The sequence below is a fragment of the Vicugna pacos genome, chromosome 1 (genome assembly GCF_048564905.1).
Source record: "Vicugna pacos chromosome 1, VicPac4, whole genome shotgun sequence".
Classification (NCBI taxonomy): Eukaryota; Metazoa; Chordata; class Mammalia; order Artiodactyla; family Camelidae; genus Vicugna; species Vicugna pacos.
The window spans coordinates 66,131,560-66,248,200 of NC_132987.1; the positions used below are offsets into that span (position 1 = coordinate 66,131,560).

The window sequence follows — 116,641 nt, forward strand, 5'->3', positions numbered from 1 at the left end:
CCCTGCCCCGCTGGCGCCCCTCACCTTCTTCCCCCAGGAACCAGGAAGAAAGCCTGGAAGAGCGGGCTCCTCGGCTCCTGGTGGAAGTCTGGGTCTCCACCTCCCGTCTCTTCGGGCTCTGGAAGTGCAACTTGGAGGTCAGTTCGCGGGCCGGGGCCCTAGCCCCCCAGGACGCTTAGCCCAGCTGACCTCCTCAGCCCTGTTCATCTACCGTCACTGCTGGGCTGGTGCCACGCAGCAGAAATACCTTGATCTTCTTCTGCTTTCTTTTCTATGAAAATCGCTTATAGCCGCTTTAGAATTATGTTACTCTTTTGGAACAGTATTTGCTGTCACCCAAATGCTGGGGGCAAAATCCTGGGCTCTACAGTTAATTAGTTGTGCAGCCCCAGTAAACTGCATCTGTACAGTGAACGTAGCCATAACTACTTCAAGATGCTATCGTGAGGTTTAATTGAGGTTACGTTCCTAGAGTGTCTGGCATATTTTATTTTTAAAATATCAATATTAGTTCCCCTTTGTGCTGGGCATCCCATTCCTCCTCCACCCTGCTTTCCCTACACACTCATGTTCAGAAAAATACTCTGGATCCTTTTCATCCCCCTAAGACAGGGCTGGAATTAGGTGTCTCTCTAGCCTGACAAGACGTTGTTTAATGTCATTCAGTCAACTTGTGACAAAGGACCTTGATATGCCTGGCACTGTGTTAAGATTATAAAGATGAGTTAGACACAGATCTCTTCTCTCTAGGGTGAGGGTAGAAGTAAGGGGAGAGAGAAATGAAAAACGATGAATACACTTTTACCTGGTATTATCATGAAAGGCCCTGGCAGAACATAGAGGGTATTCTCAAAATGGGTACCTACATAGGTATGGGCAAAGGGTTAAGGGAAACCAGTGAGAAATGGTGAAGCACCCCCACCCCCTCTTACCAACTAGGCTGAAGGGACAAGGGAGGGGGTATGCACTGAACTTGGTAAGAGCCATGCCTATAGGAGAGTGCCATTTTCCAGGAGCCATGGCTGCTTTGGGGAGAGAGCAAGGGAATAATTATCCCAATCACTCTCTCCCTCCCTCCTACGATCTCTTGATGATACCTCCTGTGACTACATCCAACCAGCAATCAGAGAACATGAGAATGGAGTTGATGCAGTACTTAGAGGTCAGCACCCAGCACCACCCCAAGGCTGAAAGCAGGGTAAGTGGATTTTGGTATCACATCTGCATTAATAGAGATATGCATGAAGTATTAGGAACACAGAAAAATAAGTGATTCATGACTTGGAGACAAATTTGGAAGAAAGTTCCTATAATGGTAGCATTTGAGTGAGAACCTGAATGATGAGTAGGAGATTTCTAAGAGGAGAATGAGGTACAAGGGCATGAAAGAGAGAGAGAGAAGAGGCCAGAAGGATAAAAGTACAGACTGTGATAGACTGTGGTTAGGAAAAGCTGGTAGTCTGGTATGACTAGACCATTAGGGGCTTGGTGGGGTGGAAGGGGTAAGCAAGCATAATGAAAAATACTTGATGGCCATGCTGTGTAGTTTGAACTTTATTTCCTAGGTCAGCATCCTCAAAATGTAGTCCCCAGACCAGCAGCATTAGCATCAGCTAGGAACTTGTTAGGAACACAGTTAGAACTTTCTGTTAGAAATCGAGGGTTGGGACTTAGCAATCTGTGTTTTACTGAGTCCTCCAGGTGATCTGACACAAGTTCAAGTTTCAGAAGCACTCATCTAGGCATTAGGGAGTCACAGAAGGCCTTTCATCAGGAGTGGTGCAATCAGAGCTGTTTTTTCAAAAGACGGTTGGAGGCGGAAAGAAGAAGAGGGATAGGGAAAGAGTCCGTAGTGGGTATTCCACTCATTCTGCTGAGGGAGTTAGGAAGTTGCCAGCTGGGCAGTGAGAGCTGAAGTGAAGAGGGAAAGGAAGGACTGGTGACAATGGATTTGTGGGATGCGAGTGTGGACAAAGACAGTCGGTTGCCATTTTAGTAAACAGGATGTTGAGACCATAAAACCTTCAGCCACTACAGCCACCTTCCCCCCTTAGCTGCACCCCTACAGTGCACCCCAAGGGGAATTCAGAATGGAGAAAAACAGGATATTGGCCCTAGATAAGATGCATATCAAAGGAATAATTTAAATAAGCCCAGACTCTAGCATCTTTTCACATGTAGAAAAGCGCTAAAATCACTAACTTCAGATGTCTGTTTTTTTGGTGATTAGCAGTACTCTTTTGATATTTAACTACATTTTTTTATAGCAAAAATTTCTGTATGTCCTGGCTCCTCCCTTACCTCTTTGGAAGAGCCCTCAGAGGTATCTGAGAAGCTATTTCTGGGCTATAGTCTTAGTAATGCCCTGAATAAAAAACAGTTCTCAACTTTTAGGTTTTGTACTTTTTTCCAGTTGACACAGCAGAAGCCTACACTGCCTTTTTTTACCCCATTGAGAACCCTGGTAAACATTTACATCTCAAGGCACAAGGAGAGAAAAGCAAGTTCTCCTAGAAGGACTTGTTCCCTCGAGGTCAGAATTCTGAAAAGAAGTATTTTTGCAAGACAGCTTTTTCTGACTGCATATGCAAAAAGAACCAGTTTTGGAATTTTAAAAGAGTTTCATCTTAACCAATTTTCTCCATAATCTAAAGAATATTGTGGCCACACAGTGTTTAAAAAACATCACTTCCTTTTTCATCATAGGATTATAGTTATAATTCTGTCAACCTGCTAAAATCGTTCCTTTGGGCTTTGAGAAGGAGTGGATATATTTCCCCTCATCCTAGCTGGGCACTTTTCCTTTTCATTTCAAATGACTAGTCAACAGACAGACCGACAGACAGATTTTTCTTTCTGAGATGAGGGACTGGTACGGAGTCTCTACTGAGCCACTCCCTGCCTCAACTGGTACTAACAGTGACCCTTCAGGTCCAAATGACACAAGTGCAAAAAGAAGGGCTCCCAGTGTGCTCACCAGGGAATTTACCCAGTCTGGAGTACATCTCCTCTTCAGCAGCACATTTCCTTTTCCCAACAAAAGTGAAAGTAGGCTGTTGGGGCTGAGCAGGGGAGAAGCAGGGAGAGTCTTGGGGAACAAACAGTTTAGCAACTGCCAGGACATCCCTGAAAGTCCCCCTCTCAGGCCTGGCAAGCTGTGAGATGCTGGGTTCACATCAGTCCCAGCCAAACACTGTCAGCCTTTTGGATGGTGGCGGTGGGGGTGGCTAAGAACCACAGGGACGAGAGTCTTCTGGCTGGCTCACCAAAAATTTGTTACCAAACTCAGGTTCACCTGCTTGTCACTCAAGAATCTAATACCAAGTCCCTCAGAGCTACCCGAGAGGTTGCCTCCCAGGCTTGAAGTCCTCAGAAAGTCTGCCGAATAAAACATAATTCTCAACTCAAAAAGAAATAAAAGAACCAAATATTGAGAGACAAGCGTTGGGTAAAAGGAAAGATAGCTTTATTGAGGAAGTCTAGTCACCAGTGACCAATGATTCAATCAGTCGTGCCTCTGTAATGAAGCCTCCACAGAAACTCAAAAGGGTGGGGTTCAAAGAGCTTCCAGGCTGGTGAACAGTTGGAGATTTGGGGAGAGTGGCACACATGGAGAGGGCATGGATACCTTCTCCCCATATGCATCTCTTCCATCTGGCTGTTCCTGAGATATTCTTTTATGGTAAACCAGTAATCTAGTGAATAATCTGGTTTTCTGAGTTTTGTGAGCCACTCTGGCAAATTAATTGAACCACAGGAGGGGGTTGTGGAAACCTTTGATTTTATATCCATTCGGTCAGAAGCACTGGTAACAATCTGGACTTGCAATTGGCATCTGAAGTGGAGCGCAGTCTTGTGGGACTTTACCTGTGGAATCTGATGCTATCCCCAGGTTGATAGTGTCAGAATTAAGTTGGATTGTAGGACACCCAGCTGGTGTTGGATTGCTTGGATGTGTAGGGGAAAATTCAACACACAGAAATTGGTTGCAGAAACGTTATTATCTTTAGAGAGATATCAAATATCTCAATATTATTTGTAATTCTCTTTTTTCCTTTGGAGAGAAAGGCACCCTAATTTGCTGCTGCCTAGTGAGCATCTGGGTAATCCAGCACTGACGCTGGAGAGGTGAAACAAAAACACTTGAAGCAAGGAGGGGCAGGGTGTAGTTTGATAGGGTATTACGCATGCTTTCTTCAGAAAGGAGAGAAGAGATGAAACCTACAGCCCACTTTTACCTTTGTGGCAATCCATGTGTTAAGGAAGAAAAATATTAGTAAATGTGATTGTTATAGTTGAAAGTGGCAGCAGTTAAGTCAATAGTAGTAAAATTCTACTGTGATACTATTTAGCAAAAGCTACACACAAAACCAAGCAAAGACATCTGCCCACATGGTGTGTGGTACACTGTATGTGTTGTGGGAAACACCCAGAATCTCTTCCTCAGGAAAAAGAAAAAAGAAGTGGGAAAGAACACAGACAGTCTGTTCCTAACAAGGATATAACTTTATTTATAGCCGATAGAGATGATAATACTTTCCACAGAGCAAAAGCAATAATGCAAAGGCTTTCCAACCACTCACACAATATGAAACTTGCCTATACACACACCTTGCTGTCAAGGATCCAGAAATTAGCAGGAACCAAACTTGCTTTTTTGAAGCAAATTTAGCTAAAATATCAATAGATTCAAAACAATAATAACTGTAAGGCTTTAGTGAATCACTGAATAATTCATCAGACTAAGCTAAATATCTAATCTGATTTAAAAAAAATACTATTTACCTTAAGCTTCTTCAACTCTCTGGACAAAGAAAATGATTTTGGGTTTTTAAGTTCTTCAATCAAGACCTCCTTGGAGGAAATCTGCTTTGAGTACTGTGCAGGAATCCATTCTGAGAGAAGCTCAGAATACTGGGAACTCCATAGCCTGCTCCATGCGGGAGAAGACCCCTGTAGAAGGCAGTACGGCTCTGGGGCACAGAAGCCTTGGAGCCAGACTAAGTCCTTCAAATCCTAGCACTTGTACTTATTAATTATGTGACCTTTGTGAAAGTACCTATCCTCTCTATGCATCAGTTTTCTCAATTACAAAATGGGGATACTAATAAATATAAAGCTCTTATAAAGGGGAAAAATAAGGACACAATATTAACTATTATTATCTGAAAAAAAATTCTTGTGTGTTTGTGTATCTGTAGGAAAAGAAAAAGACATCCTGTTCATCACTTTTGGAGAGAGGCTGGGACATGGATAGCCAGGTAGTTTCTTACTGTAACTTTCTTCTGACTTGGAGGACCATGTAAAAGTAAATTTTGACCAGTCATATATTGCTTATAGTAGGCTCACCTCTAGCCTTTTCTCTGTCCAGAGATTATCAGGGAGAAAGGTTTTAAGGGAGAAGGCGTGGCTTCATGGGACTTGGCAAAAGGATGAGAAAAGTGCTACTGTGGGGACTACAGTTACTAAGAAAATGATAGTCTATGGAAATTTTGGGGATTTGTCTGTTAAAACTAGAAGTGGGGTATACTCAAAAGTATAATAGTATCTAGAGGAAAAAAATGTTCAGAGGCATGTACCATTATTATGGAGGGGCAAGTGCGTGCCACGTGGCAGATTACAGGGATCGGGGGAGCAAGGACAAAGTTAGAGGCCAGTCAGAGTTCAGAGGCCAAGTGTTCTGGAGTAAGAGACTCGGTTTTCCAAATCAGTGGTGAGGTCTCCAGAAATGGCTTCCTTACTCCTGCCTCTGCCCAAGATTCAGGGAGCATATATCCTCTGCTGGGTTGTTAGCAACCCGAGTCAGGCAGCAACAATTGATTAAACACCAGCCGTACACCAGGTGTCCTGAAAAATAATAGCCTTGTTCCATTTATTACCAAAGGTTGCTCAGTCTCTGCCCTGGCCACTTTTCTGGCCGTGGGGCAGGGAGGGGAACGTGGGTCTCCAGTTTTCCATAACCAAAGCCTTCTTCTCCCCTATTCACACTAGGATTTTTACTTTTAGGGTAGAGATTAAAGGGCAAACAAACAAAACTGAAGGACTGCCCCACAGATGGCAATAAGAAGAGGATCAGCTAGCAGCTAGTACTTCAGCTGCACAACGCAGAAGATGATTCCACATCCACAATGCTCCACCTCCACAGCCCTGCAAGAATGCCATGAGAATGAGGCACAGTACCTCTGCAGCAAAATATCACACAGATCTTTGGGGCTTTTATCTTCCGTACAATGTAACACTCCAGAAAAACTTCTTATTCTTACACAAACCATTTCTTGAGATGAAAAATTTAAAAGGTGTTCTTACATAAAGATTTAGATTAGTATTTACTCTGCATCTTCGACTGTGCCTTTTGCAAGCTGGGCTCAAGACTTCCCGTAGTCTTCTTACTCAATTCCTTTGTCTTTCAGCTCCTGTTTGACACGTTTCAGATAGTCAGGATCAGGGTAGCCATAACTGCAGAAGGAAAAAGGCCCTTAGCTTCATCACAGATGGTTTTAAAGAACCTGTACAGTAGGTCCCTGGCATTAACATTCAGTGTTGCAAACACTCACAAGCAATTCTGAAGGCATATAACTGATAATTATTTGGAAGTATGCAGATGTGAGTCATTTAGCTAATGAGTAGGCCTAGCTGTCTGCCCAGGATCTGCCTTCCAACAAGACTTTTTAATTTTGAGCTCATGGTAAGCAGTGACTCATAAAGTTACAATATACTATATTTTTATGGAAGGTAATAATTTTGCTACAGGAAGATTTTCACATTTGGGAAATTAAGTCTCAGAATACTAAGGGTTTGAGGTATTCTATCTGAATTTCATAAAGAACAATTGGATTGCCCATAATACAACTTCCATCATCATTAAGATTTTTCTAGACAAATATTAGCCAAGCATATTTAGGATGTCTATGGACTGATGGAAGGGTTGAAGAAAGGGCGGTCTTAAAAGAAGTCAAAGTAATTAAGATTCCTAGGTTCTGCCCATCAAATAGACATGAAACCCCAATTAAATCAACTTAGATACCATTCATCTTGGATTCTGAAGAGCTACCGCCCTTTGATACAAAATTTATTCACTGTATGTTACTTTGTGGTTGGCAGGGTAGAAGGTGTTGGGAACCAATCCTTTTGCCTTTGAGGTTATCACTCCAGATTAGCATCTGTCAAGATACTTAACTGTATCCTATCCCACTGGTATAAACTGTCTCCTTACAGCTACATCTTTAGCAGCCAAATTCTGTTTAGCAGCCATTGTGTTTCAAAAGATTCTTACCATTGTGGTCCCCCACTGCAGGATGTCTTGTGGTGGATATCGTTCCATGTAATAACATCTGAGAATCCTGATGCTCGAGACACTCCCACTGTGAAAATCAGTTTTTGGTCAAAGGCCCTACGAAGCAGGCGCAGAACCTCCCTTCCTTCCTGGTTATCAGGCAAGTATGCACTTCGCTGTATTCCATAAAATCTCTTTCCTGGGTTTGGGTGCTCTTTCTATATAAGACAAGAAAATATCAAGTGAAAACATTCCTGTGTCTAAATTTTACTTTATCTATAGATGTGTTTGCAGATAGAGCAAACAAAAAAACAAAAAAAGTATTGAAGGTTTGCTCAGATTCCACATATAATTCATATTTCTCCTCTTTCCCCAAATTCCTGCTGGGAACACTTATCCACCTTCCTGACTTCCTCCACCCCAACACACAATCACCACCCACCCTTTCTCTGCCTTACTAGACACAAAAGATACCTAAGTTATAAGTAAATGTACCTTCATCAGCATTTAAAACCCTTGCATATGATCATGGAGATAATTACCTGGGAAACATACTGGAAAGAAACCCAAAGACTTCAGAAACACTTACTGTTTGTATGCCTCCTTTAATAGTATAAGTAATCTTAATGGAGCCACAGGATTCATAACCTGGAAGTGAGTCCTTTAAGTAAATGAAACTCATATTTCCATCTGGCTGATTTCCTTTCTGGATGCCGTAGGAAGTCTGGCACACAGGACAGACTGGCTTATATGAAAAGGCTCTCTCAATACAGAGGTTGCAGAATTCATGCTTGCACTTGGAGAGCACGCGTTTGTTATTAATGGTGTCCATACAGATGATACATGTGTCCTTTTCCTTGTCCACTCCTGATACCCCAGAACTGGCAGAGTGCTGGAATGTTGTTGAAGCTGTTTTTGAATCACTGCTGTCAGTGGGTGCATCATGGTCATCATTCCATTTTTCTCCAGCTAACGGAGAGATTCCCGCTCTGTTTAAGACATACTGTTTTGCCTTTGCAAGGTTATCTGGCAGCCCAGTCAAAGTCATTGACTCTTGACTTAGCACAAGGTGTATATCTGGATGTCTTTTTCTAAAGTCATCAGCAAACTTGGTCCCATACAAGTGCTTTTTCTCCTTGCCCAAAGCTTTCAGTGAAAGAACTTCTCTCATAATCTGACAAGAGACATGTTGGTAGGCATCGATGAAACTTGAATAAGCATGCACAGACAGATCTAACTCCTTGATTTTAGGTTTAAACAGAATGCAGGTTTTCTGACCTAATCCCAAAACCTGCTTTCGAGTGTTGTATTTTTTTTCTATTTTTGATATCTCCTGGAATAATTCCGCTTCTAAAAGCTTATAGTGAGCAGTGTCAACCTGAATTCCATTCATCATGTGCTTGGCAGTCAATATTTTCACGGGTGCCTTGATAAGACTTTCAGAGGTTTTTGAAGCAAGAAGATGTTCAGCAGCTGAAATGTCATCTGTGGTCCCAAGAAGGGTTAATTCTCGCCCTTTCTCCTTTATGAGGAGCTTTGTAAACTGCTGGCTTAATTCTTGTTTGATTTCATTTGCCTGCTTACTGTCTGCAAAAGCAATACATTTCTGCCCCAGAGTCCCTACGTTCTGAAATTCACTGGCGAAAGAGTCGCGAGCTGCTTCGAGGTTACCTGAGATGAAGTCTAAATAGACTATATTTGAAGAACTCTCTCGAGCTTTTATTTTTGTACCAAATCTTTTCTCTATTGAGCCTATTTTATCAGGGTAGGTGTATGTGAAGTATTCAAAGAAAGCCAAGGGAACTTCGAAATGGTTGCTTTTATCCTCTGACCTGGCTTTTGGTTCAGAGGGAGAAACATAGCTGTGTGCATCCTGCTGATGGAGTGGCTCCATCTCTGTTGTCAAAAGGGAAGAATCAGGTTTCTGTTCTCTTTCCAACAGTTGCTCACTCAAGAAGCCATGTATTCTTTCAATATCTCTGAAGTCACCACACACCTTCTCAGTTCCATCACGGCCCTCCACACATTTGACATTGGGGCAGAGAATGGTGATCTGCTCCCTCTGCTCTTTGGAGAGCAGGTGACAGTTTAGCTCAGCTGTGACAGTAAGAAAGATCTGAAATTTTAAAAGGGAACAAATAAAATCTCTTAGACATCCATGCCTATGTTCACCTCTCAGGAGAACGTCTAGAGACTAGAGAAACAACCACTATGACTTCTTTCAAATCCTTTTTGTAGAGGATGCAACGTACTACAGCCCTGGGGAGTTGGGGGTGGGGTGGGAGGTGAGGGGAAGAGGCTCAGGCACACCTCCAGAGATTCTGATGTAAATGTAGGACCTGAACACTAACACTTTTAAAAGTTCTGTGGACAGGGAATCTGGTTTCTAGAGCTGCCACTATCTGTTTGACCTTGGGGGTTGGAGTGACGGAAAGGCACTCCGGCTTTCTGGGTAAATTGCTGTGATTCTCACTAAAGAATGTGAGCCTGGAAGGGAGTCATAAATCTGAGGAGGATGTTTTTTCCTATAATTGTATTTTCTCTTCTACTCTCCTCCTTTTTAAAAAAACAAAACAAAACTAACCACCTAACTACATGCAGTGTTGCTGGGTCCTCTAAACCCTGGCCTTTAGAAGCTCAAATATAAGACAAACACATGAGATTAGGCAAAAAAGGACAGAGACAAATTGAATGTACTATAAAAGCAAGATTTCTAAAGTTTTGCTCCTCTTCAAGGTCTTCACACATGCCATGCACATGCCATTTCCTCTGCCTGTAACATCCTTCCTCTAGATCTTCCTCCAGAATGTTTCCTGAATCCAGCCACTGCTCACGCCTCCATCAGGACCACCCAGAGTCCAGGCCATTATCATCCTGCACCTGGCTCACTGTAGCCCCTCCTAACTGGGCTCTCTCACTTTCCACTTTAGCCTCTTCCTACATTCAGTTCTCCACGCAGCAGCCAGAGTAACCCTTTAGAAATATGAATCAGATCACTGTATCCCCCTGGCTCAAAACCATCTAAGGAATCTCCTAACATTTAAGTTAAAATCCAAAGTCCTGATCTTCATCCCTCAAAGACCTGACTTCTGGGTACCTCTCCAAGTTCCTCTCTTACTCTCTCTCTTGCTGTCTGCTCTCCAGCCAGCAGGCCTCCCTCCTTGAAGGGGCTCAGGATGTAGGCTCCTGTCTGACTCGGTGGTGGGGGGGGTGTCAGCCTTGCACTTGTTTCTTCCTTCTGCCTAGAATTTTCTTCTCCTAGAAATCCACTTAGTTAGCTCTCTTACTTCATTCATGTCTCTACTCAGATGTCATTTCATTTGAGAGGTTTTTCCTGATATCCTACTTAAAACAGTGGTCCTGTTACTGTCATTTATCCTGCTTTCTTCTTCTTCCTAGCACTTATCACTGCAGACATTTTGTTTCATATCTATTTGTTTCCTATTGTCTGGTTCCCTCACTAGAATGTAAGCTCCTTGAGGGCAGGGTCTGATGTGTTCCTGTCTGTATCCCCAGCTCCTGGCACACAGAAGTCATTGTCAAATGACTGCATGACTGGCTCCTTCTCAAATGTCACCTCCTCAGACACTGTGACTTCTGGTCAGAAATAACACAAACTCCTTCTTCTTCCTTGCCTTGGCCCTGTCACTCTGTAAATGACAAAACCTCATTACATTTTTTTCTCAACACATATCACTCTCTGAAATGGTTTTCCTCATTTTGTTTACTTGCTTATTGTCTTTCTGTGTACCTCTCCACCCCCAGCAGGGACCTGGCTGTTGTGTTCACCTCTGTGTCCCTGTTGCCTAAACAGTGCCAGGCTCATACTAAGTTCTTAGTAAATGGTCCTTGGACTGGAAAGGATTTTGCAGGAACATACCCAACTCCCCTCAATACTCACCTTTCTGACACAGGAATCCACAGCATTAGGGATGTGCTTTTCATTTGGATGCTTCTCACCAGACCTCGCCCCTTTTTGTGACTGTGTCAGAGAAGACATTCTGGCCCTTGTATTCTTCTCTACTGCATTTTCATTGGGTTCCAGGAAAATAGTCACAGTTTTGTCGTCAACCACAATTTGGTGCTTTCCTTTTTTCAACACTCCCTCCTTACCTTCAGTGGAGACATTACATATATGCATAAACAGAAATGGGAGATTTTAAATAATCCTCTTACTCATGCATCTGTATCCTGCCCCAGTACCCTCCCAGTAAGGGCTGCTCCATGCATCCTGAAATGGTGAGTTGGTGACAGGGGACCTGAGGGAGATATTCAGAACTCTTAATTAGGCAGCTTACATTTTACTGTAGAAAGGAAGGCTTAATGATAATGTAATATCCACTCATTAAAAGTCATGTTCCTGAAACTGTCTGTTTCCCATTTCAATGACATGGAGTAATGCTCATTATAAGTGAAAAAAAAATCAGGAGTAAAAAATGTAGACTGTTTTGTAACTATATATGTATGTATATGTGTTTACTGACATTCAGAGGAAAAAGTCTGGGAGTAAATATACCAAAATGTTCAGATTGTTTTTCACCAGGTGGTTTTCTTCTTTATTCTTTACCCTGTCTTCTATAGTGAGCATATATAACTTCTGTAGCTCTTAAAAACAAATCAGTGGAATAATTGTTTAAAACATAAAAGCAGAATGGCAAGGGCTGACCGATGTCGGCGGGTGGGAAGGGTGTTTATTCTTCTGAGAGCTGAGAATTATGAATCGGGACGAGGAACTGGAAAGTGTCAACCTGAAGGCGCAGTCTTCCCAGATCACGGACTGGGCACTTCTGGGCTCTGTTGGGCTGCGCCTCCTGGCTGCAGAAGCCCCTAGTTCCTGTCCCCCACCAGACGATACCAGACTCGCCTTCTCTCCTGAGGCAGCTTGAACTGGGTCTGCACGTAATCCCCCGGAGCTGGACCCCTCAGGGACGGCGGTTGCCCCCCTCCCCCGCCCCTGCCCTGGCCCACAGCTCACCCGCCCGTTGCTGGAAATCCACCCGATAGGTGCCCTGGTCGCTGGGATCCAGGGCACGGACGGTGCACTCTCCGCCTCCCGACTCCCGGCTCTGAAAGTACTTTTCCAGCTTCCTTTGAAGACGGATTCCGGGCTGGGACACCCGCACGAACAGCGGGGACGGCGGGCAGAGGTTCGAAGCCATGGCTCTCTGTGTAGGGCTCTGGCGCGGCAGCTTGCGACGCAGCGGGGCCGGGGCCGGGGCCGGGGCATGGGTGTGTCCCGCCGCGCTGCCCCCAAGCGCAAAGTTTCAGTTTCGCTTTCTCCGTGATCCCTTCTGTTTTCCGTCAGAGCCACTCCTCCTCCTCTCCTCGCCGCGGACTGCCGGGTGAGTAGGTCCCGTCTCCCGTCCCCGGGGCGGTGGGCGCTCGAGCCTCCCGGGTCTCCTCTCCTGCAGACTCGGGCAGGGAGCGGGTGGGCGAGGGGCGGGCTCCCAGGGCCAGGCTGGTGAGGATGGAGACTGGGAGAGATGCTCAAGGCAGAGTTTCTCCTGAGTTTGTGGTTCTTTTGACTCTTATTGTTGTTACTTTCGTTTGCAGCTGAAATATAATTCACATTCTGAATTCAGGTTAAATTTACCAACACTTTTAAAAAATTTGAATTTGTTCATCTGCATTATGGCGTACAACCCGTTATCTCCCTCTAACTATCGTTTAGACTGGCTCTTCCGGTTTTTCTGCGCTTCTTTCAACATTTGGCTCAGTGCTGAACTACGTGCTGCCCTGCGTAAAGGTGAGAGTGGAGGCACCTGACCGCACCAGCTGGGAGGCAGACGTGTGATTAAAGAAGCAAAATCTCTGGAAGGCTTCAAGCGGAAGTTTGAAGTAGAATCCTAAAAGAGAGGAGGAGGGATGGGGAGGATCTGAGGCACAGGGACCACTGTATCTGAAGCACAGAGGGCACACTGAGGCCTTGGACGAGATGAGATAGGTGAGAGAGCCGACAGAGGAAGGGGCTAGATCAGTGCTGTCCAACAGAAGTGTAATGGGGGCTACAGATTAATTTAACAATTTTTAGTAGCCATATTTTTAAAGTATAAGCAGGCAAAATTAATTTTATGTTCTTTAACTCACTATATCGTAAATTAACCGTTTCAGCATGCAGTCAATGTTAAAAAACATATTCATGAGATATTTTACATTCTTTTTTGTCATCTTAAGTCATTGCAATCCAGTGTTTATCTCACATTTACACCACCTTTCAGTTGGAATTAGCCACATTTCAAGTGCTCAAGACCTACTTGTGGCTAATGGCCCACACTGGACAGCACAGTTCTAGATGGTGAAAGGTCTTGAAAATCAATGGGGAGATATGGAAAGCTTGAAAGCAGGGCAAGCAGGAGAGTGTCATATCAGATGTGCATTTTAGAAAGCTGATGTTGACAGTGATGTGGAGGGCACATTTCCATCTGTGATGAATGGAGGTGGAGAGGCCAGAGATAAGATTTTTGCACCTGGCTGGTAAGACTAGAAATGAGTCCGTCTTTATGAAGAGCGATTTGACAGTACTGCCAGAATAATGACTGCATATACATCCTTGTTCTGCAGTTCCACTTCTAGGACTTTGTTCTGTTGACTGATTAGTACCTGTGTCAAGTGACCTATGTACTAAGTTATTCTTTTTTTATAATAGCAAAAGATAAGGAACTCCATAAATGTCCATAAAAAGGGGGACTAACTTACAGTGCATCTATACAACGGAATGCAATGAACAGTAGAAAGAATGAAGATGCTATGTGCTAATATGGAAAGATCTCTAGGATTCATTAATGGATAAGGCAAGATGCAGGGCAGTGTGTAAAAGATGCTACCTTTTGAGGATGGGCACAGGCTCTGAAGAGCAGTCTGACCAAAGCTGGTGTCCCAGAGAATCCTCCCCATGAGGGCAAAGGCTCAGAGGTGAAGGAGAGTTTGGAGAACATCAAGTAGTGCCATTTCACAGCACTGCAGTTCCCCTGGAGTGTGGGGTATGTATAAAGGAGTCTGGAAAACAGAAATGACAGAGACCCTTGAATGTCAGGCTGAAGAGTTTGGTCTTTACCGTAGGTGATGGAGTCTGCTGAAGATTTTGAGCAGAGAATGCTTCTCAAATAAAACCCATCTTTGTAAGGTGGGTTTTTTTTTTTTTTTAAAGATGTTACCTTTTATGTAAAAATGCCTCTGGAAGAATGCAGAAGAAGCTAGTAACTTATTGCCTCTAGGAAAGAAATTTAGTGAGGGGGGTAGGAGGGAGCCTTTTACATTTTATAAAATTGAGCCTATTAATATAATACCTATTCAAACAATAAATGTACAATTAAATACATTTAAATCTTTAAAAAGAATTTGTTGCCATAGTTCAGGCAAGAAGCCCTGAGGTCCTTAAGTGAAGTGGTATTAGTGGGCAAGGAGGTAGGGCCATATTTGAAAGTGATTTAGTTGGACAGGACCCAGTGATGAGTTGAATATAGGACAGAAGAGAAAATTCTAGATTTCTGACTTGAGTGGATGAATGGTGTATCATTTACTAAACTGTAGAATCCAGGAGATAAAGCTTGGATTTTGGAGGGGATTGGCTGAGGGTAGGTAGTGGTGTAGGGGACTGGGGATGAGGAGATTATGGGTCCAGTTTTGCAGCGTGTTTGAAGGGACTATGGGACATCAGGTCGACTTGAAAAATGAGGCTTAGGAGAGCAATTGCCTAGAGATACGAATATGGGAGTCTCATATGCAGATGGTGAGTTGAAGCCATGAGAGTAGATGAGATCACCCCTAGAGGGTGGGTAGAATGAGCTGAGATGTGCTTCTCAGACAGAATCCTGGGGCAAATGATTAATGGGTGAACCATGGATGTGAATCCAGGGAAAAGGCCTCTAAAGGTAAAGTGAAAAGTAACAAAAGAACCCAGGTAAGATGGCATAGGAGAAGCCAAAAAGCAGAGGTTCTGAAATCAAAGAGTGAAATGAAGGATGAAACTATAGAGAGGGGTCAAATAAAGATTATTAGGACAGAAGAGAGTCCCCTGGGGTTAGCCGCCTGGAGGACACTGACAGGCCATTTCAGAGGATGCTGGGGGTGAGCTAGACTACAGTGGGTTGAGCAGGCAGACGGGCAGAGTCAGCCCCTTCATGCTGCCTGTGAAGAGGTAGGAACCAGTGATGGAAAGTTGGGAAGGCTTTTGTTGCTATTGTTTTTAAAATGGACGAGCCTGAATGTTTTGGACAATATGCTCTTTGTTTCTAATTTCTTTGGGGTTAAATGAATGCCACCCCCACTGCCAGGTCTGTCCCAGGACCTTTAAAGCCTGGGCTGAAGAAGAAAATTAAGTGCATCATCTAAAGCAAAAACCCACTGGGAACCCCACAGCGGAAGCAGACGCAGAAGGCGTCCTTTTGTGTAAACAGCAGTGCCCTCTGGAGGCAAAAATGCATCTTCTTGTATTTTAGGATTGTATTTGGACTTAACTGCTTTTCCTGACACAAGAATAATAGTGCTCTGATACTGTAGATAATTGCACAAAGGTTTCCTATTTCTAAGGTATTAGAAATCATTTCATAGGCCTAAAGGCAACCATGTGGCAACAAGTGTGGGTAACTGTGTCTGTAGTCATTTTCGTCATTATTCTCCTCAAAATCCAGTCTTTAATTCCTACCTGTTAGATGGGAAAAAAAATCATTAAAATTATGTTTTCCCAAGGTCTCTGATCTTTATCTAGGTAGTCCCCATTCTAATAGATCAGGGATATTTATCACAAACTCAATACTATACGCCATGAATGGCACAGGTGCAGCTCCTTCTTTCTTCAGACACTCTCCAGGGGTCTTCACTCACTCATAGACTGGTTTTTCCTCATTGTTCTTTGAATGCTTTGCTCAGTTTTACCACTTGTTATCATCCTCCTCTTCTAAATATGTAAAAGCCTGCTCCATCATTCAAGGCCTGGCTCTAGCTTCACCTTCCCCATAAAGCTTCCCCTGCTATGTGCCATACAGCTCTTTCCCTTTGAAATGCCGTTACGGTTTCAACTGGAACCTCTCTTTAAAGGATGGAAGGTAAACAGAACAGTAGCAGCAAAAACAATGTGTGCCTCTTCACCAATGAAATTAAAAACAACTCAAGATCAGAAATCGTGTTTAATCTTCCTGTTGTGTATTCTCACTAAATTCCTAAAGATGCTACTCAATGCTTGTTACATCCTTCTCTTCATTCCTAGAAGGGGGCTGCCATATTTGGGAAACGCAAAACGGAGTCAACATACAAAAACCCCAGAGACCTGGAAGATGGACTTTTTCAAGGTAAAAAGCATAAATGTATATAAATAATAAACCTTGATCAGCATGTGAATGGTTCTTCCTGTAACAGCAAGAAATCTGGGGTCTTCAGTTACACCTGGCATTCTTACTTGGTTTTAATATCCCTATAAATTTTCCTCCTTGCCCCATGTGAGAGATGGGAAATCAAGAATATGCTAATCTAATCAACAGAGTCAACATAAGGATGGGTGATTTCTTTTTTAGATGTCACTTCAGTATCATTTTGATTCTCTACTCATTCAGCAGTTCTGCTTTTGCAGGATTGGGAAAGGGAGGGTGATGGAGGAGGAATAAAAATAAGGCCTAGGGAAAAGGCACCTCATTTGTTTACCCTGACAATTCCACCTTCAGGCTTGTGTCATGAAATAAGCAGTGGAAAGTGGATCCTTACTGGTAGATGGGGAGCTGTAGCCGATGAGGCCCATGTGCCCTTGTCTTTTCTTCTCCCCGGGAAACCCCACCAGCTTTTGGAGATTGGAGTCCTTTCTGAGAGTTTTGGGACATTTTGGCATGTGACCTTTGAGCCTTTCAAGTGTTAATGTCTAACCCTTCATCTCATCCTGAATTAAAGTGCATTGGCCTCTAGGGAAGTGGGATAGGGTCAGTGTTTGCTGGAACATTTAGTGTTTCAAGTATTTTAGGCACACTGATCAAACGAACAGATAAACAAATGTGTTCCTCTTTCCCCTCAAACCCAGTGGTTATAGGAAGGTTTCTGTTGCTTTATGTTTATTAGGCTGTTTGTCAGCAGTAATCTGTAGTCATTCGGTCTCATTTTTTTTTTTTTTAAACCACTCTCACTTTTCACAGGGTGTTGGAGCAGCAGCTTACAATGAGAAATCAGGTAGGATCACCTCATTCTCTTGTCTCAGAAAGTCTTTGCTCAGATCTTTCCTCAGTGGAGAAAGGGGAATACAGAAGGAGACTGTCTCCCCTAGAAGTGCTCAGGTGTGTGACTGCAGGACTTGTGGCGACCCGGCACATGCCTCGGAAGGGGGACAGCTTCACAGGCAATGTGGCACCAGATGTGCTCTCTTTGAGTTCCCGTTGATTCTATCCTTTGCCCGCAAGATGTGAGACTCTTCTGACCACAGCCCTTCTGAAACTGACCAGAAGAGGTGACCCACTGATTATCTCCTTGCTCAACAAACAAGGCTTATAAGAGCCAAATGGAACCTGCCTAATCCTAGGGTGGCCCACTTGAGATTTTCAACCAAAGCACAGGCCTGTTGGCTTTGATTACTCATATGATGCTTCTTTTAGGTAGCTGAGGCCACCAGAGGTCTTTCTAGGTGGTTCAGATTAGAAATGAAAGTTGAAGTGAAAAAATAATAAATTACTATATTATATCTATTTCAGGGCACACATTTTTTTCACATCTCTGAAATAAGGCCACTCCCTAGCCACTGATAGTACGCCATGACTTAGTTGGCATCAGGAGCATCTAAATAACAATGCCTTAGACTCCATGAATTAGGGTTGTCACAGGTTGAGTTCTCCGGGAAGCAAAACTAACATGGAGTTAGGAATGCAAAAGATTTATTGTGAAAGGAAGAAAGAAACTGTATTGGGCAGACAGAGCCCTCAGGCTGTTGTAAAAACCTGGCAAAGCTCTGGCAGCCTGAGATTGCCCGCTGGTGGGGTCCCACGTTGGAATCAGTGGCCTTTTTCAGCCATTGATGGGGGCCACCCTGAAAATAGCATGACGCTGCCTGGAGAGCTGAGATGGGCCCCAATGGGCTAACAACTGGAGGCTGTCAGATAACCATATCCCCCTCTTCATTGAGGGGCGATCTGAGCAGCACATCTTTTTGCCTGCCACATACACAGAATCATTTTTAGTCAGTCAGTTTTAATTCCACCAAAATCGTGCCACAAAAACAGGAGTATGATGAAGAATTATTTACTGTGGCATTGTCAGTGCTCCACCCATCTGCTGGACCATGACCCCAGGAGCATCCTCGACTGGTGACTGGTAGAAGCTGGATAAATATCTTAGCTCCTTTACCCCTCTTGTGGTATAACTCTGAGATGTGTGGTCTACACTGGCCCACCCACACCCCTTTGGAGTTAAGTTTCATTTGCTTCGTAACATCTCCTTCATTTGCTTCCTTCCTTCCCCTGTCTCACTTTTCCTCTCTGCTCTCCCTGTCCCACGCCCCTGGTGTTTTCTGGGATCACCTCCTAAATAAACTTACACTCAAATCCTTGTCTCAGAGTCAGCTTCTAGGAGAACCCAAACTAAGACAAAAGCAAACAAGTTATGAATAGAGCCTCCAAGAGGGGAGGGTATAGCTCAGTGATAGACTTCATGCCTAGTGTGCACGAGGTCCTGAGTTCAATTCCCAGTACCTCTGTTTAAAAATAAATAAATAAATAAATCTAATTAACTCCCCCATTAAAGAAAATAGAAAAAAAAATTTAAGTCTATGAATAGAGCCTCCACATATTTTTGACTCACAAGTCCTTTCCAATAATTGTGCCTTAAGCATGGGTCTTCCCAAACTCACCATTTTTATGTGGATTTTTAAAATCTATGAGCCTTGATGCATGCAGTTTTCTTACCACCATCATTGTGTCATAATAGCTACTATTTATTGGTATATGCCAGGCATAAGAGTACGCACTTTTGGTAACTTACCATTGAAAACTCTTGGTCTAATTACAGGTCGAGGTGAGAGCGAGGATCAGGAAGGGGCGTAGAGGAAGTTCATGTCTCTTTTGCATATGGGAAGTTCAGTCTCCTGGTGTGAAGTAGAATTACATCCTTTTCAAAGGAACCTTTGCTCGTTTCTTTATTTTTTATCTCCTCTCCTTTTTCAGAGACTGACATGCTCAGAGAAAACTATAGTCAACAGATTTCCATTAATCACAGTGACTTCAAAATTTTAAAAAATAATAAGAGTCAGCTATGGGAAGTCCTCCAGAATAAATTTGGGTGTATCTCTACCCTGGTCTCTCCAACTCAGGAAGGTAACAATGAGTCTCTACAAGTCTTCAGAAAAATGCTGACTCCCAGGCTAGAGTTATCTGTCTGGAAGGATGACCTCACCAGACATGCTGTTGATGCTGTGGTGAATGCAGCCAATGAAGACCTTATACATGGGGGAGGCCTGGCCCTGGCCCTTGTGAAAGCTGGTGGCCTTGAAATCCAAGAGGAGAGCAGAAGATTCATTTCTTCATTTGGCAAAATACCGACTAGTGGGATAGCTGTCACAGGAGCAGGGAAGCTTCCCTGCAAATTCATTATCCACGCTGTTGGGCCTCGGTGGGGGTCAATGGATGCATCAGAATGTATCAATAAGCTGTATTGGGCCATTGTCAATGTTTTGAATCATGTCAGTGATGAAAATTTGCACATCAAGACAATAGCAATTCCAGCCTTGAGCTCTGGAATTTTCAAATTCCCTCTGGATTTGTGTACACAGATCATTGTGCAAACTATTAAGAGTTATTCCCAAAATGAGCAACTAGCCAGTAATTTGAAAGAAATTCATCTGGTAAGCAATGAGGACCCTACTGTTGCTGCCTTTAAAACTGCTTCAGAAGTCATCCTAGGGAGAAACGAGCTAGAATCCTGGGTGAGTCAAGAAGTCATCTCCCCTTTTGATACAATGGTGGTGAACAACCTGACTCTCCAGATTGTCTCGGGCCTCATTGAACTGCAAGAGGTAGGTCTTTGCTTCCGTTCTCTTGCACTGCCAAAGGGGATCTCTGAACTGTTTATTAGCTACCAATTATGTTTTGAGTATAGACTGTTTCAAACACTGCTTAGAAAGTATCTTGTTAAGGATAAGAGTGTGGACTTCAGAGCCAGGCCATCTGGATTTGAATACTAGCTTTGCCCTGTACTAACTGGGTGACCTGATTCAAATTACTTTACCATTTGGGCTTCAGTTTTCTCATCTGTAAAATGAGGATAATAATAGCATTTATATCTTAGAGTTGAAATCAATACATATAAACTTATTAGAGTAGAACTTGGCATGTGATAACTATTTATGATTATTATTACTATTATTCTTAGGCACCATGAGGAAATAGAGCAATCTTTGATTCCAGGGTAGTTAAAATCTATTATATTCTCTTTGAGTAAAAAGATTCTCTATTTGAAAAATCTCACTGGGGAGACAAATCATCTGAACATTTCTAAAGCAACCTATCAATAATAAACAAGGAAGTCTTAATAGAAAGGGTATTCATAATATATATGAGTATGTACACTTGTGACAGGTGTGGAGTGTAGTAGACCATGAAGGATTACTCTAGAAGATGTGAGTTTTGAATCTGATATCAAGTTAAGTTGGTTATGAACTGGCAGGAGAAGAGGCCTGGGTGGTTACAATGACTAATCAGAGAGATACAGAGGAATTGACAGGTTAAAAATAATAGGCTGGACCAGTCATCAAACCCATATGGAGCTGTAGATTATCTTCTGAGTATATGCCTCTGTGCCAGGGGCTGTGGAGGATACAAAGTGTAACTTAGCTTTTAGCCAGGGATCATTGGGCATAAAGGTGAGGGCCCTGCAGGGAGAGGAGGGAGTCAGGGTGACAGTGAACCTAGGTATTTCTGGATTAGTGCTGCTTCCCTGCTAGGCAAAGAGCACCTTGAGGGTGGGGATCAAGGTTTGTAGTCCCAGAGCTGGTCTCTGGGCATGCATCTAGGTGTTCACCAAATTATTGATGAATAACTTCAGGGGGCAGCAGGGAGCAAGAGCTTCCGTGGAGGAAGACAAAGACTATATAAAGCCATATATATATATATATATTTTTTTTTTTCCTGGATCAGGGACTTTTTTATGGCCACAATCAAATGACCTAATCACAAGTAGAAAAATGCCACTTATTGCCTTCAAGACAATTAGAAAGAAGATTGAGGGGACTCATGACATGAAATATTTATTTGATAAGTCATTAATATGTCGATTAGAAGTTAAAGGGGAAACATCCTGGTTAAATAACTTATTCCTTTAACTAAAATTTTATTGTATCTATTTATCGCCAACATTAGAGATTTTAAAATTTGTAGAGTGTCCCTGTGCCCCCAACTTGCAAATTCTGATTGCATTTTCAGAGTGACACATTTGTTAACATCCATGAGAAGTACCTAAGTTACTCCCAAAGGGAGCCAAAACCATCAGGATGAATTAGGGGGATTTGAGCATGGGAGGAAAGAAGGATACAACCCCTTTTAGCACAACTCTAAGAGGTGACATTATTTAAAATACAGCCCATGTGTATGTACAGTCTGTGTCTGAAAGGACAGATGAAGAACTGGTGAAATGGTTGCCTGTAGGATAGGTGGGTGAGGGGGATCTGGGGACACCTGCTTGCCACCAAAGACTTTTTTGTCTCATTTGTGCTTTCTTTAATCATGTACTACTTACCTTAAAAATACAAATTAGGAGGTAGAAATTTTTTGAGAAATTTTATTTCCACTCTGTTTAAAATAAAGCAAAATGAAAAATCACCTAGAAACAGCAAAAAAGTGATGACACTAGGGCAGGAAATGAAACCACTGATTGATAACATACAACAAATCACAGAGACTGCTCAGAATCTGGGAATATTGGAGGTAGAAGCCAGCAAGGGGCTGACAGATGTTTGCAATAAAGATTATATCATCCACACAACTTTACCTAATTTCTCAGTAGGAGAATAGGACAAACAGACACATGGCAATCAAATGATCACTCTTTGGAAATGAGTTTATATCCATTATTAAATGGTATTTTTATGGATTTAGGATCTTCAAAAGTGCTTTTCAAAGCTTTTCAGGGAAATAAAGATTTCAGTTAGTCATTTAAGAAAAAGTGATTTAATCCTTTTCATTTTTTCCCTTTGCAGACGGATGTAATTGTTAATTCTGTAGATTCATATTATGATTTTGGATTTGGGTCTGTGTCGAAATCAATTCTGCGAGCAGCAGGAGATGAACTAGAACAGGAATTTAGCCAAAAGATGAGTAAGACACCGCTAGATTCCCAGTCTGTACTGGTCACAAAAGGATTTAAACTGTCCTGCAAATATGTATACCATGTGTTGTGGCAATTTTCTGAACAAAATCTGGTAAGGTCAAAATAAATTTACCTTTTTTTAAATATGTATCTTTATTGAAGTACAGTCAGTTTACACTGTTGTGTCAGTTTCTGTTGCACAGCACAATGCTTCAGTCACGTGAACATACATGTATTTGTTTTCATGTTCTTCCTCACCATAAGTTAAAATAAATTTATCTTTCTGTAGCTCCAGAGCCTATGTAGTCTTTGTTGAACTTCCATCATGTCATTACATTCATGAAATATTATTGTCAAGTGGAATAGTCCCCATTCTCTACGACTCCTGTGAATACCTGAAATACGAAACAGGTGTTGTGGTCACAAGTTACCTTAAGTTTATTTTAAAATATCACCTAACCCATGTCTAAGTTTTAAGTGGTTATACGTCAGATAGACACAGACACTCTGCACACTTGTTCATCTTGCCACACCCAGTGACCCTGGAGGCCTTTTCCTACAGGGCCTGGGATTCAGGCTCTCCATATTTCCTGCCATCGGTTAGATTCCAGGACCACCTGGGATTTCCCTTCCAGTATCATTCTGGTCAAATCTGTTACCTGTGTTGTCTTCCCACCTGTGCTTGTGGTAGAGCTTAGCTCTCTGGCTGACTCTACAACTGAGGCACATAAGACATGCATCAGAGAACAGGGGAAACCTACTGAGATGACGAGAGAGGGAAACTTGATCCCCTTCTCTACCTTTGTCTTTATTTACTTTGTCACCGTTTCTGGTCTTTTGTCTGGAGAGCCCTCAGATCCCAAATATGTCCTCCAGTCATTCTCTACCCCTCAGTTTTCCAAGGTCCTTCCATAGGTAACCTTTCTAAATTAGTATTCAGTCTGAATGTTAAAATGTTGATGGAAGTTTAAATCTGCCAAAAATAAATTATATGACAGTACTTAATGACACTGAATAAATGTTGCTTATTTGCTTTAATCTCTCTCTCCTTTACTAAAAGCTCTTTATGTTGACCTAGAAGTGTCCAGTGAAAGGGGATAAACTGAAGTTTGGCTCTCTGACCTGGGGAGAAGTACATAAACTGGTAGAAATCACAATACCCAGATGTCCTGAATGGCACAAAATGGACCATTCAGTTACTTCAGTTTCTCAGCCCTTTCATTTCTCATCTAACCTTATTACTATAATGGGTTCCCTGTCTCATGGGACCTTTTCTGTCCCCTGAGGAGACGTAGACATGGCCCTGAAGGATAGTGGATGTTGGCATTGTAAAATATGGGCAGGGTTAATGTGTAAGTGAAGTCTTATTTTTGATTCAAGGCTGATCTTAAATTTGTCTTTTTCCTACAGGTATTGAAAAATGCAATGAAGGAATGCTTGGAAAAATGTCTTGAGCTAAATATAGCTTCTATTTCCTTTCCTGCCCTTGGGACTGGAGTCATAGGTATTCTGAAGGGTACAGCAGCAGAGATAATGTTTAATGAAGTTTTGCTATTTGCCAAACACCATTTGCAAAAACAATTAACTGTAAAGTTTGTGATCTTTCCAAAAGAACTGGAGACATATAAGGTGAGTTAATATCTTAAAAATGTCCTACAGTTCATTCATTCATTCACTCAACAACATCTGTTTGATATCTCTAAAGTAAGACATGGGGTCAAGTGCTGTACAGCATGGTGATGTTCTAACTTGGTGAAATTTAATTTTTATAAATTGCTCACTTCTGACCTAGTGAAGAAAGTTATTGTCGAAGGCATATTTACCACACTACCTAGCTTCTCTCTTTTCCTTTGTTGGCATTGATTCTTCCCTCTGCTCCTTAAAAATAAATGACTTCCTAGTTTTTAGTGTGGGGTCCTCTGCTCCTCCCGCTTCTCCTCCCTACCTCCCAACCTATCTCCACGTGTGTGGTTGCCATTTTCTCTCTCCCTACAAGGAAACAAACTTAGACTTATTCTAGCTTGCTCTTTCCTGGAACCGGTGTAAAGGTTCTTAGTCCTTTTGCTGCCTCACTGGACACAGGGAGGTCTGTAGTGTGCTGATTTCCATTACTGACATCATACTATCGATGCTGCATGGCTGAAGGAGGAATTGGAAGAGATGTTCACAGTGGGGTCTCGTGAGCTGATGTAAGCCAGCTCCAGTACACCACTGTCTTATCCACAGCTGACCTGCAGGATGGGGGAAAATTACCTGATGAAGTAGCTTACCTTCTTGACAAAATGAATCATACTGTCATTCAAATGAAGTTCAGCAGTTTTCCTCCCAAGCAGAGGACTATTACGGGGCCTAGATAGGTGCCCTGAGTATATCCCTGAACTATCCATAAAGCCCCATATCCCTATAAGGGGAATTAACCACATCTAGAAAAGAAGGCGCTCATTTTCTTTAACATACAAACAAAAATGTACACGGTCACTCAACAATACACAAAGATCAACCACAGTTGGAGGGCCCTCCTAGGGGCTAATAATAAAAGTAGTTGCCTTGTATGCATCGGCCAGGTACTGTGCCAGGAGGAAGCTGTATCTTTTCACTCCCCTCAATCCTGTGATGAAGCCACTGTTGTCTTCTTCATTTTACACATGGAACCAGAAGTTAATATGCACACAACTAGTCCAGTGGCTGAGCCAAAATTCCAACCTGGGTCTTTTGGTGTTGGTCTGACCCCAAAGCCTGTGTTCTGAGCCACTAAACAAAAAAATATAAAAAAAAATGACTTGAGAGATGATACAGCTTTCAGTTTGGCAACTCAAAGAAGAGGATTATCTTACACAGTAATTTATGTAATACCTTGGACATTGACCATTCGTTCAGGCATTTTTCAGTGTTAGCACTACATTATATCCATGTGGGAGTATGACGTGTGTGTACAGATACGTATATATCTCTGGTCTTCCGCTAAGCACGTCTTTTCTTTGTAAACAGGTCTTTCAATGAGGGATGTGTGTTCAGAAAGATTAGAGGACAACTGACACAGTTCACAGGGGGCATTACCTTGGCAAGGTCCCTGCATTCCAGAAAATAGATTTGTCAGACATCTAGAGTTGACCTGACTCAGAAAGACCAACCTATACTAAACTCACAATAAAGTATACTTATATTCACACGCGTGAACTTTCCAATTCATGAATGACAACGAGTAAATAACTCCTTAGCTGACCAAAATACTGTGTTTACCCAGTATTTCATGATGATAAGGGTCCTGGCTGAAGCTGAGTATCTATAAAGGTGGTGGATAGTCATTCATTTGGTTATTTAACAAATATTTATTGCACATCTACCTTGTGCCAGACATTATGTCTTAGAATAAGGAATACCTTACTAGGAACACTCCTGACATCCCTCACATTGGGTATTGGACGTTTGTGGACATAGCTGGAAAAACTGCCAAGTTCTTGCCATTTGGATCTACTTTTCCAAACTCCTTGCAGACCATCTGCTTGTTATCCACACCTTCTATGTTATTGATGCCGATTAAGTTACTGTTGTCTTTCAAAGTGGATTTTTATCCATTTTGCATATGGCAGCTATTATTAGTCTATTTATAATCAGGTAATGCTATCTCATTTGTTTTGAAGGGCAGGGAATTTCCCTGTCATGACCTCTTCAGGTACTGCATAACTATGGTAAGATCAAGAGCTTTTTGCCCTGGAAATTGCAGTGCAAATATGATTTATGAAGAAAATGTCCTACAGATTAAGAAACTTCATTGTCAAAGTTCAGATGCAATGAAAAATCTAGTCTTTACCTCATTATTTACCATCTTTTTCAGTGAAGTAATTACTATCGAGTGCATCAACTTTAAACAGGGAAGACACTGGACATGGTGGTTCCAAACCGTGGGAGAGATGAATTTTTTCAAATAGACACTGTTAAAGGATCTGCTTGGCAATATACATAAATCTTTGTGTGTAGACTGTCATATAATAATGATGATGACAGTGACTAAAAGCCTCACTTAGGACTCTCTGCTCTGTTTTGCTTCTTGTAGGTTTTCAGCGCTGAAATGGAAAAGAATAAGGTCAAGCTGCACGGTCTTAACAGTTACCCTAGTGGTGAGTAAGAAATTCACGGGCCTAGAAGTAGAGTCTACCACCATAGGCTCATGCTATTCTTGATCATCTGAACTAGTGGAGGGGAGAAGAAGAAGAAATAAGCCAAAAATATTTAATTGTAATTGAATGCCAGCCTGCTCTATACCTGACCATGATTCTGTTTTTGCTCAGTCTATTTTCATGATATGAACAGAGAGAGGCTAAGTTGCAGTGGGTAATCCACAGTGTGGATAGTTCATTTACAAATAGCTGTCTATTATTTTTTTCAAAAGCTTACTAAGCCAGTTACTCTTTCTGCTTTGAATGGAGTGACATCTAAATGGGGTTACTTATTAGTAGTCATAGAAAACACAGCTCAGTAATAACCAGATAACAAATGAATTAACCCAATGCTACACAAACCTGAGTAATCATTGGGATCATGACAGAAACTTTAAAAAACAAACAAATAAAAATATGTATGACCCTAACTGTGCAGATTCTGATTCAGGAACTCTTGAGTCTGGGCTAAGCATGTATATTTTTTAATGCTGCCCAGTCAGTTTTGCTGCTGAACCAGCTTTGGGGTTCACTGGACTAAACCAATCCTGGTTGTCATCGTATAAGGATTAACTTTATCTTATAACTCCATTTCAATCCACAATGTCCCATAGACGTTAAGAACACCAGACATTCAACCAGCAATAGAAACCGTTAAGATATTTTCCATTAGGGTCAAAATGATTTGTTTATGCCCTTTAAATAGAAGAGTTCACTTACAGACATTCAGTGTCCAGCAGGGTTGGAAATGTGAAGGAGGAACTTTAAAATCTCTGGCCTGTGACTGCACCTCGTATGAGCCTATTTATCTATTTGTAAAATGATGATAATAACAGACTGTTGTGAAAATAACTGGAGGTTATGTATGTAAAAAAATTCGGTAAATTGCAAAGCATTAAACAGATGCCAGGGAATAAATAATGAATGAGAGGATGGACAAACTCCCCAGGTGGCTCAGAAGAGGGAGAGATGCCTTCTTCCTGGAAGGGAGCAAGAATGGCTTCATAGGCAAGATGATTCTAACTAAGCTGAGCTTTGAGGATGGCAAGATTCTCAATGGCCAGAGTTGGTGGGGTGGGGCACCCAAAGTGAAGAAAACTCACAGAAGCAAACAAATGGAGTGCATATTTGGGGAACCACAGTGACTCTAGGGGAGCTGGATAGGAGGAGTTTTAGGTGATGATAATATGGAAAAGGAACATACAAGTGTCTCTATATCATTAATCTGAATAATGGCGCCAGGCAGCACCATTTATTTCAGTAATTCTTGACATTTGTAAATTATAGCCTAGGACAGTAATTGATAATAATAATGATTAATGACGATCATCTCAGATTATCAAGGAAAGTTTAACTATTTAGGAAGGCAGGGAAGTGTGCTTCCATTAGAAATATGTAACTAATAAATAGTTAAAATTAAATATGTTTAAATATACAAACAAACAAACAAACAAGTTTTGGTGCTAGGAGAGACTCCTTTAGCGATCTGAACAATTTAGTTACCTAGAAGAATAATTCTCCTTTCTTGATAATCATGGACAAATGAGGTGTCACCATGTATTGTTTTTGTTTTCTCCTAAAAATTAAATAATCTCCCAGGCAGAAGAAGGGTTAAAAAATATGTCATCAGTTTAAGGCTCTCTGTCACTTCTTACTGTTGTCTAAAACACTGGCTTTTAATTTTTCTCAGAGGAAGGCCATTCTTCTCCTCCTACCTACCTAGAAAGGTGTGTCCTGGTACTTTGTCATAGCTCCTGGTACCATGCAACTACTATAACAGGGGAAAAGATGCTCATGACCACTGTTGTCTTGGGATCACTTGCTAGGAAGCAGAATTGTATGAGTACTGGAGTCAGACTGTTCACACCTACTAGCTCCATGGCCACCACTTACAAGTCCTATAACCATGGGCATCTTAGTTAATAACTTTATGAATCAGTTTCCTCATTTGTATGATGGGTACTACTAATAGTACCTATCTTGTAGGATTGTGAGAATCAAATAAAATAATACATGTAAAGCACTTAGAATAATGCCTAGAACATAGTAAGTGCTCAGTTTACTTTTTCTTATCAAAATGTGTTTATGAAATCTATCCATGTAGCTAAAGTTTATTCCTTTTCATTACTCTAATAGTTATTTTTAAAAGACATGCAGGTAATTTCTGTTACAAACAAGAATGTGAACTTTCTTGTATACATCTCCTGATACAGAAGTCCCAAAGTTCTTTAATTACAGGAGTGGTTGTTCCAGTTTTACATGTGATTTGAATTTATAGAAATTCCACTTGCTCTGTGTTCTTGCTAACACTTGATGTTGTCAGACTTCTGAGTTTTTGTCAATCTGGTTATTTTTCATTTCCCCGACTGCCAATGAAGATGAGCATCTTTTCTCACATGTATGGGCCATTTTTATTTCCTTTTCTGTGAAATCTTTTGCCTGACTGGCTACTGGGTTATTTCTTTTTCTTCATGATTTGAGGGAATTCTTTATGTATTCTAGATACTGCTTCACCTAGGAATTCCCTCTTAGCTAGTCCATTGCCCATCCCACTTTTATGTCACATTGGGTTCAGAGTCATTCTAATCCATCAGAGATTCTTGTTCTTTATATATATCTTTATTCCTTGGGGGAGGGGGTTGTGGAGAAGGGTACAGGTGGACGGGTTGGAAACAAGTCCTGTTTCCTTTTCTGCTGGAATGTATTATTATGTTCAGCAGCAGTAGCAGTAGCAGCAGCTGCTAAGCTCCAAATGCTAGTTGTGGAGGTACAAAATGTCCTGCCATATACAGATAAGATATAAAAAGCAATCCCAGATAGTGAAATTATGGGTATTTCTTCCTTTTGTAGTACTTCAATAATTTCCCATTTTTCAATAATAAACAGGTATTGTTTTTTAGAATCAGAAACACATGTTGTTGTTGTTTTAAAAAAGAATTTTTGCTCTTTAAGCTCTGTGGCTTTCATATATGTTTGATTTTAAACCCAGTGGTAACAAGACTTTAAGAAAAATCCCATTCAGCAGGACTTGGTAGTTGGTTAACATCCAGGGTGAGATCACAAGGTGAGCTCATCTGTGAATTGACTAATGCAACACAGCAGGGTCAAGACATGATAAAGCACGCCCCTTACAGGCTAAACCCTGTGTTCCCCAAAAGGCCATAAACCATGCATTTAGATTTCCTTTGTACTCAGCACAGTGCTAAGTGCTCAGATGTAGGTACTTAATTGAAGCTGCTACTGCTGAGGATGGTGACAATATCCTCGGGGCGAACACTGGCCATGGTGGTTTTTTTCATGCATTGATTTTAAACTGGCTGCCTTCTGTTGTTACTTATGATAGTCTTTTTAGTCTGCCAGGAGACCAGAGAGAAGAGAGAAAATGGACTCAAAGGTCCTGTCATCAAGCTGATGGGATCCAACCAGGAAAAGATAGATGAGGCTCAAGCATGGATCCAGAGGATCCTGACCCTCCAGGACTGCCACGTCATTGAGGATAACCATATCCTCTACCTCGGGGAAGAGGAACATGACATTTTATCCCGGATTCAGAAAATGTTACAGGTCTCTATCTCAGAGATTATCAGTCTAGGAAAGGCAAAGTTAGAGATTAAAGGAGCCCAGGCCGACCTCATTGAGGCGGTTATGAAGATTGAACATATGCTGTGCGAAGTTCAAGAGGAAATGGTAAGAAAAAAGGAGCAAGTCCTTTGGAGCTTATCAGGTGAGTAACTTTTTGTTAAGTTGGAAAGTCAGCTCTCCCACCTATTCCTTCTTTGCAGTGTGAACATGCATGTGTGTCAGTGGATAAGATAGAATGGAAGAGGCGAGGAAACCAAGCTCCGTCTGTGCTGGGCCATAAACTTCTATAGCCATTTTTTGGCTTGCTTTCTACCAGCAGGATTAGTTACTAGTAAATGAAAACACACTCACATACACATACACACACTGATGATGATGATGATGATGGATTGCCTAAGGGGCAATTACATGGAAATCTCAGGGTAACCCAAGCCCAGGCTCTTAGGAAAAAATGTCCATCCCTAATTCTGCAGATGAAGCATTTAAATATAGACACATCCCACTTAATTCATTTCTTTAATAGGGTTTTATTGCGATTATTTATTGCTGGCAGCGTTAGGGTCTCTAAAGTTACTTACTTTGAACCCTCTCACCAAAGTAAATTATTTACTGGTACCATGTGGTCCACTCAGGTATCAATCAGTGAGGCAAAATCCATCACGATGACTAGGAATTTGGGTCTGGAGAGATCCTTTTAACTTAGCCCTAGAGCTAACTAGGAAATTATACCGTTGAAAATACTGCCTGGGGAGATTGAGGCTTATTTGATTCATTTATTCAGCTAATGTTTATTGCACCCATGATATGTGCCAAGCATTGTGCTAGTTGCTGGGGATACAGTGATAAGATGGACATTGTTCCCACTCAAAATCGAATTGGGGAAACTGAGAAGTAAGCAGGTTAGTTATGGAAGAGGAAGGTGAAAGTTCTCTGGCAGCAACCAGGAGAGCCACCTAACCCAGACGTGGGAGGTAAGGGGAAAGCTTCTCTGAGAAGGTGTTGTAAATGGAGAAGTGAAGAATAGGTAGGAGTTAGTAAGGCAAAAAAAGGAACTTTCAAGAAATCAGACCGTAGCTGGGCCTAGATTATGCAAGACTTTTATAAATCACTGAAAGTAAGTATTCAGAGTTTTTCTAGAAACACATGCGGAGCCTTGAAGGATTTTAAGCGAAGATAAGTTCAGACTTGTATTTTAGAAAGATCACTGGTTATAATTTGGAGAATGAATTTAGTACAAAAATTCAACTGTAAAATTTCAAAGGACACCTTATTTTCACCATTTGTTTGTAAAAATAATTCAGGCAGATATGGTCAAAGTGAGTGGGAGTTTGCAATAAACGTTTCCATATTCCACCAAAAAACGTGGACAAAAATAATACTTAAGAATGAGACCCAAGATGATGATTGCTGCTTAGCTTTTGAAATGTAATGAATGTGGGCTTTTAAACTGACCCTGATAGTTCTCAAGAGAACAAGAGACAAAATAACATTGATCTCCTATAAAGCTTGTGGCATTACTTTAAATTAACTGCATTCATAAGGTTGGCCCATTCTCCCAGCTATTGGCAGTTTAGTCATGTAAGTCCCTTGCTTTGCTGCGAGGTAGCATTTTTGGCAGTTGAAGACTAAGCATGTTACTCCACAGCAGCGTTTCAGAAGTTCATGTAGATGTACCCTCTCTTAGTCAGATTAAGATCTTCATTAGCAAAATGAATAATTTTGAAATAAGTTATTACCACAGGGAGCATCGACCATTCATCAGAGCAATATGTTTTAAATAATAGAAATTAGGCATCTCCTCTTTTACGGTGCTCTTTTAATCCTTCCTGTTGAGTACTTCTGATAGCAGGAGTTTGTGGACCTTTGAGTTTCTGGTACCCAGCCCAGTGCCTGGCATGTAATAGGAATTCAGTAAATGTTTGCTGAACTCAAGGGAACTGAACTCTAATACTATACTTTATAAATGTGAGCTATTGCTCTCTAGATTTAATTTACAGTCTCTTTTTTTGGAAATTTCCTGGCTTTGGAGATCCTCTGCTATGGAGTTATGTCCCTCCTGCTCTCATGCTTTCCAGATTTACAACTTGACCCTCTAGAGAGTCTCTCTGGATTTATTATTTGCTTTTCTTGGTCAAAATGAGTCCACTTAATTAGATAACGTGCTGGAGATTAGGTCATTTTAGTATACTAGATCTTAAGTCAAACTAAAAGTAAACTGAAAGAAAAGAAGACTTTTGAGGGGTTTCCATTTGTCCACCTGTATATTTAGTCCAATAAGGAGCTCCTTTGGGCAATAAAAGATTTCCCCTTGAATTTAAAATAGGAAAGAAGGAAAGACGTTAAGGAAATAAAGAAGGAAGAAAAAGAGGGAAAAGAAAGGAAAGGAGGAAAGACAAAACACCATAGACTCTTGATCTCCAAATTTTGCTCTTCTTAGTTGGGTCACATATGAGTAACATGTGTACCAAATATTCTGCCTTGTCGCTTACAGAAAGCACTGGTGAAAGCCAGGTTTATAATCTTAGATCTATACTTTTAGCTGTGTGATATTGAGCAAGTCACTTAACTTCTCTGAATTTCAATTTCCCTATTTGTAAAATTGTGATAATTATTTCAGTGATGGTGGTATAGTAATGCTCAAATGAGATAGAGATATGAAACTGTTTTGAAAACTTTGAAGTGTTATATAAGTGCCGTACTGTTTTCCATCATTCCTTAATGTTTTCTTATGGTTGTCTCTTTTTGTTGGTGGGCATCTTGACTAGAAATATAAATATTTCCTTTTAGCAACACAGTTATATATCATCATTACAGCGTTGGTGGGGGGAGTATGTATTAATTCTCTTTTCTCTCTTATCCCCTCAGCTTCGTAATCCAAACCATATGGGGACAAATTTATTAATCCTCTGTTTTATACTATGACTTCTCAGAGTATTATAGCTATCCTTGCATGTCTTAAATATATAAGGCATACAATTTAAATTGGCTAATCTAGTCCTCCAAATTTTTGTAACCTGTTTCATTGAATTTCTTAACAAACTTTCCCTCTCACAGAGAATTGAGACATAGTTTTATGTTACTCACTTTTAGGGCAACAGACTGATCAGCAACCAGAAAACCAGAATGAAATGAAGGAAAATACTTTTCTGAAATGCTTAAAGCTTTCAACTCGAGAAATTCAGGATCAGAAGAAACAGTTTGAAGACTGTGGTTTGCAGGTTATAAAGGTATACTTAAGGAAGGGAAGGATTTGACCCATCTTGCTATCACTTGGTTCTGCAGCCAGAAGCAAAACTTACCTGCTGATGACTCTAAGCTAGCTGCTCACTGACCTGGGATCCTAGGAATTAGTCTTCAAGGAGGGTAGAGATGGGCAGGTACAAGGAGTATAGTTGGAATCAGGTGGTAGAAATGATGTCAGGATATTTAGAAGCATAGATCAAGACTCAGGGAAAGCTATCTGCCTATCTTAAAGAAATGGAATACCATTTATCACACTGTTTCATAATTGTTTACCTATTTTTATCTCTTACTAAACTATGAGCTTTAAGAGGGCAGAGGCTGTGTCTGCAGTTGTTGACCATTTCATCACCAGTGCCTGGCACATAGTGATCGCTCAGTGAATTTTTATCAAAGAAGGGACAGGGAATTTTGAAGAGATAAAAGTCAAAATACAAGAGGGTTGGGGCCAGGGGAGACTCTTAGGCAACTTCATATGAAAAGCAAATTACATGCAAAGTCATATGCACAGAAGTGCTTTGATTTTTGAAGCAGAATATCAGGCAATTTAAGTAGCGGGTCTTCAGTCTCTTTTTCAGTTTTTCACTTCTTTGGGCTACAGGTGGAGAAGATAGACAATGCGCTTCTCGTGGCTGCCTTCCAAAGAAGGAAGAAAATGATGGAAGAGAGGACCCATGTGAACCCTGTGAGCCACAAGTTGTTCCAGCAAGTCCCCTACCAGTTCTGCAAAATGGTATGCAGAGTTGGCTTTCAAAGAATGTACTCAGTGCCCTGCGGTAGGTATCAGCCCCTCATAATCCGGGTTACTCTGTGTGGGGATTGGTGAACAGACATCAGCAGACGATTCACCATTAATAGCATTTGTTGCTTCAGTGAGGGGATCATTTATGTCTGGAATTTAGTGGTAAAATCATTTGGAAAGGGTCATAGTTAAAATTTTTTCTTCATATATTTTGTTGCTGATGGGTTTTATGTTGTTGAAAGTGTTAACAACAAGAGCTGCAGGTCCCTGTTCTTCTCTGTGTTTGTGTCCTCTCTGCAGAGAGCCCTCTGGAGCTTTTTTACTCCCCTTGTCTCAACAAAATAATTATCAACACTACCAAACCATCTTCATCCCTTAATTAAAAGGGCATTTTCCTGAATTTAATAAAGTTGATCTTTTCCATTCTCTTCATTTCCTGTAGCTGCTAGTGAATGAATTAGATACCACCTGGCAGGTGAAGCGAATAATATTTTCAGATCCTTCTCAACTATGGGAGTTCCGTGTATAGCTTGCATGTCTCTTCTCAGTTGTACAAAAATATTGCATACTCAATTGTTATATTTTCCCCTTTAAATCTCTCCAACAGAGGCTAAGAAGTCTAGTATTAATCATGGAGGATACCTAGGAAAGCAGCTTGATTTTGCCTGGTCCTTTAAATATGTGGCTCTGGATCTTTACCTTTCCAAATATGTAGCATGATCCTCGCTGTGGAGCCTCCTACTCCTAGTCTTGATTTCTAGATAACAAAGGGTCTGGAAATCATCTTCTCTTTGGCCCAGAGAGAACAGAAGCAATACCTAGGGTAAAAATTGAACATAAACAATTTTTTGTAATTTTTTTACCTGGAGGTAAAAATTGACAAATGAATCCCCACGTAGTCTTTGAGTGTAACCAGGAAAGTGATGGTCCGTATGGTCCTTTCATTGGCAAAGTATTAAAAATTCATAACTTCTATTTGCTCCTACACCCATTGTAACTGGCTTCTCTGCACTACCCTCTCCCCCATCGCCCCTTCTACTTCTGCTTAAATTACTCTCACTAAAATCATCACGATCCTCCTATTTTCCAAACTCAGTGAGTCCCCTGTTTTCAGTCCTGTGGCAGATGCTGCTGATTGCCTACCTACCATCTTTCATATTTCCTCCCCAAACAGCTAGGACACACATCATCCTCCCAAAGGAGACAGTCCCAAAGTCTCATCCAGTCTCATCATCGGCCTCAAGTCCAGGCAGTCCTCTCGTAAAGCTTAAAGGCAATTGCCCTTATACACTCATTATATAACGATGTAAGTAGAGCAGGAAAACCACAATAAAAACTCCCATTTCAAAAGGGGAAAAGGAAAGACACACGTCACTGATCTATACCACTCGTCACATATGCTGGACTTGTAATTTGTTCAGCCATACAGTCACTTTAAGAACTCAGCAGGCAAGAGACCCGTTTGCATCTGGTCAAGTTCTTGTCTTTATAACTCACCCTGAAGCTTGTCTGCATCTAGTCTTTAAGCCTCAAGATTCTGGTCTTTTACCTACCGGCTCTGTGCTCTGCCCATCTCCCTATCCCTTAGCTTAACAGCCACTACCTTGAGGCAATTCAGACAATAGGCTCAGTAAGGAGATACTACCTAGGATGTGACTTGTGCCAATGTGTCTGCTGAGAGCGCTTAACTGACGATGCCCGAGAAACCCAGGAAACATCAGTTTTGTCACTACTGAAGCTGTTTGCAACTCATTTTTTTTAAAACCTAATTTTCAGTTGGAGTACAAAGGTTCTTGGCTTATTCACCCCTGCAAGGTTCCAAATTATGGGACTGTCAGTGAATTTAGAGGACATGTGCTGGTAGAGGGGGCTTCTATTAACAAAGCTTTATTTATTTTTTCCTGTCTTTCTTGCATTCTAGCTAGTTCTATTCAGAATTCATCTCTTACTTGTAAGATTTCACTGAATGCTGCAAGAATGAGCCTACATGGTTGCAGTTTCTTTATTGGGTTCATTCATTCATTCCAGAAGTATTTATTGAGAACATTCTAAGAGTCAGGCCCTGTGCTAGGTGGGAGGGATACAACAATGAAACAAAATACATAGAATTTCTGCCCTTATAATTTATAATCTAGTGAGTCTATCTGTTGTCCATTCTTTAAATGTTAGTGTTTTCTGGAGTTCTGAAGGAAGCCTCTTTTTTCTTCTAAAATGTCCCCCTGGGTGCTTACACCTTTCCCATCGCTTCAGCTCCTACCTCTGTGATGATGACTTACACATTTGTATCCCCTGCTTTTCTCCTGACCCACAGGTCCATATTTCTGGCTGTCTTTTGGACTTCTCTAACTAGATGTCCTGTAGCCACTTCAAACTGAACTCTTTCCTTGGCCATACTTTTCCTTAAGAAAGAGGATCCCCACCCCTACCCCGATACTCCCTAACCTGGTTAACACCACCATCTATCTACCACGTCTTCTAAGCTGGAAACTTTACCATCCTCCGCTCCTTCCTTTCTCTCACTTTCATATCCAGGCACTCACGCAGTCTTAGTGATTTTCTCTTGGTAAAATTCTCAGTCTAGCCTTACCTCTCTGTTCCTACTGCCTTAGTTCATCTTCCCCTAGGCCCAGACAATTACTTGGCCCTTTCCTTGCCTCAAAATTACCCCTATCTATGTGTATTCTATGTATATTCTACTGACTTTGTGCTAAGCTTAATCCTTTTCGCCCCTGAGGTAGTAAGTAGCAGGAAGTTAATGGGTGGAAGAACAAAGAGCAAGAAGAAACTCCCAGGAAAGAAATCTTTGATTTTTAATCTCAAAATATTACCTCACCACATAAAATTGTACTATATTTTATCTGTTTAAGTGTGGGAGTTCTCTTTGTGAACTTTTGAGAATGAAGATCATTTCTTAGTCACTTTTGAAGCTCAAGTTCATCATAGCTGTGTCTATTTAGCACTTAAAATGTGGTTAATCTAAATTGAGATGTGCAGTTAAGTATCAAATGCACATTGGATTTTAAAGACCACTACCAAAGAAGAAAATGTAAAATATCTCCTTAATAATTTTTGTATTGATTACATGTTGCAATGATAACATTTTGGATAATAGGTTAAATAAAAATATTAATTTTACTTGTTTCTTTTTACCTTTTTTAATGTGGCTACTAGAAAATTTTAAATTACATATGTGGCCCATTGCATTTCTGTTGTTCAGTGCTGCTCTAGAATATGAAAGTGTTTGGTTAAGTCCCAAGTAAATGTAAAGAATGAGGGAGGGAAAAATGGAAGGGAAGGAGGGGGAGAGAATATGGCTTTAAAGGAATTTTCTATTTTTTTTCCTGCTAAGTAGGGGTAGAAAAGGCATTAAGCAGGGATTACCTTGAGGTACAGAGTTTGGCCCTCTGCCTTCTGAGTGTTCTTACTATTACAGAGAAGATAAAATAGATCACAAGCATTTATATCATAGTGGAGAATATTCATTTCCGGTGGTTGGGATAGAGCACATTCTGTTGGTATCGTAGTATTAAGGATGCCTGATGGATGGAAAACTGCCTGGTGAGGACACACCTAGATCAAAAACATGTGGAAATTCTCTATGGGGTATTTTGCCAGGCTATGGTGAGAACTGGTGACCTACCCCTGCCCCGCAGTAGAGAATACTCCTTCTAGGAACCAGAATGTTTATGGCCCCTAAATCCTGAGTGTCTATTCCTAAACAATGCAGCATATACACTAACATTACTTCATAAGCTCAGCATTCCCCTTATTTTGTCATATTTTTCTTGTAATGCTGTCCACAAATTTGGGAGACACTTTGCCTTCTTGGATGCTTTTTTTTTTACTAGCTATATTCTCAAGAGTTCTAGAGATATCCTTATTTGTAGCTTGTAGAAGTCAGGCCATGTTCTAAGAAGAAATAGAACCTTCTCTCCATTATGCTCTTTCTTAGCTGCTTAGTTTGTAATGTTGACTTAAGTCATACTGTCTCTGAACCTCAGATTTTTCATCTGTTATATGGAGATATTACCCAAGTCACAGATTAATTGAAGATAATCAATGTAAAAACGCTTTGTAAATCATAGACTCCTCTGTAAACTCCCATGGTATATTTAAATGTAAGGTATTATGTTCGTGATATTAGTGATAATTTGCCACAAGTGAACAGCTTTGGCTGTCTTTGCTACAGATAGAGAGACTTGGGACTAGGAGATGGTGATTATTTGGAGGACTAGAGAGAAAATACATATGAGTACTGAAATAGGCAATATGATTTGCCAGATCATAATAATCCTTAAATATTTTTTCTCTTATCAGATCCAAAATATGGAGCTGGAATATATTTCACCAAGAACCTCAAAAACATAGCATACCACGTCAAGAAAACACCTGCCACAGATAAGCTTATCTATGTGTTTGAGGCTGAAGTACTCACAGGCTCCTTCTGCCAGGGTCAACAGTTGAATATTGTTCCTCCGCCGTTGCTTCCTGGAGCCATAGATAGCCATGACAGTGTGGTTGACAATGTTTCCAGCCCTGAAATCTTTGTCATTTTTAGTGACACGCAGGCTGTGCCCCAATATTTGTGGACTTGCACGCAGGATCATGTACAGTCACATGATTACTCATCAGGACAAATGAGCAAGCAACAGCCCTGAAAGAAATTCTGAAGTGGCAGCCCTGTTGATTAAGATCCATATCATTTTAATAATAGGCATGACCTTGCTTTGGAGGAACTAATCAAAGAATGACCATAAATGATTCAAAGAGTTGTTTGAATATGTCACATGGGTTGTCTCTGTGGACTGACTGAGTGATTGCAGAGATCAGCCACAAACTAGCATCTTAGTGCCTTCATCTTTACCTTCCTCTCTTGGGGTGGGAGTGGATCGATGACAACTAAAACACTCTCAGGACCATTCCCTCTCCTTTAAGTTGCCCTTTCATCTTCTTTACCACAGGTAACGACAAAAATGTTTTACCTGTAATGAAGAGATTTTTCCAGTATATAATCCAAGCCTTTTATTTTGTAAACTGGTAATTGTGTAACATATCAGGACAGCAGGATGATTTTAGATTTTCCAGTAAATCTTATAAAGCACTTTAGATATCAAAATAAATCACCTTTATCTATGTAAGTGGCTCTGAAAAATTGTGTAAAATGAAATTATTTGAAGTGGAAGAACATCAGAAGGCTGATAATCTACTAATAGCCTGTTTGAATTTGAAACACCATGAGATCAAATTGTTAATTCACCAAATATGCCTTGATCACTGTATGTGTTTCAGTCACTTCCTGGGTGCTGAGGATATGATGCTGGATGAGAAAAATGTCTTCATAAGGCTTTCGGCCTGAATAATCAGAAAGGCATCTATGGACAAATTAACGATCTAACCTTCGATTGTATATAACAGAAGAGGAATTACAGAGTCTTTGGAAAAATTTAAGGAGGAGAGGAATAAACCTGCACATCTCACTCTAAACCACCCACTAGGTACCTGGAAACCCCCAACTTCCTGCCTAAGCAGCTCCAGGTCTACTTCCAGGGCCTGATTGGGCCTCTCCTACCAAGGGTGGACTGTATCACAGTCTGCATCAGGAATGGCCATGGGGTGACTGTTTTCAGGGATGTAGCTTGGACATGAGGGCTGAGGTGTTCACACATCTGTGCATGAGACTGGTACAGAGCTGAGGGTGAAAGGACAGATGTAAAAGGATTTCAAAAGATAATGAAGGAAAAGCTAAGTTTACAAGGATAAGAAAAAAAAATCCATATCGTGAAACATAGTGAAACTGTAGGCCACCAAAGAGGTGATTTTAAAAACAGCCATAGGGAACAGTCAAGTCATTTACAAAGGAATGACAATTAGACTGACAACATACTTCTTATTGTAAGCAGAATAATGTCCTCCCCCTGCACATTGCAAAGATGTCCACATCTTAACCTCCTGAATCTGTGAATGTATTACCTTGCATGTCAAAAGATATTTTGCCGATGTGATTGAAGTTACCCCTCAGATGGGAAGATTAGCCAGGATTATCCAGGTGTGCCCAATCTAATCACACAAGAGATGGCAGCATGAGAAGTTTTATTTGATGGCTCATTCTTGTTCTGAGATGTAGAGAGCTATGGGCAAGGACCAGGGACAAGTTTCTCTCTTGTAATTGATTTCTACTCTCATACCATTGTAGTTGGACGAGGTGCTTGATATGATTTCAATCTTCTTAAACTTATTGATTTGTTTTGTGCCATGTATGTATATATTCCTCTTCATATTCTTTTTCATTATAGGCCATTGAAGTATTGATTATAGTTTCCTGTGCTATACAGTAGGACATTGTTTTGTATCTGTTTTATATATAGTATTGTGTATGTGTTAATCCTAGACTCCTAATTTATCCCTCCCCTTTCCCCTTTAGTAACCATAAGTTTGTTTTCTATGTCTGTGAGTCTGTCTCTGTTTTTTAAATAAGCTCATTTTTGTCCTTTTTTTTTTTCAGTTCCACATACAAGTGATATCATATGGTATTTTTGTTTCTCTTTCTGGCTTACTTCACTTAGTATGATAATCTCCAGGTCCACCCATGTTGCACAAATGACATTATTTCATTCTTTTTTATGGCTGACTAGTATTCCAGCAGTGTGTGTGTGTGTGTGTGTGTGTGTGTGTCTGTGTGTGTGTGTCTGTGTCTACATACCACATCTTCTTTATCCAGTCATCTGTCAATGGACATTAGGTTGCTTCTATGTGTTGGCTATTGTAAATAGTGCTACCATGAACATCAAGGTGCAAGTATCTTTTTGAATTAGTTTCCTCTGGATATATGCCCAGGAGTGAGATAGCTGGATCACGTGGTAAGTCTGTTTTTAGTTTTTTAATGAATTTCCATATTGTTTTCCATAATGGTTGCAGCAAACCACATTCCCACCAACAGTGTAAGAGAGTTTCCTTTTCTCCACACCCTTACCAGCACTTATTGTTTGTGGACTTTTAAATGATGGCCATTCTGACTGGTGTGAGGTGATACCTCATTGTAGTTTTGACTTGCCTTTCTCTGATAATTTGCGATCATGGAATGAAATGCCTATTGGCCATTTCTACCAATTATTTAAAGGAGAGTTAACACTTATCCTTCTCAAACTATTCCAAAAAATTTAAGAGGAAGGAATGTTTCAGAACTTATTCTACAAGGTCAGCATCACACTGATACCAAAATGAGACAGACATGAACAAAAAAACATGAAATTATATGTGGAATCTAAAAAAACCAACCAACCAAGCAAACAAAACAAAAATAGACTCAGATTCAGAGAACAATCGAGTGGTTACCAGAGGTGAGTGGGTGTTGGGCAAAATAGGTGAAGGGAATTAAGAGTTATAAACCTCTACTTATAAAATAAATAAGCCACAGGGATGTAACAGCATAAGGAATATGATCAATAATATTGTAATAACTTTGTATCGGGACACATGGTTACTAGACTTATGGTGATCATTTCATAATGTATGTAAATGTCAAATCACTATGTAGTACTCCTGAAACTAACATAATATTCTACATCAACTATTATTTCAATTAAAACAAAGAATTGGGAAAAAATCCAACTACATATTGTTTACAGAAGATATAACAAAATCATTAAAATGCAAAGAGATTGAAAATTAAAAGATGGAAAAAATGTAATTAATGAACACTCACCCAAAAAAGCTGGTGTAGCTGTATTAATAATGACAAAAATAGACCTTAAGTTAAAGGATGTTATTAGGGATAAATGACTACTCAATAATAACAAAAGATTCAATTAACCAGGAATAGATATAATAATAAGCCTATATGTATTTAATAACATCTAAAACTATGTAAGACAAAACCTGACAGAATTAAAGGTAAAACTGACAAAATCTACTCTCTTAAGAGTTTTAACACAGCTCTCTCAGTAAATAATAGACCCTCAGTTAGAAAAAAAAGACACAAACTAGTAAGACTGCAGAAAATTTGAATAACAGTTTTTAGCTAATGTACATGTATAGAACCCTCCACCCAGCAATTAGAGAATACATGATCTTCTCAAGTATACATAGAACAGTTATATTTATTGACCATATTCTAAGTTCAACAATTTTAAAGATACTCTCTATTGCACTGTGTTTTCTGACCGTCATCCATCATATAATTAACTTAGAAATCAATTTTAAAAAAAGCTTAAAAATAAATACATACGGAAATGAGATATACACTTCAAAATAATACCTCATAGATCATGAAAGTATAACAGAAATTAGAAAATATTTAGAACTGTATAATGAAAATATTACTAATACATTTTGACCAAAAGCTAAAATAGTTCTTTAATAATAAAGCCTTAAAGCTTATATTAAGAAAAAAATAAAGGCAAAAATTAATCAGCTAAGCATCTAACTTAAGGTAAAAGAAAATTAGAATTTAAGAATGAAAACAGAAAATAATTAAATAGAAGTAAACATACATCAGAGAGAAGTAATCAATAGCTGCTTGTCTGCAAAAATTTTAAAAATAGAAAAATCTTTGATATGACTGCTGAAGAAAAAAGGTACAAATAAAGAATCTTAGGAATCAAAGGAGGATGTTTAAGATCCTTTTAGATTAGAGATCTAAAGATAAGATAATAGTAGAAATAATTTTATGCTAATAAATTGAAAATTTAGACAAAAATGTTGATTTGCCTAGGAAAAATAACTTACCAAAATTGACTGAAGAACTAGGAAATCTTGAATTTTCTAATATCTATTCAATAAGGTGAATTAGTAATTAAAAATTTGCCTACCAAGTAAACAAATAAATACAACAAGCTAAGATGATTTTACTAGTGAGTTCTACCAAATCTTCAAAGAACAGATAATTTCAGTCTTCTGGAATTATAAGCATAAAATCTTCTGGAAAACAGAAATAGAGGGAATACTCCTCAACAGATTTTTTCAGAGTTAGTTTGGTAACCTTGATATCAAAAGTATAAAAGAATGTAAATTAGGAAAAATGCATACTGAATTATTTTTGTAAATAGATACTCAAATCCTAATAAAATATTAATAGATATAATTCAGCTCTATATAAATACATCATAGTCGAGTTGGGTTTATCTCAGAAACGTAAAAATAGTTTCACTTCAGAATACCTATTAATATAACTCACCATGTAAATACATTAAAGTGTAGCTCATTTCAATATATAGAGAAAATCACATGATAAACAATTCATAAAAGAATACCTACCAGAACCCTAGGGCAAGCATCATATTTCTTGGTAAGACATTAGAGCGATTCCCTACAAAATCAGGGATGAGACAATGGATGCTTCCTATTACCACTTCAGTAGTGAATTCAAACACAGTGAAGAGCAAACGAACTAAAAATGGAGAAACAAAAATGTTTTAAATTACAGGAAATAGGATTGTCTGTAAAAATCCAAGAAAATCTGGAGACAGATTATTAGAATAAAAGCATTTTGCAAGGTTTTGGATAGACTGGGATTTCAAAATTGTAGAATAGATAAACAAGATTACACTGTATAGCACAGGGAAATATACACAAAATGTTATGATAAATCACAGAGAAAAAAATGTGACAATGAGTGTGTATATGTCCATGAATGACTGAAAAATTGTGCTGAACACTGGAATTTGACACAACATTGTAAAATGATTATAAATCAATAAAAAATGTTAAAAAATTTATATATAAATCAAGTTTCATTTCTATGCATGAGAAACTGAACATAAAGGCTTTTTTTACCTTTACAATAGCAACAGCAAAAAAATAAGACAACTAAAATTAAATTTAACAAAAGATGTATAAAAACTTCATTAAAAATTACAAAACATCACTGAAAGGCATTTAAGAAGACCTAAATAAATGGAGAGATATACTATATCCTTATTGAGAAGACTCTATATAATAAAGATGTCTTTTCTCCAAAAATTAATCTTATCAATTCAATACAATTTCAATCAAAATCATAAGAAATTTTCTTCATAGAAACAGATGTAGTTGTTGCAAAATTTATATTAAGCAAAAAGATCCAAGAAGAGCCAAGGCAATTTTAGAGATGTAAAATGAAGTGGAGGTGACTTGACCTACAATATATTATGAGTTATTATAGAACTACAGTAATTAAGATGTGTTACTTGTGTAGGGATAGACTAACAAACCAACTGAGTAGAATAGAATAGAAAGCTCCAAAACAGACCTGGGCCAATATGGAAACTTGAGAATATATGTATCTCAAATATATATATATTGAATACATATAAAAATACACTTGTATATGTATAGTTGAGACATATATCTCTCATTTATATATTATATATATAAATGGTATAAATATACTAAAAAATTCTGCATCTTTTCACATTGCAGGTTTTAACAATGTCAATATTTTTATGGTACATTAAGATATTTTCAGCAAATATTTACAGTTAGAAACTAAGTACCGTTTAAAAATCAAATTTTATGTAATAAAGAATACAATTGATTTCTTATCAAGTTTCCATGTTCAAGTCAAAACTGCTATTTGATGCTTGTCGATTTCTCCTTTTATGTTTGTTAACAATTCCCTTATATATTGAAGTGCTTCTTGGGTTCATAAATATTTACAATTGTTGTATCTTCTTGGATTGATCTCTTGAGCATTACATAGTGATCTTGTCTCTTGTAACAGTCTTTATTTTAAATCTATTTTGTCTGTTGTCAGTATTGCTACTTCAGCTTTCTTTAGATTTCCATTTGCATAGAATATTTTTTTCCATCCCCTTACTTTCAGCCTGTATGTGTCTCTAGCTCTAAAATGGGTTTCTTGTAGACAGCACATATATGGGTCTTATTTTTGTATCCATTCAGCCAGTCTATTACTTTTGGTTGGAGTGTTTAATCCATTTACATTTAAGGTAATTATTGATACATATGTTCTTATTGCCATTTTGTTAATTGTTTTGGGTTTGTTTTGTGGGTCTTTTTTTTTTTTTCTCTTTCTTCTTTTTGTTTTCTTTTCTTATGATTTGATGACTGTAGAGTTACATTGGTTCATGATTATCATGAGGTTTTGGTATGGAAGTCTATATGTATATATGATTGTTTTAAGTTGCTGATCTTTTAATTTCAAATGCACTTTAGATACCCTCTATTTGTACCCTCCTCCCTCATGATTACGTGTCTTATTTCTAGTTGTGGCCTTTCTTTTTTTTACCTAGAGAAGTTCCTTTTATTTTAATATATATTTTTACTAAAGTATAGTCAGTTTACAATGTTGTGTCAATTTCTGGTGTACAGCACAACACTTCAGTCATATAGGAACATACATATATTTATTTTCATATTCCTTTTCACCATATGTTACCTCAAGATACTGAGTATAGTTCACTGTGCTATACAGTATGAACCTGTTGTTTGAGAAGTTTCCTTAACATTTTTTGTAAAGCTTTTCTGGTGGTGCTAAATTCTTTTAGCTTTTGTTTATCTGTGAAGCTTTTGATTTCTCCATCAAATCTGAACAAGAGCCTTGCTGGATAGAATATTCTTGGTTATAAGTTTTTCCCTTTTCATCACTTAAAATATATCGTGCCATTCCCTTCTGGCCTGTAGAGTTTCTTCTGAAAATAAGCTTATATAATCTTATGGAAGTTCCCTTGTATCTTACTTGCTGTTTTTCTCTTGCTGGTTTTAATATTTTCTCCTTATCCTTAATTTTTGTCAATCTGATTACTATGTGCCTTGGTATGTTCCTCTTTGGGTTAACCCTCTTTGGGTTGTGTGGAACTCTCTGTGCTTCCTGGACTTGGGTGACTGTTTCCTTTCCCAAATTGGGGAAATTTTTGGCTATTATCTATTTGAATATTTTCTCAGGTCCTTTCTCTCTCTCTTTCTAGGACCCCTATAATGTGAATATTAATACACTTCATGTTGTCCCAGAGTTCTCTTAAACTATCCTAATTTCTTTTCATTCTTTTTTCTGTTCTGCAGTAGTGATATCCACTAATCTGCTCACTGATCTGTTGTTCTGCCTCAGTTAGTCTATTCTTGGTTCCTTCTAGTCTGTTACTCATTTCAGTAATTTTATTCTTCAACTCTGGATATTCTTTATATTTTCTAACTCTTTTGCTAAAAACTTCCCTCCATGTGTCTATACTCCTCCTGAGTTCTCTGGATATCTTCACCATCATTATTCTAAACTCTTTCTTGGATAGATTGCCCATCTCCTCATCACTTATTTCTTCTTCTGGGATTTTATCTTGTGCCTTGGCCTGGAAGATATTTCTCTGCTGCCTCATATTGTCTAACTTTGTGTTTTTAGGTTTGGAGAAGTGGCCTTCTGTGGGAGATGTCCTATGTGTCCCAGCAGTACACTCCTCTCTTGTCACCCAAGGGCCAGGGTCCAGCTGGTCCCAGTGTAGAGTCTGGCCTGCATTTGTGGATTCCTTCCACAAGCTTTGGGATTGTTTTCTTATTTCTGGTATCTGCCCCTTGGTGAATGAGGCTGGACTAGAGGCTTATGCAGGTTTCCTGGCAGGAGTCAGTGCCTGTCCACTGCTGGGTGGAACTTGGTCCTGGCCCTCTGGTGAGTAAAGCCAGGTCTAGGGGTGTGTCTAGAGGTGGCTGAGGGCTCAGGAAGTCTGATGATGGGTGGGGCTGTGTTCCCACCCAGTATGTTGTTTGGCCTGAGGCTTTCCAGCACTTAAGCCTACAGGCTATTAGGTGGGGCTAGGTCTTGGTTCTAAAGACCTAAGCAAGATATTGGCCTTCAGGAAAGTAGATGAACACTCCCTGAATGTCCACCATAACCTTTCATGTCCCCAGGGTGAGCCACAGCCACCCCTACCTCCCCAGGAGACCTTCCAAAACCAGCAGGCAGGTCTGGCCCAGGTTCCTATGAAGTCACTACCTCTGCCCTTGGACCCTGCATGTGCGAAATTATGTGTGCTTCCCCAGAGAGTGAAGTCTCGGTTATTCCCAGTCCCATGGGGCTCCTGGAGTTAAGCCCCACTGGCCTTCAAAATTATATGTTCTGGAGTCTTCACCTCCCAGTGCTGGAGCCCTGGGCTGGGGAGCCTCACATCGGGCTCAGAACTCTCACTCCTGTAGGAGGGCCTCTGCAACTTATTCTTCAGCTTGTGGGTCAATCCCCCCACCCCAGAGGGTATATCACAAGCACGCCCCTCCTACTGTCTCGCTGTGGTTCCCTCTTTATGTTTCCAGTTGAGGAGGATCTTTCTTGCTAGGTTCCAGTCTTTTTAACCGATGGCTATTTAGCAGTTAGTTGTGGTTCTGCTGTAGTCACAAGAGGCCAGCTTGTGGTCCTACGACTCCGCCATCTTAACAGGAAATCTAAAAAGACTAGTTGCCACTTTCAGTGAGTCTTGTTATTTTAAGTAATAGCACTTATGCAACAGAAAAAATACAACAATATATAATTGCAAGTAAAAACTTATTTTTCATGTTTTTATGTTAATACATGTATATAATTATTATATATTTTCACCTCCATCTGTTTGGCAAAAATAAAAAAAGCCAGACATTTCCAAATGTTAGCGAGGATGTTTGGAAGAGCAAATCTTATACACTGCTTGTGGAATATAAATTGGCATAACCACCCTGGGAAATCATCCAGCAATATGTGGTATATTAGTTTTCTATAGCTGTGTAACAAGTTACCAGAAACCTAGTGGCTTAAAACACATTTATTATCCCACAGTGTCTATGGGCCAGGAGTACAGGCACAGTTTAGCTGGTTCTTCTGCTCAGGGTCTCACAAAGCTGCAATCAACGTGTAAGTCAGGTTGTCTTCTTATCTGGAGGCTTGACTGGGGAAGAATCCACTTCTAAGCTTTCTCAGGCTGTTAGTGGAATTCATTTTCCTGTGGTTGTAGAGCTGACAGCCCTGGCTTCTTACTGGCTGTCAGATGGAGGCTGTACTGTGGCCCTAGAAACCAACCACAGTTTCCTGTCATGTGGCGCTCTCCATAGGCAGTTCACAACGTGAAAACTCACTTCTTAAAATCCAGCAGGAGAGTGTCTAGCTCCAGTCTTTAAGATAGAGACTTAGATAGAGATATATAATAAAATGTAATCATCTTTGCTGTATTCTGTTGGCCAGAAATAAGTCAAAGGTCCTACTCACACTTTAAGGGTAGTGATTATACAGGGCACCATGAGAGGGAAAATATCATGAGGACCCTCTCAGAATTCTGCCACACCGACTAAAGTTAAAGATGCACTGTCCTAGGATCTAACAGTTTCCTTGCACACACAGAGATATGTACAAGCATTGTTTGTAATAGCAAAACTATTGTTCTATAAATTAAACTTTAAAAATTTTAAATACAAAAAGATATAGTCAGAGAGACATTAACTAATGAAATATCATGTATGACATAACATTTTTGTGAAAGTAACGTATATATGAGAATTCTGCTTCAGAAATGGCCTACTGTTATTGTCTTGAACAAGTCCTCCCACCACTGAGAACAACTGGACAAAACATAAAAACACATTAAGGCATTGAAGAGTATCACGGCAGTGAGAATTCGTGGGTCCAAGATCTGGAAGAAGAGAAAGAGAAGATTGAGAAGTGAGCCTGGTGTTTGCCGTTACTTTTTCACCTAAGGTGAGTGCAAATTATGAAAGCAGTGGCTGAAAAACTGAGTAGAGCTTTTGGCTGTCTCATGGGGCTGAGGAGGCTGGGTCAAAGAAAGAGAGGCCCTAGTAAATGCCCCAGACTTTTGGTCAAGACACTCAAGGAATACCCTAACTAAAAGGGTGAACTGTAAGGAAACTAGTTTTCACAAACACTGAAGTCCAGCTGTTAATATCAGATCCTGATTGGAATAAAGTGATTTTCCCTCAGCTTAGCTGTGGGCAGTAATACTTGCCTCTAACTCTCTTCCTTAGAACACATTCTCTTTCCTCAGCCCGCTTGCACAAATTCAACTCATCCTAGAAAACACGCCTTCAGTGTGGAACACTGATACAGCAGAAAAAGATCTAGGATGAATGAACTTTGTATAGCCTAGGATTCAGTGTGGTCCTCTCTTCTACTCTTGTGTTATAGAGCTACCCCATCTCTTTCACCTTGCTTCTCCATGGGTGTTTTAGTTTGATTTGATAAACTATGTCATATGTGAGACTTATTCTGTGACCTCTGCTTGGCTGACTTCAGTCTTTTGAAGCCACTGCTCACAAAGAATCCCCCCCCATTGCATCAAATTTAACAGTAACAATTATTTATCCCAAATTTTCGTTTAAGACCATTTATTGAGCGAAAAGCAACTATTTGTGTTTCATTTAATTTCTTAAAGGTTTTTGATACTGACCATACATTATCAGGTAAACAGGATGGGAGAGAAAAAAAGAAATACCTCAGAAGCTTCCTCAAACGTGCTGCATGTGAATGCCTTAGACATGAGGCGCTGACTTCTAACACTTTTGTAATAATCCCTTAGCCTTCATTCCTTACATTATTCATTCTGTTAACGTGTATTAGGTAACAACACTGTGAGAGGCAAGAAATACACAGAGGTGAGCGAGGATCCATCGGCCCTGGAAGAGCTTCGAAGACAAGTTTGTAGGCATAACTTTGCATCTCAACCTAATAAGTACCGTTTCCCTGTCACTCCAGCGTGACTCTCTAACCTCTGCCTCTGTGAACCTCCTCAATCAGACCTTCTCCCTGACCCCGGACTCTCTCCACTGGTTCCGGGCTACCCGTTAGCGTTTCCAGAGAAAGACAGTTGGAAGACTACATCTCCCAGCAGCCTCTGCAGCAGGGCGGTGGAGGAGTGCGCGCAGGCGCGCGGTCCAGCCCCCGCGCGCAGGCGCATTGCGAACGCCGGCTGAGCTAGGTCTCGCTGTGCTGGGTGCGCGGCGGTCGAGAGCGAGGCCTGGTGAGCACCGCCGAGGCGCGAGTCCGCTCTTCGAGGTTGTGTGCGGCAGAGGCACGGCGGGCGAGCGAGCGAGTCAGCGGCTCACCCCAGCAGTGGCACCGGGATCGGTTGCCTTAAGCCTGGTAAGTGCGGGGCCCCGGCGGACCCCAGCCCCTCCCCCTCCCGCTGGCGGATCCGGCAGTCCTCAGCGGGACCCGGGAGAGGCCCGCGGCGAGGGCGGGCGCCGTCTGTGCTCGAGCTCTGGTTCCTGGGCCTGGGCGCTCGCGGCGCCTCCGTGCGTCACCGGCCCGGCTGTCCTAACGGCCGCGCGGCCAGCCTAAGGGAGGGTGGGGGCGGGGGCGCTGGTGTGCTCGCCATCGGGAACGGCGGCCGGGGCGGGGCGGGGCGGGGCGGCGGCGGGGCTGGAAGCGGCGCCGGGGACTGCGGGGCGCCGAGGCAGCGGGGCGGAGAGCTGGGAGTGCGGAGCCAGCGCCGCGGCCAGGCGCGAGCGCGCGGGGGGCGGGGGTGGGCCGCGCAGAGTGCTGTGACTGAGGCTGGAGAGAGCAGGGGGCGACGTGTAAAGATCCTAACCCGGGCAAGAAGGGACCGTCTCAGGAATTCACAAGTTGCTGCTCCAGCCGGAGCCGGTGGTTTGGGGGGAGGTGGCGGGGGCGGGGGTGGAGACGGACGACTGCAGTTTACAGATGTCATAACAACATGGGCCTGAAGAGGCTGACAGGGGTGTGGTAATTATAGGAATGACAGAACTTCGTCTGCACATAGCGTGTGTCAGTGGTGATGCGAGGGAAGCGGCGAAGTATTAGATTAAGCTCTAAAGGGGAGGGGAAAACAAGGATGGCTGGAGTCACGGAAGTCGTCATGAAGGAATGTTTTAGGTTTGAATGGAAGTATTTAATGTTCCACTTTTGAGTGAACGACTTCAAAAGAATTGATTTTTAAACTTTAAGATTAGAATAAACAGTTTGGAAGTATTTTTTTCTAAAACATACTATTAAATAATATTTCTAACTTTTTCAGTCCTTTTTTCCTTTAATAAACACTTCCTTCAGAACCCCTGTTTGTTTACAGGAGGCTTGTAGGTGATTCCTCCCCCTCTTGTTGCTTCAAAACTCATTCCTGACTTTTTTTTTCTTCTTGTTATTGCATTTGAAATATTTTGAAAGTAATTCACAATCGCTTCTCTTTCCATTGTAAAGATTGAAGAGATGAAATTTTAACTTTTCAAAGGAAAGTGAGAATAAATTCTATTGTACTTTTGCTGAAATAATCTATTCTTGGAAGGCACTTTAATGTGTAATACCTGATTTAAGGTGGAGGACATGAGAGAACCTAAAAGAAGTAACATTTATTGAGCTCCTTTCCAGGTATTTTGCTAAATGCTTTCAGTGTATTAAAGCATTTAATATTTAACTCTGAAGATGTTATTTTTTCCTTTCTACAGATTAAAGCTTTGAAGGTTAGAGAAGTTAAGTAACTTACTTAAGGTCATCCAGCTCTTGTTGGAACCAGCCTTGGAACCAAAATCACTGCCATTTTAGAAATTATTTCTTCTTTCCTTTCATATTTCTTTGTTGTGTTTTCTTGATTTGGTCCATTAATTCAGCGAATTCTTGGATTGTTCATGGAGTATGTGAGACTGGGGATGTAAATGTGATCAAGACACTCTTCCTGTCCTCATGGAATTTATAGTGTAGAGGGGAAGACTGACAAATAATGACTATAAATATTGACTGCATGACATTTTATCAGTCATTACAAGTGAGCAAAAACTATAGTAAATAGCAAAGGAAGTTCAGATGGACTCAGACAACAGAAACCTCCAGGAGTGTACAGTCTAGTAGGGAAACAAAACATATATTTATAAAAACCTAGAATAAACTAAGTGATAGAAATTAATGCCTCATCTGAAGTCAGAATATTTACATTATGTTACTTTAGGTCCTTGTAGAAGTTTCTTCACAGGACTATGAATTAATATTTTGCACTTTGACTTTTATCTAGTATTGGAACATTATTTATTTATTGATCCTTATAAAATAGAAACCTTAGAGAAAAATTGTTTTTAAGACCCCTGTGATACATTTTTGTCTTTTCTTTCTTTGGGTTTTAAACAAATGACTGCTTTTATTAGATCGTTTGTATTTTATAAGCCATCCTATTTCTCTTTATGCTTTGGCTGTGAGGAGGTTCAGAGCTGTGTTCAGTGTTGGTAATTTTCATAATTTTTATTAGCCTCAACTATGTTATACGTTATGTCAAAATGTCTGGAATTGCTCTCAGTTGTTTCCTGGACTATTTGTTGTTGTTGTTCTTTTCTTCTCTTGATTCTTTTACCATTTCCCTCATTTCAGAATAGGGATTGTATATTATTTTTATTTCCAGTATTTTAGGATAGTATTTGTTGAATTAAATGATAAAGCCTTGATGATTTATGATTTTGTATTTTTAAGTCTGTCAGATTGTTTCTAGATGTATGTATGAATACTTTGTATAAAATCAATTAAGACTTTTGGCCATGTAAGTAAAGATGACTGACAGTGATAAAGGTAATTCCCCATTACTCTCTTTAAGATTTATGTACTTTGCAAGGTATTCTGAATTTAGCCATAATAATGGAAGAAAACATTGGAAATGGTTAACAATTAAATTAGCCGATTAAGGCTGATTTCACTCTATTCTTGCTGTAGTAAGCAGGAGGTGGCCCCAGGCCAGCAAGGGGCCAGATAGGACCCTGGTAAAAAAATTTTGAGGCCTTGCAGTGAAAGGGCAAGAATGAAGACTGATGGAACATACAGTTTTTTTGTTTATTTTTAAAGATGATTTAACCCTACAAGACAGATGTAAGTGATAAAATGGTTCTGATCTAGTGTAGTAGACTAATTGGGACAGTTCCTGAAAGCAGGCAATAATCCAGAATGTGGATAATAGGGATAATCTACTTCACATAGCAAGAATAATGCTGCCCTTCATATACAAAGATAAGTCTGCTTACTCATCATGATTGATTTTCCAGCATGAGGAGGGATATGTGCTGAGTTGTCCATGAGTCTCTGTACTCTCTGACCAACAAGGCTGCTTGGGAACAGAATGGGAGTTTGTAGCTAGGAAAAAGAAGACAAGCAGAAGGTACTAACATTTATTGATGGATCAAGCACTACATCAGGTACTTTCACTTAATTATTGTAAAAGCACTTTGAGAAGGTGAGGTACATGTAGAGGGTAGTTAGGTAACTTGTCCTACTTCACAGAGTAAGTGGTAGAGTTAGGATTCAAACACAAGGCTATTTGTACTATGTTAACATCAAACATTAGAGCTTGATTTTGTCTTGGTTTGCAGTTCAGTCTCTCCAGCAGAACAAACTAAAAATGTAGTTTGTTTAACATCATGAAATGATATTGTGAAGACCTAATTTACTGAAAGCTGAAAGGCTGTATGAGTTCCTTGCTTTATTGCCATTAAAAAAATACAAATTTTAAATTAGAATAATATGTAAAAAACAACTGTCTTCTGTCCCAGCCTCTGCACTTTGGAGGCTACCATTTTCTTTTAGCTATTTCCTCTTTCATATTTATGAATCATTTGCTTCTGTTGCTATTTCTTGATATACCAGTTTTGGACATTATCTATTGACTTTTGTCCACACATATGTACGTTACCTCTCCCATCCTTTCAATATAATTATCACAGGTGTTTCTTTTTTTCTTTCTTTTATTTTTTACATAAAAAGTTCAGTAAAAATTGGATAAAGTAAAGTGCTTTTAAGCAGTAAATCAGTCTTAACAGCATGGCTGGCTGAAACCACAAGGCAGCCTGCCTTGGAATATTTACATGATAACACGTTAAACCTTGCAGGAGAACTTAAAACATCCTTACAAAGTCTTCCTTTATCACAGGTGTTTATTAAGTTATTGTTCAGTTATAACAAATATTTATAGCTGAACCATGCAATGTATTGTATCATTTCTTCTCTTAACCAGTTTGGTTTTTCCAGGAGTAATACCTTTTTTCCCCCTTCTGTATCCATGAGACAGCTATCCTGGAACCTCTGTCCTTTTAATGCAATCTGGACTGGTTACTTTTTAGGCCTACTTCACAGCTGTTATCCTGGAACTTCTTTTTATGTCACCCTTAAAACTCTCAATGCCCTTCTCCCTACTGGATTTCCTATTTTCCATATTTTCTTAACTTCCAGAGGAAGGGTACCTGGGAAGGAAAAACCTTCTGAGATCTTGCATGATTGAAAAAATCTATTCTACCTTAACATTTCATCAATAATTTGAGTATAAATTTCTAGGCTTAAAAAGTTTGGAAGTCATAGCTCTGTTGTTTTCTGCATTCTAACGTTGCTGTTGATGTCCAAAGCTATTCTCATTCTTGATTTGTGTGTGACCTTCCCCATCTTTCCTCCAATCTTTAGAAGCTTTTAGGATATTATTTTTAACCCCTAATGTGCCTAGATGTGGTTCTTTTTTCATTTAAAGGCACTCCATGGACCCTTACAAGCTGGGAATTCATGTCCTTTAGTTTTGGGAAATTTATTTTATCATTAATATTATTTTGGGGGATATTTTAGGTAAAAGAGTTGTAGAGTTAATTAGCTTTCCAGTTCTTGACACTATCATCAGACTATACAAGTTCCTTTAAATTTTTCATTTCTGAGCCCTACTTCCAGTACCCTTTCTAGCAGGCAGTCATTGCATTGTGGTTGATAACATTCCTTGATTATATGTGAATCATTGTGAAATATGTAGTGGGTGGGGTGTGTGTATTTAGTTTATATATTGTTATAGACTTTGTTCTGTTTCTTACTCTTTTTCACTCAGCATTATTTTGGAGACCTTTCTGTTTTGTTGTGTGTACATATAATTGTGTATAATGTGGAATACCAGTATACATCTACTACATTTTACTTTTCATTCCCTAATCACTGACACCTGAGTTGACTTTCTGGCATTACAAATAAACTGTGGTAAATATACTCTTCCTTGTGCATCCTTATGGACCTCTGTAAGAAGTTGTCTGAGATATATCCAGGAGTGGGATTCTTGAGTCAATGAATTCAAGAACTAGTTTATGCTCTTACTAGCAATGGAGGAGGGTTCTTGTTTGCCCACATCTTTGCCAGTATTTGGTTTTATCTAACTTTCTAATTTTTATTAGTCTAATAAGTATAAAGTAGTATTGTTTTAATGTACATTCTCTGATAACTAATGAGTTTGAGCATCTCTTGTATCCCTTCAGGTTTTCCCTTTTGATAATTGTCTGTTTTGTCCTTTTATCTATCTTTCCTTTGGGTTTCCTGTCTTTTTGGTTTGCAGGAGTTCCTTGTGAAGGTCTGTTTTAGGATGAAAATATCTTCTCTAAGCCTGTCATCTTTGTGCTAGTTTTGTCCATGGTGTCTTTCACTGAATGAATATTCTAAATTTGGTGCACTGTTTCTTTAATAATCTTCCTCATCAACTTTTTCTCTCTTGGAATTTGGATTACTAGGTATTAGAGTTCTTAGTTTGTTCTTTTAATTTTGTTTTCCTTCCTATTTTCCATCACTTAGTCTCTTTGTTCTGTTTTCTGAGAGATTTCTTCAGTGTTAATCTTCCAACCCTTCTGTTGAATTTTAAGCTCCTATCCATATTTTTAATTTCCTAGAGCTCATTCTTATGGTATCTTTGCATTGTTTTATAAACACTATAATCCTTTTAAGGATAGTAATACTAGTTGGGTTTTTTTGGTAGGTTTTTTGGTACCTTTCATTGCTCTACTTCTTTTAAGTTCCTTTATTTCATTACAGTCTTTTCTCTATAGAGGCTTTCCTCAGATGTCTGGTAAACTTAAGGTTGTCCATTCATATTTAAGAGTGAAGTGTTAAAAACTGAATTGGAAACTCCATAGGTATGGCTTGTTAAAGGGTGGGCAGTTTTGGGATGTGTTTGAGCCTACTTGACTACCAGTCTAAAGGGTGGGCAGAGTTGCTGGTGGCCTTTTAATAGGGGGAGAGGACTCACAGTTCTCTTATCTTGGCCTGGTTGGTTTCCTTGAGAGAGAGAGCCTCCAATCTCTTACCTAAATGCTATGTTCTGAGAACTTAGAAAAGGAGTTGTCATTCTCACTGTTAATTGTGCTTGTGTAATCCTGTGTATACCTGACTAGTGTCCCATGAGTCTCTAGTTTTTTCACAGTAATCCTCTCAACATCCGTAGGGCTTTGGGGAGGGATGGTTGCCTGGCTGAGCACAAGGGAGGAGGAAGTCTGGGTGTGATGGCTATTTTGTAGACTTAGAACTAGCCTTCCAAAAAAATGTGACAATGAGTATTTATATGTTCATGTATAACTGAAAAATTGTGCTCTACACTGGAATTTGACTATAACTCAATAAAAAAAAGTTAAAAAAAAAAAAGAACTAGCCTTCCAATTTTTAGTCCCATTCCTTACTCTCCCTTCAGAAATGCCTGTAGGGGCCTCCTGCCTTTGAAGCCTCCTGCTTGTGGGGAGTATGAATCAGCTTCTTTGCAGGTGCTTAGGCTTCAGAGTTTTCCACTTTGCTAGTAAAATACCATTTGACAATCTGTTTTCACAGCTTCTAAAAAGTTTTTGACATCTCATCTATAACCTTTGATTCTCTCCTTTCCTGTTCCATATTTGTAATTCATCCCTTTAAAAAAAAAGGTATAATTTTGTGTAGATTAATCTACCAAATCCATCATTTTATTTCTTCACATAAACTCTATATTTTGTGGCATGTCCATTCTTTCCATGCCATTTGAGTGCTATGTGCTCAGTATTTTGCTTAGTATAGAAGGTTAAAATTAAATTTCTGAGTTTTGAGGCGGGGTGGGTATAGCTCAGTGATAGAGCACATGCTTAGCATGCATGAGGTCCTGGGTTCAATCCCCAGTACCTCCATTAAACAAAAAAAATTGCTGAGTACTGAGATGTTAATGTTTTGGGAAGAAAACTCATACATCCTGTCTAATTCTTAATTTAAAATATGAAAACTCATATAAATGTATGTGTAATAATATAGAACTTATTAAATTCAGTAATGGATATGAATCAGATAAAGGCAGATTTGCTCTTTTTTTTTTATCATGAAGGAAACCTTTATGCTATTTTTGGAGAAAGATTTATCTTAAATCCAATTATAAGGAGAGAGGTAGTTTTTCTCTTTGATTAAGAACTTAGACTATTCAATCAGAACTTTGATGAAAGAATAGCATGTTGAGTTGATGAAATTCCAGCCAAGAATAAAGAAATACAGTGTTTCAGTTAGGCTGGGAAGCCTCATGGTAGTAAATACATGCTTTCTGCTTTACTTTTTGGAAGTTTTTCTTATTGTGTAATTAGTATATTGCTTACTGAAGAAAATTTGGGGGATAAAGACAAATCATATTAATACCCATTTAATATTTTTGTATTCTAATTCAAGTTATGAAATATTTTTAAAAGTATAGAAAATAACATAAATTGGAGTTTTGTTCCCACCACCCGGATTTTTCATGCGTTAGTGTTCTGTTTTTCTTATTTCTCGGTATATTATGATTATGTCCCAGAGACAAACCCTTGCTTTATAGTTTTTAGGTTTACGATTTTTCGCTGTAACAGTCATGTTGCTGTGAACATTCTTACATATGCTGCTGATTTTATTTCCTTTGGGTACATTCCAAAAGTGGAATTACTGAATCCTAGGGTGTAAATTCCCCAAATCCTTGGTAAATATTTTCCTTTAAATGTTTGGATATTGAGAGTGTCTTTGGAAAACCTTGCAAGTTGGTAACCCATAGATACTAGAAGGTGAGATCAGAATTCAGGGTCAAAGTTTATAGTAAATTTTTAGCGGAAGAAGGTCTGAAGCTGGGACATGAAAGAAAATTAAGTATTTCTATTAGATTGTTGAGGTTAGAGCTATCAAATTTATCAGAGATGAGTGCCTATGAATCATGTCTGCAGCATTGACTTCTCACAGAAGAGGCTTGTTGCAGGGTTTTTCAAACTGTGCCCCCATTGAACACTAGCATGTTGTCACTAAAATAAAGATAACTAATTATTTTACAGGGAAAAAATGTGTCAGATGTTTTAAGTTTTATTTTTCATCCCTAATTTTTATTAAAATCTTTTAAAGGGATCTGCTACTACTGTCTGACTTAGAAGTTGGTAACAAATGAATGAGCGTGAGCTATAGAGCGCACCTATAGAGTGTGAGCTTGCACCTCCCTATTTTTTGATCAGAAAATAAAGCTTTCAAGAAAATATTCACATATGAACTGAAATTTTTTTATGCTTTATGTTTAAGTTGATAAATCCATAACTTGCTTCTTTTGTAGTCATACTTTCTTGTGGTTTTGGCTTTTTAATATTAAATGTACATCATGTTTTCTAATAAAATTATGCTTAATTTATATGGTGGAATTAAGTATGTTAGCATTTTATGGTGTTCCACAAATACTGTGGATGTTAAACATTCAGAATAGTTGGCATGTGTTTGAGGTTTACTGACTGTTTGGATTGACTTCACACACTCAACATAAACCATTTTGAATATAATAGAAATAGAGAAAGATCTATACTCAGTGTGTTTTGTGCATACATTGGTGGAGAACAGAGTATTGAATGAATCAAGGCCAAGGGAGCTTGTGGAACAAAAAAGTTCAATTTTTTTAATAGACTTTATTCTTTTAGAGCAGTTTCAGGTTCATAACAGAATTAAGCAGAAAATACAGTGTTCACACATAGCCCTGCCCACCCACACATATATACTCCCCTACCCTCAACATCCCTCATCAGTGTGGCATATTTGATACGATCAGTGAACCAACATGAGCACGTTATTATCAACTAAAGTCCATAGTTAACATTGGGGTTCATTCTTGGTGTTGTACATTCTGTGGGTCTTGACATATGTTTAGAGACATGTGTCAACCATTATAGTATCATTCAGAATAGTTTCACTGTCTCCAAAATCCTCTGTGCTCTGCTGTTCATCCCTCCCATTCCTTAGACCCCTGGCAACTGCTGATCTTTTAACTCTCCAGTTTTGCCTCTTTGAGAATGTCATAAAGTTGGAGTCATACCCATGTGTTTTCAAAAAGCTCTCAATGTAACAAATATAATACCCCCCTCAAAAGAGGAGGGGAAGAGGGTATTAAGTAATCAGTCTCATTTATAAATACTGATTTAGAAATATTTTAGGAGGGGAGTTAGGTTTATTTATTTTTATTTATTTATTTAATATAGGGACTGGGGATTGGACCCAGGACCTTGTACATGCTAAGCACACACTACCACTGAGCTATACCACTGATTTAGACATTTTTAAGAAAATACTAACAGATAGAATTAAAAAGAATGATACACTGTGACCAAGTGTGTTTATTCTGAGTCAAAAATCATTCATTATTAAGAAATATATTAATATCTCACTGTATTTAATATGTCAGAGGAGATACACAATGATCATTTTAATAACAGCCAAAAAGACATTTGGTATACTTCAACACACATTTCAGATTTTAGCACTTTAGTAAAATAGGTATAGATGTGTGGACCATAGATGTGATTTTTTTTTTTAAGTATATTAAAAGAATACTGTGACACAACTGGAGCTCTCATACACTGCTTGTAGGAATGCAGGATGTTACAGCCACTTTGGAAAACAGTTTGACAATTTTTTGTAAAGTTAAACATACACTTATCATATGACCCAGCAGTCTTACTCTTAGGTTTTACCCAAGAAAAATGAAAACATTTATCCACGTAAAAACCGTATGTGAATGTTTATAGTGGCTTATTCATAATCACTCAAAACTGCAAACAATCCAGATGACTATCAACTGATGAATAGATGAACAAATTGTGGAATATAATAGAATACAATTCAGCAACAAAAAGAGTCATTTACTGGTAGATGCAACAGTATGGAGGAATCCCAGACTAGTTATTAGTGAGTGAAAAAAGCTGTACTTGAAAGGCTACATGTTGTGTGGCTCCATTTATTTGGCATTCTGGAAAATGCAAAATTGAAGAGCAGATCGCCTGGGGTTGGGAAAAATGGATTTATTAGAAAGGGGCCTGTCAGAATTTTCTGTAGTGAGGAAAAGATTCTCTGTCTTAATTGTGGTGGTATTTACTTAAATGGCATATTTTACTGTATGTAAATTATACCTCAATAAAATTGACCCTTTAAAAAAACTTCATTATCAAGAGTGTCAACTGAAAGTATCAGAAACAGAATTCAGTGGCTGGCTTTAAAAAACTAGTATGTAGTAATAAGTAATTTCCCTGTATTCAGACAGTAGCCAGTTAGAATGTAATGAAAGGAAACTTCACATATGTCATTGTAGCAAAAAAGATAAGTGTAAATACATATTTAATTTCTGAACAAGAAGACCCAGTATTGTAAAAATGTTTCCTTAATCTATAAATTGAATGCTATCTGAATATCAAAGGACTTTCTATTTCTCTTAACGAGACAGAAAAGATTATCTGGACCAAGGGTTCTCAAATTTTTTGGTCACAGAACTTTACACTCTTAACAGAGACCCTGAAGAAAGAAAACTTTTGTTTATGTTATTATTGTGTATCTTTTAACATTTACCATATTAGAGGTAAAAATAAAATTTTGAAACACAGGAATACACAGCAGACATTCCGTGAGGCATCAAAGTGATCATGCCGTCACATCACGTCTGAAAAACTCAAGAGTGAATATGAACAAAGCACATAACTAGTAGTAGTATGAAAATAGCGTTCATCAGAATCATTTTTTTTTTCACGTATCATATTGTCAAATACGGGAAAATTTAAATTGGTCCTGGGTTAGCAGCGGTGGTGATGGGGAACTGGAACATTCGTATTCACTAGTACATGAGGGCAATAATTTAGAGGGAACTTTGACAATATTAAAATTTTAAATTAACATACTTTTGACCTTGAGGTTTCACTGTTTAAAATTCTTTCATAGGTTTATTTGTGAAACATATGCAAACATGGGAAGGATAATTTAGTTACACCCTTGTTTGTGGTAGACAATTGGAGTCAAGCATAATTGTCATTGATGCATAGGATCTGGTTATGGTACAAAAATTTACTACTATATTGTTAAAAATGATAAAACTCTATAGGTGTTGGTATGGAAAGTTGTCCAGAATTGAACAAACTGCAGAACTGTGTGTGTACAATAAAAATCAAAAGGATATGTGTATGTATAACCAATCCTTGAAAGAATATACAGAGAACTTGATGGTGGTTACCTTTAGAAACAAGGGGAGGTACGGTTTCATTTTTTTCCGTTTATACCTACCCATACTGTTTGGATTTTGTGTGTGTGTGAAATGTTTTGAAATTCAAAAGCACAAGTGCAGTGTATGAATGGTGGAAATTTTTGGAGTGTTGGAGTCATTTGTGAGTTTCTGGATATCAAAATGTAACTAAAAAAGTAAGACAGGACAAGAGGCCCTGGCATTTCCTTATGTATACATACTCCTTTTAAAGAACAGTTGCTCTGGTCACACATGGCTTACTGCTGTTCCTTATCAGTTGTTCTTTTTAATATCTGTGCCTCTATTTTGTACTCTGCCCTGTTTTGTGGGTCTTTCTCTTTCGGCCTCAACTGATGAAATCCTGTCTATTCTTCGTAAGCTAGCTGAAACACCATCTTCTCAATGAAGCCTTCTCTGATCATTTTAGTCAGAAGAGATTTTTTTTTTTGAACCTCTGGAGCTATTTAAAGCCATTTCTTCATTACACAAATATCAGGTGTGAGCTATATATGGGTCAGTGGAGGTATGCTTTCATACGTTACTTTTCATTGCCTTATAAGGTATTATCTCCACAGTGCAATAAGGAAACCAAGATTCACAGAAGTTTAGTACCTTCCCTATATAATTATGCTAAGAAGTAAATTTGAAAACAGGGTTTTAAGGCCAAACCTCTTCTCTGGACTTACTTCTTATATCACTTTAATAAAAAGCAAGTGAATAATTAATCTTTTTGTGAACATTTCTTTCCTTTAGATTTTTTGTATTTTTAAGATTTTTGAAATAAATTCAAGCTTACAGAAGTTTCTAAAAGTATATAAAGCCCTCCTGTTTACCTAATGCCCACATTCCACAATTGTTCATTTTACTTTTTACTCCATTTGCTTTATCATTTACTCTCTCTATGTATATGTGTACTGTGTTCCCAACATTGTCTTTCCATAACTGCTTGCCCTTCTAGCTCCTTGTTGAATCTAGGCTTCCAGTTACTTAAGTCTTATTAGTTTTGTTAAAGTCTTGTTAAATTTTATCCAGGTCTTGCTCTGTTACTTTAGGCTTTTTCCTTCTTTTAACCTAAAACTTGAATTTGGATATCATTGCTATTATGCTATATTGTGATCTTTCAGAACCAAAATGCTGCTTGTTTCAGGAATCCCATTCTTCTCTATGTCATTTGTCAGCACCATTAATTATGATTCCTTCAGAATTATTTGCAAATTCTCATCTGCATTGCACCAGTCTTTTAATCTAATAAAAGCCCAGTCTGACAAAATACTGCTGGATATATTATTAGTCTGCTTGTGCTATCGTTAAAAAGCATCACAGATTGGATGGTTAAAACAACAGAAATTCATTTTCTCACAGTTCTGGAGGCTAGAAGTCTAAGGTCAAAGTTCCAATGTTACGGAAATGACAGTCCAGTCAAGAAACAAGCACCACTCGGAGGGTTGGAGTACTCAGATGTATTACGCCGGCGGGCTCAGAGGGGCTTCTGCTCCGAAGCTCTGAGCACCTCCAAGACGTGCACATGAGGTTTTATAGGGTAAAGTACAAGCTTGGGGTATTAGACCAATAGGCATGGAACAGCTTTAGCAGCATTATCATCACAAAAGTGGAGGTGGGGAGGCAGCAAACCAACATTCCAAAGCCAGATATGTATCTTTGAAAACCCAGCTGGTTAGCAAAAAAACATGAACAGCAAAACAACACTGATTAACCTAGATTTACAAGTTAGTCTAGCAGAACTCAGATCAATATTCCAGTACTTAGATTTGTGAGTTATCTTGTTAGCCCAGCCCAGCCTCTCCTTCACATTCCTAGACTTGTGAGTTATCTTGTTAGACCAGCCCGGCTTTTCCCTCACACCAACAGGGTTGGCTTCTGATAAGGTCTCTCTTCCTGACTTGCAGATGACCACTTTCTCTCTGTTTCCTCACATGACTTTTTCTCTGAGTACATGCAGGGGTTGAGGGTGTAGAGATATATATAGAGAGGGAGGGGGAGGGGAGATATCTCTGGTGTCTCTTCCTCTGATAAGGACACCAGTCCTTTTGGATTAGGGGCCCACCCTGTGACCTCATTTAACCTTGATTATCCTTGAGCCTCCCGAATCCTTACCTGTAAAGGGTGAGAATAATAATTTTGCCCTATAGGTTTTTTAAGAGATCCAGCTAAAATAGATGATGTGACACAGCACTTTATAGATCAGTGATTCTCAAACCAGGCTTGCATCAAAATCATCTTTCTAAAAATAACTGTTCCTGTGACTTCCATCCTGATAGCATAAGGAGCTCTGCAGACCCATTCCTTTGTACAACTGGGGAAAACTATTAAAAAACAACTATTTAGACCTTTGGAAATGATCCTAAGGCATACAATAAATGCAGAGCTTCCAGCTGGAGGGAAGGTTTTCTTCTTGGGAGGAGCAGGACATTGGGATTTCTCATCCTGCCCCCAGCTGCCTGCTGCTTAGGCTAAGTTCTAGGTAAATTTGTTGGAAAGGAAGGGGACTGGACTACTGTTTGTCTGGTCTCCACTTGCAGAACAGAAACTGTTGGGAACAGAGCTGCTGAGCATACTAGGGGACAGATCATCTTTTCCCTGTCTTAAAAATGGTGGTTCCACATCAGGAGAGACAAGCTGAGAAGACTTCAGGCTTGTATCTACCCCCTATCAAATACTCAGTTCCTATGGGTGTCACTCAAAAGAGTGGCTGTTGTCCACACCCCCATCTTTAGAGCCCTGGTTCAGAGATTTGCTTGTGGGTAGAGGAGAGAAACAGGTCATAAAGCATATGGCCCCTAATCTCTTCCTCAAGGAAAGACTTCGCTTACATTAGAGCTGGAGAGGTTCAAACCAGGTAAGAACTGGGATAAGAGACAGCTGAAAGGAGCATTCCTAGGGACAGAGTGAATGTCAGACACTAACCTGAAACTACTCCTTCACAGGAGCCTGAATTTGGTTGGATTCCTCTGTAGAGCAATTTATTACTGAGGCCATTGTTTAAAACAGTACAGCAATCTAACTGACAGTGGAAGTGAATAGCTCGGTGTGGTCAGGGAGAGAGACAGAGTCCTGCCAAATTACAGCTACGGCAAGATGACTGTGGGCATATCCAGGCTCTGCCACCACTGAGGACCAACACGAGAGGGGGAGGGTGTGGGGTGGAAAAACAGACTTCTTTAAAACAATCTAGCAAATTACTGTGCAAATAAACAACCAAAAATAGAAAACCTCTAGGGGACCGGGCAATACCCAGAGTTGCCTCAGTATTCTATAAGATGTTGAGTTCCCAATGAAAAGGTGAAATATGTGCAAACAAAAACTAGAAGAGTGTGGCTACTACACTGGAAAAAAAGGAGACAATAGAAACTGCCTGTGAGGGAGACCAGATGTTGGATTTAACAGAAATAAACTTTGAAGTAACCAGTATAAATATGTTCAAAGAATCAAAGGAAACCTTGATTAAAGAAGGGAATATATGATGACAACTCATATCAAATAGATACTGTCAATCAAGAGACAGATTCTAAAGAGGAACCAAATGGAAATTGTGGAGTTGAAAGGTAACATAACTGATGAAAAATTAGAGGGGCTCAAAGGTAGATTTGAAGTGGTCGAGGAAAGAACTAGTGAACTTGTCAATAGATCGGTAGAAATTTAAGGAAGAGAGAGAAAAAAATGAATAAAATTGAGAAGAGCCTCAGAGAAATGTGGGGCACCATAAAGTGCACCATAGTACACATAATGAGAGTACCAGAAGAGGGGAGAAAAAAAGGAGAAAAAAGTATTCAAGAAAATAATGGCTGAAAACTTCTCAAATCTATTGAAAAACACTGACCTACATATCCATCCAAAGAACCCAAAGAACTTCAAGTAGGATTAATGTAAGAAAACCTACAAATGGACATATCAGAGTAAAAATGTTAAAAATCAGAGGCAAGAAGAAATCCTTCAGAGCAGCAAGAGAAAAACAGCTGGTTATTTACTTGTAATGGGACCCTGATTAAAAAATAATAATAATAATGGCTGACTTTTCATCAGAAACAATGGAATCCAGAAGGTTGTGGAGTAATATATTTGAAGTACTCAGAGACAAATACTGTCAACCAAATTTTTGTATATCCAGCCAAGCTATCTTTTAAAAATGAAAGTAAATGAAGAGTTTCCTAGATTATAAAAACTGAGAGACTTTGTTACTAGCAGACTTGCCTTTCAAGATTGCTAAGGGAAATTTTTTAGGCTGAAAGCAAGTGACCCCAGATGGTAATTTGAATCTATATGAACAAAGAGCACCAGTAAAAGTAATTGTGCAATTTTAAGAGAGTATATAACCACATTTTTTTCACAAAACATTTAAAAAGCAGTTGTGTAAAATAATGTATATATTATATTCTTGGGCCTATAGAAATGTAATATATTTGTAATGTGTCTGCCAGTAACAGCTCAAAGGTGGTGAGTGGAAGCAAAACTATGTTAAGCTAAGGAAGTGACTGTAGATGATAAAGAAATAATTATAACTATATTGTTAGATTTATACCATTAATGTAATATGTATAACAAAAGTATTATAGAGGAAAGGGAGTAGAATTATATAGCATAACATTTCTGTATCTCACTGGAATTAACCTAGTATAAATCATGCTGATTCTTGTAAGTTAAAGTGTATATGTTAAGTTCTTGAGCAACTGCTGAGGGGAAAACAAAAAATACAGTGAAAAAGTCACTAAAAAAATTTAAATGCTTCATTAGAAAATAATTCACTTAGTGCAGAAGAAAGCAAAAGTAATAAAGGAACAAAAGACATGAGGCAGAAAATGAAAAATGAAAAAGCAGTCATCCTTCCAGCTATATCAATAATGATACTAATATGAATTGATTAAATAATCTAATTAAAAAGGCAGAAATTGTCAGGCTGGATCTAACCATATGCTCTCTGCAGGAGACACACTTTAAAGATACAAATACATTGAAGGTATAAGGATGTAAAAAGATAAACCATATAAACAACAACCACAAGAAAGCTGGAGTGGCTATACTAACAGAAAAAAATAGACTTTAAAACAAAACATGTTATGAGAGAGGAAGAGGGACACTTTATAGTGATGAAAAGTTCAATCCACTAGATATATAAAAGTTATAACTTATGTATGAACCTAGTAATAGCACCAAAATATATGAAGCAGAAACTGACAGAGATGAAGGGAGAAATAGTTCAGTAATGACTGGGAGACTTCAATACGGCACTTTCAATAATGGACAGAACAACTTGACATAAGGTCAGCAAGGAAACAATATAAACCAACCAGACCCAGCAGATATGTACAGAACACACCACCACCCAGCAGCAGCATAATATATATTCTCAAGTGCATGTGGGACATTTTCCAGGATGGAAAATGCTAGGCCACAGAACAAACCTTAATATATTTAAAAGGTTTGAAATAATACAAATGATGTTCTCTGACCACAATGAAAAAAAATCAGAAATCAACAACAGAAAGAAACTATTTGCTTCTTTGGGGGAACTCACAAATATGTAGAAATTAAGGAGCATACTCCTAAGTAACCAGTGGGTCAAAGGAAGAAAAAAAAAGAGAAATCAGAAAATACTTTGAGATAACATGAAAATGAAGTTACTACCTAATAAAACTTAGGGAATACAGCTAAAGCTGTGCTTAGAGGGAAACTTCTAGAAATAAATGCCTATATTAAGTGTCTCCAGTCAATAACCTAACCTTCCACATTAAGTCAAAAGAAGAGTGAAGTAGAAGGAAGGAAGTAATAAAGATTAGGGTAGAGATTAATGAATTAGAGAGTGAAAAAATGATAGAGAAAATTGAGGAAACCAAAAACTGTCTCTTTGAAAACATCAACAAAATTGGTAAACCTTGGGTTAGATTGACAAAAAAAGAACAGAAGACTCAAATTACTAGAATCAGAAATGAAAGAGGGAACATTATTGGTTACCTTATAAAACTTAAAAGAATTATAAAGGAATACTATGAATAACAGTATACCAGTAAGATACATAGCTTAGATAAAATGGACACATTTTTAGCAAGATAAAACCTACTGAAACTGACATAAGAAACAATCTAAATAGACCTATAACAAGTGAAGAGATTGAATTAATCATTAAAGTACCCACAAAGAAAAGCCCAGGCCTACATGGCTTCACTGCTGAATTCTATCAGACATTTAAAGAGGAATTAGTACTATTTGTTCACAAACTCTTTCAAAAAATTGAAAGAGGGGAAGATACTTTTCAACTTATTTTATGAAGCTAGTTACCCTTATGCTAAAGACATCACAAGAAAAGTACAGACCAATACCTCTTGTGAATATAAACACAAAAATTCTCAAAATGCTAACAAACTAAACTTAGCAGCATATAAAAAGATTTATACACCATGACCAAGTGGCATTTATCCCAGAAATGTAAGGTTGGTATAAATTTCATAAACCAATTATGTACTATGTCAGTAAAATAAAGAAAAAAGTTACATAGTCTTTGCAAAAGATGCAGAAAAATTTGACAAAATACACCTTTCACTGACAAAGACACAAAAAAAACTAGGAATAGAAAGGAACTTCAGCATGTTAAAGGACATCTATGAAAAAAATCCAAAGGTAACATGATACTTGATGATGAAAGACTGGATGCTTTCCTGTAAGATCAGGAATGAAACAAGATTGTCTGCTCTCTTCCACTTCTATTTGACATTGTATGGAGGGTCTAGCCATGGCAGTTATGCAAGAAAAAAAAAGGCACCAAGATCAGAAGAAAAGGGAGGAGGGTATAGCTCAGTGATAGAGTGTGTGCCTGGCATGCATGAGATCTTGGATTCAATCTCAAGTACCTCCACTAAAAAAATGGATTAAATAAACTGAATTACTTCTCCCCCAAAACAAACAAACAAACAAAAGATTGGAAGAAAAGGAGCAAAACTGTCTCTGGCAGATGACATGATCTTGTATGTAGAAAATCCTTAAGAATCCACTAATAAAGTGTTAGCATTAATAAACAAGTTCAGTTCAGCCAAGGTTGCAGGATACAAAATCAATACATAAAAATTGACTTTATATAAACTTGGCATGAACAATCCAAAAGTGAAATTAAAATAATTCCATTTACAATAGCATCAAAAAGATTAAAATACTTACGTGTAAATTTAACAAAAGAAGTGTAAAACACTCTGAAAAATATAAAACGTTGTTGAAAGAAATTAAAGATCTAAGTTAAAAAAATTTTGTCTTCATAGACTGAAAGGTTTAATATTAAGATTGGCAGTACTCCCCAAATTAATCTCCAGATTCAGTGCAGTTCATATCAGAATTTTAGGTGACTTCTGTGTAGACATTGACAGATTGACTCTAAAATTCACATGGAATAGTGGTGTACCCAGGTAAGCCAAAACAGTCTTAAAAAAGAATAAAATAGTACTCATACATTCCTGATTTTAAAACTTACTACAGAAATGGTAATCAAGATTGTGTGGAATTGGCAAAAGGATACACATACACAGATCAATGGAATAGAATTGAAAGTTGAGAAATAAAACCATATATCTGTGACTGATTTTCAAACAATAGTGTTAAAGACTATTCAGTGAAGAAAGAATAGTCTTCTCAACAAATAGTGTTGAAACGACTGGTGGCCATATGCAAACAATCACGTTGGACCCTTACCTCATACCATATACAAAAATTAACTCAAAATGGATGATAAACCTAAATGTAAGAGTTAGTTAAAACTTTAACCTCTTAGGAGGAAACTTAGAGTTAAGATGGCACTAAAATCATTGAGCAGCAAAAGGAAAAATAGATTAATTTGGGTTACATCAAAATTAAGGACTTTTTGTGCTTTAAAGTACACCATCGGGAAAGTGAAAAGACATCTTACTGGAAGTATGGAAGAAAATATTAATAAGTCATATATGATAGGAACTTATATCTAGAATAAATAAGGAACTGTTACAACTTAATGGTAAAAAGACAACCCAATTTAAAAATGGGCAGAGAATCTAAATAGACATTTTGGGGGGAAGATATATAGTTGGCAAAAAAAAGTAAGTTAAAAGACATCTAGCCCACTAGGATGGCCAGAATCAAAAAGTTGTGATACTTTGCTGTACACCTAGAACTAACACAATATTGTAAATAAGCTATACTTCAAAAAAAAAAAAGTGATAGTAGGTGTTGGCCAGGATGTGGAGAAATTGGCAACCCTTGTGCACTGCTCGTGGGAATGTAAAATAATGCAGTCACTTTGGAAAAAGCTTGGCAGTTCCTAAAATGATTAAACAGAGTTACCATTTGACCAGCAGTTCCTCTCCCAGGTTACATACCCAAGAGAAATGAAAACCTGTGTCTACATAAAAACTTGTCCACAAATGTTTATGGAGGCACTATTCATAATAGCAAAAAGTAGGAAGAATCCAGCTGTCCATTATTTGATGAGTGGATAGATATAATGGGGTATAACCATACAGTAGGATATTATTCGGCCAAAAAGGGGTAAAGTACTAATAATATGCTGCAACACGGATGAACTTGTAAAATATGCTAAGTGGAAGAAGCTAGGCACAGAAGATCACACATGATTTCTATTCATATGAAATGTCCAGAATAGGAGTGGTAGCTTTTTGAGGTGATGAAAATGTTAAAAAAAAATTGACTTGTGATGGTTGCATATAGCTGTGAATATACTATAAGACGTTGAATTGTACACTTTAATAAAGCTGTTAAAGTAAACCATTTGACATTCTTATCCATTGGTTCTGGGCATGTATATGTTTAAAAGTCTGAACTATTAAAATAACAGAGCTCTTTATGGTAAGCTAAGGTCCTTCCCTCTCATTTTTGTAGAAATCATGACTACCCCAGGAAAAGAGAACTTTCGCTTGAAAAGTTACAAAAATAAGTCCCTGAATCCTGATGAGATGCGCAGAAGGAGGGAGGAAGAAGGGCTGCAGTTACGTAAGCAGAAAAGAGAAGAGCAGGTAAGTCCTTTACTCTCATTTATTTCTCTTAAAGAACTTAGTGTTCCATTTTAATACTGACATCACCTTCCTTTATTTTAGTTTTAACAGTGTGTGATACATATTGTGTGTATATGCATATATCCCCCTCCCAACTATAAAATCAGCATCTTTTAGGGTAGGGGAGTGGACGTGATGAAAAGTAGAATGCAAGAATGAAGAAATCTCTCAGGTTCCCATGTTATCAGTATAACCACTGTTTAACATTTTGGCTTTTTTTTTTTTAGTCTATTTTACTTTTCTAAAGTTACAACTTCTTTAAGATTTTATGTGTATGTTTGTTAATGAATTCTCAAGTGACCAACAGAACATTGCTATTCATTCTAAATTTTAATTTGAAAATTTGTAAACATGTACAAAAATACAGAGTAGTTAATGAACCTCATAAGCCCATACTTTGGGTTCAGTAATTGTCAGCAATTTTCTATACTTGCTTCATGTCTGTTTGTCTATCTTTACATTCTTTATTGTATATTATTTTATTTTTCTTAACACCTTTATTATGGTATGGTTCCTGTACAGTAAACTACACATATTTCAGATGTACAATTTGAAGAATTTTGTTAGGTGTATATACCCCATGAAACCACCTCCACAATCAAGATAGCTAACACTTCCGTCACTCCCCTAAAGGTGCAAGTTTCAAATTGCCAGTGTATCCCTTCTCACCTCCTTTACGCCCTGGTAAACATAAGTTTGTTTTCTGTGTTTGTGAGTCTGTTTCTGTTTTGTAGGTAAGTTCATTTGTGTCCTTTTTTTAGATTCTACATATAAGAGATGTCATATGGTATTTTTCTTTTTCTGACTTACTTTACTTAGAATGACGATGTCCAGGTCCATCCATGTTGCTGCAAATGACATTCCTTTTTATGGCTGAGTAATACTCCATTGCGTATATGTACCACGTCTGCTTTATCCAGTTATCTGTTGATGGACATTTGGGTTGTTTCCATGTCTTTGCTATTGTAAATAGTGCTGCTGTGAATATTGGGGTGCATATATATATCTTTTCAAATTATATTTTTCTCCAGATATATGCCCAGGAGTGGGATTGCTGGATCATGTGATAAGTTTATTTTTAGTTTTTTGAGGAATCTCCATACTGTCCTCCATAGTGGCTGCACCAGTTTATATTCCCAACAGTGTAGGAGAGTTCCTTTTTCTTCACACTCTCTCCAGCATTTATTGTTTGTGGACTTTTTATTGATGGCCATTCTGATTGTGTGAGGTGACATCTCATTGTAGTTTTGATTTGTTTCTCTAAAAATTGTAGTTTCTCTAACAATTAGTGATATTGAGCATCTTTTCATGTGCTTGTTGGCCATCTGGATGTCTTCCTCAGAGAGATGTCTATTTATGTCTAATGTGCATTTTTTGATTGGGTTGCTTGTTTTTTTGATATTAAGTTGTATGAGCTGTTTGTATATTTTGGAAATTAATCCCTTGTCATTCACAATATTTGCAAATATTTTCTCCCATTCTGTAGGTTATCTTTTCATTTTGTTGATAGTATCCTTAGCTGTGGAAAAGCTCTTAGGTTTAATTAGATCCCATCTGTTTATTTTTGCTTCTATTTCCATTACTGTAGGAGCTGGTTTGAAAAAAAAAATATTGCTGTGATTTATGTCAAAGCATGTTCTACCTATGTTTTCCTCTAGGAGTTTTATAGTATCTGATCTTACATTGAAGTCTTTAATCCATTTTGAGTTTATTTTTGTATATGGTGTTAGAGAATGTTCTAATTTCAGTCTTTTACAGGTAGCTTTCCAGTTTTCCCAGCACCACTTGTTGAAGAGACCATCTTTTCTCCATTGTGTATTCTTGCCTCCTTTGTCATGGATTAATTAATCATAAGTGCATGGGTTTATTTCTGGACTTTCTATTCCTGTTCCATTTATTTATGTGTCTGTTTTTGTGCCAGTACCATACTGCTTTGATTACTGTAGCTTTGTAGTGTAGTCTGAATTTAGAGAGTGTGATTCCCCCAGCTCCATTCTTCCTTTTCAAGACTGTTTTGGCTATTTGGGGCCTTTTGTGTTTCCATACAAATTTTAACATTTTTTGTTCCAGTGCTGTGAAAAATATCATTGGTAATTTGATAGGGATTGCATTGAATCTCTATATTGCCTTGGGTAGTATGACCATTTTAACAATACTGATTCTTCCAATCCAAGAACTCGGTATATCTTGCCATCTGTTTTTGTCGTCTTCAGTCAGGTCTGAATATAACCACTAGCCTACGCATCATACTTGGCATAAAGCCATTTGAAGATATAGTAGTGGCACTCTGCCATTAACAGTGTTTGTTTTACTCTGTTTCTTTGATAACAGGGATTTCGTGTTATTAGACTTCATTGAAAATTTATATAAACAAAATAAGGTCTTCATATTCACCTGCCTGAAGAAAAATGCTTTACAGCCTTAATATATCAAGTGGCAAGTATTGCCCCTCTTATCTGACTAGAAATGTTTGTAGTTGAAATTCTAACACCTTCATTGTATGAGATCTGAAATTGTGCTAGGACTTTAATAAGTTTCTGTGCTAAGTTTCTGGAATATTGCTGTATTTAAAAATCTTAATTTTATCATTTCATGTGTGCCATCTTATGTAGGGAGAACTGGTAAAACCAATCAGACTTCCTTTTTTTTCTTTTTAAATTTAATTAATTTATTTATTTATTTTACTTTTTTTAATTGAGTTATAGTCATCTAACAATGTTGTGTCAAATTCCAGTGTAGAGCACAATTTTTCAGTTATATGTGAACATACATACATTCATTGTCACATTCACTTTCTCTGTGAGCCACCACAAGATCCTGTATATATTTCACTGTACTACACAGTGCAATCTTGTTTATCTATTCTACATTTTGAAATCCCAGTCCCTTCCCATCCCCACCAATCAGACTTTTTAATATCACAGCAGTACTTGTTTCATGCCTAATTTGTAAAATAGTGACCATCAGTAAAATACAGATTCATGTAGGTGCTGTTTATGTTTCCACAGTTGCTTTGTCATCTATCGGGAAAAGTCACAGACTTAATTAGGCCAGCTGTTCAGCTAGATTTGAGGGTAGTACAGGACTTGATGCTGCCAAGAACGCAAAAGATAACTGCACTTTTAGAGCTTTCCCTTTAGCAGCCAGCACTTAATATGTGTTCTTTAGGCAGCACTGTATAAATGACCTTTGTTTATTTGACACCAGCAGACTGAACTAAAATTTACTTATTTAGCAAAAAATTTTACTAGTTGATGTCATTCCAGTTGAGCCAGTCTTGTAATTTTTCATGAATAAAAAGACAGGCACTTTACATTTACTATTAAAATATTTTGAAATAAGCTAACGCAGTATGAGTAGGTAACAGTGCTGCTTCATAAAAACCATAGTGATGAAGAATAGAGGCTTGCTTGATGTTTTTAGTTACAAGAAGTATCTTGTGAAGTAAGCAAGGGGTTATTATTACTATTTTTTGTGACAACATGGATGGACATTGAAGGCATTATGTGGAGTGAAATAAGCCAGACAAATACTCTATGATTTCACTTACATGTCGAATCTAAAAACAAAAAAATTAAAAAAACCGAACTTGTACTCAGACTTGTGGTTGCCAGAGGCAAATGATTAGGGGAGGGAGAATTGGAAGCAGGTAGTAGTAAGAAGGTACAAACTTCCAGTTATAAGATAAATAAGTGTTGGGGATGTAATGTACAACATGACTATAGCTAACACTGGTGTATGATATACAGGAAAGATGTTGAGAGTAAATCCTAAGGGTTCTCACCATAAGGAGAGATTTTTTTCTTTCTTTTTATTGTATCTGTATGAGAAGATGGATGCTAGATGAACCTGTTGTGGTGATCATTTCACAACATATGTAAATGAAATCCTCATTCTGTACACTTTAAACTTACATAGTGATGTGTATCAGTTAGGTTGAGAAACTGGAGCAATCATGTGTATCCCAGTAGTGCATCAGGAAAGACCTCACAAATTCCTTAAAAAACTAAAAATAGAGTTACCATATGATCCAGCAATCCCACTCCATGGCATGTATCTGCACGAAAATATAATTTTAAAAGATACATGCACCCATATTCATAGCAGCACTATTTAGAATAGCCAAGACATGGATGCAACCTAAATGTCCATTGACAAATGATTGGATGAACACACACACATACATACACACACACACTGCTGGAATACTAATCAGCCATAAAAGAGAATGAAATAATGCCATTTGCAGCAACATGGATGGACCTAGAGATTATCATACCAAGAGAAATAAGTCAGACACAGAGAAAGACAAATACATGATAACACTTATATGTGAAATCCAAAAAAATGACACAAATGAACTTATTTGCAAAACAAAGAGACTCACAGAAAAAACAAACTTACCATTACTAAGGGGGAAAGTGAGGGGATGGATAAATTGGGAATGTGTGATTAGCAGAAATAAACTACTATACACAGAATAGATAAACAGCAAAGCCCTACTGTATGGCACAAGAAATTATATTCAGTAGCTTGTTATAATGAAAAAAATATGAAAAAGAATATATGCGTGTGTAACTGAATCACTTTACTGTACACTAACATTGTAAATCAACTGTACTTCAAAAAAAAAGTGGGGTGTCTAGTGTTTGAATATTGAACTCCATTTTGGTAGAATTACTTTAGTAATAGTCTTTTATTTTTCAGTTATTCAAGCGAAGAAATGTTGCTACAGCAGAAGAAGAAACAGAAGAAGAAGTTATGTCAGATGGAGGCTTCCACGAGGCTCAGATTAATAACATGGAGATGGCACCAGTAAGTAGGATAATGAAAGAAATTCTTTTTAACTCTTTTTCTGATGAAGATACGAGGCTTCAGTCTCTTTTGGGGTTTAAAAAAATGATCAGATGGCTATAAAAAGTACTTGGCATTTCATTTTTAAAAGGAAGCCATATACCTAACCTCATGATTCACTAAATGTTTATTATATTTTGAATAACATGTAGTTAAACAGAATTAATTAAATTAGGAAGAATAATTTGGCTATTAAAACTTAAAAAGATAATCATAAAATAAAATTATTCCTTAAGAGTTGAATACTAAGGGATGCTTTAAAGGAAGCCCCAATTTGTTATTCATTTCAGTTACAAAATTGGACATACTCACATGACTTTAAAAATTTGCTCTGTGTTGCCACTATTGGAATTTTCTGTTGCAACCCATTTTGTAACATTGAGGTTACATAAACAGATAAAAATTATGCTTTATTTGTATGGATCACACTTCTCTAGATTTCTAGCTTATTATGATCAGTTGTATAATGTTTTAGTATATATATATGTACATGGTTTTCAAAACAAGAAAAATCTCTTCTACCTCAGTCACCCAGGTTCTTTCCACACTGGCAACCACTGTTATTAGATTCTTACTTTTTTTAAGAAAAATCCCCCCTCCTTTTTAGGCGGCAAATGGTAGCATATCGCACACGGTATTTTATAGATCTTTCTCTTTTTTTATGTCACGTATCTCCAGTTTTTATGGACCAATTTTTTGGAATTAGAACAATTTAAATTGCTTTGGAATCTGTAGATACTGTTGCCAACACTGTCATTTTGTGGTTAATCCCTCTAGGCCCTTCAGGAAGTTCAGCTGTCTATTTTTTAAGTGGATATTAAATGATTATGAAATATTTTGTGGATGGTATTAGTCAGGGTTCTACAGAGGAAACAGAACCATTGAGGGGGAGGAAGAGAGATTGATTGATCCATTGATTGATTTGAAGGAATTGGCTCATGAAGTTGTTAGAGCTGGTAAGTCTGAAATCTGTAGGGCAAGACAGTAGGCTGGAAATGTAAGAACTGATGTGTTTTTTTCTTCCCCCCCCTCCAGATGTGTTGCACTTTTTAAATTTTAGGAGGGAGGTGATTAGGTTTACTTACTTATTTTTAGAGGAGGTACTGGGGATTGAACCTAGGACCTCATGCATGCTAAGCATGCGCTCTACCACCTGAGCTATATCCTCCTCCCTGATGTGGTTTTGAGGCTAAATTCCTTCTTCAAGAAACCTCAGTCTTTGCTCTTGGGACTTTCAGTCAATACCACCTGCATTTTGGATGGTAATGTGCTTTACTCGACTGCACAGATTTAAGTGTTTATCATATCTAAAAAAATACTTTCACAGTACCATCTAGGCTGGTGTTTGTCCAAACAGCTGGGTACCATAACCTAACCAAGTTGACACATAAAATTATCTGTCCTAGTGTACTCCTTGTCATCATGGCATCCATACCCAACTCCTTAAACCATACTGAGTCTCAGATAAAGACAATGACAAGGTCATACCTCCTTATATTGTGATACAGCTATCCTGCATGCAACTGAAGATGCATAACCTTTTTTTTCCAGAAGAGGATGCAAAGTCCTTGGGTGATATTTACTTCTCTCTGTGATATCCTATAACTTAAACACTATGAATGTAAAGTGAATACATCATATGTTATATGATAACAGGATAAGAGAGGGAAGAAAACAAAGATACACATAGATACAGATACATGGAAACATTCATAAAAAATTATATAGGTACTTTTGTTTATTCAGGAACCAGACTTAAACATTTCAAAGTAATTATTTTTCTGATTCTTGAGAGCAGAATGCTTCATTCTCCCCATGGATTATTCCTAAGTATGAGATACTGCTTACAAACCACCCAGCATTTACAACTCAGTACAGCTTTCTTCACAATTTAGCTTGTTGACTTAACAATCCTTCATGAAAAGTTAACAATTTTATTTCATTGTGACAAATGATCCAGAGAACAAAGTTTAGCTATTAATACTGGGGATGGGTTGTAGTAGGAAACAAGAAAGCTCTAATAAAGGAAGAAAATAGTGGGAGACTGAAAACTTCTAATTCAGCAAGAAAATAGAAATTTTAAATAAATTTAAGAATCAGCTGTTGAATTTGGCAGTGTCTAGAATCTGATTTATACAAGACTACTCTATACTCATTCAGTAAGTATTTGCTGAGCATCTACTTTTTGCCAGCCATCAGTGATAGAGTGGTAAGATAAATAGGGTTTTTGGCTTTCATGGAGCTTACAGCATACTGGGGGAACCCAAGCAATAAGCAGATAACTAAGAAGAATATCTGATAGTAAAAAGGATAACTAAGAAGAATATCTGATAGTGAAAAGAGCTAGGCATAGGATTAAAGTAGAGTGATGTGATAGAGATGGAGTGGCTGCTTTAGATTTGGAGGTCTTGAAAAGCCTTCTTTTAGAACTTAATCTGAATGACAAGGAACAGCCTGTCATGTGATGAACTGGAAAGGAAGAAGAGTAAACTCCTTGTCTTAGAGTTTACTACTAAGATTTAATTTCTTGCCGTGGTGAGCTATTTATGATGGACAAAAACTTTTGGCTTCATCACATTATTAATCATCTCATACATTTCTACATGAAAAGATTGTCCTACCTTTGTGTAACTCTTCTATATAAATATAATTAATAACTTGGCCACAGTTTATACTGTCTTTGTTTTCCTTTGAATTAAAGTTAAAAATTCATTGTTTGTGATCCCAGGGTGGTGTCATTACTTCCGACATGATTGAAATGATATTTTCCAATAGCCCAGAGCAACAGCTTTCAGCAACACAGAAATTCAGAAAACTGCTTTCAAAAGGTGAGTTCTGAATATGTTAAGTATATTTTTTCACTTATTTACAGAATACTACTTTTCTATAATCTGTTTTTCACACTACAGATAACTTGCTTTGGAGTGTCTCTCCACAGAATAAAAGGATGCATACAGACAAATGTATAATTATGAACCATGACTAACTTTTGAATTTCCTTATTTATTTGTACGATCTTACCAGGACCAGAAAGCAGCGGCATTTTCATTTCTGAACTATCTTATGAAAGATCTTAGTGATAAGAACAGTAGCAGTATTTTATGTTAATTCAAATTGAGAAACTCCACTCTTTTAAGAAAAATGTAAAATATCACTTGAAAGAGCAATGATTGTTGATTTTAATGTGAGCAGTTTAACAGTGAATTGAAGTATGGATTTATTAGTGAGCAGGGTAACTACCCTTTTTTTGGTATAATTAGGATAGAATGGAATATGATACTTCTTTTTGTCTGGGCAAGTAAGAACTCTGAAACTCTCAGCCATATTAAAATGTCGGTAGTACAGCGAAAAAAATGACAATGAATATATGTATGTTCATGTATAACTGAAAAATTGTGCTCTACACTTGTATTTAACACATCATTGTAAAATGACTATAACTCAATAAAAATGTTTAAAAAATCAATAGTAAATATTCTCAGTAGTAAGTTATGGTTTTTTGGAGTCAGGTGTGATAAACTGAGGTTAACTGGAATGAAAAACCTACCACCATAACAAAAAATAATTGTCTTTTGCCTGACAACTTGTTAAAAATATCCAAGGGTCATTATCATGTATACTTTCCCCACCTCTCTAAAAATGTCTTGTCTGTTTTCAGCATGCTGACCCTAATGGGTTTCTAAGATAATATGGCTTTCTGAGACCTTTCACCACTCTGCTACCTTCCAGCATGTATTCAAGTTTGCCAGCCATCCCTCTTAAAAATGTGATAATTAGAATACAATCCTCCAGATGCATTCTTAATACTCTAAAGTGTGGTAGGAGATTGTCTCCCTTGTGCTGACACCATACATTCTAATATAGTCCTCCAAGCTAGCATCAGTTATGGTAGTCATGGCATAGTAGTAATGTTTCATTGTATTTGCAGCAGTCTAAATAAACTTCTTAGGACTTCTCTTCATAACTGTGAAATTACTGTCATGTGGTTTTTTAACTGCTTTTAAAAAAAATCATTTGCTGAATTTTGCTTTATACCTGTTGTTTTATTGTCAACTTTGGTTTATTGTTATTCTTTCTATATGTTGTTTCTGTAATCTAGCATATTAACTACTGCATTTTTACTGTAATCATCAAATTTATTTGTTGTATTTATATGAATGGTTAATAAAAAAGTTGAACCAGGTGAAGAACATATTATTAGAGCTTGCTCCAAATTAACATTCACCCATTAGTCACCTCTTCCAGTAAGACCACTGACTTGGCTAGGATTCCCTAGGAGTACTGTAATCCAACTGCCATTTTGCTTGCATTGCTACATGAGTGTCATCAAAAACTTTGTCAAATCTCTTGCTGAAATTAGCATGCTGAATGTTTAGGACATTTATCTCTTCACCCAGCAGATTTCTACTGAATGACTTCATTTATAAAATACTCTGCCATAAAATATGAGATTAATTTGGCAAGTCATCCTTAGTGAATTCTTGCTGGCTCCTACTTCTCACTACAGCTATAAAATTAGATCCTGCAAGCATACTCAGAATCTCCTAATCCAGTTTCTTAAGACAATTTATTTTAAAGAGAGACTTAAAACTCATACATAGGAAAAGGATTAGAAGAAAGTATACCAAAATAATAATAGTGGTTGTCTTTTGATGTTTTTTCCTCTGCCTTCTAAGTTTTCTAAAATAGTAGAGGCAGTAATTTTAATTTTTAAGAATTCTGCCCATTATTTCCTCGTTAAGGCTTATCTGATTGTGAAACCTTTTAAACTACCCTAGTCTCAAAGTGATGGAACTCAATTTTACATTTTTTTTTTCTTTTTTAGATTTCCAACATGAAAGAGATGCTAAAATGGAGGGAGGGATATTATGAAGTAAGTTTGAGCTATAAAGTCCTTGCCTTGAAATCAAAGGATTGTTTCTCTTCTTTCCTTTTATTTTATGGGGAGACAGAACCTAATCCTCCTATTGATGAAGTCATCAGCACACCAGGAGTAGTGGCCAGGTTTGTGGAGTTCCTCAAACGAAAAGAGAATTGTACACTGCAGGTGCGGACCTTTTTCATTTCTTGCCTCATATCTTAAATTTGCATTGTAAATTTACATTTTGTATACAGATTTGTTACTTATTTTAATCTAGATGAGGGATTAATTTTTTGATACTGATGTTCCCCACAACTACATTGCAGATTGCTCTGATAGCTTTGTTAACATCCAGGCCCTTGGTTTTACTCTTTAAAATTCTTGTCATTTTTAGTCATGTAAAAGATTATTTTATAATGATTGTGGATCATTCTTACCTAATAGGGGATTGTTTGTAGTAGAGGAGCCATTATAAGGATCTAAGTGTGGGCCATGTAAAATTTGGTTTTGAAGGATTTTTAGATTATACTTGTTGGCCTTCTTAGGTCTGTGTTACGTGGGCTAGATCAGAGACTCACTGATTCCCAAACCTGGTCCTAATTAATCCTCCCTCTTGCTTGACCCCAAAGTTGCTGACAAGGAGATAGCCTTGTTAGGAATCTGTGTGTTTTCTGTTATGTTAATTTAGCCTATCAATACTGTATTATATAGGGGTTCCAAGAGGAAATTCTACAACTTCTGGATTAGGTAATTTTTACAGTAAAAAGAATCAACTGTTAACTGACTCTCATCCAGGGAGTTACTTAGAAATTTTAGAATACTATATTTTTCCTCAATAAAATTGGATTTTGAGTAAATGTAATTTTTTAGTAGCTCAACTTCCTTGAAGTAACCAACTGAATCAGTTTCTGTGTTATTTTTTAACAAATACCTGTGATACCTTAATTCTCACTTGCAGGATCTAATCTGAATGGCTCAGGCCCTTTAGAGAGATTCTGCAACTCTAAAGATTGGCTACATGCCCGGTAGATCACAAAATGGGGTTATTTTTCCAAGTAAATATTTACTAATAACAATCAGAAAGATAAACTTTCACCCCCTTGTTTATTTTGCCTTTGCTGTAAGGCTGTAAGGACTGGGGCATTTTTGTAAGTGACAGTCCTTTTCCCCAGGTTCCTTTCTGTCCAGAGCATTAACGATAATTCATAAGACTTGATGCTTTGTCTTGATATTTTCTCTCCTTTCCTCCCATCCCATCTTTCTCCTTCTTTTACTCTCTTTGTTGCGGTGATGAGTTCCTTCCAGAGGAAAAACAAGAAATCCAGAAAAGGTAGAGTACTTCAGTGTCCCATCAATTTTTCTTCTCCAGTTTGACATTTACTAATCCCCGAGTTCATTTGAATTAAGATTCTGTTTTGCTAGCTGCTTTCTGGATTGTAATTCTGGTCCCCATCTAAGGCCAGGATCACCAGCCACCTGGAAAATAATCAGGTTCATCTAGAGATCAAAGAAAGAGGACTTTTCTCAGAAAAAAGGAAATCCAGACAACCAACACTGCAGAGAACAGAGCCTGAGCCCCTAAGCAACCTGTCAAGAGAACCAGAGGGAATAAATGAAGAGCCTTACTGCAGTTTATCTTTTGAAAAGCTTTGTAGGAAGAAAAAGGGAGGTAGGGAAAATTATCATTTTGTTCGTGTGAAAATGTTTCTATCCTCTACGACAGTAAGAGTGGTTTGGAGACACTAAATTTGCTCCTGGAGCTAGCAGTTTTTAGTAGGTGGTTGCAGAGGTCCAGTTCCTTAATGCATTAAAGGAAGATGGTATAACTAGTCCTGAAATGAAAAATGTCAGAGAAACAGGTCTTTTCCCATCCCTGCTTTCTCCAGTCTCTGTAAAGAGCATGATATATTCTCTCAGACAGTGTCCTCTCCTGGCTAACATATGTGAAGTCTACATCATTTTTGATTCTGTAATTCTGAAGTGTGTATCTTAACACATCTGAAGATGAAAACCTTCAGCAATCTCTAATTTGCTTCTATCTAAATTCTCAGATTCCACCCTTGTACAAACTAATAATTAGACTCAAAGATTGAGAAATGATTCCTCTGGAAGTGATCACCTCAAGATTTTCACTTTAGCTATCAAAAGCCTGAGATAACCAACCTGTTTATTATCTAAAGGTCATCATCCTCAGCTTTTCTTCTGTGTACATGTAAGGACAACATGATGTTCTTTCTCCAGTGTGACTATTGGGTAACCTTCACCACCCCAGTATATTGATGGAGCAAGTATATTGATGGATATCTTAGAGCCAGGAGGCTTCATGCTCAAATAATTAGACATGCTCTGGAAGCTTGGAGGTTACTCCTTCCTATGTCTTCCTGGAGAGCTCTAGGATGTAAGTTGTCCCTGATACTTCTCCCTGCTTATTAGAAATCTGAATAGTACGTCTTCGAAATGGGACATTTTCCATTTCTCTTCTAGAAAGAGAATAATGATATATGGTCATATTAGTTACTCACTGATAAGTCCTTGAACAAACAACCCCTTCATTCCATAGATAAAGAACTGTGAATCCTAATGAAAAGTCTCATCACTCCCTTTTTGGCTTTCCTTATCCCCAAATCAGTGGGGTACTTCAAACTAGAGAGATAAAAATATGCCTGCTTTGGGCAGTGCTACCTAGATACTCACTTGCCCTCAGATGAGATGAATATGGGTGGAATCTAGGATTTTGGAAGCAAACAATGCTGTTTAACTAAGAGCATTCTTAATTTCAGTGACATAGGCCACAGACATCCTTGAGTCCTTGACATGAGATTGATCTGCCTTATGGTATATTCCCTGGGCTCACTTTGATTGGTTTTTGGAGTCCAGGCCCAGCATCTGTGTATAGTCCTTAGCAATGCTGAGATGTTGCATTCCCAAACCTTCCTATAGAAACTTATGAAAAATAGCTAGAAGTAAGTCAGTAACTCCTAGTTCCAATCATTAGACAGATACTCCTCTTAAAGTTGTAAATTTGAATTAAATTGATTTAGTTTTCCCATTTCTACCTTTCTGGTCCCCTCTGAAAGCTAAATGTGACAAACTGCAGTAAGCCTTCATCCTTCTACATCTTTTCCCATCCTCATTGATCCCTCTACCTATCTTGAAAGGTTGCTTAGATGACTCAGGCACTGTTCTCTGCAGAGTTCGATATCTGGGTTTATTTTTCTGATGTGAGCCTCTCTTTTCACTTGCTCTCCAGGTGAGCCTGGCATTTGCTAGGAACCAGAGTGGAACCGGCAAAGTGGCCAGCAACAGAGTCCTGATCCAAATGGAGAAAGGGAACCAGGCGTACCTCAACCTGGAGTGGGAAACTTGATAGGAGGTCAGAAGTACTTCAGCTTTGGATTCTCATTTTCCTTACTTAAGGAACTGAGCACCAGAAGGTAGAGACTGAGAAAAGGAAAGAGAGAACATACCAGATCTTCAGTGTATCCTTCAGATTTCAGTTGTAGCCTTATTTAGCAGGTTCTGGGCAGTGAAATATAATAGTGGAATTATAATTTATAAGCATCACAGCTGCATGATCCCATTCTTGGAATATAGTAGTATGGAATAACAAAGAGGAGGTAAACATTGTAGTTATTTTGGCTATTACTTCAGGTGATAACCATTTTTAGGTATTTTTCATTTCATCATGTTGCTGAGTTTTTCTTGAGTTGCATGCTTACTTACTTAGATTACTTTTTTTTTGGCCATTTCTATTATAACTGTATGCAGTTGTTTTTGGTATCAACCAACTCTATGCATTCCCATTTTCCAACTCTTTCATGATAAATTCTAGTTTGGGACCCAAGGCTGAAACATTCCTCCTGCTCAAAAAATAATGACTGCAATACCCAGTGAAAGAGAAGCTACATAGTTCAAAGTACAACTGGTTTTTAAAAAAACATACTTACATATTAAACACATTTGAAAGTTGCTTATTCCAACACTTTAACAGGAGCCTGTACTCATGGGGAATTTTCTCTTCTCTATCCCTCTTCTTTTTCATACATACATGTATATCACAAATACACACATGGGTAAAGAAAATTGCACAAATATAGCTTAATGAGTTTTTACAAGGTAAACATCAAAATAATCAGCACGCTGTGTGTGTGTTTTAATGCCTCATTAATTCATGAATATAATTTGAGTTTTCAGTGGCCCTCTGGTTTTAGTTACTCATCTAATTCTGTCCCCAATAATGATGAAACTATTTTCTGATTTCTGTTCTTAGCAAGAGAGACATAGAATTTTCTTCACAGAGGTTATAGTCGGTTTGTACTTCTTAGTAATAAACACAACTCTGGTACATTCTTTTTTTTCTGAGATGGCCTAATTTCCATTTTCTTCCATTCATGTTCAGGCTTTTATTTACTTATTCTCCATTTTCTTAATCATTGTCACTCTGTATTGTTTTGCTTCTCCATTTTATTCACTTCAGCATCATCTGGAATTCCCTTTCACTTCCTGGGAGACCTTTGGTGCTGAATCTCTTCAGATAAACAGCAGTTTGAATTCTGGCAGCAATTACTATTTTAATTTCTTTTCATTGAGAGCTCTTTAATATATCCTTTTTTTTAACTCAGCTTATTGTTACCATTTCTTTTGCATCAAAATCTCACTGCAAACTATTTTCTCTTTGATAAGATTGGTATGTCTGTCTGCTCATTCTCTACAGGTTGCTTTTCCTCAAAGTTTGCGTTTTTTGACTGTCGAACTTTGAGCCTGCCTTCTTGTAGGAAAGTTTGCTTTTGTATTCATGTCATATATCTCTTTTACTAGTTAATTTTCCTAGTAAGCAAAAGAAACTACATTTTAGGTGAACAGTGTTTTCCTTTTAGCATTCATTAAATAATCTGGCATATCATTATTTGAAATTTCTTGTCCTTGATACCAAAACTACAAGCAATCAAGATTCTTGTCAGTGTTACAGGTATATTTCAGAGTGGAAACTACGACTGGGCTCATAAACCTACTAGATGAGGAGGCTGTAATCCAGTTCTCTTTGACTGGCTATGTAACATTCATTACTCATATCTTTTTCTGATAGTTTCCTCATTCGTAAACCAGAAAAGCCAGGCTTCTCTGGGTTGTTGTAAGGAACACTGAAAGTGTGTGAGCTGTGCTTTGAAAATACAGAGTAGTGTATAAATGGAAAGTTTCAATTCAGACAGATTGAAAAGGTTTTGAACATTGGTATGAATCATTATAGAGGAGATATGTGATGAGTTTTTATTCTGCGATACTCAGTGTTTTAAAAATCTGCTAAACTTCTAAGTTATCAGACAGAAAATACTCCCTCTTATTGTGCTCCTAGTCTGGGCCTCCCTACTGCTGTAATATCAGGGCCCTAATTGGCTATCAAATCACTGTATCTCAGATCTCATTTCTGTATATCACATTTATAGGTTTCTTTGAATATCCCCTTTAAAGGGTCTTCTGCTATGAATTTGCTATCATTCATGTAGCTTTGGACTGTGCTCTAATTGTCTCCCCATTTCTTCCATCTTCCTCTGCCCCCAGTGATTGATGCTTCATTTTTCCATATGACAGCTGGCTTTCAGTTGACCCAGAAGCTTAAAAAGAGTCCTGGCTCCATCTTTTGATGACTTTTATTGATTTCTTATTCAAGGAGCATATCACTGAACTGAAGACAGAACAGAAGGAGGAAACAAAACTAAAATTTAATTAAGAACTCTGAATAGAAATATAAGAGTTTATTCTTGGGCTTTAAGGGTTCATTCTTGTGTTTCTCCATATTAGGCTAAAGAGTCAAATTACTATAGAAATGTGTAGAATTAGTAATGTGATATATTTTTTGTTGGCCACAATATCCTTCATACCTTCTGCTTTCCAGTTTATCATCCTTTAAGAATGCTCTTTTTAAAAGAGTCTTACCTCTGTGCCTTGGTTTAGAGCCTTCTCATTTATTATAAGCTCTTATCCTCTGAAGCTGCAATTTTTATTAACTGTGTGCTTGTTAACTCTTTTTGACCTACTTATTTAAATTCTTTTGCCTTTTTCACTCTGCGTATATTTTACTCATTTTACACTAACATTCTTTCCTGACTTCACTTTTCCCATCCTGTAGAAATTATTTAATTTTATTTTTATTCGATAAATGCATGGTTTAAAGCCAAAAGGTTCATAAAGACTTTACTATGATAAATGTCTTTCCTTCTCATACTTGCTTCCCATTCACCCTGACCTCTCTATGTAAGTAACAAGTATTTACAGTTTATTGTGACTCCTTCAAGAGAGAGTCTGTGCAATAAGTAAATTAATACATCTATTCCTTCTTAACCCTTTTAGAAAGTGTAGTATGGGATCATATTAATGTACAGTGTTTTCCTTTTTTTCCCCTCCATTCATATATTGGGAGACCATTCCATTCAGTATATGAAGCACTCCCCTATTCTGATCGTCTTATGTTAACTGTATCTTGATCTGATGTTTTAGATACCTTCTCTAGGCTAAGGTATTTCTTCAGGAATTATTATTTTAAAATTAACATAGTATTTACCTGATAGATTATGCAAATAATGATCTCAGATTCTTTTCCTCATGCACAGAAAACCTTATTGTTAATAAGTAAACAAGCTATTAAATTCTATATTAAATTATAAGATATACTTATAAGATATAAGCTATATTAAATACAAGATAATGAAATTATTTTTATCTTTATAGTTTGAATCAGCTTGGGTACTGACAAATATTGCTTCAGGAAATTCTCTTCAGACCCGGATTGTGATTCAGGCAGGAGCTGTGCCTATCTTCATAGAGTTGCTCAGCTCAGAGTTTGAAGATGTGCAGGAGCAGGTAAAAAATGAAACAAGAGAAGCATGTCAAAGGAAATACTTTTTTCCTTCGGTCTTGCATTCAGGGTCTTAGTTTTACCATTTGGATATGATATCCATGGTTCATAATAGGGAGTATTCTAGAAATCTCATCTTACCCAGATGGAAAGTTTCATAGTGAATGTAGGCAGAATTTCTCCTAGAAACAAAACCATTTTCCCTTCCAACCATGAAATTCTTTAAGCCGTATGTATGTATATATTCACACACACATACATACTTTTTAGACTATGTAAGCAATTACTGAGGTTTTTCTTACAGTAATCTCTAGTTTTGAAGTGGCAAGTCTATGCCACTTTCGTGCAGAAAAGGACATAGAAAATGTGAGTTTTTAAATTACTGTAAACTTTATCAGATTTGTAAATATAAATCACTGCTAAATGTGTATGATTTTCTTCTACAGATTTATTGAGGTATAATCAAGCTACAGTGAACTGCATATATTTAATGTGTGCAATTTGATGAGTTTTGACATGTGTATATACCCATGAGACCATCATTATAGTGAAGATAATTAATATATCCATTGACTGCGAAAGTTTAATAAAGTTTTCTGCATTTTGATTGCTCTTAAATTCTTTGTTCAATGTTTTCTTTTGTAAGCAAGTTTAAAATACATTTTTAATTAGCTGAGTAAGCCATTTGAATTTCTGCTCTGTTCTAAGGGCTATATGGATTGCTAGCTACTTGGGGGTGGGATCCCCTAAGATAAAATATTTATGTATAAGAACTGGTAGTTCCCTTTAATAAGCTTACTGCCATGAGTGTTCACTTGTTTACTTTATAATATTTTTGATCGGTCTTCCACCAGTCCCGCAATTGTTTCATTTGACTCCCTGATGAATGAATTCAGGTTGTTAATATGCAATGTCCATGTATAATATGTTGTTTAACTATTATGTAATTTTGTAAAGAGTTATTATATGTTGGCATCTTTTTTGAGAGAATTATGAGAAAATTAAACTCTGTGATCTGTCATTAATGAATAATTCTTTCACAGGCTGTCTGGGCTCTTGGCAACATTGCTGGAGACAGTACCATGTGCAGAGACTATGTCTTAGACTGCAATATTCTGCCTCCTCTTTTGCAGTAAGTTAGTTTCTTCCTTCCTTGCTTCCTTCCTCCCTCCATTCCTCCCTCCCTCCCTCCCTCCCTTCCCCTCTTCCTCTCTTTCTCTTTCTTTCTTGTAATAAAAATATGAGAAGTTCCTCAGAAAGCAGTGCATCTTTCGAAATCACTTTTGATTTCCTAGTGCTACTTTTCATTATGGATATTTTCTTACTTACTTACTTATTTCTTCAGGCATCCTGTCTTATTCCAGTGCCAAAATTCTGAATTCCTTGTGTTAGAATTAAACTTTATTGTTCTGAAGAAGAGCTGTTTGAAGACATCTGTTTATCAATAGCAGTAAATAATATTAAATATTTTATCTTATGCCACCAAAGAACTAATGCCCATTATATAGTTTACCATTGTATCATCATGCTTACAGGTTATTTTCAAAGCAAAACCGCCTGACCATGACCCGGAATGCAGTATGGGCTTTGTCTAATCTCTGTAGAGGAAAAAGTCCACCTCCAGAATTTGCAAAGGTGAGGATTATGCTTGTGGGAAATTTGCAGAAAAAATATAGTTAAAAGAGTATACCAACCAGGGGGAGGGTATAGCTCATGTAGTAGAGCGCATGCTTAGCATTCACAAGGGCCTGAGTTCAATCCCCAGTATCTCCTCTAAAAATAAATAAACCTAATTACCTCCCCCCACCAAAACACCAAACAAAACCCAAACAAACAAAAGAGTATAGCAATCAATATTAATGTGAACAGAATAAAAATTATTTTAATAAAATTTAAAATGTTAGAATTTTATTTGTTTCTAGAGAAATAGGTCTTTTTGTTGTTTTTGTTTTAATTTGGAATAAATTTTAACTGCCTATAAAAACCTCTGAATTAATCTTAAAACGTGGCAATTTTTTGTTCTTAAAAAAGTATCAAAAATGCAGAATTTCCTAGCTTTAGCACTTGTGAAAATTCCTTTACCTCTTTGGTCCACAAAGCAAAGAATGTGTTTTGACAGGGACTCACTCTGAGCGTTGGTATTTATTCAACTTTGCTCTTTGAAATTGTTTTTCCTTGGGCTCTGACTACCTTGTTAAGGTAAACTGCAAGATCACTGACGGCATTCCCAAAGATGGAAATGTCACTTGGCCACTTACTGACTCCATTTCTAGAAGTACTAATAACCTCAAAAGTCACCAGATGTGTGCCTGGTTGCTTTCTGGAGTTTCCCACCTCACTTCTTGCTTTTATGTTATTGAGTTTTATAATCATATCATCTTCCCTTTGCAGGTTTCCCCCTGTCTGAATGTGCTTTCCTGGTTGCTGTTTGTCAGTGACACTGATGTACTGGCTGATGCCTGCTGGGCCCTCTCATATCTATCAGATGGACCCAATGATAAGATTCAAGCAGTCATTGATGCAGGAGTATGTAGGAGACTTGTGGAGCTTCTGATGTAAGATATCTTTAAGAAAGTTTGTTCTTCTGTCCCTCATATTTGTTTTCTAGTTGTTGATACTCAAATATTAATACCTTATTCTGACTCATTGTGCTTTGGGCTACTGTCTTTAGTTACTTGTTTATATTTATGTCACAACTGTCTATTTGTTTTGAGGAGTATAAAGAACCTCTCACTCTTAGGCAGAAACATTTGGAAAACTGATCTATGTAATTATAGCTCATGTTTAATGGCCTGAGACCAACCACTGGATAGCAAAAGGCATATTGCCACTAGAAACAGTCACTCCTTATCTTTTGTCTCATTTAGAACCTAACCCACAACTGGTTTTAGACTTTCAATTTTATTTTGCTTTATATCTTTGTGACGCCTTTGATTTATGAAGTGGAAGATTTACTGATGGCGTAAGTAAGACTATCAATCAAGATTTTAGAAAATACTATAGAAGAAAAAAATTAGAATGATAACATAATGGGGAAATGGTACAGTTATAAGCCATATGAGAGTTAACTGAAGGAAGTACAAAGGAGATGCAAGGGAACATTGCCCCAGAGAGGACATGTGGAATGGATTAGATAGTATAATTTACAGAACATAAAACTCAGGGATTATGACTGGCCATAGACTGGGTGCAAATCAGCAGCATGATGCTGTTGTGAATTAAAAGCAGTATGGTGCTGGAGGAGTCAGAAGTACAGCATTCAGAATCTGGAAGGTAATCTTTTGTACTCTAGTCACTAGATTACTGTATATTTTAACCATTTCTTTTTAGCCATCAGATCTTAAAATAAATATGAAGAAACTGGCATAGTTTTGAGAAGAGTGATCAATCTCATTAAAGGAGAGAGAAAGTAAGATTTTTAAGGAAAGCTAAAGGATATTAAACTTACTTAGCATGAGATCAAGACTTAGTATCTGTCTTGAAATATATAAAGGATTTGTACAGGGGTTTTTCGAACCAGTAAGTCAGCTGAGGTGTAGTAGAAAGAATTTACTATTTGGAGTATGAAGCCTGGCTTTCATTTTCAAGTTAGTACAACTATCGACATATTTTTATTTCTGTGAAAATTATACGATTTATAAAACTTAAAAGTGCTATATAAATGTTAACTATTGCTCTCCACTATCTCAGCAACCATAGAGACCAAGTGAAGGGGAAACAAAACCTGTATTAAAAAATGAGAGGGAAAACTTGGAATCCAGGTGATGAAATACCTGGTAAAGATTACTAGGACAGATTTGTAGTTTTTATCCAAAAATACTAAATAAAGGGAAAGACGGGACACCAAAAACATTCCATCATCATGATAAGGATGATAGGATTCTCTTAATAACCATCATAAGTACCATTCTCTTCAAGATCCTATGACATATTTTGGGTTTCAGCTCTAAGGAAAAGAGACTAAGGCTGTAACTGTTGGATATAACATTTCTTTTTATGATTGCAGGCATAATGATTATAAAGTGGTTTCTCCTGCTTTGCGGGCTGTGGGAAACATTGTCACGGGGGATGATATTCAGACACAGGTATGAATAAATGGTTAACTACTTTTTCCTTCAGAAACAGTACATTGACACCCCCTCACCCCCATGATTATGTTTCTGTTATAGTATTTAACTCTATGTTACAGGGGAGAATTGACAGTCTTTTTCATTAATGTTTGTTAAAAGTGTTGCTTGTAGCTATTTTGGGTTCCCTATGATAGAACTTACTGTTTTGGCTAGTTGGGTTTATTTCCCACCATCTGTTGGAACTATCTTGTGAGCATCAGAAGCCTCCAGTAGCATCCTTTCTCTGTCATCCTCATCTCATCTTCTCTGATAACTTCCTCCTTCTTGTGCATGGTAGGTCTCCTGTGTGAGGAGAATCTTCCTTTCTAGTTCTGTTCTGTTTTTCTTTTCTTTCCTTTTCTTTTTTTTCCCTTCCCTTCCCTTCCCTTCCCTTCCCTTCCCTTCCCTTCCCTCCCCTCCCCTCCCCTCCCCTCCCCTCCCCTCCCCTCCCCTCCCCTCCCCTCTTCATGGAGCTGTTCATTGAGCTTTATTGAGGTATAACTGACGTGCAATAAACTGCATTATATTTAGAATGTACAATTGGATATGTTTTGACATAGGTTTACACCCAGGAAACCATCACCACAATCAGCTTTCTTTGTTCCCCTCTGTAAATCCCTCCCTCTCTCCACTCCCAACCCCAGGCAATAACTGATCTGTTTGCGAGTGTTCTTCAGAAATTCTGTATACAGTAGTTCATCAGTACTTGGAGTATTTTCTCTCAGTCTGTGGTTTGTGTTTTCATTTACTTAATATCTTTTGAAGAATAAAAAATTCCTTAATGCCACCTTCTACTCCATTCAACTTCTGTATCAAGATATAGCCTCACAGTGGATTGTTCGAGCCATTTTTCTTCTTGATCCTGTCAGATGCATTGTTATCGTCTTTAAAAATTATCTTCCTAGGCTTCTGTGGTGTTGAAGTATTTTGGGTCTCCTGCCTCAGTGACTATTTTTCCTTAGCAAGCTCCTTCTGTTGTTCTTTTCTGTTTGTGGGATTATGTTCTTTTCTGTTTGTGGGATTATGCCCTGGAGGGGATAATTATTCGTCGATCTTATATTTATAACTTAAGCCATCACCCTTAGGCACCTGATTGAGAATTCAGAATTACATTTTAGCCTTAGCTCCTTCTTAACCAGCTCTGAATTTCAGCAGGACATTTGATGTTTTCACTTTTCTAATCTCTGAAATTAAGGAGACTGAATTTGTTCTCAGGTGTTTTCCAACTCTTAATATTTACTTTAAATGTATTCTGTCCACAAGGGAACTCATTATTTCCCCTGGTATATCTGGACCTCTACTTTATGTTCCTGTCTTAGTGAATGGCATCAGCAGTTGCCCAAGCCAAAAATCTGACATAAGCTCCATTTTTCCCTCTTTACCTTTTTCATCAGTCGGTAAATTACCATCACTATTCATCTTTTACAGTGCTTAGTTCAGGCCTTTCTTGTACCATTCCCATATCACCAGAAGGATGCTTGTAAATGCACATTTGATTGTGTCATCCTCTTAAAATATTTTATGGCCCCCTCTTGTCCTTGGATGGTGTTTAAGATTCTTTAATATCTGGCACCTATATAATGGAATGCTATGCAACAAGAATGAAGAGGCTATTAAGCACATATATGGAAGGATCTCCAGTATCTGTTGTTTTAAAGTAGGGAGGTGGTGCAGAATAGTGTGTAGGATATTTTACTATTTGTGTAAAGGGGGAACAGAAGGAGAGGAAAAGAAAATAATAATGTGTTTGATTATATTTGCATAAAATTCCTCTAGAAACATATACAGAAAGCCAATAACATCGGTTGTCTCTGGAGAACTGGGTAGCTCGGGTATAGGAGTGGAAAGGAGGCTTTTAACTATATAGTCCCTTTTTATTTTCTGCTTTAAAACCATATCAGTATATTTGCTATTCAAAAATCCATACTCTGCCATTAATGTCTTCTCATTCTTCAAGTCTTCCTACTAACATTATTTTCTCCGAGCAGCTTACTGTCATATTAGGTGTGCCTCCTTTTGTTTTCATCCATCATAGCACTTATCACATTGTATTGTAACTGTTTGCTAGATTGTAAGCTTCTAGAGGGGTGCCTGTGTCAATCCTGCTCACTTTTGTGCTTCTATAATCTAATAGTTCCTGCAATAATGTATAGAGACTCAAAAAATATTTACTGAATAATTGAAGTTCTAAATCTATGTCTAGTTCCATCCTCTGTCAATTTCCAGTCCCATGTCTCCAGTACCTGTCAGATATTTCTGCTTGTGTGTCTGACATTTGTCCTTCTCAGTTTATCTTCTCTCCCACAAAGTGAGTTCCAAGTCTTGATCTTTTTCTACTTCAGTTAATGATACAACTATTCACCCACACATGAAACTGCAGTCATAGTTGGTGGCTTCATGTCTCACAGCAAGTCAACAAGTCTTACTGATTGTTAGTGTTTCTAGATACATGTCTGATTACCTTGTATTAGTCCCTGTTTTTCACACACAGGGGTGGTTGCTGTACCCATCTTATCTATCCTCCTCCTCTCCTAGACATTTACCCCTCTCAGTTTATTCTCCCTAATAACAGCTTAATCTTTCCTAAAATAAGCTTGTTCACATTACTTTCCTCCTAGAAACAATGAGCTTTCTTAATGCCTATGAGATAAAGAACTTGAAAGATCCTCAGGAGTTTGTACTTTAATATTTTAGTTTCATTCTTCTTTCTAGCCTATTAATTTTTTGGGTACAGAATCCTTCCTTAATAGCCTCACTAATCTCTTCTTTTCTTATTTTGGTACCCTGTTGTAGCCTATCTCCTCATTTTTTCACTTCTGATCTATCTGCTTTGTCTTCCCTCTGCTTATGAAATCCTATCTGTGTTTCCTATGAACCCCATGAAGTCTTTTTTTCTGACTACTCCTCCTCAAGTATTATATTTAACTTCTGACATGTTTATTTTCCACACCACATCTTTGACATTTAAAAAATTGCTTTGTGACATCTTTTATAGTTGTTTGGAATGATTGTACCTGGTTAACCACAAGTTTTGTTATTTCTTGAGTTAATTTAATAGGCAAAAATTGGTTTCATTTTAATTTGTATTTCTTTTACTTTGAGAGTAACAACTACTAAAATTGTAGTTTCTCTTATCTACTTACATATTAAAGATAGCAACCCTCTTATGAGTTGCAAATATTTTTTCCCATTGTGTGGTTTGCATTTTAATTTTCATACTATTTTTTGACATGTAAAAATTCTTATTTAGTGAAATGTTAATTTCTCCCCCTATAATTTCTAATGTTGTTTTTATATTTGGAAATCCCCAAATCAGCTATTGATATTTCTTTTGTTTTATAGTTTCTTTTTTATTTACTCTTTAAATTGGTTGCAGATTTGTTTTAGTAACTATTTGGGGTTAAGAATTGATTTTATAAAATATTTTTCAATTAATCCCCTTATTTTAATACCATCTATTAAGTAAGACTACCAGTCATTGGAGGAAGAGGGGATTAACTTTATTATATACCTAACTCTTTATAAATACTTGCATTTTTGTTTCTAGACTAGATATCTATTCTGTTGTTCAGTGGTTGATTCTTGAGCCTGCCAAATATTATTTTAATCATTATAATTTTATTTTCGTTTCTGGTAGAGTAGATCTCTTTGTTCATGTGTCTTTGTCTTACTTCCCTCACCTTTGTAAGCTGTTTGATAGCTGGGAGCATATTCTTTTTAGCTTTATATCCTACAAATCACCTAGGGTACTTCATTAAGTATGTATTGGCTCATTGACTACCAGCTAGAGAGTTATTAGAAGACTTAAAAATCTGAGACCATTTCTGAATTTCTGGCCACTTGCTATATTTACCCATCCAGAAGATATTTTAATATGCTGTTGGCATAATGGTGAATGATTAATACATTGTTGTACCTTATTAATATAAGTATGTTTGGCAGTTGTGAGTGTATATAATGAAACTGCTTAGATAATCTTAGAAGTGAATTCTTATTAGCTGTGAATACTTTTTACATATATAAAATTATTTCTAAAATTTCAAGGGGCGATATCATTCCTTTGCCTATATTTTCCTAAAATAAAGTCATGGAGTTAAAGGTTTACTTCTGTTTGGATCAATATAATAAGTAAAATTTTCAAACTTTTCGTTTAGGTGATTTTGAATTGCTCAGCTCTGCAGAGTTTATTGCATTTGCTGAGTAGCCCAAAGGAATCTATCAAAAAAGAAGCATGTTGGACAATATCTAATATCACAGCTGGAAATAGGGCACAGATCCAGGTAATCTCATAGCTCCTATCCTTTTTTTATATTTTTATTAACTAAGTTTTTTTCAGTAAGCCTTTAAAAATATATTTTTTTCATTATTGCCTTGGAGACAACTAATTTGCAATATTGCTGTCTTGTTTAGTTTACCTTTTTATCCAAATTATAGAGGTTAAGTCTTTTGAAACTTACAGTTAGGCCTTAGTTTTTCCCTTTGCCTTTAATATTTGATGATTCGTCAAAATCTGAGAAACAGTGTCTTGTATTTTCAAAATGTTTTGATGGGAAGCATCTTCAGAAGCAGCTTTATGCTAAACAGATTGGTTTTATTCTTGCCAAGTAAAATGTTTATTTTCTAGTGGACCCACGTGTTGGATTGCTCAAGTTTTTCATGGACCCTTGGGGACCCTTTACTTTTGTTCTTATGTTGGTGGAAGAGTAACCCAAGTGGTTGGGCCAAATGGTTCAGCATTGGGCCATGAGAAAGGCTAGAACAACAAGATGGAAAAGATATAATACAGATTTATGGGACTTTGAGCTGAGTGGAATCATAGAGGTCATCTAATCCAACATTCTCAATTAAAAATGAAACTGAGACTCAGAGAAATAAAATGATTTGCTCAAGGATACTTGTAGTAAATGAAAGGATCAGGATGAAGCATCCTTCCACTAAGTTTTGCTGACTTCCTTCACTGGTGTGATAGAGTTCTTGACCAGGAAAGGAAGCATGGTTAGTCATCCCCAGAAGGCTGTCAGGGACTGAGACTGATAGCTGTAGCAATTTATAGCATGCATACAAGGTGATTTCAGCTGCAGCTGATTGTCTGCTACCATCAAGCTCTTATGTGAAATTTCAGTTTCATGATACAGGAAATGATATGAACCCATTTTAGGTTCTTGAGCTAAGGAGAAAGATGAAGAAAGCAATTTGTGGAAGACTACTTTAGTATTTGAGAGGGATTGAGTGAAAAGTACTCTGTCCAGCTAAAGGCTCTTCTGGTAATCTGGGTGGGAGGTGGTGGCTTGGAATAGGATAGTGGCAGTGCTGAAGGAAAGGAAAAGATAGACTAAGGATGTTTTAACTGAGAATGTAAAGGAGACTTGGTGACTGATTTAGAATAAATAAATAAACACAAAAAGAGCCTTCATGAATTAAGGAGGTTTGAAAGGAGACCTGATATAAAGAGCAGATGATATGTTTAAGGTGGTTAGCAGATGTAAAGTAAGCTGTTAGCCACCTTGGGCGGGGCTCCAGTGAGAAATGAGGACTTGAGAGTTAAAACACACATGTCAGGGTGCGGTGGATGCTGTGAGAGCAATGAGAATAGCAGATTATGAGCAGAACAAGAGAGAACAATAAAAGAGAAAAGAACTCAGGTAGAAAACCAGAAGATTATAAAGTTACGAACTCCAGGGAGGATGTTGTCAGTGATGCCAAGTATAACCAGAAAGTCCTTAGGGATAATGAATTAACTCCTTCCAGTTTACTTTTTAATAGGGCAAGGGGTGTCATTAATGAAGCAACTGAAAAGTTATAATTAGTATCATGAACATCTTTATAAATCTTGTAATTTCCCTTTCTATATAATTTTTCTTTAATTTCAGACTGTGATAGATGCCAATATTTTTCCAGCCCTCATTAGTATATTACAAACTGCTGAGTTTCGGACAAGGAAAGAAGCAGCTTGGGCCATCACAAATGCAACTTCTGGAGGATCAGCTGAACAGATCAAGTAAGTACTAACCAGGTAGTAAATTAAAGGAGAATTATTATGTCTGCCAATTAAGAATGCTCAATTCTAGCCTCTTGGATGATTGTTCCTAGTTTCATAATTAAATCCAGTGTATATTTAATTCCTTATACCCCTCCTGTTTTCTTGGGAGAAAATAATTCTGGGATGTGAGAAGTAAAGCATAGTTGAGGTTTGAAGCAATGGAAATACTTATGGGGTGGCTTGAGCCTACTCTGGAGGAGTTTGGTTAGAAACATCTTGGGTAGTGTAAAAGGTTACTTACAGAATCCTTGGAGTCCAACTTTAATAGCTAAATCTTGTATTTCTAGTTTAGGTGGCTTAGTAGTAGAACTGGATTAGACTTGGAAGAGATGTATATCTTAGAATAAAATGTCCAAATCAGTAGAGGCAAGTCTCCTAAAGCACTGTGTTCTTCAGTAAAGGGAGAGGTTTGTATCAGCTTGAGACTTAACTGGCCCCTTGAGCAGCAGCAGCTTATAATCTTAATGGCTAGAGAAGGCATAAATATGGACAGAAATCAGTTCCTCAGAGGAACATCATGTAGTTCAGTGCTTAATTACAGACATAAAAAAAGAACAAGACTCTTAGCCTGCCTCAGCTTGCTTTATGGGGAATTCAGATGAGAAGACAGTTTCCAATGAGTATTAAAGCATTAACCCCTTCCACATATGTAGTATCGGGGAAACATAGCTACTTCTCATATTGTTGCTTTATGGGTTAAATGTAGGCACTCAACTAATGCTAATTTTTAGTGCTCAGTTAGGAATTTAGAAATGAAAAGACAAAAATAGTCCTAAGATTTCAGAAATTGATCAGTTACAGAAGATAAGTAGTATGTACTGAAATAATAAAATTTAAGTAGATTAATGCAGCAGCTATTTCAGTGAAGTTAATCATGGATAGGTTTTTCAGGAAGACTTCAAGTGGTCTTCATTCAGAAGCATATATTTATATGAAATTGCATCTTTTTCAACCTTCAAAATTCTGGTTCTGGGGTACTATGATTTTGAGCTTGCCACCACCAGATGGCAGTAGTATGAAGTAATTTAGAAGTTACTAGAACAGTTGATAGTCAAGTTTTATGTTCAAATTCAGATTTATAATTTTTGTCTCAATATTTTATACCAAATATTTTCTTAATTGAAATGGTTAAACTGTACACATACATATTTTTAAAACATTTATAAAATACTATAGTGTCTTTCATCAAAAGATATTCAGGGGTATTTCACTGTTAGGAGTAGAATGGTACTATCCCTTTTAAAAATTCAGCATAGCTATTTATAATAATGAAGTTAACTTTCAATCTCCTAGCAGTTTCTTCTCAACCAGATAAAGACTTATCTTGAAAGATTATTATACAAATATTACAGTGCAAATTATAGAAAATAAACTGACTTTATCATTGATAAAAGGCACCTGTATGGCTTCTGCTTATTCTTGTTGAAAAGATTTAGATGCAAGAACCAGTTAGAATAACTTAGAAAATATCCATAATTGTAGGTTAAATATAATCAAATGCTAGTACATACTACAGTTTTTAAGAATGAAGGATTAAAGAATGTTGCCTGGAATTAGAGAAAGTTTCGTGAAAGGTAAATTTTGTCATTTAGGCAGAGGTTTGGCAATTTTGAAGGAGAGAGAATATCATTAGAAATGTGAGGGAATGTGCACGGCAAACGTTAGTGGAAGAGGTAGATCATTCTTTCTATACATTATTCTTTCACAAAGATGAGGAATTAAGTAATTGACGGACTTTGAAAACTAGGATGAAGGCCTTAATCTAGGGTATTGGAAAGACTTTGGAGTGTCTTTAACATTGACTGTAGTATGAAGAAGACAGTGTTTAGAGGAGAAGGAGTAGAGCAGTTAAAATGTTACTGCAGTAGTTTAGTATACAGTGATGGCCAGAATTAAGCTAATAGCTGTAGCATGGAGTTATGGGTCTGGTTATGGGAAAGAAGGATCTGTAGGACTTGGTGGCAGGTTATAGAAGGAAAGGAAAGAGCCAAAGATGACTGGAGAAAATGGTGGTGCTGTTGATAAAAATTAGGACACAGAAGAAGCAAAATCCTGTTTGAGAGAGGGGGTTTAAGACATAGTTTGTTACTCATCTAAAGAAATCTGACTTTATTATTTCAGCCTCTTTTAACTTTCCTCTGTTATAGAGTATCTGGATTTCTTGGTCATAAATTTCTTCTTCCTAAAGGAACTCCTAAATGTAAAATTACCAATCAGATTAGAAATATAATTCTCTTTTACAGATAATATATTCTTGTGGACTAAATGTCCTTACTCAGAAAATTTTCTTGATGGAAGCCTTTTCTGCAACAAAAGCCAGGTAGCATCCATCACCAGTGATTGCTTTATCCAAGTGTTTGAAATACACTGCACATAGGAGCCATTCCCAGACTTTAACAATAGAATTGTGCTTGTTTTCCATGCATCTTTTCAAGTCTTCAAACTTTCCCAAGGAAACACTCCTTCCTGGAGTACTTCTCACAAAATAATATGGCTTCCCAGTTCCTACACAGCCCACATAACCCTGATCACCTGTTTTGCTATTTGGTGCAAATTACTGTTTTTAGGAAAACTTGCATCAATAGTGAAATACCACTATGGTGGTCTTAAATCTCCAAAGATGAGTGGTTGCATCTGAAAACAGCACCTTAAATTCTTCTGATCTTGTAAGGAGGTTTTTAAGGAATACTATCAGCTGACTCAGTGATACCAGATACCATCACTGACCTGAAAGCAGAGCTTTTTAATTTTTTATGTCCTTGGGAAGAAAGTTTTCATTTGCTGTGTTTGTACACTTCTAGTAATCTATGTTAAAATACTTTAAATGGCTAGAATTGGGAACCCGGAACTCATTTAGTGAAATGTACCTGAATACAAAATACTAATACCGTATTTTGCAAATAAAATCTACTAACATCTTCAAAACTCTGGATTTAAAGGGTAGAGCTTTTTTATAAGAAAGTTTTAATCAGCAATCATAGTCAATTCATATTTATTCATTTAATTAATTACATACAAATTCTAGAAGCTTTCTGAGTACCTTAAAATTTGTTTTTAATTCTCAATCAAGTTTTCCATATACTGGTTTTCCATATAAAAGATTTCACAACCAGACATTGTTAAAAAAGTAAATGAATTTTTTAAAGGCAATATAAGGATTAGAACTAAGCCAAGAGTTCTAGCGAGGAGAGGAGATCACATTAAGAATAGTCTAGAATCAAATTTGAGGACAACTGGAGATTCTGAACAAGTCTCTGATACACCAATTGGTGTTCAATAGACTTGCCTGTATAGATCAGTAATTAATTGCAGACATGTAAGTCATTTAGTTAACTGCTCTAAAATTTTGTGGGGTTTGGTGACAGACTTAATCATGTGGTTCCCAGACTTTTCCAGTTGAGGAAACTGAGGCAAAGAGATCAGAGTAGCACAACTGGGATGTAATAGTGGTGGTTATCTCTGGGTACTTTTTAGTTTTCTTTATGCTCTTCTGTGTTTCCCAAATTTGCAACAACTAACACGTATAATCTAAAGAGGCTTAGTTTAGTGTAGTTTTGTTTTAAGGAAAAGAAAGAATTATATAGATATGTTGAAGGAATTGTTAACAGGTTTTAGGGACTAAAAACTGGTATAAAGGAAGAGGAGATAGTCAGAAATGGCTTTATGCCTGATGACTGACCTATTCTGTTCCTAGGACCTATCATCTTTTTAATTTTTTTATTGAAGAGTAGTTGATTTAGTTTCAGGTGTACAGCAAAGTGAGTCAGTTATACATATACATTTTAGGACATATATTGTCAGTAAATATTTAAATAAAATTAGGCACAATCCTATTAAATTCATTTGAGTAAATAATAAAACTAATATGACATAAAATTACTTGTAAAAAGTTAAAACTTAAAAGAACATTTTTAGATTTACAGAAAAATTGATATAGAGTTCCTGTGTCCTTCCTTCCCCTGTAAGTTTCTTCTGTTAAAATCTTACATTAGTGTGGTTAATTTGTTATAATTAATCAACCAATACTGGTATATTATTAAGTTCATAGTTTATATTAAGGATCACTCTGTTGTATAATTTACAGGTTTTGATGAATGTTTCCACTATTGTTGTATTACCCACAGCCCTAAAATTACCCTCTGCTTTACCTATTCATTACTATCCCCTTACCCACTTCCCTCAAATCTCTGGCAGCCACTGTTGTATTGCCTTTATAAAGATTTTCTTTTCTAGAATGCCATATATTTGTAATTATATTAGTACGGAGTCTTTTCAGATTGGCTTGTTTAACTTAGCAATGTGCATATAAGGCTCCTTCACATCTTTTCATGGCATGATAGCTCATTTCATTTCTTTTTATCACTGAATAATATTCCATTGTCTGGATTACTACAGCTAATTTATTCATTCAGCTATTGAAGAACATCTGGTTGCTCCTAGTTTTTGGTAGTTATGAATAAAGCTGCTGTAAATATTCATGTATTAAGTTTTGTGTGGACATAAATTTTCATCTCAAGTGGGTAAATGTATTAAGAGTGTGATTTCTGGATCATATGGAAACCTTTGGTTTGGGGGGAAAAATAGCCACCAAGCTGTCTTTCAAAGTGGTTATCCTATTTTGCATTTTCACCAGCAAAAAAAAAAAGAGTTGCTTGTTTCTCTGCATCCTTGTCAGCATTTGGTATTGTCAGTGTTTTGGATTTTAGCCATTTTACTAGGTATGTAGAGGCATCATTGTTTTGATTTGCAGTCCCCCAAATGACACATAAGATTTTGAGCATCTTTTCATATGCTTATTTGCCATCAGTATATCTTTGTTGAGATGAATGTTGAGATCTGTTGCCCATTTTTAGATTGAGTTGTTTTCTAATCTTTTGAGTTTTAAGAGTTCTTTGTATAAAATAGAACTGGCCTATTGGGCCTGTGCTGGCTTTAGCACCAAGTGGGTCCTGTTTCAGAGGTGTGGTTACCTATAGAAACAAAAATGAAATTAATCAAAAGTGTACTATTTTGATGACTCACTCAAAGTAAGAGAATATTCCATTTTCTTGGAGTCTAATAATTGTAGAGGGAAAAAAGAATGGAGATGGTGTCAGAACTGTTTTTTTCTTTAATTTATTTGTAGCTTTTTTTGTGTCAGCTGTATGGTTGAATGAGTGCCCACTTTTATCTCTACAGTGAATTTGAGGATGATCCTCCTACCAATTTCATAAAAGTTTTATGAAATTAAAAGCTTTGTTTGACTGAATTGTTCTTCGTATTAATTTAGGTACCTCGTAGAACTGGGCTGTATCAAGCCACTCTGTGATCTCCTCACAGTCATGGACTCTAAGATTGTACAAGTTGCCCTAAATGGCTTGGAAAATATCCTGAGACTTGGAGAACAAGAAGCCAAAAGGAACGGCACAGGCATTAATCCTTACTGCGCTTTGATTGAAGAAGCTTATGGTAAGATGGAGTGTTTAATAGATGTCTTTAAACTATTTTTTACTTTTTCTCCTTGGTTTTCTGGCCTGCCCACATCTGTCCTTTAGCAGACTTACACAAAATTTTTTTTTTCTTTCGAATAATCATGTTCAGTATGCAGAACTGGAAAAGAATATGCATTGTAGATGTGAAGAGAAGTACCCTTCGCTTTAGCCCTTTTACACTGGATCTTAGTTCCCTGACTGCTTGCCCTTGTACATACTCTTGTATTCTTACTAGTCTGAGCTGCAAGAGCATCCATAGCTACTGTAGACAATGCCCAACTCCACTCCTTTTCTTTTGTAAGAGTTCTGATTTTGAATTGCACTCCCCCCTTCCCCGCCAATTCCTGTATTCCTGACTCTAAAGGTTTCTAAGAGTTGTCAGTAGAAACAGTAGTCATCATCTGCCTTTTGGTTTCCTCATTCTTCCAGTCTCAGTCTTAACTGTACTCTTAATCATTGATTTATCAGTATGCTAACCTTTTAAGTGATTTTAATGCATTGCCAGGGTTGAAAGCCACTGCTCTAGGGTTTATTTATTCCTTAGATTGGAATTAGGGATCATAGGGTACATTCATCTTCAAATTTATCAGATAATGCAGACTTGTTTTCCGAAATGACTAACATTTCACCATTTTAAAAAAACCTGATTGTAAAAACTACACATACCTGCTTAGTATAAGAAATTTTGAAATGTATAAAAAAGACAAATGTTTCTCTTCTCAGATGATCTTTCTCCAAGGAGAGAACTAATTTTTGATGTGCATGTGTGTATTTATATATGGATATGTACATGAATATGTATTTTTTTCTTTTGAGCAGTGTTGAGATTTATTGTCGGTACTGCTGTAGCAGTTAGGTTGCTTATGGCTGTAGGTAAAAGAAAGCCTAGCTCACACAGGGCTTAAACTTAGTAAAGGGAATGTGCTGGCTAATTATTCTAGTTGGACTTCTTAGTTTAAGCACTAGAGATTGATTCTAGCTGACTTAAGGATATTACACATTTGTTGAAATGATATTGGATAGCTCAGAGCCTAGGTAGATAGAACCAGAGCCAAGAAATAATTAGGTCATAGATACAGTCCAGTAGGAGCACTTCTGCTTCTGGCCTTAGGTACTGGATGATGTGGTGACTGTTAACAGAGATTGCTGCTTGGGGGTACTGGCCATTGCTTACATTCGTATTTAAGATGTCAGTTTGCAATACTAATATTCAGATGTAATCCCACAATACTTTCTATGCTGTTGCAAAATGCTTATGAGATATAAGTATAGAAGAGAATCTTCATTTACGTCATGGAAAGAGACATATGGCAAAATAGTTTTATTGGAATTTCCAACAAATACACAACAAATTTTCTTTTGTTCTTCATTCTAGGTCTGGATAAAATTGAGTTCTTACAGAGTCATGAAAACCAGGAGATCTACCAGAAGGCCTTTGACCTTATTGAGCATTATTTTGGGACCGAGGATGAGGACAGCAGCATTGCACCCCAGGTTGACCTTACCCAGCAGCAGTACATCTTCCAGCAGTGTGAGGCTCCTATGGAAGGTTTCCAGCTTTGAAGCAATACTCTGCTTTCATGTTCCCGTGTCAGACCAGGCTACCCAGTCAAGTCCTCTTGTGGAGCCCACAGTCCTCATGGAGCTAACTTCTCAAATGTTTTCCATAATACTGTTTGCGCTCATTTGCTTGCCTTGCGCACCTGCTCTCTTACACACATCTGGAAAACCTCTGGCTCTCTGTGGTGGAATACCCTTCTAATAAAAGGGTAACCAGAACGGCCCACTCTTATGGAAAACCCCTAGGCTTTGGAGATCCGCACTTATATATTATAAAGAATCATGGGAATATACACATATTAATGTGGCTCCCTTTTTTTGTGGAGGAAGACAGACCCCTCCTCATTCCCTTTAACGTGGGGAAAAATACTGACATTAAAAGATGAGACTAAACCTTTATCTTGAATTTCACACAACTACTTGCAACAGGAGAGATGTTTAGACCTGTTGCGTACTTCAGAGTACTTTTCATGAGTTCTTCCACAGTGAACCCTTGGATTACCCGGTGGCTTTTTCTAGCCAAATTTGCATTACTCCTTACTGAGATTGGATGGTTTTTCTTTCCTTTATTGGCACCATTCTCCACAGATATTAAAGTTAAACCATCTGCTCCCTCACCTTCAGCCTTCAGTGAATGTGCTTTCTAGTTGTCAGGAATGCTGAAGAATTAACTCTTTGACTCTTAATGTGATACTGGTTTGAAGATTCCCTTAGAGCAGAAAGGAGAGGGGCACATATTAATTTGTATGGCTACTGCTTCTCTTTGGTCTTATGTGTCTTAGGATTTGGAAGTGGTTCTGTTCTAATGCTGGTATGAAGATTTAGAATCCTTAGTAATCAAAATCGTATCTTGTAATTCAATAAAAAAGTAAAAAACAAAAAACCCTCTAATTTCCCCAGACTTAACCAGTGTGATTAGAGGCTGTTTCTGCATTAAAACAAATGTTTCAGGCTTTGTGGTCCTGATCAAGGTCCTTATTAAATTGGAGTTCACCCTAGGTGCTTTTCCCCTCTGTGACTGGCAGATAACACATACTTTTAAAGGTTTCTTAGGGAATCTTTTTTTCGTAGTTGGGTGCAGCTTGATTTTAATGAATTTATGCTGCATGTAAGTAGCATCCTTTTCTTAAGTAACCATCTTCTTGATGTGACCTGTTTAACCCAAATAAGGGCAGTGATTTTTTTTTTTCTTACAACCTCATGTTCCCTTATGATTTATTTCATCTCTGACTAGTACTGCCCAGTCTAGTCCCTCCCATAAAATAAAGACAATTTCTACCTTCTGGCTCTTTTAATGATGACTTCAATCTCTACCTGCAAATGGCGCTTCCAGTGCTGTCTTCAGTGATCCACATCTGTGCTCGGACTGGAACGAAAAAATAAGCTTAATTGCCAAGAGAACTGCAACTGAGTTCAATACGACTCCTTGGTGCTAGTTGGCCAGCTCGACTCAATGTTGGGACACACCATCTGAGAAGATTTTTTGTTGATGAGCTGTTCAAAATGAATTCTGAAGGAAAAGTTGCTCACTTCTTTTTCAGAGAATATCCTTTTAAACCTTTTTAATCTTGTCCTCTTCTAGAATTCATTATAACCCCAAAGTAACTATTTGGAAGTTCCCCTGACAAGCTGTTATACTTCTCTGGTAAATCCTGCTGAACGTTAGGGATACTCAGAGCTTTCATACCTCATCATGTTGTAATTTAAGCAGCCAACTTATGTGACATGATTTAAACTTTTAAAAATCCACTTCATTCAAAGTGCAAAGATACAAAGACAAAGGACATTTATCAGCCAAGCGTGTGAGGCATTCTTCGCATCTAGTCTGTAGTTGTGTCTGTGCTCTGGATGGATACCGTCTGATGTCTGTTATCGATGGAGCAGCCACTGCAAAACTAGTCAACTCCCATCTCTTTAACTGTTACTTTTTCTAGTGCTGCTTTGTGCTGAAAGAACATTTTAGTTTACTGCACTCGACCTGTAAAAGACTTTGATTCTTTGTAATTTTAGGGACAAATTAGGTGGTTAATTTAAAGAAAAACTCTCAGTGTTGCCTTTACATCACATTAAAATATAACTTCTTTCAGAAGGGTAATAGAAGCACTGATTCATAGTAAAAATCTTGTTTTTAGCTTTGACTTTTTTGTGGCTGAGTTTTTTTAAACTGTAAATTACTGCTAACATCATTTCTCTAGGATGTTTTAAATCATGGTAGCCTCTCTAAGATAATTTAAAAAAATTTCAGCTCATTTGGATAAACCAGTTTGAATGGGAAAAAATATAAAAAATGTTTCCCCAAGTTAGCAAAAAGAGCACACACTGGGAATTTTTCTTGCAGTTCCAGCTGTCTCAGTGAATGAACTAAAACAAAGTCCATTTTAACTAACATGGTTTATTTTCTGTCTAAAACAGGAATTTGTCTTCTATCCTAGGAGTTCATGAGCCATGAGATACAAGCTAAATTTTTTTTGCAGTGCATTTTTTTATATAAAAATTGGAATTAAGAAAGATAAAAAAACAAAAAAAGTAAAAGCTGGAATTGATTAAAAGTTAAATCCCAGCATAACTGCTGGAACTGATAAAGCAGTCTTTTTGGTACTAAAATGACATTTTAGGAGGTAGCTGTTAAACAGTCCTATTTTTAGTTCTCTACTTGGCAGATTGTATTAATTTACTTTCAATTTATTGAATTATCCCATGACTAAGATGTTAAAAGCATGCTAATTTCAACACAGGAAAACTCTTCTGCAGTTTTTTATACTGGTCAAGGAAAGTGGCTGGATTTTCCTTCCTGCTTTTTTTTTTTCCTCCCCCAAACTTTCTAAGTATATTCTTTGAAATGAGAACGTTTGTAGAAAAACACTGAGAACATTTGGGATGTAAAGGCACTCTATATCTGAAGGACCAGCAGGTAGATATGGTTAGGCTGAGAAATGGCAAGAAAGGTAAAGCTAGAGTGCATGCTTAGCATGCATGAAGTCCTGGGTTCAATCCCCAGTACCTCCTCTAAAAACAAGTTAAAACTAATTACCTCCCTCACCCCTGCCAAAATAAAAAAAATAAAAAAATTAAAAAAGGTAAAGATGATAGACATGAAGCACAGTGAGATTTAGGAGAACACCTTAATTCATGTTGTCACCAAGTATTTAGGACCCTTTTAAACTTAACTTTGTCAGCTGTACTGTTTTTGAAAACCATTGCCCTAGGATTGTTTTTCTTCCATCTGCCAGATAAAGTTGAATGGGCTCTGGGTTGTTTTTCATCATTACTGTCACAGATACAAACTTTGATAGTTATCCCATAGTAAATCTGAATTATTCCAGGTTGTTCCTGATTTTGCCTAAGAAAAAATATGTAGTATATTTTATAATCCAAACTTTGTCAACTAAATCCTCTGTTGTATATGGCTACCCACGTACAACTTTTAAGTTTACTTCTCTAGTGCTAAATAAATACTTCAGTTATTTAATCCCCCAGTTTGGGGCTGCATTATGAAAGAGTTTCCTCAGGTTGAAGGATTTCTTTTCTTTCTTGCTGTCAGTTTTGTGAACATTTTTGTATCAATAGGTAAGTCTTTATAGCTGTTTTAGGCTTAGGGCTTTTTATAACAGGAAACTGTGATGTCTAAGGATGATTTTCAGTAGAGAAAAGGCATTCCCCTTTAAGAAAGAGGTATTTATTTTTCATATTTATATGCTATATTCTACCTCCTCCATTCCAAAATTTGCTCATTTGCAGAGATAGGTGTACCTACATATGGACGTCCTGAAGTCTGAATTTTTTTGTCTTCTGAAGTTAACAAAGCCTTTTTCTCTTGTGAGGAGCAGAGTGGCTACTACCCAGTCAGGAAATATTCTTGGCTACCTTATTCTGTCATCAAAAGTTAAAATTATACTTAGGTATTGTTAAAAGTTAAAAGTAATTGAAGGCCAGATAGGGCATGTGCTCTAACTTGGAGAATATTCTGTAACATGCTGTGTTGTCAGGAAAGGACAAGTAGTAACAATGGGTACCAGAGCATCAGAAGAATGTGTGGTAAAGTAAAACAAATACCATCATGTGCTGATTTTTACAACATTCAATTGATACTTGACATTAAATTCATCTGGATGTTTGGGGTTGGAAGAGAGGATTAAGGGGAGATACAGTTCCATTCTGTTTTCAGCTAAGGATAGACAAGAGTCCCAGTCTGTGTTCCTACAGGTCAGATAAAGGCAACTAGTTTTCATTTAAATCACTGTTGTGTTCCAGGTGCCTGGCTAAAGGGCACTCACTTTTTCTTATTTAATCCTTCAACTACTCTTGAGGTGGACAATTGTCACTATGTTGTAGGTGATAAAATCAAGACTTAGGAGAATTTACTCTGCCACAACCCTTAGACACTGTCCAAAAGTGGGGAAAAGCCCTGCAGGTTGTGTGTCTTGAAGAAGTGGTAGTCATGGTGGAGGTGTTCTGTGCCAGGAATTCCCAGAACTAGCCTTACAGCAGCCACAGGTGAGCCAGCTTTTTCACTGGGCCATTCGTTCTGATTCTTCCTTATCATCACACTTGGAATGACTAAATCAGGTATAAATTGCTTTTAGGTTACATATTCTGGAGTGGAGACACTCTCAATCCAAACATCTTTCCCCTTCTGTGGTGCTAAAATTCTACATGGCCTGACCAAAAAAAGTTAAAAATACTATACAAATGATTGGTTTTGAGTTTAGCAGCATAACAGCTAAGCTCAGAAACATGTTTCCATTCAACGAACTCAAAAGTAGAAAGTACTGACACAGAAAGGCTTTGGAATGAAGAAATAGTGCTGTAGAGAGCAGGGCCATCCATGGATGTGAATTTAATGAAGCTGACTTCCTAAAGGAATACCCTCCCAAGGAGTGTCCAAAGCTTTAAAAAGACCGTTTAATGTATGTGGTTGAATATATTCTGCTTACCTCATCATTTTGACCACTCTGTCCTTTTCAAAGTGTTCTTACACTTTGATTTGGAATGGCTCTAATGATTCTTTGTACCTGAATGTGGTAGGTCAGGCCATGGATGAGTGCCTTGCACACAGCAGACATTCAATAAATATTAAATGACTAAAGGAATGTGCATCTATGTGATAGTAGTAAAGGGTACTTGGTTACAAAAGAAAGATCAAAGGAATTCCTTCATGCTGCTGTTTGACACCAGGATTAACAACTCTTAAAGCTAGTGTCTCAATATGTGTTTTATATGTAGTTCCCTTTCAGGAGACATAACTTAACCTGAGGTTTATAAAAGCAAACATTTTCACAGCAGATTTTTGTTTTATATATATATATATATATATATATATATATGTGTATATATATATATATATAAAACATTACCCAACTTATACCTTCTGAGAAAAGTTAATGGGTATACTTTACAGGGTAACTAGTACCTAATCAACCCCATATGTTTATACATACCCAAAATAGTTCATCAGTCTCTTCCAGCATACTCTAAAATTAAGAAGAAAACTTTTTTGGCCAATTATATCCAACCAATGTGGAAGCTTGTGGTTGCCTTAGGCTATTAAATGTCTTTCATTTTTACATATTGTATGTATTGCTGCATGAGAACATTCTCTTTATGCATACCTCCAAATTTAAGTGATAAATCAGTAGAAACAAAGATGTGTATTTCTTCATTCTGTGATTGCTTCTTTACCATTTTTGAAAGATTCCACTGACCAGGTATTTTTTCTGAAAACAACAAAATCTTAAAACAGTCTTAGTTCGAGCAGACTACACTATAATCTATAGTGCATGATTGCTGGGTTTTCAAGTTTATTAAAGCTAGCTTAGACGACTGTTGCCCCTATTTCATTTGCCATTTTGAAAAATAAGTTAACTACTCTCTAAATTCCTTTATACCCATTTTAACCTGAGGAAGCCAAAGGAGCCAGTGGGTGTCCACCGTATGGGTCACTGCTTTACCTAAACCACTTGGGCCCAGCATTATTCATGGGTAAGGAGAAAACAGAAACCTAGAAGACAACAGTGGTGGGGAGAGATCTGGGCAGGCTGGAGTGTAACTAGCATATTAAGAGTGTAGCATCTTCCAAGATGTGATAATGAGGAGAGTAGTCCAGCAGTCAACATTCACTGTGCTGGTTTGCTAGGGGCAGTCCCAGTTTTTAAATCAATTAACACCTGTTAAATACTTTAATGCCCCCTCTCACTTTAGTCAAGCTGTTCCTTAGCACAGGAATCACTCCCAGGCCATACTTAAGGTCTGAAACACATACCCCCAATTCTCTTTTATTTAAAAAAGACCCATTTGTGGCAATATTTCTACTTAAAATATTTGCAACTTTACTGAGTGGCAAGGAAAATAAACCTTTCAATCACAGATGAGACTTTCTAAAACTCTCATGGGAATTTAAAGGAAGTTTAAAGGGAGAGAAACTTCCAAATCACCTATCTGGTGAAGATTAAGAGTCAGCAAAAATAGAAATTGTTACAAATGGGACTGAGTAAGGAACTTTGCTTGAGAGCCCCCAAAGCAAATCTCTTAACTTTGGCTTCAGCCAGTCTGGACTCACTTGTATCAGCAGTCCCTGTTCCCACACTCCGCAGCTGCTGATGCTGCCTCCTCCCAAGGAAGCAGACTATGAAATTCTCAGTCCTAATCCATAAGAACAATATTAGGACTACATGTTAATATTAGAACATGACTAATGAATAAAGATTTAACTAGCTATATGCGTTTCTGACGCTATTCATAAAACATTCCAGACACGGAGAAATGAATTTTAATACCGGAAATTTCTCCATTCAAATTCTAGGAAAATCTGACAAAAACCATTTCTGTATATTCCTGTCAACACACTCTTAATTGTGTGCCCTCGCCCATGCTTGTGATATTTCCAGTGGGCTAAATATACTCCAGCACCAACACCCTGTCCCAACCCTCATGCCATGTGTTTACTTGGTCTAGCTTCCTTTCTTTCCTCTCCTAGTGCATCAAATTATTGAAAAATTCAGATTTACTTATATTCTTTGAAACAAAGCCTTTGCTTGTTCTGTGAAGTGCTTTTAATTTATTTTTTAATAAGTTAATAAAAATGAACATTGTTTCAACTGATGCAGAATTTAGTAGGCTCCTAAGCTTCCCAGTAAAAATCACACTAACCCAGGCTAATGGGAGGAGGAAAGGAGAGGGAGGAGGTGGAGTTTAATCAGAATTGAGTATTAAGTTAAACAGAGATAAAAGTTTTCTCTTTTTAAAATGTTACAGAGGAGAGGTCAATGGTGGCTTTGCCTCAATAAGCAGCTAAGAGTCATAATTTAATGTATATAAATGGATGCTCCAAACCATTTTAAAGATGCTCTTCCCACTCTCAGCACCTCCTCATTGTGTTTATATCATTTATTTGCACTAGCTAAGAGAAAGCATTTGTCAAATTCCTGTCGAAATTCCAAACTAGAGTAGTAGGGTCTTAATTAGGTTTTTGCTAGTTTATCATATGGTGAACTACTTATGTTGTTATGCCTTACAAAAGCAAGGCTTTCAATTATTCCCAATAAGTATATGATAAGAGACCCTTTGTTTCCAAATGCTTTAATTCTTGACAGAAAATACCAAAAGAGCTATTAGCCTCGACTTCAACTGGCTACCAAGAAAACCTTTCAAGCAGAATACTCACAGCCTCTCTTGGGCACTCTTTATTGAGCAATTACAGTCAACCCTCTGTACCTGTGGGTTACACATCCTCGAATTCAACCAATTACAGATCAAAAATATTCCCCTCAAAATTTCAGAAAGTTTCAAAAAGCAAAACTTGAATTTGTTTCACCCCCGCAACTCTTTACGTAGCATTTATACTGTATTAGGTATTGTAAGTAATGTACAGATGACTTAAAGTTATAGGATAAGATATAAGTAGGTTATATGAAAAATAATACACTGTTTTATACAAAGGACTTGAGCATCCAGGATATTTTGGTATGGGGGCGGGGTGTCCTGGAACCAATCCCCTGCATATACCAAGGGGCAGACTGTACAGGATTGGAGAAACGAGTCAGGCTTCCATTTCTGGTAAACCTATTCTTGTTTAAAAGAGTAATTTACACCTGAAAAGCATGTATCCTCTACATACTTTCACAGCCATTAATCATTTCTCAAAGCTAGGGAGAGCGTACGAAAGCCTAATTACGAGTAACCTCACACATTTCCAACCCCATTCGACCTTTTCTGACACCTATGCAGATCTGAACTCCCCTTAATTTTCTTTGAACGTTTAAACTACAAGGAAGTGCTAAAACAAACGTCTGCTTATTTCCCCTCGGCACTACCATGTGAGGCTACCTGAGCACTGGCCTTCAAACGCGCCTAACACATATTCTTTATCCTTCCCGAAACGTTTAGGGAATACTTCTGAACCAGGAGTCTTAAAATCTGGGCATAAATCTGGCTACGTTCCCCTTGCCTACTTGCAGCCCTTTCGTACCCAGGCTCTCGACCACAAGTGGAAGGGAACAGAACGAAAGCCACCTGTGAAGCAGGAGCTCACAAAGAATCACCCGCAGATGGGTGGACCCACGGTCCCTACATCCCCCAAATGCGCAGTCCGAAAGGCTTACTTTCAAATGCGGGCTTAACCCTGCGGCCGCGAACACCGCATAATTCAGTCCTTTCTCGTCACACGGTCTCCAAAAAGAAATGCACGTTCTTGGAAACATTCACTGCTTCCCACAGTAGCCAGTCAGGTCTGGGAGAAACCCTGCTCACCTTCTCACTCGGCCAAGCAAGCAGCCCACGGAACGCACAGGGACGGCGACGGCGGACGGAGCCGGAAGAACACGCAGATGCCCTCTGCGCAAGCAAGTCTCTCCCGTCGGTCACCTCGGCTCGGAAGTAGTGGTGGTGGTGGGCGGGGGCTCCGCCTGCACATGCGCCCGGCTGTCCTGCCTCCAGAGTCGCTTGCTACGCCGCGGTGTCGCCGGCAGGCCCCGGCCTCGAGCAGCAGTGCCTACGCAAGTTTTCGCTTAGCTTCTGAAATCTTCTGTTTAAAGCGGTAATCCTTTCATGCTCAAGTACCTAAAGTCTGACGGGCAGAGTTGTTCAGTGCTCTCCAACAGTTCCGAGCTGAGGGGCGGGGCGGTGAAAAGTACTTTCTGTAGCGACTCCCCGCCGCCTCACTGCAATGCGCGCAGCTTTGGACTGTCTTATACATTCGCGGAATACCCAACATGAATACCTTACTTGCGGACTGAGCACAGGACCCTGTAAATAGTTTCTCAAGTTACTTGTTTGCAAAGGAGAAAGTGAGGAAAAACTGAAGTGGTCCAAGCCGTGCTGCTGTATCAGTGTATATCGTAGTTTAAAGACGATCCAAAAAGTGTAATTATTAAAAGGCCGTTTATTTTTGAGTCCGATGTTTTTTATCTTAATGTTGCTGGGCAGAATGCCAAAATACTGGCTGCCTGGTTCAGGGCCTGACGCCTAACCAACGTACTGACTTGGAGCTTCAGAGCCATGGCTACAGAGGAGTCAGGAGATGACAAAGCAAAGTCGGCACTCCCCTCATTAGCCAATCAGAGCAAGCAAATACCTGAAAAACCTAACTATGCTCTCAAATTTACTCTCGTGGGACATACTGAAGCAGTGTCGTCAGTTAAATTTAGTCCTAGTGGAGAATGGCTAGCAAGTTCTTCTGCTGATAAAGTTATTATAATTTGGGGAGCCTACGATGGAAAATATGAGAAAACTCTTAAAGGTCACACTCTGGAAATATCAGATGTTGCCTGGTCATCAGATTCCAGTCGTCTTGTTTCTGCCTCAGATGATAAAACTCTAAAAATCTGGGATGTGAGATCTGGAAAATGTTTGAAAACATTGAAAGGACACAGTAATTATGTTTTTTGCTGTAATTTCAACCCACCATCCAACCTCATCATTTCAGGATCTTTTGATGAGAGCGTGAAAATATGGGAGGTGAAAACAGGAAAGTGCCTTAAAACTTTGTCTGCTCATTCTGACCCAGTTTCTGCTGTTCATTTTAATTGTAGTGGGTCCTTGATAGTGTCAGGTAGCTATGATGGTGTCTGTCGAATCTGGGATGCTGCATCAGGTCAGTGTTTAAAAACACTTGTTGATGATGATAACCCTCCTGTTTCTTTTGTAAAATTTTCTCCCAATGGTAAATACATTCTTACTGCAACTTTGGACAATACTCTTAAACTATGGGATTATAGCAGAGGCAGATGCCTGAAGACATACACTGGTCATAAGAATGAGAAATACTGCATATTTGCCAATTTTTCAGTTACTGGTGGAAAGTGGATTGTGTCTGGTTCAGAGGATAACCTGGTTTACATTTGGAACCTTCAGACTAAAGAGATTGTACAAAAATTACAAGGTCATACAGATGTCGTAATCTCAGCAGCTTGCCATCCTACAGAAAACATCATTGCATCAGCAGCATTAGGAAATGACAAAACAGTTAAACTGTGGATGAGTAACTACTAAACCCTTGAGAAATCAAGTAGTAGAACCAAACTGGCAAAAAAAAATTTTTTTTAAGGTTAGGTATTTTAAAAAGATGATCTCTCTCAATTTTGTCATGGTTTTGCATTTCTTTTTAACATTGTCTTGAATTATAAGATTTTAAAACCTGTAACCTGAGTTTACAAGGCAAGACATTGGAAAAGCAAGTCTAGATCCCAGGGCTACTGACTTTTAATCTTGAAATCTGTTACTACTTTCTTGTGGCTGTCATTGAACAGATTCCCATTCTATTCTCTCAATGACTATTCTAGAGGATCAGTGTATATGATAAATATTTAGAAGTAAGGCTCACAAGACAGGGTGAGTGATAAAATGAGGGGAGCAAGGGAGTCTGGAATAACTAAGGTTTTTGGTTTGGGAGATCAGATGAGTAAGAGAGTAAGTCTGGGATGGTGGTGATTGGAGATTTAAGTGACAGCCTACGTGATAGGACGTGAGATTGGATCTGGAATCAAGCCTGCGATGGGAAAAATAAGTCATGGTTGTGTTTGTTCTGGCGTCTAAAAATCTTAAGTTTTCATCAACATAAAAAGTAAAAATAAACCAGAACAAAATTAAAAATGGCATTTTACTGAAAGGACTCTCACAACCTTGTCAGACTGCCCTCTTCTGATTCTCGGGTCAAGCTCAATGTCTGAATGGTGAGGCTGTGTTCTTTCATTATGTCTGACCCACTCTTCAGACCCAGTTCAGAAAGCACCACTTTGTGGAGTCATACTGCCTGCCTGACTCTAACCAGAGCTGACAGCTGAATAAGCTTTTCTTGCTTCTTTCTATAGCTTCTGTTATAAAGTTCAAAACATGTAATTTACCAGTTTGTACTGTAATGGTTTCAGCAAATTATGAGCTCTGTGGAGTCAAGTATGTTTTATTCATCTTTGTATTCTGATTTGTATATAGAAGGGACTAAAATCATGTTTGATTGACAATTAATTAAACCACCATCCCAACTTCCACTCTTTGCCTGCTTTCAATAAATTTTTGGAATCAATTCCCCATATGATTATTTTTGTTGGTTAAAATGAAAAGTATCTAACCATTGCCTCACATATTAACTTTATTCAAACAGGGCTTATAAGAAATATAAAGTGGAAAATGTTTCTGCCCACTTTACCTATAGAGACATGATAAATGTGAAAACATAATCCAGGAATTAAGTAAAAAAATAGTACAACAATCATTTAAATGAAAGCAACAAGGGCAAAACTGTCTTCTTTTGTATCTATAGTACCTTGTAGTGCTCATGAAATCTGATTTGCTTGACAAGTTCTAATGAATATAAGATGTTAGGGTTACTAGTAAGATATGACTGCTAAGAAGTTAATATGTGAGGGTGCTGGGAGAACTGGGATTATATAGGGGCAGTTATGAAATTCTGGTCAAGAAATTTATATTTAACCCCCTCAAAAGCATAATTTACTGAATAGAAGACTTGACACAAATGAGAAAATACTGTTTAAATTCTTGCCACATGGTAGCATTTGTGAGCTTTGACTTAATCAAACATGTAAATCTCCAAGATAAAACACTTAAAAATGCTTTTTTAGAAGTTAAAAACGGTATTTTATGAAGAAAGATTACTTACTTTCAACAGTTCACTGAGATTAACTCCTATCTAAAACACTGGTTTAGATAAGATGTAACATAAGTGTTCCAAAATAATCAAGAAAAACTAATCTGCTAATATATATATGAAACAATGCTTTTTTTGATGATAAATCTGCAAGTGATAAAAATCAAAGAGCTTGATATCTAAAAAGAGGCTACGGTCAAAGCCCTCTAAAGTATAGGACAGACATAATTAACATCTTCAGGTAGACTATGATGCTGTAGGTGGAGAGGTGCACTACCTCTCACTGAGCATTTTATTAAACCAAATTCCCAAACAGCTGCATATATTGCTTTT

The 116,641-nt window shown here is 37.8% G+C and overlaps 4 protein-coding genes and 3 long non-coding RNA genes across 10 annotated transcripts; 3 read left to right on the top strand and 4 right to left on the bottom strand.

The window, feature by feature from the left end:
- Positions 1–4,487: 4,487 nt before the first annotated feature.
- Positions 4,488–12,432, bottom strand: DTX3L (deltex E3 ubiquitin ligase 3L). Its single transcript, XM_006215753.4, has 5 exons — positions 12,249–12,432; positions 11,175–11,386; positions 7,863–9,389; positions 7,274–7,491; positions 4,488–6,456 (listed from the first exon to the last, which is right to left on the bottom strand). The coding sequence occupies exons 1-5, from the start codon at positions 12,430–12,432 to the stop codon at positions 6,387–6,389; spliced, it is 2,211 nt and encodes a 736-aa protein (XP_006215815.1). The 3' UTR covers positions 4,488–6,386.
- PARP9 (poly(ADP-ribose) polymerase family member 9) lies at positions 12,431–38,916 on the top strand. The gene is made up of 11 exons (XM_072964014.1): positions 12,431–12,615; positions 16,479–16,560; positions 17,389–17,422; positions 19,402–20,249; positions 22,428–22,649; positions 23,948–24,166; positions 26,592–26,655; positions 30,047–30,418; positions 33,367–33,503; positions 34,118–34,292; positions 38,576–38,916. Exons 1-11 carry the CDS (start codon positions 12,431–12,433, stop codon positions 38,914–38,916), a joined length of 2,679 nt encoding a protein of 892 aa, XP_072820115.1.
- On the bottom strand, positions 22,666–26,606 carry LOC140697216 (uncharacterized). Its single transcript, XR_012074075.1, has 3 exons — positions 26,349–26,606; positions 25,084–25,288; positions 22,666–22,932 (listed from the first exon to the last, which is right to left on the bottom strand). It is a non-coding gene; the product is annotated as an uncharacterized lncRNA (long non-coding RNA).
- A 9,036-nt stretch (positions 38,917–47,952) lies between the features above and the next one.
- Positions 47,953–50,115, bottom strand: LOC140697255 (uncharacterized). Of its 4 annotated transcripts, none has more exons than XR_012074101.1 (3): positions 49,919–50,115; positions 49,645–49,778; positions 47,953–48,828 (listed from the first exon to the last, which is right to left on the bottom strand). It is a non-coding gene; the product is annotated as an uncharacterized lncRNA (long non-coding RNA). The 4 variants fall into 4 exon arrangements; XR_012074097.1 differs by having other exon boundaries at positions 49,886–50,115; XR_012074102.1 differs by having other exon boundaries at positions 47,953–48,209; positions 48,718–48,828; positions 49,645–50,115.
- On the top strand, positions 50,103–106,349 carry KPNA1 (karyopherin subunit alpha 1). Its single transcript, XM_006215752.4, has 14 exons — positions 50,103–50,291; positions 70,291–70,424; positions 75,171–75,278; positions 78,046–78,145; positions 80,270–80,364; positions 86,905–87,036; positions 88,075–88,163; positions 88,567–88,666; positions 89,423–89,586; positions 91,038–91,116; positions 95,295–95,420; positions 97,011–97,138; positions 102,450–102,628; positions 104,027–106,349. Exons 2-14 carry the CDS (start codon positions 70,296–70,298, stop codon positions 104,212–104,214), a joined length of 1,617 nt encoding a protein of 538 aa, XP_006215814.1. The 5' UTR covers positions 50,103–50,291; positions 70,291–70,295; the 3' UTR covers positions 104,215–106,349.
- Positions 103,461–112,948, bottom strand: LOC107034678 (uncharacterized). Its single transcript, XR_012074104.1, has 2 exons — positions 112,809–112,948; positions 103,461–105,577 (listed from the first exon to the last, which is right to left on the bottom strand). It is a non-coding gene; the product is annotated as an uncharacterized lncRNA (long non-coding RNA).
- A 9-nt stretch (positions 112,949–112,957) lies between these two features.
- Positions 112,958–115,726, top strand: WDR5B (WD repeat domain 5B). Its single transcript, XM_006215751.4, has one exon. It carries the CDS (start codon positions 113,704–113,706, stop codon positions 114,694–114,696), a length of 993 nt encoding a protein of 330 aa, XP_006215813.2. The 5' UTR covers positions 112,958–113,703; the 3' UTR covers positions 114,697–115,726.
- Positions 115,727–116,641: the final 915 nt, after the last annotated feature.

Coding starts and splice junctions, on each gene's coding strand:
- DTX3L (XM_006215753.4), bottom strand. CDS start 12,432: ATGGCTTCGAACCTCTGCCCGCCGTCCCCGCTGTTCGTGCGGGTGTCC. Junction 11,387..12,248: donor GGATTTCCAGCAACGGGCGG/GTGAGCTGTGGG, acceptor TCTCCACTGAAG/GTAAGGAGGGAGTGTTGAAA. Junction 7,492..7,862: donor TTAAAGGAGGCATACAAACA/GTAAGTGTTTCT, acceptor TGTCTTATATAG/AAAGAGCACCCAAACCCAGG.
- WDR5B (XM_006215751.4), top strand. CDS start 113,704: ATGGCTACAGAGGAGTCAGGAGATGACAAAGCAAAGTCGGCACTCCCC.
- KPNA1 (XM_006215752.4), top strand. CDS start 70,296: ATGACTACCCCAGGAAAAGAGAACTTTCGCTTGAAAAGTTACAAAAAT. Junction 70,425..75,170: donor AGCAGAAAAGAGAAGAGCAG/GTAAGTCCTTTA, acceptor TTTATTTTTCAG/TTATTCAAGCGAAGAAATGT. Junction 89,587..91,037: donor AGACTTGTGGAGCTTCTGAT/GTAAGATATCTT, acceptor TTATGATTGCAG/GCATAATGATTATAAAGTGG.
- PARP9 (XM_072964014.1), top strand. CDS start 12,431: ATGGCTCTCTGTGTAGGGCTCTGGCGCGGCAGCTTGCGACGCAGCGGG. Junction 12,616..16,478: donor TCCTCGCCGCGGACTGCCGG/GTGAGTAGGTCC, acceptor CTTCATTCCTAG/AAGGGGGCTGCCATATTTGG. Junction 17,423..19,401: donor AGCTTACAATGAGAAATCAG/GTAGGATCACCT, acceptor CTCCTTTTTCAG/AGACTGACATGCTCAGAGAA.